At 39.8% G+C, this 144,179-nt stretch overlaps 2 protein-coding genes across 5 annotated transcripts; one reads left to right on the top strand and one right to left on the bottom strand.

The window, feature by feature from the left end:
- The first annotated feature begins 24,883 nt into the window (after window positions 1-24,883).
- HDDC2 (HD domain containing 2) lies at window positions 24,884-44,592 on the top strand. The gene is made up of 6 exons (XM_063097031.1): window positions 24,884-25,014; window positions 26,261-26,382; window positions 28,104-28,206; window positions 33,433-33,501; window positions 39,830-39,968; window positions 44,210-44,592. The coding sequence occupies exons 1-6, from the start codon at window positions 24,931-24,933 to the stop codon at window positions 44,308-44,310; spliced, it is 618 nt and encodes a 205-aa protein (XP_062953101.1). The 5' UTR covers window positions 24,884-24,930; the 3' UTR covers window positions 44,311-44,592.
- Window positions 44,593-48,582: 3,990 nt separating this feature from the next.
- TPD52L1 (TPD52 like 1) lies at window positions 48,583-142,869 on the bottom strand. 4 transcript variants are annotated; one of them, XM_063097026.1, is made up of 8 exons: window positions 142,617-142,869; window positions 80,990-81,105; window positions 73,918-74,066; window positions 62,909-63,010; window positions 59,560-59,574; window positions 57,402-57,440; window positions 54,319-54,379; window positions 48,583-49,238 (listed from the first exon to the last, which is right to left on the bottom strand). In XM_063097026.1, exons 1-8 carry the CDS (start codon window positions 142,633-142,635, stop codon window positions 49,110-49,112), a joined length of 630 nt encoding a protein of 209 aa, XP_062953096.1. In that variant the 5' UTR covers window positions 142,636-142,869; the 3' UTR covers window positions 48,583-49,109. The 4 variants fall into 4 exon arrangements, with proteins under 4 accessions (XP_062953096.1, XP_062953098.1, XP_062953099.1 ...); XM_063097028.1 differs by lacking the exon at window positions 59,560-59,574; XM_063097029.1 differs by lacking the exons at window positions 57,402-57,440; window positions 59,560-59,574.
- Between the last annotated feature and the right edge of the window lie 1,310 nt (window positions 142,870-144,179).

The raw sequence follows: 144,179 nt of genomic DNA, 5'->3' as shown, positions 1-144,179 counted from the left end.
CCAAAGATGGAACATTATAAGTATTACTAAGAATAATATTTGTAATTATTGAAATACATCAAATATATGTATACTCATGAGTATATGATATATTAAAAACACAATCATGGATAACTCTCCAAAATGCTAAGTAACTAATTCACTATTTTGAAAGCTGGTGAATAAACAGAAAGAATCAAGCATTTATCCTGTTTGCCTTGTATGATGTATTTGTCAGTGAACCAAATGATGAGGGGATATTTTTCTTTACAGAACTATTCTAGCTAAGAAATAAAAAAGAAGTGATAGAATCAGATGATCACTATGCTAACATTAATAAATTAACAGATCAAGGAAATAACCTTCAGTGACTGCTAGGCTGGATGGGGAGTGGGGTGGAGAGAGATTGAGAGAAAGTGGGTAAGAGAGAGACAGAAAACTAAACATAAGAAACACAGATGTAACTACAGAGAATATAAGGAGCATAGAAAGACGTTAAACAACATTTCATGGATGCAGGCAGCAAAATCCAGACTGTGGACACTCTATAAGACAGATGACTCAGATCTTCAATAGAAAATTGCAAGAAAAAAAAGAAAGAAATGATGGGGGAACCAAGAGGTCAAAGGAAAATTAAGAGACCTATTGAGCAATCTCTATGTATAGACTTTATTTGGATCTTGAACCAAACTGTTAAATATATATATGGCAATTTGCAAAATGTGAACACTGGGTATTTGATGATAAGAAATTACTTATTTTTAGGCATGAGAAATAATATTGTAGCTATATATTTTTTAAAGAGCCCCTATCTCTTAGAAAAACATTTAAAAATATTTATAATTTATATAATGTCTGGAATTTATTTCAAAATATTCATGGTGAGGGTGAAGAAGGTGGAGATAGATAAAACAAGATTAGCCATTTGTTGGTAATTGTTAAAGCTGCGTGACCAATACCTGCAGATTTCTTATACTATTCTTTCCACAGTTGTACATGTTTTAAATTTTGTAAAATAAAATTTTTAAAAAAGTTTTTTTTAAAGGCACTAGAAAAATAAAGAAATACATAAAATGGCAAAAAAAAAAAAGGAAGAGAAAAAACTACTTACAAGGATATTAAATGGTAAGACAGCATAATAACAGTTAGATGAATGAAGAAAAATGGAAATAAAGTTCAACCAGGAATGAAGATTAAAATGCAAATAATAAAGACCTACACAGACTACTCTGGGTCACAAATTTGCCCAAAACTTTCTAGCACTTAATGTAAAAAATGCAATCTTTGAGTTACAATGGTTTATATTGTCAATTACACAAATATCAATTGCTCGGGAGGAACCACTTACTTAGTAGTTCAACTATTTGTAACATTAAGACTCTACCAGAACTTTTCCGGAAGTTTCTGGATGAGGACACTGTGTTCATTCATTCATTCATCTGCTCATTCTTTCAGCAAGTATTTTTTGAGCACCTTTCATAGCCAGGCTCTGTGTTAGGGGTGGTAGACACAATTATGAACATAAAGACAAAAGAGGCTTCTGCTTTCATAGTGCTTATATTTCAGTGGGTGAAAAAGACAATTAGCAGGGAATAAACAAGAAGCTAAGATGGGGAGCCATCCGCAGGGATACCTCATGCAGTCTAAGGATAAAGAAGACTTACTCCCTGGAGAAAACAACAGTTTTCTTAGTTGATACCAGAATGGAGGGATGGAAATTAGACAGGAAAGGGGTGTGGGAGAGCAAGAGCTCTCAGACAGAAGGACAGAAGTAGATGAAAGCGAGTTGGTGGTAAGACTGAGGAGGGGAGCACCAGGCCTATGGCATTCACAACCAACTCCTATTTTTTTCTCAGAACTTGCTCCTCTTCCAGTCTTCTCATTTCAGTAATGACAAATGTGTCCTTTTAGTTGCTCAGTCCAAACGACTTGGGGTCATTCTGGAGCCTCTTTTGCTCACAGTCAACATGCAAACTCTCAGCAAACCCTATTTGTTTTAAAGAGAAATCCAGCCCCTTCTCATAGCCTCCATTTGCTACGGTCTTCAGCTCTCGCCTGGATTATTGTAACAGCCCTTCCCAAGTGGTGTCTCTGCTCCTACACTTAATCATCCAGCACCCCTCAACCTCAGTGGCTAGAGGGATTTGTCTTTTTAATATAAAGCAGATAAATGCATTTCTTTATTAAAACCTCTATAGCTTCCTCTCTCACTCAGAATAAAATCCAAAGTCTTTTACACTGGCCTCTAAGCCCCTACACCATGAGGCCTTCTGAATCCATTTCCTACCACTCTTCCCCAGCCTCTAATGACCACCTGCTCTTCTGCAAATGTGCCAAGCACATTGTCTAGTAGATAGAGACTATGTTCCTGCTGTTCTCTCTCATTTCCTCAGGTGTCTGCCTAAATATTACTTTGTAAATGAGGCTTTCCCTCATGTTTCCACTGTATATAAAATAGCAATGCCCTCTCCTGGCTTTTTCTATGTAGCTCTTGTAATAGTTAGAATAGGCCATTTGCTATTGCAACAACCTCAAAAGTTCAGTAGTTTAACACAACAAAAGTTTATTTCTTACTCACGCAGCAGTCCAACAGGATGTTCTTGATGGAGGCAGCATTTCTAGGTAGCTCATCTTTAAGCAGTGATTCGGGTTCCAGGCTTCATTCGTTCATGACTCCCACATCACTTTGGACCTTGGAGTCCACTGCTGTTACTTGCTGCACCTGCCATCAGACAGGCAAAGAGTAGGCAATAGAGGATAACACCGGAGTTCATTTTACAGGTCAGGCGTACGAGTGATGCCCATCTCTTCTGCCCACGTTCCACTGGCTGCGGTCACATGCTGCCCTTAACTGCAAGGGAACCTAGAAAATGTAGTCCAGCTCTGTGCCCGGGGGCAGGGTGGGGGGTGGAGAAAGACCATGTGGTGAACACTTAGCTAACATTTACTATGGTCTGCCATTTATGGATACCAAATATCTGTTTCATTCACCCTCCAATATGTAGAACACTTCACTCTCTCCCCATGAGAGGCAGTTCTAGTGCTATTCCGTTACCAACTTAAGTCCAGAACTTCTGGGTGATGTGTAATCTTCTCCACAAGGCTATGTCACCCATTGTCTAAATGACAAGTTATGTGCCCCTTCACCCAATATTCAGTAGTGGACAGGAACAGGATAATCACATAAAAACTCCTCTTTGGAAGAGGGAAAAATAGATACCTAGGAGTCACTGGTCGAAACTGTTCTTAAATCCTGCCAGGCACATTATAAAGTCTCCCTTCTCTGGGACTGAGAAGTCTTGCGCTCCTTTAGACGGATTCTGCTCTCTCTCTCAGAAGAGTTCCTCTTTCTACTGTTCGCCGTAATCCCTGGCTCCTGCCTCTGATAAGTTCTTCCTTGCCAGTATTCTCCATGGCCACATCTGAAGTTGGAGAGGATGACCTCTTTGGGGAGAGCAGGGCTTCTGCAGCCCACTTCCCATTGATACAAGTACGAGGCCCAAGGGATGTTTTAAATCACAAATAATAAATAAAAAGTTTTGGCTTTTAATCTGGGATCAAGCTTTCTTTGGTTATTTAATTTTCTCAAAAACTGTAAGTTTTTTGTAAGTTTTTGGTCCATTTGCTTCTAATTGGTTCCATGTACAAATAAATGCACTAATAGTTCTTTCTTAGGCATCGCTCTCAAGCCTGATTTATTTCCAAGCATTTTTGCCCCATGCCTCTGTCTTTCAACCTACTGGCAGCTGTCCAAGGTCATCTGAAACAATAGGTAGGAAAGCCACATCTTAACTTGATCTTTCCTCCAGGTCTAACTCATTTTGTGTAACCAAGTAATTTTACTTGGTTCTTCATCTTTCAGAACCTTTTTTGTTCCTACGTCTTACTGTTGGGTTATTTACCAACAATTGGTTTTTTTCAATGCTTCAGTGTATCAGATTTTAGGACTAATGTCTCCCCTTTCATTTCTGCTTTTGTAAACAAGTCCCTTTCTGAACTCATCTCTTAATTACAATACTTTGTCAAAGGTAGCTAATAGTGGTCAACACCCTCCAACACTGATTTCTTCCAATTACTTCCACTAGAGCTACCAGTTTAGCAGGCACAAGGATTGTCTTCCAAGTTATCACAGGCAATAGTTTTAATAAATGGTTTACTACTGGAAAACATGGGTCATCATATTTCCCACCTCCAATATCAATGTTTTCATTACCCACCATCTGACTGCTAAGACAATACCACATATTCCACGTTCTTTGTAACAGCAGCCCTGTGGTGCTAATACATATATCAGTCAGAGCAGAATAACTTCAACAGGAAAAAAAAAGAAACTCCAAAATGGAAATGGCCTAACAAAAACAAGTTTGTTTTTCATTCTTACAACAGTCCAACAGTAAGTGTTTTTGACTAGATGGCTCTCTTCAAATGGTGATATGGAGACCCAGGCTTTTCCTGTTTCATAGCTCTGCCATTGTACAGAGCCTCAGAGTCCTCTGCTAGACTCTCTACATCTATCCATCAAACTGGTAAATAGAGAGCAATGGAGGAGGCTTATACAGGAAGGTTTTATGGCCTGCCTAAAAGTTGTATATATCACTTTAGCTCACTTTCCAATGGCCTACTAAGTGATTTACTATTTAAAATTAAAATTCGCATATGGTACAATTAAAGAAATTCAATGAAGTGATAAATACAAAATTCAGAATGCAGAGTACCTATGGGATGGGGATGGAAGTGGGCAGGATTTGAAAGGAACACTCAAGGGCCTTGCTGAGTGTAGTAATATTCTGTCTCGAAATCTTGGTAATCCCCATATAGGTGTTCCTATTATGGTTCATCTTTATATCCCTCAAATATACTAGAAATATTTTATTGTGTGTTCAACCTTTACTAAAAGTTATTAAAATGACTAGCACTATAAGGCAGCATCCAATGAATATCTAGTAGAAAACATTGACAAAATGGGGATAATTATCCAGCAATGAGGGTGTGAGCTTAAGTTGAGTAGCATAGTAATATCTAATCATTGATGAGCTCTTATATAGTAGGCACTATTTAAAGTACTTTATAATCATTAATTAATTTTATCCTCAAAATAATCTTATGATGTAGTCACTATTATTTTTCCCATTTGACAGATGAGGAACCTAAGGTACAAGGTTCAGTAACTTGTCTAAGGTCACACAATGAGTTTGTGATAGAGCTGGAATTTGAATCCAGACAACCTGGCTTTAGAGTTCATGTCTTTAATTCTTAATGTTCCATTCTCTCTGGATTTGCTTAAATGGGGCAGGGGACATGCATAGGTAAAGGTGGTTGTTGTGTAAGAAAGCAGGGAGTCACACCAGGTATTCACAAGGACAGAAGGGGGAAGTTCAGAAGTCTTATAATTCTTAACCCTTACCTATCATTCTCATGGTGAGATAAGAGTAGTCGAGAAGGGCAGCTCAGAGAGGCGGAAGCAAGCAGCTGCGAGACCAAGAGAGTTCAGAGTATCTCTTGAAATGAGCTTAATGTATGTCCTCCTGCTACAATCCCATTGCTGGGGACCAGGTCATATGACTTCTAATGGACAGAGATCAGGGAGAGAAGGGCCTCCAGCTGCACCTGCAGGCAGTGAGCACTACTGCAATAGTGAAAGGATGGATTACCTAAACATCAATTAGGGTGGTGCTTGTGGGAAGAGAAGGGAAGGACTTGAGATCACAATGACTGGTTATGAGGTAAAGGAGCTAAAATCATCAAAAATGAGTTTTGAGCCAAACTAAGGAGAATAATAGTACTGAGAGGACTACAGAAACTAGAAAGAGAGGCTTGCTTTGGATAGACTGCTATTCTCCCCTCTTTTTCTGAGGCATCACAGTATAGCAGAGCTCACAAAGATTAAATGAAAATTCAAATTCTTGTTGCACTACCTTGAAGGCTTCAAACAGGTACAATGCAGCAAAGGGTAACTCTTGGCGAGAGTTATCTCTTCCTTGAAGTCTTAAATAACAAAGTATTTAGAATAGTTTAGACTTAGGGATGATGTTTCTTGAAAGCAAGCAAAGGACTTGAAACTAAAATTTTATTAAATGTTCCTGAAGCAACAGGAGACAAGTGCCTTCTCCCAGGTCACAGTACTCCCCGACAGCCTTACCACCCACCAACAGGACTTCTCAAGGGGCACCCAATGTGTTCTCAGCCATGCCTTCAGCCTTACACTGCTACTGATGTTTGCTCATGAAAGTTTGCCACTGTGATCCAGTCACTTCCACCCACTCCATGCTCTGTGATCTCAAGAAATGAAACTCACATTCCTAAATCAATTGCCAAAAAGGCACATTAATCCTAAGTGGCACTAAACTCAGAGAAAGGGAGAGGAAAATGATAGTGACTTCTTAACAGACCTCAATATTCTTCTCTCCAGCTTTATTTTCAAATCGCATCTCTGAATTATTCAGAATGGATGTAGAACACTTGGTAAGTTGTTTTGTGAATGCTCAGGACTTCTGGCATTAAAAAAGTCAAAGTGTGGAGATAAATGACTTGCTTGGGGATATGATGACTTACGGGTAAGCTCAATAACTCATATCTGCTTAATCTCAACCCAGATAATGTTCTAAAAAATTTGTCTCATACTAAGTTACTGGGAGAATGTATCTTGTGACATTGCTGCACTTAATAGGAAATATATCATTATTCAGAAGCATCACTGGACCAAACTCACATCCTGTAATAGATCCCAATGCAGCTCTCGAATTAGTCACACAGTGAAATACACTATGGACTGAAACACAACCATTTTTTGCATGTGTGGTAGAACACAGAAGCTATTTTGTTTCCTAAGTATAACATGATGGTTTTTACGGGGGAAGTGAAGAATAATTTATCCAGTGGGGGAGGAATGTAATTAGCTTGAATACAGAGTATTGGAATTTGGCCAGGACAATAGCCCAGTTATTGGGGAAAAAAACAAAAAACAAAAAACAAAAAACAAAAACAACTTCATTATGATTATATCAAGAATTAAAATTAAAATAGTGTCCCCCATGTAGAAACTTGTATTCTCACTCGTTATTTTTTTCTTTTTCTCTCAAAAAGAAGATATCCTCTAATAATACACTGAGGGAATATATCACTAATAGCATTTGCTGAGCATTCCCTGTGTGCTGGGAACCACGCTAAACGTTCTCAGTCTTCACGATACCTCTGCCAGTCTGACCAGTCAACCTCCTTCTATGTCCCTCACAAAATCCCCACTCTTTGCCACGCTCAGGACTATGAGGTCCCCCAGTGGTGCAATGCACTTTCAGAAGAACAGAGAAGGGAGGAGGCTTGAGCAGGTAAGGAATAGGCTGGGGCTGCTTGGGCAGGAAATTCCAGCGTTCCTGGTATCTGACTATGGCCTAAAAGGCAGGGTGGGTGCAGGGAGCACAAGCTCCAGGGGGCGCTTGCCTTGACCCTGTCCACTCCTTAATCTTAAGCCCAGAGGCCAGCACAGGGTTCTTTAAAATATGGAGGCTGGCTCAAGTCCCCATGTTCCTTCCCACTTCCTGCCCTACCAACCTGGGTCTAATGCCAAAGCTTATGCCCTTAACCATGAGGCTAAATAAGTTCCATAGAACACAGTAGGTCAACTGCCAGCTGAATAGTGATTGCATGAGAGACGTGGTACTTGTCTTCTTGGCGTTTAGTAGAAAAAGACTTGCATGTTATCTGTGAAGCAGAACTGTTAACAATGTGCTTAACAATTACTCTGTTAGTCTCATTTTGTTTGAGGCCTTTGTTTTGTCATGTTTGGTTTTCAGTTTAGCTTTGGGGAATAATATTGTATTTATAATAATATTATTGTATCTTATCTTGCCTTTAATATAATATTATGTATATATATAAAACATATTTATATATATAATACATATACACACAAAATGTATTTTAAGTAGGGTATGAAGTCAAAGGGGCAGACTATTATCAAGGTTCTGCTAAATTGCATTCCAAAACTATGGATATAGTTTAAACAACAATATTCTCATTCTACTTTCCCCACTGATATGAAGTACTATAATTTGTTTGAATATTTGATAGCTGATAAGTAAATATAGTATCCCATTATTGTAATTCTTACTATTAAGGAAAGCAATTTAAATAGATGCGATTATGCCACATTTCCCATTGAAGTGCATTAAAGGATCATTTTATCAGATTGTGAAAAATATTTACTGACTTTCAATCCATGGTAAGTACGTGATAAATGCCACTGAATTCACTTTGTTCTTAAACATTTTACTTATTGCTACTTTTTAAAACCAGTTGGAGATATCATTAGCTTGGTACACAGAAAGGGCAGACTTTTGGTTGCATATCCAAAATTTGAAATTGCGTTAAAATGATTCCATTTTATAGCTGAAAACTCTATTTTTTTATGCCCAAATTTAATTCCTTAACAATCACCGTGGACTTGCACTGGCTGAAATTATTGCTTCTTATCTTCAAAGCTAATCTCAATTTATCTTTTTACATTTATGGTGATTCATTTTTATTATACTTCCAGTTTTCCAAAGTATTGCATATCATTTGCTTATTTTTAAAAACTCAAACCTGATATTTTGGTAGGCTTCTTTGAGGATTATGTATTACCATTCAAGCTAATTGTACTTAAAAACAAACGAACTAAGAAAATAGGTATGAGGATTACCGGCTTGAGGAGAGACCCGCTCCCTAGAAAAGTATTCACACACCAACTGTAGCAGGATGTGGGATTTTTGCCATTGACTTTTTCCCATTCATGGTCTCACTTGTGAACAGCATAAGCGAAATGAGCTGGTTGGTGGTCTGCGCCTGTCCGGGCATTGCTGGGAAACCGTCAGGATTACAATGCTCCTTTGTGGGCTGGGTTGGCAGCAGTGCCAAGAGCTGAATGGGCCACAGAGACTGAACTAGTTGTGACGACTGCTTAATTCTTTCGAACAACCAGAAGCCCTCTCCACCCCACAGCCCGTCCAGCCTGGGATGGCAGCGTGGATGTGGACATGCTCTGATTCCCCCCACCCATAGGCTGCACCAAGTAGTCTAATGGAAAATTTTGGCTTCCTGGTGATCACTCGCGGATTCAGGAGGAGCATTACTCTCACCAGAAATGTGCCAAAGGAAGCAGATAAACAAGATAGAAAGTAAATCACGAGCAGGCTATGGTGTAATGATGTGCTTATCTAATTCATTGAAATTGAGTGGTGATTATTAGCTAAATATCTGAGAGGAGGGGTAGTAAAAGATTAAAAAATAATATCAAAATAATACAGAAAAAGAAGGTCCCCTGCAATGCTATTCGTGGGGAAAGCCGGGAGGCAGGCAGCCCAAAAGTCTGATCTGACCAGCTCCGGCCATGATTTTTTTTTTTTTTTTTTTTTGGTCATATTAAATTTCCCACAGCCCAAATTTTCAGATTTAGATGCAGCCCCTACTGACAGAGAGGAAACTGAAGATTATGAAGCAGGTAGGACAAAAAGACTACTAAAAAAAAAACAAAAAAACAAAAAAAAAAACAGTTGCTTTCCCTTCTAACAGCTTTCTGCTAACCTAGACTCCTGGTTTTATTTAAAAAGCCCACTGCCTTTGAAAACACACAGGGTCTTTTCAATAGCAAAAAATCAAATGATGTTAATCAGGCCATGGGGCCTAATCCTTTAATGCAACTGTCTCTCTGTATTATAAACATTCCAGCTCTATAAGCTGGAATGATTTTTATCTTAGCGTTTCTTCTTTCTCTGTCTCTCTCTTTAAATCTTAAGTTCTGCCAATTAGTATAGAATATGCTTTCTTCTATTTCCTTTCCAAGCCCCATCAAGGAACCATATATTGTCACTTATAATGAAGGACAAAAAGACGAGACAGTCCATCCACCTCTCTCTCCTCTTCTCCCTCTTCCTCCCACTTTTGGCTGATCATCTTCAGCCACAATTTCATGGGAAAACCACATCCACGGGGCACTGCATGTAGCTCAGCCTTCTCGCTGCTCATCCTCTCTGCTCCTACTCAGCGATCGGTTCTGCCTGATGGATTCAACTCCACCTACTGCAGAAGTAGATGCATTTACAGCTGCTATCATAGCTTTTCTTGAACCAATTTTTTCTTCAGGAATACTCGCAAAACAATCATAGTTGAATTCTGTGGTGTGTTTAGCCTGAAGAAGCAATGGATTGGGGTGGGAGAAGAGGATATATTACAATTGTCTTCAGATATCTGACCTGCAGTCCTGTTGAAATGGGATTAAATTTCCGTAGGAATATAGTCACTAACTGGAGCACTGATTCCAAAATGGGAACATAGCGGTAAGTTGAGTCACGTGGGTACTTCTTCAGGTTGCAATCCCTTTCTCTGCTGAAATCCTAATGGGTCTGCAGTGGTGCACCACTGTTATCAATGGCAACATGACCTATTTCTTAGGAGCATTAGCATGGAAAAAGTTGAGAGATCTATAGAAGTGGACTGTAAATTCCACAAGATCAGCTAAACTATACATAACTTTTTTGTCTTTTTATTCTTAAGGGCTAACAGGGCCTGGCACGTAACAGATGTCCAAAAATTCTTCTTGAAGTATTGTTTTGTTGATGAATTTAAAATAAACTTCAGGAAAACAATGTTTATTTTCATATAAGTAGAATGATCTAATAAGAAGCCCTGTCCAAAGTGGGCTGCCATGAGAGACAGCGAGCTCTCCATCTTTGGAGGAGTTCAACCGTGCACTGGAGATTCTTGTATATCAGCTGTAGAGTTGGCCAGATCTATGAGGCCAACACAGTGGCAGCCAGTTTGGCTCCAGGCCAAGAGAAAATTCCAACAGTTTCTATTTCATGACCATGAAGAGATTCATTACTTGAAGGGTATAAAAGGATGTATCCTATTATCTCATCAGTTTAAACCTGGGAAACAAATTCTTAGGCCTTGCTTTCTGAGAGTTCTGTGTTAAATGTGAACCACAGTTTATTAAATCCTAATCTTTTTTATTTATATTTATAATAATTTGGGTTTTGTTACTAAGAGTAATGCTTGTACCTTTGAAAATCTCTGAGCACATGTTCTTTTTCTCTAAAGCCCTATATGAATGCTAGCACATATTAGCACAGAACTGTGGCTTACAGATCTTGAAAGCCTAATTCCTTCTACCTACAGACACCAAAGCTCTTCACCCCACCTCTTTGTCACAGTAATTTGGAAACCAAGTTTCAAATAAGCTTAGAAGTGGCACACAAGAGAATCCCAACCTTTCTTGAAACATTGAAAGAAAGATTTCCAATCCTCCTCCTCCTTTTAAACTCTGAATGCAGTTTAACATCCAAGGGAACGTGGTACCTTGATGATCACTTTTTTGACATCCACGCACTTCAGACTCATTTATACTGCACATCTGTGACACGTTAGAAGGAAGTAATAAAGCGAGTCGCTCCAGTGCCCACCCAGTGCAAGACCATCAGCTTTGCTGTGATGATCTTTTGGTCAAGAGCGCCACCTCTCAGCAGTAAACCAAGGTGGCCTCCTGCAGGCCAGTCAGAGGCACCATCAGCCGGTGGTCAATCACCTTCACTGGTGTTTCTCTTTGCCCAGCATTTGGTTACCTTTTCTACTCACCATGGCGAGGTGCCTGAGGTTGAACACTGTGCCTGTTTTAGTGGAAGCACACAAGCGGCGGGTGACGAGGGCACTGAAAAAAGCCCTGGTTTTCCATTCCAATATTTTTTCACCATTTATGAATCCACTTTAAAAAGAGGATAATGGGAAATGCTTGACCTACTTCTCAGTCTGGACCATTATGAAAAGCTTCGGTCTCTACAAAATAAAACAAGTCTCTAAACTTTATTCAGGTTAGGAATTATTCCTTAGCATTTTAGGGATCTTAGAGGTGTTCTAAGCCCCTTCTGTTACAGCTGAGGCTTTTTGGGTGCAGACTGAAGCAATGACTTCCTGTAACTCCCCTGCTGCCTCCACACCCATCCACTGCTACCCTCGGGCCCCTTCCTTTGGGCCACTCTCTCTCTGACTCAGGTTTCCAGAATCTTACAGCTTAGAGGGTACCAGAAAATTGGGACTATATGAGAGCAAACTGTGATACCTTAGACTGTATCTGAATAGAGGTTTTCTTTTTATAACTGTTGTATTCTGCTTGTGCTACTAAAGTACCAATCTCTCTATTCACAACACACATATAAATCACAGCATCTCTGAATTTATTTATGTAAAACTTTTGAAAAACATTTTTAGATTCTTCTTTGCAGAGAGTTTTTAAGTGTTTAAAATATATACCTATATGTATTATTTGATGTTCATGTGGTTCTTCCTAAATAGCATGCTTGACTTTAAGAGAGACTTTTGATAGAATAATGTTATGTTCTGAGTGGCAGTGAAGGAAATTTTATCTCACACTGTGTTATTTACTATAAAGGGGTGTTTCTATCGCAGAAGAGAGGCAATGGGCTAAGGACGAGAACATTTAGGTTCAAGTCCAGTTGTGGGCCACTTAGTAGCTCTGTGACTTAACGCAAGTCATCTAAACTCTCCTGGTAGAGGGGTGTGGGGTGTGGGCATGGGGGTGTGTGCGGGGTGGGTGGGTTTGTGGATAAGAAAATCTAATGGGCCTTTTTCATTGGATTGTTGTTAGCATCAAATTCAGTAAAGTGCTTGAAACTTCTTCGAAATATAAATCAAATTTAAGTTAGCATTACAATGGCCAGAGTATTTGCTTGCTGCCCTGTAGCATGTCAAATGGACTGCCTTGTATCATGCCAAATGGACACGGTGTGTTTAAAGGTTAAAAGCTGGGCTCTTTGATCTGCCAATTTGGATGGACTCCCAGTGTTACCGTTTACTAGCTGTGTGACCTCTGGTGAGTTACCAAAGCTGCCTAAACTTGACATCCTGAGGGGATGTTAATACTATACGTATCTTATTGGGTTGTGTTAAGATTAAATACAGTGATGTACAAAAGGCTCCAAGTGGGAGGTCCAGCCCATACCAAATCAACATCAGTTTGTCTTCATTTTATGAGATTCCTGGCTCTTGCTTTTTATTTGGTTCGGTGGGGTAAATCATCTGGGAGAGTTGGACCTCTTAGTCCTCGAAACATTTTACCTAGGTCTCCTTCACCTATTTATAGAGCTCTAGCTCAGACATCACCTTAAAGTCTGGAGAACTAATTAATGTGTGAAACAAGATTATTTTCAGTAAGGAGTAGTGAGTTGGAGGACTAAACCCAAGAGGGTCTGCTTTTTATTCTGACCTCTTCACTCTCATCTTCAGAACTATGTCCCGTTCAGAAAAATTCTACTCTAAGTGTTGGCTTCAGGATGTCTTCTTGACTCTGTACCTAGTAAGTGTCCCCAATAATCTCAGACCCTTTATAAACTTCATGGACTTATAAATAATCATTTCTTTTTCATTTGTACTATAAGCAATTCGGTTTATTTAGTCTATGGGTATTCCCCTTTTTAAATTGTGAACTTCATGAAGGGCTAGGCTTTTTCTGCCTCTTCTCACTTTACCTAATATTCAAGTTATGTGAATGATCCGAAAATCGTTAATGCTATGACATTATATAAGCTTATATTCATGTTATATCTCTATTACTTACTTGTTGGGTATCCTTGAGAAAGTTGCTTTAATTCTCTGAACCTCAGTGTCTTTACTCACAAAATAAAGGCAACTTTGCAGAGTTCTGGTGAGTCTTGGAAAGCCCCTAACACATACTGAGCCTTCAATAAAAGGTCATTAGCCATATTCCTCTAAGTTGTCTATCATGATTTTTACCACTCTGATAGCCCTCATCTCTATGCCTACTTCTAGGTATCGGTCCAGACTCCCAAGAATGAAAGAAAAACATGGGAAAGGAGAAAGAAAAACAAAAGAGCAGAAGAGTGAGAACAGGTTTCCCCCCCCACACTGATGAAAAAGAAACTAATGAGATGGTGTCACCTAGTGGTAGTTTTCTAATACTACAGGAGGCTGCTTAGCCGTGAGGAAATAAAGTAATTTCCCACAGAGCCTGCAGTGGACTCCTTGTCTTTATTGAGCAGGTGTAAGACAGCACAATGTTTTCAAGTGCACTGCTTGTTCCGACACCTTCTCTCTCACCCATCCTGCTAGAGGACAGGGACGGCACCCACGATCTGTTCAGCAGCACTTTGGAGCTTTGCTGTTACTCAATGTTAATAGGTAGATCCTCTCTGTGCATACAAATTAGCTCATTATCAAGTAGTCAGCAGTTAACTAATATATTAATCAATCACAAAGCAACAAAGGATAATGAGATTCCTCTTGACATTTTCAAGTTAAAATGTGGCCTTGATCTTCACTCAGAATTCTCTAACCCCACCTGAAAAGAAGGAAGAAAATGCTCATTGTTAGTTATGAAAGTTTAAGGAATAATGTTTAATCTGGTAGTGCATCCTGCAGCTACTCACTGACAATTATTATTTTTTGAACTCGGGGTGTTAAGTAAGGAGCCCCAGAGTGTTCTACAGATATTACCTGATTCAGTCCTGAATCCCTGGGGTGGGGGTTGGGGTGGGGGGGCGGTGAGAAGAGGGGTATGAGGAGATTCAATTATCCTTGTATTATTCACTCACTTGTTTATAGTAGAATCTGTGAAGGGAAACTAAGTTCACCAATAGGACAAAAATCCAATAGCCCAAGTGTAGAGCTGTGTAGCCTTCAACTGTGAGGAAATCTTGTTTTAAAAGTTAGGATTTGAGAATTAAACAGCCCTTTTAAAATGAGATGGTCGAGTTCCTTCTTTTATAGGTGACAAATAGTTCTACGTTTATCTAACTCAGATTTTAGGATTTTGCATTTTAACCTTGAATGCCATGTCTGGTTTTGTTGCAGAACCCTCTGGCTCTGTTAAGGAGTCAGGTTGTAAAACACCTTCTATAATGTGTCAGTTAATGGGAGAGAGTGGGCCTGGGAGAGAATTAGAAACAGCTGAAGGCACATAGGGGCCCACCGCTGCTCCTGTTTTCAAGGCAGTTTAAAAAGCTCAAATGAAGAGAGAATGGGAAGAAACAGAAAGTTAGAACAGATGCTGCTCAGCTGTGGCTCTGGCAGCAGACGGGCTCTGGCCCTGGAGACAAGGAAGGACCATCACTGGAAGCTGGATGCGCTTCCTCCACGGTGCCCGCCACCCTGGCCTCACGTGGGCACTGGAGAAGAGAGGAATCGGGTGGCTCAATCCTGAATACCCTTGCTTTATAGGAAGGTTACGGCCCTTGGACCAAGAGCATCTATTCTTATAGAAGTTGGGAAATATCTCCCAAATAGACTGGTTTTGTTCATTTAATACCATTTCTGAGCTCCTGATTTGTGCCACTGTATAAACATCCCGATTGCTCACACCTCCTTGCTCTTGGGCAAGGTAATTCTGCCCCTGAAATGGTCTCCTCTCTGCATCCCCCCCCCCCACCACCATTTTCTTGTCTCCGTGTTTAGGAGAAGATTAGGTTCTAGGTTCTGGGGATAAAAGGTAGATCAGACACAGTATCCACTCCCAAGAATCTTTCTGTCTAGTGTCACCATCATGATAAAACTGCCTAAGAAATATTCCACAAACTCAGAAATTTGCTTCCAAAAAGTTCGAGAATTCTTTTGCAGCTTCATGGTTTGCCATACGTTTTTTTTAACTTCCAAAGTCAAATCCCACTTTGAAATGATAGGGGCAGCCATCAGAAAGGAACCTTGACCTAAATTGCCTTTTTGATTATTGTGAGCCAAAGACAGATGAAGAATCTGACGTATCCCTGAAGAAAGCTTAATATGCACTTTATATAGAATATTTCTGCTCGATATTCCTTTCCGAACTCTAAAATATGATTTATTGGCAAGACAGCCACCTTGGATTCATTCAGTATTTACATAGCAGTACCATATTCTGATATTGCCTCTCTCTGCATGAAGTGATATCCCCACACAGAAGACCCTAATGATTGCCAGGATTTTCATATTGCAATCTTCGAAAGTCCCAGGAGGCGGTGTGGGTACTGAAAAATAAATAAATCGTGGTGTTACGAAGTGAAAATCCTGACACAGCAACTTAACAGGTGCATAACCTTGAGCAAGTTCTTTAACCTCCCTGAGCCTGTTTCCTCCTCTGCAGAAAGCAGATAATGATATTCTGCAGGGTCGTGTGAACTCAAATGACATGGTAGAGCTCTGAGCAAAGTGCCTGGCACAAACTAGGTGTTCTTTAAAGAAAGATGTTATCATTGCCATCCAAATGCTCCATGTACTCACTCCCTGAAGCCCCCTTTTCCCACTCCTATAACCCCCTGCCCCTCCAAGGAGACTGCCCAGCTGTCCAGTGCCTTCAGTGAAGCCAAGCTCTGCAGTTTTAGTAGCTGTCCTTTTATCTAAGTTTTTCCTCATGTCAATGTCTGTTGCTACCACTTGCAATGCTCACCACCTGCTGTCTTTGCTGTCTGCCATTCCCTTCTCCTGTTTTCCTCATTTCCATCATACTTCCTCTACCCTTCCTGGCTTGCCTGCTGCTGTGGTTTGCCTTTTATGACTCATAAAACATTGATGTGGCTCTATTCCTTCTGGACATCAAACCAAGAGACCACTAAGTGTCAAGTGTCATCTTAGGCCAAATCCAATTAGTGTTTTGGTATGACGGCTTTGATGCTGGATGCTCTAGATTTTTTATTTTTCCTGTGAGACACGCTTTTAACTTTTCCCCCTGCTGTAGATTGGATGCCCCCCAACCTCACTGAGGCTTAATCCTCACTGTAACTGTTGAGAGTGGGAAATCCTACTATGGTAACTAAAAGGGGGGGCCTTGAAGAGGTGAATAGATTGTAGGATCATGCTGTAGTGAATGGATTAATAATGGTGGTCAGGGGTGTGGTTCTGAGGGCTTTGAAAAGGAGAGTGCATGAGATGTTAGTCTCTCTCTGCTCTGCCATTTTTCTGCCACGTGAGACCCCTGGGTCACTGTCGCCACCACCAAGACCCTCACCAGATGTGTTCCCTAGACTTTGGACTTCCCAGCCTCTGAAACTGTAAGCAATACATTTCATTTTCTTGGAAATATCCCAGTTCCAGGTATTTCTGTTATAAGCAACAGAAACACTCCCCCCTCCCCCTTTTCATCTTCTGGGTTCCATGCCATTCCAGATGCATGAGATTACTGGAATTTGGGCCTCTGGGATAACTAAGATCTTGCTGCAAGCTTTATGAACTACTCTTTAACAGTTAGAAATGCCCTGCAACAACAACAATAACAGCATTTACTATAGTTAGAAGTGAAGAAGAAATATTCTAGATGATTGGAAGCTGAATATTATCAGAAATTTTTCTTAGTTCTCTTTTAATATAATTTATTCTACATATTACTTTGCTGCCATTTTATAGGAGTAACAGTATTTCATTATTTAAAAGGAAAATGCTACTGCTGCATACATGCCATTGTTTCATTTCTTTCTCCGCGTTTGGAGGACTGTGCCACCAGGTCTAATATACCTGATGGTTCACCAGTAGCAGCTCCCAGAGGCAGGAGCAGGTATCAAGGTCCTCACCAAATTCACCTGGAATCCCTGCCCTCTTCCTTATGATGCATGCAGACGAACAGGGTCAAACTATAGCTTTGGTCACTCCAGAGGTGTAAAAGTTCGAGTGTATCCCATACAATAAAAATGGGGTGATAGGGTAGCCAAAGACTCATACAATCATGAAAATCTTTAGTCACTAAAGATGGTCAGCTGTGGAGAAGATTTGAGGGCTCATCAGAAAACTGGTGTAAGAGATTATTTACTCAGATAATTCAAAAAACAAAACAAAACAGTAATATTGTCTTTATCCAAGCAGAACCCCTCCGATCTATGACTCAGAGGTGTCCAGAGATGACTCTAACATACCTGTTCATAGTGATTGGCTTGCAGCCTGGAGGCCAAACTGTCCTTGCTCGGCTTACGGTTGACTGGAAAGAAAGCACATCTTTTCTCTGGCAGTGTCTTCACCATCACCCTCTGCCGCTGCTCATTTGAGCAGAAACCCCTCCCCTGGATCTTGAGTTAATGCTGGGTCCATGGGGAAGCGGTGGGTCCCCTCTGTCTGTCTTTGCTGCAATGCAGTCCTTCGCCACAGGCAAGAAAGTGGCAAAATAGAACAAAGCCCGATCTCTTTCCCTTGAACAAACATTCCTTTCGTAATGTTCCTTTGCTCCCAGACTTAATATCCGACATTTCTCTTCTTTGAACTGAATTGCTCTACTTTAACCTAGTTACATAAATGATCAAAGCCATCCTCTAATTCCCCTCATCTTTCCAGAGTCTCTGTCAGGGGCAAGCTGGGAGCCTTTCTGCACTAGTTGAAAAGGGAGTTACTGTGTGAAACTTGCTTGTTTACTTTATTTCTTCATTCATTTTGATATAAGCATAGCATCAATTTCTTGCTGATTATAATTCATCAACAATATGAGGAATGTAATGTTAAGTATTTTCTTTTTGAACACATAGAACACGGTAACTTAATTTCAACATCACTGATATTCTGCACCAAATATTCTTTGTTGTGGGAGGCTGTCCTGTTCCCTAAAGGAATTTTAACTGCAGCCCTGGCTTCTACCCAATATATGTGACTTCCCTTCTCTGCCCCCACTTTATGACAACCAAAGATGTCTCCAAACATTGCCAAATGTCCACTTGGGGCAAAATCGCTCCAAGTTGAGAACCACTGTTATAGAGTAAATATTAATCTCTCTATTGAGGAAGATATAGCAGGCAAAGCAACATGTATTCCTTGGATATCATAAGGAAAAAAGTCTTGGATTTTTGGGCTCTACTCTTTAATCAGTGTGTAAAGTATATTTATGAATGTTGTCTGAGAAAATTTTCTCAGATCGATCTACTGCTATGTATTCTCATGCCCAATTCCTCACATAAATAACCGTTTACAAAATCTATTTTATGCATAGAATCTCATTTAATTTCCACAACAATAAGAAATGGGTACTGATAGCCACTGGAAAGTATCAGGGTATCGTGAAAAGAAAGATTTGGAAGAAGGTTATAGCTTCAATTCTGGCAGCACTGTTCCCTGAATATGAAAACTGAGGCCAGTTCTCCAGCTTCTGTGCACCTCAGTTTCCTCATCTGAAATGTGGGATTATTAATACCTTGGAGGGATGTTGGGAGAATTAAAAGATGAGATATGTAGCAATGTATCTCACTAGCAGAAGCTCAATTTGGTATAGCTTTTATTATTATAACACAATACAAATTTATTATCCTACATTTCTGGAGGTCAGTGTAGATCTCACTTGGCTAAAATCAAGGAGTCACTAGGCTGCATTCCTTTCTGGAGGCTGTAAGGGAGAATCTAATTTTCTTGTCTTTGCCAGCTCGTACAGTCTGCCTACATTCCTTCCATCGTCAAACCCAGCAGTGGCCAGCCGAGTCTTTCCTACACTGCACCACTTTGACATTCACTCTTCTGCCTCTGTCTTCCACCTTTAAGGACCCTTGTGATTACATTTGGCTCATCTGGATAATCCAGGAAAATCTTATTTTAAATTCTGTGGATTACCAAAGTTAATTCCATCTGCTACCATTCCCCTTTGCCATGTAATGTAGCAATATTCACAATTTCTGGAAATTAGCACATGGACATCCTTGGGAGGCCACTATTCTACCTACTACAGTCACGTTCTCCTCATTGTTTTTGTTAATATGGTAGGAATACACCCTATTACAAGCCCCAATGAACATGTGCAGTTTAGAAAAGCAAGAAGTTGGTAGTATTTTGGGGGGTTTCACAATAATTATTTTTGGGTAACACTATCCCCTCAAAAAATCCATATCATCTTTAAAATGGGGCCCTTTTTAAAACTACACGTACTCAATTTGTAATTTCTTAGAAACTCAGTGTCTTGCAACTCTGGATAAGTTAGGTAACTGGAGAAATTCTTCATAGTTCATTGCACAAAGTTAAGAAAACTCCTAAGTATTTTGTAAACAAAGTTTCAAATTCAGGTAGAGACCCCATGAGGACTAAATCAAGCCTGCATGGATAAGGAAGAGCTCAAAGGAAATCAAGACACTATTGGCAAAAGAGGACAAGACTGCTCAGAAGGAAACACAAGAAGTGGCACTGCACATTCATCAGTTGGCTTGCGGTCCCATTGCTTCAGGACACCCACCTCTAGAATGTTCCTCAGCACGTCCTTCTGCAAATCAAACATCCTCATCTTCCTTATTCTCCTGGACCTTTTGTTTGTTCGCTTTAGTTTTCCTCCAGTGGACCCGACTACTTTGCCTTTGACCCCAGTATTCTGGCCTGCTCTCCTCCCAGGAGCCTGGTAAGATTGCACTCCACAGCCCCCTTTGAAGTTAGATATGCTAGTGTTACTTATTTTGCCAATGATATGTAGAAGAAAAGTCATATATCAGAAGAAAAGTCATAAACCAGGGACAGGCTTTAAGATCCAGGATTCCACTTTTCTTTTTTCCAGTCTTGGCAATAGAGAAGCACAGAGAGCTACCTAGCTACCAGGATGAGGTTAGAGCAGCATCCCCTGGCTGACCTTCAATAAATATTTAGCATGAGAGAGATAAACTTTGGATGTGTTAAACTGCTAAGATACAGGAGACAAGGAGGTTGCTTGTTACTACAACATAACTGGCCTACACTTTGCTTCCTATTTTGGTGAGAGAACAGGAGCAATCTGAGGGGAACTTCTACAACATTCCATGACCACATACACTCTGCCTTCCTGTTGTATTATGGATGAATTCTCCATATCTAAGGCCAATCTTTCATCTTGTGCACTAGACTGTGTCCTCTTTTCTTTACTTAAGGCCAACATTCAAGCATTTCTGTCCTCTGTCCCCCCTCTCCTAGATCACCTCCATCAGTAAATAAAAATACTATAATATCTCCTGTCTTTTAAAAAATCTGTCCTCCAGTTACCCCCCCAGAACCACCCCATTTTGAATGAATTGCAACACTAGCTCCCATCTCTCCAGAACCATCCTGTTAGGGTTCTACTCACCCCACTACACTGAAAACTGCTCTTGTCAAGGTCACCAGTGACATGGAATTTACTAAGTCTGGTAGTCAAATCTTAGTCATTATCTGACATATCATTGACTTGGTTGACCACATTCTTTCCTTCTTGAAATATTTTCTTCTTTTGCTTTCAGGACACAACTGTCTCTTAATTCTCTTCCTACCTCACTGGCTTGTCCTTCTTGGTCTCCCAAACTCTAAATGTTGGTGTATCATCTATACGTTCTCACCAGGTGATCTCATCCAGTTTTACAGTTTTATATACCATGGTATATGCTGATGATGCAAAATTTTTACCTTCAGATTTGACCTCTCTCCTGGCCTCCAGTTTGTATCTCTGTTAGAATCTCTAATAGGTATCTCAAACTCAACATGTCTTACACTAAACGTTTGATTTTTACACTTTCCCACAACCTATTTTTGCAGTTTTCTTCAGCTCAGTAAATAGGAATTCCATCCTTCCAGCTGGTCAGGCCAAAAATTGTGGAGTCATCCTTGACTTCTCTGTTTCTTACATACCCCATGTCCAATTTATCGCAAACCCTGTTAGTCCTGCCTTCAAATTATATCCACAATTCAACAAAATCTCGCTACCTCCACAGCTACCACCCTGGACCAAACCAAAATTATCTCTCAAAAGAATTATTTTAATAGTCTCCTAACTGCTCTCTCTACCTCCTTCCTGCCCATAGAGTCTATTCAAAAGAGAGCAACCATGGTGATGTGTTAAAAAGCAAATCAGAAGTAGGTCCTTCCTTTGCTCAAAGCCCTCCAACAGCTGCCCATTTCATTTAGTATAAAAGCTAAAGTCCTTACACTGGCCTCCAAGGTCTTCCACAAACTGGTGACCCACTTTCTTCTCACCTCATCATCTAGTACTTTCTCTGTCATTTTCTCAGCTCTGGCCACACCAGCCTCTTTGTTGTGCTGGAAATCACTATGTATACTTCTGCCTCTAGGCATTTGCATTGTGTTGTCTCTACCTAGAATTCTCAATACCTAAATTTTCTTCACCTAGAATCTGCTGCTAATCTTCTATTCCTAGATAGTCTCATGACTTACTTGTTTACTTCGAGTCTTTGTTCAAATGTCACCTAAGAGTGAGTGAGGTCTTCTCCCATTACCTTATCTAAAACTATGTCCTACATCTCCAGCCACCTTACTCTGCTTATTTTTCTCTCAAGTACATCTTACCAGATGCCCTATTGGTTTTTTGTGTCCTTATTATCTGTCTCCCCCAACTATAGTATAAGCCCCATGAGGACAGGACCTTTGTTTTATTCACTGATATATACTTAGCGCCTAGAACAATGCTTGGCATATCTCAGGGAATCAATAAAAATTTGAATGAATAAACTATATATTGCCTTGAATAGCTACTGAACTTCTAGTGTAAGTAAATCTTACATCAACTAAGTAGCAAACTCTAAGGAGTAAGTCAGAGATTGATAAAGGAAAAAACACTGAAATGTATTAGAATTGCTTGGGGTGGAGGGAGTGTTACTGCCTACATTCCTTACATACTTCCTTCTCATTCTGCTTCCTCTTATCCTGCTCCCTTACCCCCACACCCAAAGCTGAGAGACAGTATTTCTAGTGTGTGTTGGGGAAGAAAAACTGGACGCAATAGATTAGGTCTTATGATACTTAATTTTTGATACATATTCTTTGAGACTGTATTGCTATGCATTCAATGGACTTATAATACATACTTACAATACAATATAATACAAACTCATATTCTTCACTAAGGAATATGAGTTAGTCCTTGAGGATATGTCAGCATTTATTTTTAAAAAACCATTTTGTAGATATTATCCTAATTAAGTAAACTTGTTTGCATATCTCATGGTAATAGTTGTTGTTCAAATAGTAGGTGTTTCCTGTGCATGGGCCCGGATAACCTTCAAAACTGCTGCAAAGTAGCTGCTGTGCATATGAAGAAACTGAGGTTTAGGGATGAATGACCTGTCCAGGGCCACACGACAAGTAAATGTGAAGTTGGGCTGGGATCCAGGAAGAGGAGTCCAAAGCCCATGGTGCTTCACCTCCATTCTATGCTGCCTCCCTACTACAAGGTCACGCATGGTCTATACAGATGTAAACTGCCCACACTCCATCTGCACTACATTGGTTGTTTGGACAGTTGCATATTTCTGCCATCAAGTGTTGAGGCAATACCCAGTGACTGCATCAAGGGACAACACTATGTTCCTTTATGAAGCATCTCTGAGTAATGCCAGTGGTTTAAGACATCTGGTATTCATGGGATTTTCATCTTTTTTCCCCCTAAAAAGGACATTTTCAGATGAATAATCTCCTTTCAGTGCTAAATCTCAAATAAGTGATAGAAGTTATCTAAGATACTCTGCTTCCATAAAGGTGTACTTGAGAAACAGACACATTTTACTTTCTGAAGAGCCACTTAGGTATGCGTGTTGACTGTAATGATTTCCAACCCAAGCATCTTTGGAGGTCACGTGGGATTTTCCAACAATGCAATCTATAGGAAGGAAGTGTGTAAGGAATATAAATAAAAACATAAATAGAGATTGTCAACTCATTGGGAACTCAGTACTGCAAGGCAAACAGTCCAGGATGGTAATACCAGAAGCTTGTACCTATATATACTTTCATTTTGGTAGCAGAATTCCAGTGTTTAATTATTGCTTTAGAGCTGCGCTTACAATACTGGATGCTGCCAACAGATGCTGGTTGTCTTAGGGTTCCACAGTAGATACTCGGTAGTTTTTTGTACCAACACCTTCTTGCTGTGATGAATACATATAATAGTGTAGGTGAAATTTTCTAGCATGGTTCCTGCTGCAGTATTGGGGCCCTGATTAGAACAGACTGTGAAACTGTAAGCAACACAAGAAGCGAGGACCAACATTGTCTAGTTCATTACAGAATCACCAGCACTTAGGACTAAGTATATAACCAGCATTCATGCTATGAATGAAAAAATTCAAATTCTTTTTTATCCCCAATCCCTCTTCTCACTGCCCTCTCTTCTGGAGTCTCAGTCTGCTTGTCTACTAACTGCTTTTAAAACTTGATACCACTGGTTGTTGATGGAATCAAGACATGTGATTGGGACAGGCTCTGCCCTTCTTTCTGGGGTAGGGGATTCTTCAGCACTGGAGATGTTAGAAAGGCTGTGATTTCACGTAAGACTGTTTACTCCCTAGCCCACCTACGGCTACTTCCAAAGTCTCCCGGGCCACGCCTAATTAATTTTTCACCTCCAAAGTACTTTCCTCACGCCTCTGTTAGAATGCTTATAGATTTCCCTCTTTGAAGTAGAGTTCTTTATGGCTTTCTCCAATTAGACGTTGAGTTCCTAAACGGCAAGACTTTGGTGCAATGTTGCACCGCCCTCCTCCAAACGCACCCCGCCCTCCGCCCCTCCCACGGGAACTGCAATGCATTTAAAGGTTTGATGGAGTCAGTTGAGTGGAGTTAAGCAATTACTGAGCGCCTAAAATGTACCAAGGCTGTGTCCGTCGCCGATGATGCAACGCCCGAGCGTTAGCCACGACAGCCAGGAAAGTGGAAGACTAGACAGAGGGGCCTGAGAAAACCAGGGTGAGAAGGTGCAGAGGCCAGAGGGGGAGAGGAGAGGGGAGGGGGAAGGGGAAGAGAGAGGAGGGGGAGGAGAGGGGAGGAGGGGGAGGGGGAGGAGGGGGGAGGAGAGGGGAGGGGGAAGGGGAGGGGAGGGGGAGGGGCGGGGAAGGGGAGGGGCGGGGGAGGGGAGGGGAAGGGGAAGGGGAGGGGAGGGGGAAGGGGAGGGAAGGGGAGGGGAGGGGAGGGGGAGGGGAGGGGAGGGGAGGGGGAGGGGAGGGGGAGGGGAGGGGAGGGGGGAGGGGCTTCAGGCGGCGGCCACGTGGCCTGCTCGGCTTTGCGTGGATCGGCGGCCGCATGGCTTCGGCTTCCGCCGCGGCCTTCCCGGGCCGCGGGGCCGGGTCCCTGCTGCGGTTCCTGCGGCTGGTGGGGCAGCTCAAGGTGAGCCGACGCCGGGCCGGGAGGCGGCCGGGCATCCTGGACGGCAGGCGGAGGCGGCGCGGCCCGTGGCTGGGGCCGACCCGAGCCCGGGCGGAGTCTAGACCGCGGCGTGTCGTTGCGGCGCGTCGGCGCAGCGGGCGGTGCGGGAGGTGCACGGGGAGCCGCCGGCGCGGAGGGGAGTGCCGCCCGCCGCCCTGGCCCTGCCTGCACCGAGCGCACCAGGGGCCCATGACCCCGTGCCGTGTGCGTGCAGGGGGACCCTTCTGCGCAGCCAGTGAGAAGAACAGAGGCCGTTGGCCCTGCAGATTTTAAAGGCAGAGATTGAACCCAGTCTCACAGTTACTTCCAGAAATAACCAGACTCCTCTCCTACCCCCACCCCCCAGTAGAGTGTTTCACAGAGTGCACACTGGGGTTTCATCACGTGCATCCTCTCCTCTCTCCCTCCCGTTTCAGTTGTAATTTTGTAGAATTTCTGTTCAAAGCAGATTATCTGTTTCATGCCCCTATGACTACTGTTTATGAAATTATTTAGGAATAAAGTTTTCTGAGGCGGAGATGCAGTTTCACGAGATCACGTCATGATCTATTGAATAAGAGGAAGAGACGTGACTGGTGGTTAGGAATGAGCTTTCCCCTTCTGCTTCAGAATTTGGAAGTCTATCACTTGTTCAAGTTCAGAGCCTTCATCACCATGTTTTCTACTTGTGTAGGATGGGATTGTTTGAAGGCAAAAAGCCACAACTCTTGTAGTTAGGAAAAATACAGTTTTGTTCTTATGTTAAAGGACTTATAGAAGACATCAGTAACAGAGTATCTTCACTGTTGGACTTTTGTATTGTATACTTGTGAATTCCTTTTCTCTCTCCTTACCATTTTATTCTCTGAGCTCACTAGTTTATTTGATTACAGATGTCAATCATTTTGGTTAGTTTAGTAAAGGATTTTGTTTTTAACGATGATCGGTAAGGGGATCTTAACCCTTGACTTGGTGTTGTCAGCACTACACTCTCCCAAGTGAGCTAACCAGCCATCCCTATATAGGGATCCGAACCCGTGGCCTTGGTGTTATCAGCACCACACTCTCCCAAGTGAGCCACGGGCCGGCCCTAGTAAAGGATTTTTGATAGGTTCTGAAATTATGACACTGCTTTTGTGTGCTGTTCTCTGTACATCATTTGAAGAGCACAGCAGACAGTTAAAATATTTGTTTTTTTAAACTTCTTTTTCATCTCTATATTTATCAGAGAGTCCCACGGACTGGCTGGGTATACAGAAATGTGAAGAGGCCAGAGAGTGTATCAGATCACATGTATCGGATGGCAATTATGGCTATGGTGACCAAAGATGACCATCTTAACAAAGACCGGTAAGCCGAACATTGATGCTACTGAGGGTCTCTGGTCTGTGGGTGTGCACCACTTTTCATGACTATCAGATTCTTGGAGGTTAGTTTATAGGTCAAGATTATTGAGATTATTCAAGATTGTCCAAAAATTATTTGAGGCAAATCATACAGATTCAGGATGTGGAAAGGAGTACTCTGTGGTTGCCTCAGTTGTATACTGCAATCCCGGTTTGCTGTTGGCAGGTGATAGAGCCTGCCTTGGTCTCAGAGGAGACATTAGAATAATATTAGGGCCTTGAAGGTGAGTGTGTTATGTCTAAAATTTTATCATTGTGTTGGTATACTGTGTGCTTTTATTTAGCCCCTTTTATGAATAGTAGCACTCATTTGTGAGGTGACTTTTTGTAGTTAAATGTGCAAGATATAGCTGAGAAAGAAGTATCCTCTCCCCCTTCAGCCAGTCAGCAGTGTTTAAAATGCTTTTTGAGCACAGTACAAAAGTTTACTAGCAATGTAGACAGTAAATAAATCCCAAATGAATTCATTTATAGAAGCCCAAAGTGGCTTCTATAAAAAGCACAAAATAAGTTATGGTAGAAAATTAGCAAAGTATTCTAACAGTAGCAGAGATCCACTGTTCTTGGTTGATCTTAATCAAGAAGGTGGAGTTTGAGTTGAGCTCTAAAGGGTTGACATTGGTAGAGAAGTAGATGGCACAGCACTGAGAGAAAGGCCTAGAAACCAAAGCCCTGACAGTAGGAGAGTAAGGGAGTATTTTGGAAATGAGAAGTGACTCAATTTGATTGCAGCAAAGGCTACATTAGGGAATCTAAAGAGTCCTGTTACTCAGCAGATGGTGCGGAACTGGAGGAGATTTTTGGCAAATACGTCGTACAAGACGAAAGTGAAGTCAAAGAGATGAGTTTAGTTGTCTGAGATTTGAACTGGAAGAGAGAGAAACTGGAGTCAGAGAAACCTAAGAGGAGGCTATTTGGCCTTGTACTGTCTTGGTAATAGTGGAAATGTAAAGCAGACTTGTCTTTTGGGGCGTTTATCTCATTACTTGCCTTTGTTATTTTGATGATTTTCATAATCACTAATCATTAATTACTAATAATCATAACCATTTGTTGAATGATCAACATGTGCCAGGAACATAAATTATCAAATTTAATTTTCACACCAACCTTATGAAATATTATTATCCCTTTTTTACAGATAATAAGATGAAGGGTGGCAAAATTGAGCATTTAAAGAAATTAAGTAACTTAGTAAAGGTCACACAGCTAATAAATATTGGTTGCTGGACTCAAACCCAGATCTGTCCTGTTCTACCCACTACTCTATAAACAGCCTCATTTTGGCTTCTAACTAGTACATTGGGTAAAATGATTGTTTCTGAATTTTGTGTCAGTAAATAAATGCTGTAACCAGATCATCTCCTGGCTTTGTAATCTGAAGTTATCGACCTCTTAAAGTGAGACTGAGAAACCAGCCATCTAAAAACAATTTGTGCTAATGATTTCCCCTGCATTCTCATGCATTGTGTTGAGTATGAACTAGCAGTTTGATTCATAACTGTTGCAGGCTGGCAGAATATAATTACTTTAGAAAATACAGCATTAAAATGTTCTGTGAGGGTGGAGGAAAAAAATATATTATGTAACTTCAAAATAATATAGAGAAAGAACTTTTAGTGAATATAATTCTGTGTAATTATTCAACATTTCTTGCCTGGTCAGATGTGTACGCCTAGCCCTGGTTCACGATATGGCAGAATGCATCGTTGGGGACATAGCACCAGCAGATAACATCCCCAAGGAAGAAAAACATAGGCGAGAAGAGGTCAGTGTTGACTGTTGACTCTGCAAAGGACCGCCAGAAAAACCTGTTGCTCAAACAAAGTTAAGTTCATTAGACCTATTGCAGTAACGGAGAGCACCACCTTTACAATCTTCGTAGTGTCTCAGGAAGGGGAAGGGAAGGGAAGGATATTTTTAGAGTTTTAGGGCCTGGGCTGGAGAACATTAAGACAGATCTTACAGCATAGGCAAGTAACTGGGATTGCACAGAGTTTAGAACATGATAGCTTTGGATTGGTAGGAACGGTGAGAGAAGACTGTAAATCGTCTCAAAGAGTAAGCTGTTAGTGCTAACTTTTAGGTGGTTTACAGTCTCATCTTCCAGAGTGGGGATTTTCTGGAGTAAGCAGCAAATTGGTTGTTGCTTATTCTCAGCCTGGTTTAACACAAGAATAGCAGTGTATACCTGTGCCCCGCCTTGTTGAACCTAAGGACAGAAAATGATGTTGGTTTCATTTCTCATTAGAATGTGAACATAGATAGTATGCCTTTCATTAGAACAATGGAAATAGCTGGAACTTAAGTGAAACTGTGGGAACTCTCCATGCTAGTTAAGCTCTTCAGAGAAGAGTTCTATAAATAACAAGTATAATCATTATTATAATTATTATTTAGTAAATTTGAAGTTAGTCATTTAACTTAGTGGTTAAAAGTAAAGAAAAAAGTATTTGTATTGGTAAGAAAGGAATAACATCAACAAAATATTAAATCAATGTCAACTTGGGCTCTAAACCCAGAGCCCAGAGCCAAAGAAGAAGACAGAGGAAGATCCAGGAAGGCTATTTCTTAGTACTGGATGGCTAGTTCCCAATTCAAGGATTATTGTGAGTTACTTTAATTGCATGCCTGAGAAACTGGTCCTAAATTGCTGAGCAGAGGGAGTCTTTATTGAGGTGGTTTAGCAAGGCAGGTGGGTGTAAATGGCTATTCTCCAAGCTGGGGAGACTGGAGCTCAGTAGCCAATAGGATTCTTGCACCTCTGGAGGCAAGAAAAGCCACAAGGAATGACAGTCTCAATTTAGGAGTTCCAGTCCACCCAAAAATATGGGCAGAAGGGGAATAGTGTAAGGAATGTGTTTTTTTGCTGAAATACAGGTCCAGAATCCAGACTGACCACCATGACAGAATGGGAGGAAGCTAAGAAAAGCTTTCTCTATATGAATCTAGACTGCCGTTAATAAGGAATTCCTGGGTTGATTAGCAGAATTAATAACAAAAATACCCCAATTAGCTCAAGATTCTGAGTTGCAGAAAGGACTTGGCACCTGAACCAGAGGATGATGAGTAATGAAAAAAACTCCTCAATTATACAGCTCGTTTCAGGATGTGTGATAGTTTTATTCATGGTAAATCTGGACTTAGTAGAGGAGAAATGAGATACTAAAGTACCAGAGGGTCAACAAGGACTTTAAAGTGAGGAGAAGTCATGGAGAAAAAGGACACAGAAGAAAAAGAAAATTCAAACTGTCCCTCTGGAGGTGCACAGTGAATTTAAGATTTACTCCACAGAGGAGCAAGTCAGAACCTTCTGGAGAAGAACCAGAGTCAGCATGAGGGAGGAAAACCTGCTACTGTCCTGACAAGAGCTTAGTCCTAGCTCGTGACACCCTGTGGAAGGGCACAGAGGGGGCCTGAACAATCAGAGTACTGCTGTCTTCCCGGATGTTGTCTCCTGACTGTGATGAAAAACCTTTCTGGCTTCATTAGTCTCCTGGCAGCTGCCAACTCCTGCTTATTCATAGGGGAATAAATATCATAAGCAGAAGGGACCAGGGAACATCTTAAAGAACCACAAGTTCTTGGACAAGAAACCAAAGGCTTGGAGACAGCTAATATTTCATTGCCTCTTGCTGCTACTGGTCAGGATTTGGGAACAGAGAGGAAGATCTAGGAGGTGAACAATTCTTTATGCAGATGGTGTTTATGAACAAGAGTTGGATATCTGAATCATGCATTAAGTTAATTAAATGAGGGTTTCTTGGCTGGAGTGGAACTCAAATAATGAGAACCAGGAAGCATCATTTGCCCAGGGCTTTCCAAATGGATCAATAAGGCTTTAAGCTGAAGTAGAAGGGAGGAGAAATACTGCTTGAATAACCTGAAAGGCTAATTGTTTTGAAGGAAAGTAGGTATCAAGATTAAAAGTAGAATTGAGGGCATAGAAGAAAAAATTTAGGAAGGAGACCAAAAGCCATACTTGTAGGTTGGTCCCCTTTCTCTCTCTCTCTCTCTCTCTCTTTTTTTTTTTTTCTTTTCCCTGCCCTGCCCACCTGGTCCTCCCCCCCCCCCTTTTTTTTTAGCATGATAACATAACTTTATGTTATAGTGCAAATTGGTAAATGATGCCTGATAGGAATCATTGAGATCTAGTGGGATGGAACTTGAGGTTGGAATACAGCAGTATCAGGTTATGTTCCTTTGTAAAGGAAAAACCTTATTAAAACAGAAGGCAGAGTTATGGTATGTATTTATCTATGAGGGTTACAGTTGCTAAAAAACTGAGAAGTGAAAAGAAGAATGGAACTTTATCGTGGGAGTGAACATGGCAAGGTATAGACAATGAAAAATACAGCAGACATTTATAGAGTGCTGTTTATTTGCCAGTTAATAAGCACTTTATATTTTAACTACTTAATCCTCATAGTCCTCTTCAGTGGGTACCATTATTTAGCCTCATTTTATAGATGGGAAACTTGAGGGACAATGAGGTTAAGTAACTTGTTTCAGGTTTCACAGCTAGTAAATGGTGAGCTGGGCTTCAAACCCAAGCTGGATCTAGAGTCTTCAGTTGACTAATTGGTGACTTCAGACTCACCAATGTGTGAATGACAAATGATGTTTTCTGGATGCCTGTCACAAAACTGACATGAGATTTGCTGAATGCTCAGAACTTTAGGCAAATTCTTGACATATTTTGCTAATGGAGGAAGAGGCTAGGTAAGTTGTCACTCTAAATCTATTTCTGAACAAGGTGAAACTTAGCTTAGAAGTGGGAGAGTAGGGGCAGGCTCATGGTCAGGGAGGGAAAGTCTGGCATATTCAGCCATGTCCCTGGACTTTAGTGACGTTGATTTCAGAAGCTTCATGTGATAAGGTAGGCATGATTCTGTGGCATATGCTGCCAAACAAAGAATATTAACTGTCTAAGAAGTCTTGAAAATGCAGTTCTGATTGTATAATAACAACTTATGTCAATTAGCTTAGATCCAGAAAATCACTGCTCAGTTTTAGGAAGAAAGGAACAACATGTTTGTTTGCTGTCTGCTTTGTTTTTCAAAGAACAGGGTGATTTTCAACAAATAATGTCAATAATTGGATGTGACTGCCAAAAAGCCAAGTCAGACTTGGGCTGCATTTACAGGAATATAGTATCTAGCATGAGGGAGGTGACAATTCCATTCTGTTCTACCTTGGTCAGACCCTACATAAATCACAGTATTCCATGCTGGGTGCATCACTTTAAAGGGAATAAAATAGTTTCTTGTCAAAATAGAACTTGTGTGTTTGTATTCTAAAAGTTTAGATTTTGTTCTGTGTGTATACACATGTTATTCTGTTCATTCTTTTCAAACAAAAGGAATAGGCAAACTTGTGTTTCTGGAATACTGTAGAGAAAGGCAATCTATTTATACAAACATCTTTAACTTGTGAAAATACAAAGTATTTTTTAAAGTATTTTTGCTGAAATTTGGGAAAAGGAACAAGGAAGAATGCAGGTACAGATGCAATAAATTCCATGCAACTAAGGGTGGTATGATGCTACAGCTCTATTTTTGAACAAGCCATTCAGGATGGTGATGTTACTGTAAGAGCAGATTGTTGACACTGGCAACTATGATTAGCTCTGGAAGTGACTGTATTCTATAACATTTTTTTCCTCTTAGTAATACATAAACATACACACAAATACCCATTTTTCTATTGCTTTTTCTCAACTCACTATTTCATTTTATCTGAGACCTTTATGTTGCCAAAAATGGTTCTTACAAGCCTGTTTTTTTCAAGGAGCCTAACTGCTGTGGTTAGAAGAACTGAAGCAGATTAAAAGGTAGGCTGGGGGTGGTGAAGGAATTTAAAGCCATTTGAGAGTAAGTTTCCTGCAAAACATGACATTTGAGGATACCGGAGCCACTCAAATGAAGGAAGAGCAGGGGAATAAGGGTAGCTCCTTGGACCTCGGAGACCAGAAATAAGTACTGAAAACCTCCACTCTTTTATTCTCTCGTCTGCTTTTTGGATTTTGGCTCTCAAGCTTCTCCTCATGGCAGGGCATGTGGCTTCTGTCTCCCAGTCTGCTGGACAGATCATTCAGATAGCCCCTGAGAGGCCTGGATCAATCACTGTGCTCACAGAGATTCTGGCTCAGCTGGGTCACTGCCCACCTGTTTGACCTTATGTTTGTGAGTGAGAGAGGAAAGCAGGGAGATTGGGGCCTGGCATGGTGGAAGACAGAGACAATTTTCAGCTTCATGTAAGAAAGCTCTTTGTGTCAGCGCTGCCTAAAGCCCATGTGGGCAGCCTCTTGAAGTGCTAGTTTCCCTACAGCTGGACACATTTGTGGTGAGATGACCCAAGTGTTCTGTGATGCTCTTGAAGGATTTAGATGCTACATAGATGGTTTGGCTAATTGCCCTTTAATATCCCTTTTCAGCCTGTGAGTCTGTGAGCCTACAAAATTCTATTATGTAACTTCCTTTATGTTAATGACAATAATTGCCCATTTGTGTAGTACTTTAAATTTTGCAATAAAACATATTAACAGTGGAAAATGAATATAATAATGTGAAAAAAAAGTTTTTGAGCTTTATAATTCAGTGTTGCTTTCCCAATCTTCTCACTCTTTGGTTTCTTTTGAACTCTATAGTATGCTTGTGATTGAAATTTACATGTGTATGTTGTGATTCATCCACAAGATGTAAAATCCTTGAACTCACTTCTGATATTTCTATAATTGTCTCATGCCCTCCTCATTGTCCTTTTTTGTGTCTGGTGTGCTGCAAACCACAAAATAAGTGCTAAGTGAAGCCCATATGAATAAATGCTCTTACTTATTTACAACTGTCTTCCTTGCAAGCTGTAAATATCATCTAATATAGGCCAATTTATTTAGGAGTTATTTGTAAGAGTCTGAGCTTTGTAGACTAGTTGTTAACTAGTTGTTAATTTGGATAAATGTGAACATAATTAAAATAATGGTTTGATATTTCAGGAAGCTATGAAGCAGTTAACCCAGCTCCTACCAGAGGACCTCAGAAAGGAGCTCTGTGAACTTTGGGAAGTAAGTATATATGATGGGTTACTTTTTATCTATTGTAACTGAATTTATATGGCTCATGGATGTTGTAGTTGACTTACATTATCTTAACAAACTGTCTCTAACATCTTACTATCTAGTTTGTGTCTGTTTCTCACCACCCAGCTGCTGCAGAACTTTCTCAAGGCTGATAGGAATCCAAATGCCCCATTTCCTGTGCCACCACAATGCCTTGTACAGATCTTGAGTCACATCCCTGCTGCCCTGCCCACAACACCACTCCCCACCCCTCATTTCTAGACCTTGAAGAGAATGTGGACTTTGGAGTAGCTGGGGTTGAATCCCTCCCCACCACTTCCTGGTTCTGTGACCTTGGGCACAGTCCCCTTGCTGAGTCTGTTGCCCACCTCTATAACCTCGAAGGGTTGATGGGCTGAGCGAGGTCAAGGCGAAGTGCTGCTGTGATGCCTGGCACAGAACAAGGCACAACCAGTGCTCACTCCCTTCCCAGTGCTACCGACAGTGAAGAGAGGGCAGGCTGGAAGGAAAAGGCAGGGCAGCCGTTGCTCCCATTGCTTCCTTCTCCCAGTTTTCCATTCGTGTAGAGAAATCTCCCTTCCTGCCTCAGTTTCTCACTTCCATCTGGTCCACACTGACCCTGCTTGCGTGAGCCCCTAGAACCACTCTTACTCTTGGATAGACCCGCTCCCACGCTCACCTTTCACCTTTCCTTCAAAGCCCTAACTCACTCCTGTCTTAAGAGCCCGATCTTTTACCTTCTCTTTGCACATCCTTAGGCCCCCACCAGGCCTTGCCTCTTCCCGAGCCTCAAAGCTAGCAGAGTTCTCTTTCCCACTGCTCCATGTGCTGGGTCAGGTCTTTCCTTGCCTTGGGAGGGGGATGGGAAGTGCCTGGGCTTGAACCTCAAATAGATATTTCTCCTAGAAGTGCCATGCTATGCAGCATTAGATTCTGTAGTGCACTGTTATTTCTGTGGTTTGGCTTGACTGTGGTGTGAAATAGCCCCTTTAAGGCAGTGGGGTGTGGTGCAGAGACCAGGACCTTACAGCCAGAGAGATGTGGGTTTGAGTTCCAACTCCTGTCTACACACCCAGGGGTGGGTTACTCGACTCTAGGTAACCTCGGTTTCTCTAGAAAATGAGTCCTATAGGTCCACATGCCCTAACCCACAATTATGAAATTCAGAAAGCCTAGAGAATCAATTTTTAAAAAACTCGACCTGCCCTGAACTCATTTGGCAGCAAAATCTTACCTGAACTAACATGAGGGTAAGTAGTGTCCTCAGTCACCCGCCTTGTTGTGAAAATTAATATGCTTTGATGGAGAAATACTCATCTGTTTGGTAACTGAGTGCTGCCCCAGACCTCCCTAGAGATATTCCTTAGTAGACACTATATGTACCATATTGTTTTTCTAAAATAAGAAAATGCTGAAATGCTGAATTCTGAAACAATTCTGGCCCCAGGATTTAAGATGACAGATTTTGGGCCTTTAATACCCACCTTGTTGAATGATTATGAGAATTAAATCTAGCAAAGTATAGTAGTATCTAGCCAGGAGCCTGGGACAGGTGGTATCTGTTACTAGGTATGACAGAGTTTCTTTAGGAAAAAGTGTCCCTTGTCTCCAAGTATGTACTTTCTTTTCTTCTTTTAAAAATTTAATTGCATTTTATCAATATACAATGTAGTTGATTTCCCTGATCCTCCCTCCCCCCTCCTGCTCCCCCCTCCATCAACATCGTATCTGTTTGCTTGTCTTAACAAGTTCAAGTAATTATGATTGTTGTGTCTTCTTCCCCACCCCCGTTTGTGTATTTATTTATTTATTTATTTTTAGCTCCCCAAATAAGTGAGAACATGTATTTCTCTTTCTGTGCCTGACTTATTTCATTTAATATCATTTTTTCTAAGTCCATCCATGTTCCTGTGAGTGGTATTTCATTCTTTTTTATAACAGAGTAGTATTCCATTGTGTAGATATACCACAGTTTCCTTATTCACTCATCTGATGATGGACATTTGAGCTGGTTCCAACTCTTGGCTGTTGTAAAATAATGCTGCAATAAACATTAGAGTACAGGTATCCCTTTGACATGATGATTTCCATTCCTCTGGGTATATTCCCAGCAGTGGAATAGCTGGATCATATGGTAGATCTAGCTGTAATTATTTCCAAGTATGTACTTTCAAGTGAACCTTTGGAACACTCTTTATAAGTTGGTGAATAACAGAATGGAGTTAGGTTGCATCTCATACATAAAAAGAAAAAAAAAAAAAAAACCTGTCACTTGAGTTTATGAAACTAATCCCATGTGTCATCTCATAAGGATGAGACACCCTCATAATTGAAAACCTTTTACAGGAATTTTTACTCTTGTGCCCCCTAATTATTGTAAACACAGTGACAGTATCTGTTAAATTCATTTTTTAGTTAGTTATCAGCAACTGGCTAAAAATTTTAATATAAAATCCACTTGAATTAAGACAGTACCTTTCAAAGAGAACACTGCAACAGTTACTTAGAAAGGCTTTGGATTTGGATAAATATAAAACACAGAGAATTAAAACACTTGATAACTTCCAAACAGGTGATGACTGGAATTAATAAAGCTGTTTAAAGAAGATTTCTCTCTAAAACCCCTGGAGGATCCTTCCTTGCCTCTTTCTAGCTTTTGGTGGTTGCAGTCCTTCGCATTCCTTGGCTCGTAGGTGCATCACTCCGGTTCTTGTAGTCACATAGTGTTCTCCCTGTGTCAGTATCTCCAAATTTCCTTCTGTGGGGTTAGGGTCCACCCTAATGCAATAGGACCGAGTTTTAACTTGATTGCTTCTGCAGAGATTGGCTTTCCAAATAAGGCCATATTTACAGGTCCCAGGTAGACATGAGTATTTCAATACAGTATTGAACACAGTACAGGGATAATAGTTTATGTGCCTTATAATTCATGTCCAGTGTTCGTACATGGGATTAGTATCAGACTTCCAGGATTCAAATACCAGCTCCCCTGTTTAGTAGCTATGTGTTACAGTCACCTGCAGTATTCATACAGTAACATGCTGTGCAGATATTTATTTAATGTGCATTTTCAATGTATACTTTCAAATCATTTTTGATTTGAAGAAAGTTTTCTTACAGTTTTTCCTTTTGCTTTGGTTTTCTTTTGGGGGGGACTCCTCTGTATTTGTATGTTGTTTCTCCTTTGCTTATTTATCTTCAATACTTGTCATCTTCTCTCAAGTCCTTTATATCTTCATTTCTTTTTGACTTTTAATCTTAACCTCCTTTTCAAATTTCTGTTTCTCTTAAGGCATTAGTAATCATGTTTAATTACCCTTGTGTTCTTTATTGCTTAGCCTGAATTTCTAAAATGACCTCTTCTTTAATTCTTATGTTGTTCTTTTCTAGTTTTATATCATTTTCTTAGCTGTTTGTGAAGTAGTTTGTCGTAGATTTGATCTTTTTTTTTTTTTTTTCTATTTGAGTATTTCTGATGTGAATTGTCTGTGGAGATATTATTTTGCTCCTTATTCTCTTTATTTCATGGTAAGTTTGTGTGGGGTCTGAGCTCTGTGCTTTTCTGTTGCTCATTTTGATATGCAATCAATTTTCCTAAACTTTGGGAAAGAGCTTGGTTCAGACTGCTCTTTTTTTTTTAGTTTCTTAATTTTTATTTATTTGTTTTTAGTTAACAAATAAAAATTGTATATATATGAGAGTACTTTAAAAAATTCGTGGAAAGATTTGTATTGTCTTTCAATTCTATTTTTCCACAAACTTTTTGAACTACTGTTGTATTTGTAGTTTACAACATGATGTTAATTAACATATGCATTACCTCACATACTTATCATTTTCTGTGATGAGTGCAGATTGTTTTTTTTTTAACTTCACAGAGCTTCCTCTTCTATTTTTTTTTTTTGGTTGTTGTTGTTGTTGTTTTTAATGTAGTGTCAAAAAAATACAGTGGCTTGCTTTTAAAGATTTCCTGGATTTCTTCCCCTTTCCCATTTTATGTGGGTCTTGTCTATTCTTTGTCTATTCTTTATCCCACTCAATTTTGGTTCTTTTCCTATCAGTTTCTCCTCATGCAGGGCCCTGTCCTGGAAGGGAACCCACCAGGTCAGATTGGAGAATTCACGAGGGCTGGGCCATCCGTACTGTAAGCTCCTTGTGCTCATCCACTATTAAAGTGAACAAGATCCCTCCCAGTGTTGGCCACTGTTCTTAAAACTTAAGAATTCTAGGGACCTCCTATTGGCTCCTTGGAGATTCTCCTGTCTCAGGGTCTGTCAGACATCCTGCTGCTCCCAGGCAGATGCTGATCGTGCAGAGCTTGTGGCTAGTGGTGGTTTGTCCCTAATTTGTGTATATTTTGAGTCTTGTGGGATTGTCATGTTTCTCAGTTTTGTTGTAAATGTTATCTATGAGGTTTTGGTTTCGGTATTTCTTTGCTCTGTCAGTTTTTTATCTGGTTCTTCTCCTTTGTTCCCTATTTTACCATCTACCTCGTTACTCAAGCCAGAAACTAGGAAGTCATTTTCAACTTTACCTCTCATTTGCTTTCATATTTTAGTTCACTTTTTCATCCTTAACATTTCTTGACTCTTCCTATTTCTACCCATCCTCACTGCCACAATCTTAGACCAGATTCTCATAACTTCTCTGCTAGTACTACAAAATCCTGGAACCTGATTTCTTGGCTTTCAGTCTAGATAGTATCCACACTGAAGTTACAGTGATTTTTCTGAAATGCACATCTGAACATGACTCTTCCTGCTTGAAACCCAGTAATGCCCAGTAATCAGTGATGTCCAGTAGCTGCAGAATGAGCTGAGACACCTTGGTGTAATGCACAAGGCCTTTCAGGAGCTGACTCTTGCCTCTGTCTTCAGCCTCTTCTCTCTTCTTCCTCTCTGCAGAACTTGGTTCTATCATTAAGAAGTATTTGTAGTAATTTCTCCAAATGCCATGTGTCCTTCTCACCCCCAGAGCTTTGGCTGAAGTATTCTCCCTCCCCGGCCTTCTTATTAGAAAATAAATTTGGAGAATGCCTATACCATTTTATTTTTTGAGGGAAAAATCCAACAATTTATATTTCTCTAAAGAAATCTGTAAGTTCACTAGAATTTGTTATAAAATGTATTATATTTCTTAATGGTCTTGAAATCTTTTTGTCATTTTCAACCTCCCTAGACTGCTATGCTTGGAGTATCCCATTTCCTTTTGTTCAATCATGAACTTGAATTTATTAAATACAGCCATGAGTGTGAATAAATTCTTAAATAAAATGCAATTATTTTTAAGTGCCTTTGAGATAAAGCAAAATGTATTTGGTTTCCTATTGAAATGATTCCCCTGTACAATTTTCAGCTCTACCAAAGCCAAATAGCTGCCTTTTTAAGAATAAGGCATCTAATAAAAACTGAGAAATCTTTCAATGATTCATATCACGTCACCCTGCCAAGAAAGCATGACAGGTTTATTATTTGAACACATCTGGGGTGGAATTACAAACTAGAAGTTTGCAGGGAAACCAGTTGGGAACACTTTGGTCTTATTCGAAGAGTCGTTTTATATCATATTAGTTGGGACTTGTGGTTGTGTGACATATGTCATGCTCTAAGAAGCAGACCTCCTGGTGGTTCTTGTTTCAGGTCTGCATTGAGGAGGGAGGGTGGATGGGAAGAGGAAAGGTGAAAAAGGTCTCCTGTCCTACCACCTTCACCAGCCCCTACCACCAACACATGCACACACATCAATGTGTATAAAATGCACAGATACTGACTGTATCAGTAGTCATAACCCACAGGGACTTAATTAAACCTACTGTATGTGGAAGTAAGGACAGAAATTCCCAAGTAAAATAGTAACCAAAAGTAAATGGTAGAGCTAGAAATTCACTTAGAGAGGAAAAGGAGACATTAAGTGGAGAGGGAAATAAAAGTTTGAGAAGCATAAGATAAAATATAAGCTTAAAGTTAAGAAGATTTGAACTACTCGGGTGGATTAAAGAATAATATTGAAATGAAGACAGGATATTAAACAGGAAGAAAAGAGCTTGGAAGTATCTAAGATGACCAAATGAGACTTCCAAGGCATCTGGTGGAATACTTGGGATGGTGAGCTCATCCTTCTTGCCTGGAGTCCGGGTGTTGAGCTGTGAAATCACAGGTGAAGCATCTCTGAAGAGTCCGTATGCAGTGGAGAGATGTGGCCAATGCACGTTGTGTTTTGACTGTGACTCTGATTTCAGGTACCAGAATCAGAATTTTCCTGGAATGTCCTGAGGCAGCCCTAATGATGCTGCTCTAATTGTCCCCTTTCTTAGGAGTATGAGACACAGTCTACTGCAGAAGCCAGATTTGTGAAGCAGCTGGACCAGTGTGAGATGATTCTTCAGGCCTCTGAGTATGAAGACCTTGAGAACAAACCCGGGAGACTACAGGACTTCTACGATTCCACAGCAGGTGCTCAGTGCTATTTTCAGCATGAATCCGTTTTCGTTTGGCCTGCTCTTAGTACTCTTAGTGTGTTAGTGCAACCCATTGTTGGTACCTTCATGTGAGCCGTTCACGTGGAGCATCTTAAAAGAAAATGGTGTGGGGTTCCTGGTGAGAGGCAGGCCGGCTCAGGACAGCATTGCTGCCCTGGAGTCATACACCACCTCTGCCACCTACCAGCTGTGTGCCCTGGGCAGTCTCCTCACCTCTCAGCACCTGTGGCCTTATCTGAAAAATGGGGATAATAATACTCACCCAACTTAAGGAAAAGGCTGGTTTTGAGATTCACGAGAGAGAACTCGTGTGAGTGCTTTGTAACCTATAAGTACTTTACAGATGTAAGGTCATGTAAGGAGGTAGAAATAGAGATTTAAAACAGCTCAAGTCACCTTCGTCATTATAGAACTTCATAGCATAGCTCTAGAGTCAAACTGCTTGGGTTTGAATCCTGGTTCTGCCACGTATGAGCTGTGTAACCTCCAGTAAATTACTTAACCTCTCTGGGCCTTAGCTGCCTTATCTTTATAATGGAGATAATAATAGGATATACTTTATAGAGTTGTTTGAGGGTGTAATGGGTTAATTCGCAGGAACTTCTTAGAACAGTAACTGGAGATAGGTGTCAGCTCTATTTTGATAGTTTCCTGAGTGAGGAGGCTACACATTGTATTAGTTACAGCTGCTGCTGTTCTTGTTGCTCCCTGGAGCAAAACTCCTCTCTTTTCGGGCAGCTCTGCACTCAGCTCATCCTTGATCTTTCCTGAGAGTACTGCGAGGGATAGCCTTTCTCTGACCTCTTAGGACCCCCAAATGGCCTCACCAGAGGAAGGTCTCAGCTCACAGACTACTCCAGAATTTAATTTGCATTAGAATGAAATTGATTCAGTTTTCCTTCCCTTTTTTCCAGCTCCAGTTCCCCTGCTCTAGACAAGGCCCTCATTATTTCTGTATCAGACTGCTGCTGTAACCTCCTAACCTAACCTAACCTGCCCACAGGCTTGCTAGTTCATCCTGCATGTCTCAGTGTTCTCCTCCTTTGTTGATATGGGTGTCACCACATCTTCATTTGAAGAACCCCCGTGGTTTTCATTTTTCCAAAAAATGAAATCCTGACACTTTTGAGTGACCTAAGAATCCCTGCAGTCTAAGGCCACCCACCTTTCTGGTCTCCTTTCCTGATCCTCCCTATCAAAATTAAGTGTTCCCTTTTTGCTCAATCTGTGCTTGGTCTAGAGCTTGCCATAGTGCCACAGTCTGACTTGCATTCTACTTAATGATGTTCCACTCTGGTTCTCTCCCCAAAGCCCTACCTGCTTGCCCCCACCTGCTAAGCTGTTTGAGGGTCAAAGGCAACCTTGTCTAATCTGTCTTTGATATAGAAGGTACTCAAACATGTTGACTTCAGTTAAATAGAATAATGCTATAAATCAGGAAACAGCAAACCATGGCCTAAGGGCCAAATTGGCCTGCTGCCTGCTTGTGTAAATAAAGTTTTATTGAAACACAGCTACATTCATTTTTTACTTATTGTCTATACTGCGTTTGTGCTCTAACAGCAGAGCTGAGGAGTTGCAACAGAGATTATATAGCCCACAAAGCCTAAAATATTCACTGTCTGGCTCTTTACAGACAAGGTTTGCTGACCCATGTTAAAAGCAATGATTGGACTACAAGATAGCATATTTCACCAATAATGTAACTATAAGTCATTTTTTATGTGGTTCTTTGAATTTTACACACTGTTATCCTCTATTATAATATATTCACAGTGAAAAATAGAAAATGAAACATGAGAATACTAATAGAATCAAAAAATGTGTAAGCTGGAAGGGTCATCTAGTTTAAACTTCACGTTTTAACTGAGGAATAAATTTGAGTCCAGAAAGATGGTGTTGCCTGCAGCCAAGGTGAGATTAAAATTTACTACACTTTCACTCTGGTGCATTATACCTATTAAAATATTAATAAATAAAAATAATGTATTAAAATATTAATACATAAAAAACTAATAATGTTTTATTAATAAATAAAAATAATGGTTTCTTAGTAACTAGTGCTTGAAGAAACGTTTAATTAGATGTGAGGATGTATGTAGACTGCTTCTGTTATGAGGATTTTGAAGGGAACTTAAAGGCTTCAGTTTGATAACAGTTATAGTTTTATTTCTCTAACTCGCTCCACAGCTTAGTGCTGTCTTTTTGTGTTTGTGCTTTCTGAAACCTTGTGTGTTGAGGAACAGCACCAGGGCCATGGCTGGTGGGGATGGATGGAGTGAGAGTGGGAGATGAGCCCAGAGAAGCAGTTCATGGGCTGAGGCATGCAGGGCTTTGCACACCAGCGATGAGACCCTCAGAGGATGTGGAGCCCAGCAGTGCTGTGATCTGACTATGTTTTAAATATGTCACTTGGGAGCAGGGAGACCTGTTGGAGGCTATTGCACTATCCAAGTGAGAAGCAATGGTGGGTTGGACCAGGGTGATAGTGGTAGGAGAAGTAAGAAATGGCCAGCTTCTGGATTTCTTTTGAATAGAGATGACAGGATTTGCTGGGGGGATTGCCTGTGGGGTGTTTGTGAGAGAAGTCCAAGGATTTGGGCTTGAACAAGTGGAAGAATGGAGTTGCGACTAGATGGGGAAGATGGGGAAGAATAGGTTTGGAGGAAGAAAGTCAGGGCTCCCAGAAGCCAAGAGAAGAAAGTGTTTCAAGAGGGAAAGAGTAGCCACCAGGTTTAGCACCATGTAGGTAATTGGGACCCTCGATAAGAGCAGTCGTGATGGAATGGGGGTAACAGAAGCCTAATTGGAGTGGGTTGAAAGATGGGAAGAAAGAATGAGAGACAGTATTACTATCGTTTTGAGAATTTATATAAAGGGAAGTGGACAAATGGGATTTAGGCTAAAGAGACATGCATGCTCAAGTGAGGGTTGGTTTGTAAGATGAGAGATAAGAAGGGCACGTTTATGTGCTGATAGAAATAATCAAGGGGAGAAGGCGGGTCAGAATTGCTGGGATGGGGTCTACTGCACAAGTGGAGAGCTGGTCTTGGGTGCAGGGACAGTTCATCTTCGAACTCCAGGGTGTGCCTCTAGGAGGAGGTGGCTTAGGTAGGGTGCAGGAGGATTTCTATAGGAAGGTGATCATGGAACTGAGAGGCCCGAATATTGGAGGGATCATCTGTGTGAGCGTGAAATCCCCAAGAATTCTGATGGATAGTGTTAGAGAGAGTAGTAGAGAACCTGAGGCTGTAATTCTTTGCATAGAAAAGGAGCTGATTGCAAATGTGTGGCAACTGGGAGGGCAGTGAGTGGTATAGTCTGACAGTGTGACCTTTACCCAGGGGGGCTGAGTAGCAACAAGAGCAGGCGGGACAGGCCCAGGCCCTACAGTAGGAGCCATGTGAGAGAGAAAAGGGCCACTACACCAAGGGACGGCAGGGGAAGACGCCTTCTCAGGATGAGTTAAGGCAAGAAAAGGAAGGGAAGGGAACATTCAGAGAAGAGGTTGAGGATAGGGAATAAATGGAATAGAGTTTAATGCAGAATGAATAGTAAGCAGCAGAAGGCACAGGCAAGACAAGACAGTGAGGGGAGAGAGGAAGAGGGTTTAACAGTCCCCACACTAGCCACCATCGACCTAAGAGAGCTTGGTGCTTGGCTGCTGCTCATGGCAGAAATCGGGAAGGCTGAAGAGCAGGAGCCACAGCCCAGATCAGCCAGTCGAGGTGAAGAAGTATTTGCAAGAGAGATGTTTGCATTCTTGTTTACATCCTGGGATGGCCTGGACACCCTCCCATTGATCGTTCTACTTGTCACTGTGTATGTAGGTGCTCTGTCCCCCGTAACTGATGGCAGTGTGGGAGTGGGCAGATTGTTTTCAGCTCTCTGGGCTCTCACACCTGAGTTTTGCCGTAGTTCCTGGTAGAAGCATTCTACTAGCTGCCTTGTGAAATTTCCTCTAGCTCTGACTAATTGATGGTTCCTTGCCTAATTTTCATCCTTGTATTCAGTGGCACCTGGGGGGACAGAATAAATGCCAAGTGGTCCCCTTTGGCCACTTCCCAAGACCCAGAAACTTCTCTTGCTTTGGATCAAAGTACGAGTCAGACCACAGAGTAGAGCCCCTGATGAGTCCTGGGATCAAGCTGGGGAAATGGACCTATTCTCCTGGCAATATGGCAATGTCTTTTTCTCCATCTTTTTGCTTTACAGGAAAATTCAGTCACCCTGAGATAGTCCAACTTGTTTCTGAACTTGAGGCGGAAAGAAACGCTAACATACGAGCTGCGGCCGCCAGTGAGCTGCGCCCCTGAGCCGCTCTCTACATTGCTGCACTCCTGTAACAGATGCTTTACTTTTCTGTTTCATGGCGTTATGTTTTACCACTGTTGGTCTGTTAATTTCCCCAGATGTGAGTCTGTTTATTTTCAGTTGTCTGGACTTCAGCAAGAAATATGATGTAGTTTGGGCTCTAAAAGAAGTCACAGAACAGAAAATGACATGAAAATGCCATGGATGAAGACTGGAGTGGGGAGAGGAAAGCCTTTTTTTATGAACTAACTATATAAATATTAAACATCTAAAATTGTGGAATATTTATTGGAGATTTTTATTTTATTTTTTGGCAGCTGGCCAGTACAGGGATTGAACCCTGGACGTTGGTGTTACTAGCACCACGCTCTAAGTAACTGAGCTAACCAGCCAGCCCCTTAGAGATTTTAAATCATCTTATTCTGAATTAATAACCTAAATCCCTGAAGACCCGATTCATTGAATGATAGAAAATTTAATTATGGTTGTTTTTAAGGACTGATTTTTAGCTGACTTAATAAGGATCCAGAAAAGAAAATGTATTAGTACTGTAATATTTTCTGTCCCCAGATGAAATGCTGCCTTATTCAGATGATCACTCTTTAGCCAGATTTTGAATTTCTCTGCACTCTGCTTCAGGCCCTGATCATAGACTTGTAAACCTGCTAACAGGATCCACCCCTCCCCTCGATATTTTTGGTTACTTGGGGATATAAATTGGGGTATACAACTTCAAGAGCCGCTTCCTCTGTGTATTCTTCCCTGTCTGGTTTACAAAACTTGAGACCTTGATTATGAGAAAAGTTATCATCAGGTGAGAAATATATAATAGAGTATGGCTGGGGGTCACTGAGCGTTAGGTAGGGAATGCATCGATCCAGTTTCTTCCCCTCATTTCCCTTTCAAAGGACAAGTAATCCATGCCTGCTTTCCTTTAAGCGATGCACAACCACTGAATAGTGCAAAAGTCCATCCATGCAAACCTGCCCAGTATTTTGGTGTGGAACACTGATGCCTGTCCCTTTAATTCAAATGTCAGTTTCCATTTGAAGAAGGCCTTTGAGGCTGGCATGGTGAAAATTCTAGGCAGCGTTTCTTTGGAAACTCTTTGCAGTATCCATGGATACCCAATCTGCAGGAAGCAAGGTGCATGATCTCTTCAGAAGCAACCCACATTTGTACATACAGTTGCTCTGTACTGAAAAGCAGAAAGAGTACAAAATCTGATTATTGTTGGATACGGTTAGGAGGAAAACAACTCCATCTATCAGTATTGTAGGGTTTTTTTCCTCCTGGCAAGAAAACATGAAAACAAAATAACCCTAGATAAAGTTCAAGTACTTATACCCAGAAGATTTTCTGTGGCTCTGGAGTTGTATTTTGAAAGTTTTGCCTGCTGTAATTTTCATAAATATCTAACACAGTTTGCAGAGACTTTGGAAGCTTCTACTGGTCAAACTTATTCTGGTCACTTGATCCTTATCTCAGTTCATCATCTACCTACCAAATAGGGGTTCACAATTGGTCCTAAACCTTCCTTCCTGAGATAATGTTTTTTTAAAAAAAGAAAGAAAAAATGTAATCATAAATAAAATCTCATTTAATAAGAACAAAATGAAGATCAATTAAAGATAGCTATTGAATCCACCAGCAGTGTCTACAAATATTTGAGCATGGAAGATGCCCACTACTTTCCTGGATTTGGTCTTCTGAATAACGAACCCTGTAATTATCATGTACGGTAGATAATTATTTTTTGGACTAGACTCAACAAAAAAGAATTCTTTGTTACCGTTTTTCCCTTGTGGAGTGGAATTTCACCAGCTATTACATAATTCTCAATGTCCTCTATTTGAAAAATGTCAATTCCTCTCAAAGCCTTTTGGTGGTGATATATACTCTAGGGTAAATGACTGATGAAGTGCTTTGTGAAAAAAGTATTCTTTTGTACTCAGCATTTTTATTTAAGTAATTTGCTAGTCTTCATATTCAAAGGTGAAATGGGATGATTTCTATGGGAGACTTATGATTATGTTATGTTTGGTTTGACTTGATATATATACCCGCTATGGTATGAACTAAAAGTAAAGTAGAAATGTAGCATAAGGAATTTTACCATTTTTAGAGGATATCAAAAGTAACCATAGGATTTTTCCAAATAGTGTCATAGTTTGAAATTATATTTGAACGCCAGGCTTGAAGAAGTTGTTTCACATTTTATATTAAATTGCTTTCAACCTTACCACGCTTCCTTTATCACACTCTCTCCCACTCCAATTTAATACTTAGGTGAGAGGGGGGTGATGGGATTGAAGTTCAGTACTTCATGCACCATTTTATAGTGAAGTTCCAACAATTTTTAAGCTGATAGGTAATTTGGAACAATGTACAGTGGCAGAAGATTCCCAGTGTTCTGTCCATGTTGGCCACTGTCGATGACATGGCATATCAAGACATTCCCTACTAAAGCATGCAAATTGTTATATTTTCTATGGTTTGAGAGCAGATTTCTAAGAAAATGTGTAACTTAGAGTCAGATTCCTTTGCTGACATGACCTCCCAATAGTCATAATCTTTGAGATGTGAGTTGTAAGAGAAAGTTGCACCATAAATTTACGAATATTTCCCATTATAGCAACAGTATTTAAAAAAATGGTAAATGGATAACTTACAGAATGGCTTACTTTTTTAAAAAGCCAGTTTATTTTGTAATCACAATTCACATGGGAATTTTTGATGATTGGAATATATCTTTTGTTGAGGTGTTGACCTGAAATCATTTTGATTTATTAGTAAAAGATTATGTCTATTTTGTGCAAATAGTTTTTAGTACTTGTGGAACACTTTAAACTACTGCATGTGAACTGAGCCTACCTGGACATAATTGAGAAACTCAGCAGCCAGTCAAATCGGAATGAGCTTGCACATACAAAGTAAGGGAGAAATAGGCAGCTCTTGAGTGGTGAGGTAGTGAGACGAAGACTAGGCTTACTACCTAATCTAAGTAAGACTGCCCACCTGTCAACAACTGGTGGGCTGAGACTACCCACCTAGCAATCTATTTGATTATTCCAATCTGAGTGATGTGGTTTATATGCACACATCTTAATAACAAAATGAAAAAAGGCTACGCCTATGATGGCCATTATGAATATCACTCCTGGATCACAGTGAATAAAGGCTTTTAGCCTTTACATTAATAAAGGTGACTTGAGTATGGTTTTTGCCAAACTGATGAATTTAGAATTTTGATGAATGGTTTAATAAATATTTGTTTATAGTACCATAACTCTGCTTTATCTAGTATAACGCAGTGAATTGAATGCAGACAAAAAGAAGGTAGCAGTGAGTTTACAAAAGCTGACCATTTCAGACTCACTGGGCAATGGCAGACTGGGCACAGAGAGACTGAGTACCTGTGAACCAGCACAGCCTATAAAACCAGCTGGACAGTTGGCTTTTTGCCCAGCAAGGCAGGCCATGACTTCATCCAGCGGGCTGGAAGGACAAATTCGGGAGAATGCCAACACCCCATCTGGCAGGGCTTCTTTGTCTACATTTGTCCACTCTGGTCAAGTTTACAGTCCCATTCCCTCTGCCTAGATTCTAGGCCTCTGAGGTTATACGGCCCCGAACCAGCCACATTTTGATTTTCAGTTAGGTGCAAGGATTGTTGTACTCCTTTAATTTGAGTAGAATTTTTCAGGTTGGCTTTATTTCACTATGTCATATATATCTACTTCTGTTTAATAATAAATACAAATAATGAACAATTAAAATATTGATATACATATTATGTGGGCTTTTAAAATTGTGATTTTTTAGTTAGTGGGTCTACTCAGGGTGCATATCCCTGCTACCTAATAACAAATGTATGTTCCCATTTAGAAGAAGGAAAGAGAAGCATATAATGTGGAAAGTAAAAGTTACTAGAGAAATCTGAGTGAATAAATAAAAACATAATTTATTTCCATCCATGTGAACAATCTGCAAACTGAAAGGGCTTGCAGAATTCTACTTCTCCCATTTTCTAGCTATTACCTTTTCAAGTTATTCCTTACCTGAGTAACTACTACTCTATGCAGACTGGAGATAATTTTAGAATTGGAGATTATTTTAGTGTCGTAGGGTAGCTGAGGTTATAATTACTTTCATATCCTCTCTCACATTCATCAAATTAACAGATTTAAAATAACATCTGTAGAATATGAGCTACCAACTTTAAGGTTATTAATAGCCATGAAGACTTCAAGAAATTAAGAATTCAGTCATCATTAAAATCAATCATTTTAATTGCTTAAATAACCATCCATTATTGATGTAGATGAGGGAGATCACAAGTAGTTTGATGACAGTTGCAGTAAGTCATCCTATTATTGCTGGAGACAGTCATGAAGAGCTCCATCCTGTTGATCTGAATGAACTGAGGGACTCAGTCTTCAGGGACATGCACATGGTAAAGGAGGCCAAGCAAAAATCAAAGCGAATAACAGCTACATGTCTGGAAAATAGACGTTGAAATACACAGACAAGAGTTGTGACCAACTGCATACCTGCTCAAGTTGGGACATTTTAAAAGATGACAATCTATGAATATGGAAGTGTGATGGTCAACTGGTCCATCATCAACACAAATACAAATGGAAATCATTTCATTAAACTTTCTGGAGAGGCCATTTGAATAACAACGTCAAGGCCTCGGTTTTCCCAGTTGGATTTTGGTCTTCATATCTGGATATGCACGGGCGGCGATGGGCTGGGCAGTGGCCGGCTCGTGGGCGCTGCGACAGGCTGGCTGGACCTAGCACTGCAGCTCCTCCTCCTCGGCCCGCCGCGGGCCTCCCGCCGCGCTCTGGGCGCTGGCATGCGCCGTGGAGCTCAGGACCTCCTCAAAACTGCCTCCGCTGGGGTTCGTCCCGCCTACTTTCGTCTGAAATGGGCAGATATGCAAAAATGCAGTCAGGTTTATCGTCATTTTGGTAATGTATTTACAAGAATAACAAAGGCCTGATGAGATTCGAGTTCAGAAATACTGTTTTTCTTTAGAGGCGATGTAAGGATGTAGAGAAGTTAGGTCCTGAGTTCTGGGATAGGATTCCAAACTATTTTTGTTTTGTTTGCTTTGTTTCTTTTTTTGGCGACTGGTCAGTCCAGGGATCTGAACCCTTTACCTTGGTGTTAAATACACCATGCTCTAACCAACTAAGATAACCGGCCAGCTCCCAAACTTTAATTTTGTATAATTTTAGCAATACTCTATCTCTTCCACATCTAAGAGTCTAATCCCCTCAGGAGCATAATCAGATCTGTGGATTGCATCCTCTACTCACTCACCCAGAGAGCCGATTTACCAAAATGGAATTGGATTTTAGATTCATTCCCCCAATTTTACAAACACCCTTAAGTGACTTAAACATAGGTTTTTCTCTTGGGATTTAGCAGGGCAATCTGGATTCCTGACAAATGTCTCTTGAAAAGGCAGACTGCTTCAATTGAACATGGCTTCTGGTCTCCGCTTTGAGAGTTGAAGATGGATCAAGTCTTAAGCACTGTTTAAGTGTGCTTAAACAATTTCACTTCTTTCTAGGAAATAGCCTTTCTAGTAAGAATGTCCCCTAAAATGCAAAGTTATGATGCTTTCTAAGGCTCTCTTTTTGTGTTCTTGTTGACTGAGAATAGAAATATTTAAAAAACAACTTGCAATTTAAAAATATGGCTAAGTATTTTGAAAAATTCCTTATTAAAAAACCCTTCAAAAATATTTAATGGCCTAAAATGCTTAATGTGTCTTATTAATAGACACATCGACCTTCCCTTATTTATTCACAATGTGGGAAAACACTTTGAAGAAAAGGAAGATACAGAATAGATAATGTTGCTATTGCCAAACCTCACTGTCACCAAAGTGTTCACTCAGAGGCATAAGATCAACCCTGGGGGATGTGTCAGTGCCACCTGGTCTGCCCTTTTAAAAACTTAACCAAGAGTTAAAACCAGTTTAGTCATTACAAAACAAACATTTTTCTCCAGTTGTCACTAAAATCCCTCTCTGCCTCTTAAATTCAATTACTAAATTGAATTTTTCCACTTGACTTGGGGTAAGAAAACTCTCTTGTAAAGGACCAGATAGTAAATATTTTAGGCTTGGGAACTACATAGTCTCTTGTCGCAGATACTCAAATTAGCTGTTGTAGAAAACAGCCACAGACAAGGCATGAGTGAATGAGCATGTGTTTCAATAAGACTTTATGTATGGACACCAAAATGTGAATAGCATGTAATTTAATTTTCACATGTCACAAAATATTACTCTCATTTTGATTTTTTTTAACCATTCTTAGCTTAAGGATAATTCAAAAGTAGGCGACTAACTAGATTTGGCCTACAGGCCTTAGCAGGTAGATGTCTGGCACTGAGCATTGATTCCACCTCAGCTCTGTGTTATCAGCACCGGGAGAAGCAGGGGTGGGGGTGGGGGAGCTTACAACTATGTGATATTTCACCATGCTTATTTCTTTCTTGAGAGAAACAAATAAGATTAATTCAGTGTACTCTACTCTATTGATTGTTCTCGAGAATTCTCCTCTTTTTGTTTTCATTCACATTCTCTTTTGCTTCTGTTTTGCCATAGAAGTAACACACGTGTCTGTTTTGAATGAAACAGAATTAAATCAGGTGAATACCAATTACTGATGTTGTCTTCCAGGCTTCTGTTTCATTCTTCCCTCCTACTTCTTGATTTTTTCAAATCAGAATAGTAAAAAATAGAAGGAACTTCTTTGAAAGGAATCAATTTGGCAAAAAGGGAATGGAATGAGGGGCTTCTTAACCATGTCAGTATAATGACTGCAAACTGCAATAGGAAAGGACCTGCTTAAGCAAAAATGTGAACAATAAACCTCTTCTGGACCCTTCCTTCATAATGACTTTTATCCAAGAATTTGTCACTTTGTCCACAAAACTATCATTGTTCTTTGCATAAAATTTCATTTGAATTGCCAAGTTGGGCTTCCTAATCATTCATAATAAAATAGCTTGTTGAGAGGACACAAAGAAACAAAATGTACAATATATCTTGCCTTTTTAAAAAGATTTTGAATCAGACCATGTAATGATTCATCAAAAAGCAGGTGCACTAAAAATATAATCTGCTTGACATGGATACTGAATGGTTGGGAGTAGTTACTCATGATTCACTGGAGCATGGTAGAATATGTCAACTGTGGTTTCATAGGAGTAGGTTCTGTGTCTGTTTGTTTTGGATGAAATAGAAAATGTGCTCATTGTACAGGAGACATCAGCTGAAGTGTCAGCAAGTAACACATTACAAGGATGTACGCAAGACTACATTTTATATGATTATGATGAAATGGAAAGTTTTTCATGGAAAAACAAACTACAGAACTGGGTATAAAAGAACAATTGCTTTGGTTCAAATGCCACATGGTACGTGACAGATTGTGTGAAAAGGTGGCAGAGTGAGCCTCATGTCACAGCAGAACATTATTTTTCATGGAACATAAATATGATCATGATTCTGTTCCGATGATGTTTTAAAATCAAACTTAAAGCAGGATGTGAGTGGAAATATAGACCTGCAAGGAATTCCACTCATCCTTACTGATTCATGAGTCACTCCCTCAGCAGAAAACAGCATCACGCTCCATAAATGAAGAATGATGTAGAAATTTTGGAGAAGATTTAGAACACAAAAGTAGACTCTGCAGAGAATAAGCTATACTAAGAAGGGTTAAACATACCTATTATTTAGTGTAGAGAAAAAAAAGGAATGAGAAATTTGTGATATTGAGGAAGTGGGAGGTTTTACACCAAGCATGATTATCAGCTATTCCCCATTGCCTGGCTAGGCAGAAAAATAGGAATTAGGCACTGGCTTTGAGGTGGTGTGTGGGATATGTCTTGTTAAACCCATAAACAATCACACGACCATGGAATCTGCTTTCGGGAGGTCTTCTCACAGACTAGTATCTGGTGGGCTGAGTTAGTTATGTGTACATCTGAAGGAGGAGGCAGGCTCCCTACCTTCCATCCCAATGAGGTGAGTACAGTGAGAGGGTGAGTGTGATCAGTGAAATCAAATGTGAGCCGTGACCTTACCAGAGTTTCCTAAAAGCAAATGGAAATAGATTGTTCTTTTTCCTTCTTTTGCTTGTTTGTATTTCCTTCTTCTAAATAAAACCTACAAAATACAGCTTCTCCTATGTCAGCAACAAAATCTGTCCTCCTTGAGTTGTCTAAGTTTGAAAACCAAAAGCTGAGAAACTGACTCCTAGGATTTTTGAGACTTTTGTTTTGATAGCAAATATTCTAGCAAGAGAAATGTCTGCAACACTGCATGTCCCTGCCTTTAAAAAAATTTCCCTACAAATGGCCCAATTTAATGGTTTCTCCTGGTCCCTGTGCACTCAATAAGTGATGATGTTGACAAATAGAGTAATGAAACTGCACAACTAGAAACTGCTGGTGAATTTGTTAGTGAGGCATAGTACCCACTAAGTAATAATTTCATTCTTGAGCCTTAAACACCTGATCACAGGCCTAATAAAGAAGAAATAGAAGACTATGAAAAGACCCTCCCCTAAGAGAAAGACCCTCCAGGTCAAAATCAATAACAGCATCTGGGACCTCGAGTATGGAATAACTTGCAACCTCTCATATGCTAATCAGGCCACGCATGTGAGAACAGCATGTGATGGAGGATACAGAAGCAGCTGGGTAATCAGCATGTGCACACAACTGTTTTTGATGTGGTTAAAGGCCCTACATATTCTAAATTTTCCCAGAAATAGTAAAATACAGAAATGGATTGTATACAAAATAGTGATAATGATATGAAGATATAAGCCATTGTTTAGGGGGTCGTTGTTTAGTCATTATATTAGTCATTGTTTATCTTTTTAAAAATATAATCTTAGCAGTTTCAATGATTTTTCCTGTTTTAAAAGTTGGATATATTTTAAGACAAGACTGATTTTTTTTTTTTTTTTTTTTTTAAAAGATGACCGGTAAGGGGATCTTAACCCTTGACTTGGTGTTGTGAGCAGCACGCTCAGCCAGTGAGCGAACCGGCCATCCGTATATGGGATCCGAACCCGGGGCCTTGGTATTCTCAGCACCACACTCTCCCGAGTGAGCCACGGGCCGGCCCAAGACAAGACTGATTTTTATTTTTGCTCTTTTTTCCTTTATAGAGTAACGTATCTATGCTCAAACAATAAGTCCAGTGAATTTTTTAAACACCTACCCTGTAGTAGGCATATTTGCAATTTATATTCAGGGATCTAATGCATTATTATAAAATAATACATTTTGTGACTCAGCTTAATTTTCCCCCTGTGATGACCATACTGTGCAGTGCTCAGTTATGTGAACTTAGTAAACAAGTCTAGATAGCTGACAGTCAGTGGATGGAAATATCATACATGGCACCAAGTTTGTTTTTGCTGGTTCATGTCAAAACAAAGGAGCTTTGTGCGGTTATGGAATTTCCACTTACACTCTAAATGCAGAATTCATATATCCTTTACCCTATTCACAATCCTCTCTCACATATCTGCTTTGTGGGGGATAGCATTAAGAGATTGAGTGGTGAACACAAATCCCAATTCACTTTAATGAACAATTCACCCCTGAATGGTTTATATAAACAGCTCTAAGGATACAATCACACTAGTCAGTACTGGTTTTATTTATGGACTTATTATATATATATGAACTATATATATATATATATTTTTTTTTTATAGATTTATATATATATATATATATATATATAAATGTGTGTGTGTGTGTGTGTGTGTGTGTGTGTGTGCGCGCGCGCGCACGCGCGCGCCTGTGGGTGTGAAGAAAAAGGTCTGACTTTATGCAAGTCTGCCTTCTTGGCTGCACCGAATGCTGGCAGCCCTGCCTGGCCTTCGAACTAAGGGCAGCAATTACTAAGCTGTCCTGATTCAATGGACTCAATCACACAAAATGCACTTCGTCTGTACCTTAAGGCTTGTGACAGTTGTCTCAACCCTCTCCTCAAATGATTTGAAAGTAGGAGAATTCCTAAAATAACAAAAAGAGAGAGGTCAGCTCCAAAGCCCTAGCTGTCTTAGCAACCATGCTGTTTGGTTTTCTGTTATTTGTAAACATCGCCTCTGCAGCAGAGCTGGCTGTCAGTTTTCCACCTACACCAACCATGTTGCAAAATATATTTCACTTCTGCTAGGTTAGGTCCAGAAATCATAACCTGGCATGAAATTTTTCCAAGTAAAATGGTCAGATACTCAACTGCAGACTAAATAATACAGCATTTGGCAGCGATACAGCTATAGTAATTCTGTGGTACAGTGTAAATCATTTCCAATGAGTCAATGAAGTGAGTGATAGTTTAATTTTTCATTTACCAACTAATTGCTTCTATCATGACACTTCTCTTCCCAACTCAGTTTTTTGTAAGCAATGACGAATCTGTCTGAAGAAATTCATGTTGAGTTTTTCCACTTGGAATTTTAAAGTTATTTATTTCAGCAAATGTGAGACAAGACAGAAATAGATCAAGAAAAAAAAAAAAAAAGTTCGTAAGTTTTTCCTTTTCCATGCCTTAAAAAGTAATCATTTGACAACTTCCACGAAGCGGTATTTGTGAAAGTCAATTCTTTTATTATTTTAAGTTTAAATATACCCATTACCTGCCTAATACCTGATCAAAATAGTGTTATTAGCAAGTATTATTTTTCCTCCTAAGGAGAAGATAACTGTTCATTCTCTTACCAGACAACCTTCACAGCCTATGGTATTTTATTTATATGACTCATTCATTGTGTTAAATCATCTACATACCATCTTGTTGCTTTAAGCATAAGATACTTCATTTGGTGCTTTCTGGTTTCCTATATTGGATTTGGCCACAGGACTTGACAGTTTGATGACATCATCACCATGAAAAATAGCACCAAGTCCAAATAAAGAAACAGGGACTGAACTAAATGGATCTTAAATCTTGTATCCATGTCAGCTTTCAGTAGCAATGAATGCCATCGTTTTTGGGTCATATAATTCAACTAAATGTTACTATACTTGATAAGACACTTGTTATTCTCTCTTGAGTACAGAAAAGTAAATAAGAGGAATAGCATAGAGCAACTTTACAAGGGTAAATGGCAATGGGTTTCATTGTGTGGTGTGGGGTGAAGCATGGCCCTGATACTGTCAAGAGGCAACTAGCACAGAGAATATGTTTTTGAGTGAATTTGGCTTTGTAGGGTATTATCTCCTGAGTCTTTGATGCTCCACGTGGTCAGAAATGCACCTGCATTCAGGCTGTATGGATGAACAGTGGTGAGTCTAGAGGACCCAGGCAAGGCATCAATATCTCGTATGACTCAAACATGAATCAAATTCCCATGAGTAATCAACCCTCCATTATACCTCTGTTTGATGATGAAATATTTATGAAATTACCTTTGAATGACTCAAAAGTATACATTTATTCCCACTTCACTTCCTCTGCAGGCTTTATCTAGCCAACCCTGCTCACCTGACTGCCTTTCATCCATCAGTTACAGACCCACAGTGGGTAGATGGTCAAGCCTAGTGGTCCATGATAACATGTTACCTGAGTAAACTCCTTTTTTTAAAAAAAGGTTAATTTCAGGCAAGCTTATGAAGACTGCATTTGGCCCATAAGAGAATAGATGGATTCCTGGTTCACAGAGCAAAACCATGTTAATTTTTTGCAAACCTTCTTTGGACACCTAACTTACAACTTAATGAGTAAAGGAGCTCAGAGCCTCAGGCTGCATTACTCAATTTGGGTGTTCTTAAGCCATTCGAAGAGGAACTAAGCAATCTTGAGTCTGGACTCCCTATTTACCACCAAATACAGAAATCCAAATACTGTGGTCAAATTTCCAAATCAACCAATTAACCAAATAACACCAGTGTAGAAGAGACTTCATCAGACACACTAGAACAGACATCCTTCTAATTAAATCACACTAGAGTGTATGCTGGAGAACAGGGAGAAACTGTTTAATCAGATTTAATCATATCATGTACGAGTACAAACTTTCAGCACTGCAAGTGACCCTAGAAAGATCTTGACTGATGTCAAACTACTTAAAGCAACTGAATCCCCACTATAATGTACTCAAACCACAGTATAAAGCCGGTAGAAGAGGCATAGTTCTGACTGAAGTGGGAGAAGATTCTAGAGGCTTAATCTTCTCCTACTACCTACAGCAACCAAGGCAGCTCTTGGGTTCTTGGAGCACCTTGGGAAGAGCAACAAATCTGACTCTAGCCTCTTATTTTAAATATGATGAAACTGATTCCACTGAGGTGACTTTCCCAAGGCTGCAAAGTTAATGCTCAGCAGAGCTGGGCTATAACCTGCCTCTTCTGATTCCGAACCTAACATTCATTCCTGTATCTTCTATTACAATTAGTTTGATTTTAACTAATTCTGTCACTAAGCCATGCAGACTTGAAGCTGCAATGTCTTTCTTATAAGTCTTCTTCCAGCCAGTAATTTTAATGACATCTGATTGTTCAACACACATCTCCCCTTAATATCTGCTTTGAAAGTCCTAATAATATCTTTTCTAGAACTACAGCTCTTAGTCTCCTATCCTTTCATTTAAACTTTTTCCTAGGCTTGCATTTAATTCTGCCGAGATAAGAAATGTATTTCCACCTTTGCAAGTGTCCTCGGAATGTTACACAGGCCCTGTGCTAAGTGCTTTACACAGATTGCTTTGTTTACGCCTCAAAACAACCATATGAGGGAGGCCTTATTTCTTGCAATGTGCAGATAAGAGACTGGAAATGGAGATAGGTTAAGACACAGGAAAGGCTGAATTTAAACCAGTGTCTGGTCAAAAGTCCAACCTACTACACTATACTTCTACAGAATTGTCAGCCTTTTCTTCTCAAGACCATTAGAGAGCAGAATGAGTCAGGTCACAGCACCACAGCAATTTCCTTTCACAGAAAGGAGGAAAAAAACCCATAAGTAAATATCGATACAGTAGCACTTTAAACACATTCTACATTAATGTTATGTAAAATATTTTACACACATTACCTCATAGCAGGCATACTTATGGAATGGCGAATGGAGTAGCTTCAGGGCAAAAGCAGATTAAAGAAAAAAGAAGATAGTACAATATAAGTACATGAGAAACTCCCTATTCACAGTTCTAAAACAGCAATTTCAATTATCTGAAGTATTCTCTATTCACCCAACCAAGATGATATTTGTTTTCTTGGGTATAACAGGCCACAGTCAGCTTCTACAGGTATAAAGGAAGAGTAGATGGCCCATGGTTGCATATTACATGTTACTTCCTGTAGGATCCCTGTGCCAGGAAGTCTGAGGATGTCTGGTGTTCCCCTCGTCAGCCCAGAAGCCCATGGGCATCCTCTCCAGGTCCAGCCTGGGTTTCCACTCCCTTCTCCTGCTCAGGAAGACAGTAAGGAGCAGAGGGCAGTATCCAAGAAGTACAGGCAGGAAGGTAGAAGCTCATCGATTCATTGTAGAGAAACTGTCCAGAGGAATGTGCATTGCTAACATAAGACATTCAAGCAAGCACATGCCAGGCAAACATAGCTCACACAGGCCAACATGGGGCAGGGACTTCTGTATCCATCTGGTTTGCTTGTCAAGAACATCTGGTATGACTATAAACATTCCTGAGACTTTTAAGCTTTCTCATCCTATTACTCCTATATTAGCCGACCCATCTTCCCTTTGATTGATTGCCTGTTATTTTCTATTGTCTCATTCAGAAATCAGGCTGGGTGGGAGGAGGAAGCAAAATGGCACCCACTTTCCTGGGCTAGTACTTGTTCCCCCTCACACTTTCCAACACGGTCTCTGCTTTCTTCTGTCCCAAGAACCTAACCCTTCCCTGACCATATCCAGTGAGGTCCTTAGTATGGGCAGTATGTTACTAGAACACAAGAAGAAAAAAAACAAAGAAATTCAGGGGATACTTATGGTCTTACCCTGGACACTCTATTTAGAAACTGTAGAAAAAATATTTCCTCATAAATTACATTTAAAAAGCATCACTAAAAGAAATTTATTAGCATTACCAATCTGCTCATCTCTTTAAATATAGGCAGTTTTCTTGGGGAAAAAAACTAAAAAAAAAAAAAAAAGAAGGCATAATTCAGAGGCCTGGGGCTGACAATTGCAGACTTGTAGAGGATTCTTAAAGCAAATGTACTTCACAGGGCCTAATTTTCCAAAGCCTTGCAGTTTCAAATATTGACCTTGCAGAGGACTAGAAATTTTCCTCAGGCTATAAAGTCTCTGGTGTAAGATAAAGATTTCTGGCACAGCAAGGTTGCTGGCTCAAGGATAGACTAGTTACTGATTCTTATGTAAAGATACTGAGAAATTGCTGTAAGAGCACTTAATTATCTAATGGAATGTCATCTGCCTTGTTTCACTGAAAGTTACCAGCCTATATTGTTAAACTATAACCCCACCTATGTTCTCTTCCTGTAACTTCCTGGTCTGGAAAATAAATGCAGGAAGAGAACCCCAATTTGGGGTTAATTTCCCAAGGAAGGGATGCCTCTTGCTTGAGGGTTCTGGTGGGAGATTAACCACTTTGGGGTCTCTCACTGCTTAGAAGAGATGGGCTTTGAGTAATCCTTTGTGGCTCCATCACCCAGGGAAAGTGGGGTGACAAATCCATGGGGAGCAAAGCAACACAGACTTCTTAATATATGTGCTTTCCCAGTAATCTTTCTTCCCTCCAACTTCAGAAGGTACAGAAAGTTGAAGGTGAAAGACAGGCACAAGTAACAGTTATGAGAAATTCAGAGAAACACAACAATCTAGAGAAAATAATTTTCTGCTTCTCAACTTTACTTTGTAGAAGTTTTATAAAAATACACAACTCTCAATTTCCACTTTCCTTTTTGTTCTTCTTTCAATTCCATGGACCTCTGCCAATGTAGGAAGAAATGATGAAGAAAAAGAGATTCCTAAGAGATTACTCAGCAAGTAAAATTGGTATAAATGATTCAGAAATGAGGTAAATATGTATGTTATATAAATTCAAATATATTAGATGCCGTGTGATCTTTCTTCCTGGTCATGAACACACTCTGGAAAACAGAGTCTAGTTTTTTGGTTGAGGCACAGTGTGAGAGAAACAGGGAGCCCTGGGAAGCCAGGGAGCAGCCAGGGAGCTGGTAGAGCCCCCCGCAGCCAGGCCGGCGCTTACCCGATGGAGTGAGACCTGCAGCCAGCAGCATGGAGAGAAGAGCAGGAGAGAGTTAGCAGAGAGCAGGCAATGTCCTCTTTCAAGAACCCCAAAGCAAAGAGGAGGTAACTCCATCCATCACTCTTATTTTGAGTAGACTGACTTTTTTACGTCTTTCAGATTACTTTAGCAACTTGTATGTTTTGCTTCTAACTGTTATTTCCATGGATAAACAGCCATGATTGGACTGTAATAAAACTACATGCCTCCCCCAAACATTTAGTCCCTACTGGATCACAGTTAGAACAGACTCATGGAGAAGTTCCAAAAAGATGCTGGTATTATTATGAAAATGATTTCAACAGCTTGCATTTCTTCAGTTACTTTCCTAAATGTGACCTCTTTTAACTGCACGAGAAACCTTTTATTTAGTGGGTATGAACAATGTCATTTTACAGATGGAGGAAGAGACTGGGCAATTCCATGACTGGGCCAAAGTGAATCCACTTAATGGCAATCAAGGATAAAAAGAGAATCTTATATAGCTGGAGAAATACAACTTATTTTTACAAAACATATAAATTAAATCCTAACATAATGCCTTTCATTCAGTTATTAAAAGGCCCAAATTTGAGGTTTTCAAAATCTGTACGTATTAATTTGGAATTTCTTTAAAGAAAAACTGAGAGGTACTGTTTTTCTTTCAAAGCATCTGAATTTTGCTGGCAATCTTTTTCAACAAGTTCATAAATTTGTTTGCAGAATGCACAAAAAAATTTTAAAGTGTAACTAACAAAAATATAGAAGAATATGGTACTTTTAATCAAAAAGGGGCTTAAAATAAAATGTCTGTGGTAAAATTTTAACATTTCCTCATTATCATTTTATATTTGTTTATTTTTTGGTTTTTTTGGCAGCTGGCCAGTACAGGGATTGAACCGTGGAACTTGATGTTGTCAGCCCCAGGATCATTTTATAAATTGACACATTAACTTGAAGAAAAAAGCAAAACTTACTAATTTTTCTCATTTAAGAGTCTTTAATTAGTAAACTTAATCAATTTAAAAATGACTTTTATGTATAATACTTATTGTAGCATAATTTAAAACTAAAAATTCTTTGCAAAACTTACTACTTTCAAAGGGAGTTATCCTCATTTATATACTAATGTTAGACATTATAGTTTGAGAAAAATATAAAATAATACATAAAAATACAGCTCTAAATTTTTCAAACACTAAGAAATATTTCAGGACTGTATTTAAGTGTCTCGTAACACAGGCTACATTTTCCAATATTTTTAGTCACAGTTTATAATGAAAGTGTTGTGTCCTCTATATGGGAAAATAATCAATAAAAAAGGTTGGAACTCTGAGGAAATAGGTTATCCATTATGCTAAAACAAAAGCACATTGACACAGAAGGAAAGGCAGTCAACACAGCCTTGATATTATACCCAATTATATATGAACATGAATATGTTGACATATTCCTTGCACATGTGCAACACAGTCTTCATTCTTCACTACTTAGAAAAACAATGAATGGAGCCTTTATGAAATGCAGTGGGTTCCTGGTAATGGAGTCTCCCTAATTTCCATCATGTGGGGTCACCTTGTAACTGAGACAGTCACTTAGTAAAGATAAAAACTAGCATTTATGGAGTGTGTAATACATGCCGGGTTCTCTTCTACTACTTTTATAACAACCCAATGATGTTGTTAGTGTTATCCCCATTTTATAAATGAGAACACCCAGGTACAGGTGAGCTAAGTTAAATCTGTTCTCCTCATCACCTGACCACCTGAAGCCAAATCACCTAGGAGGTTGTTACAAATGCAGATTCCTTGATTCCACCCAAGACCCACTGAGGCACAATCTCTGCAAGGAGCAATCTGGGTACATATATTTTAAACAGGCTTCAGAGTGCTTGTAAGGTCCTCTAAAGATGGAGAAACACTATTCTAGTTGGCAGTATTATGCTGAGATCCCAGAGTTCAAGTAAAAGATTTCAACTAAGAAGGTAAATAATTTTATAAACATGGCAAAATATACTTTCTCAGATACAAGTAATAGAATCTTTCCTGTTTTAAAGGATTATTTAATTATTTTAGATAAATGTTTTAATGCCATTGAAATTACTGCAAATTTTATTTGTAATAAAATTTATTTATTTTATTTGTAATAAAATTAGAAGTAATTAATGATCCAGGAGATTTACCTGTTCACCACATGCTGCCTCTGAAGAATTTCAATAGCTTCTTGTTATTTCAGTATTAGTAAAAATTAAGATAAAACAATGTGCTCAGATTTATGCATATGTCCTTACTTAACTCTAGCCTCGTGAATGCCTAGTTAAGATGGTGCATGAAATATTGGGCACAATCCAGCAGTTTATGAAGCCAAAAAATAATCTAAACATGAAGATATAAATATTTGCCTCTAGGTATCAAAGTTGAAGGGTAATAAAGTAATAGTTTAAGAATCCAGTAAAATAAGTACATACAGATTTTTTTTAAAAAATTTAAAAAATTTTAAATGAATTTGATTTCTAGAGAGAAAAATAAAACTGATTTCTAAAGAAAAATCTCCCAAAGCATATTAGTCAAATTCAAAATAAACTATGATAGGTCTTTAAACAAGCATAAACTATGAGAGCCATAACTCTCTGTACGATAACTTCCCTGTACATAACATAAAAAATAAAAATGGCAAACAGTACATTTTTTTTCTGGTAACTACAGTGAAAACATTTGGCTCTCAGCTCAAAATCTACCTTGAGGTTCATCCTAGTTTTATGTAATAGCAAAATACTGAAAATAGCCAAAATGTGTATAATACTTGTTTAAATGTATTGCTACAGCTATGTATTAGGAGATAATATAGCCTTTAAAAATAAAGGTGAACTAAATATTTATTAGTATTTTCACAATATATTGCTAAAGTGAAGAAAGAAAACTACCAGGAGCATAGACCATATTGTATCTACTCAGAATAAAAGAATAAGTACGTATGTATTTAGCACTGAAAAAATATACTAGATGGATCTATACAAAAGTGTAACCTAGAATAGTTTATCAGAGCATATTTCACTGAATGCATATTTTAATTTATCATTGTAATTATGTCTAGTAAGATTCAGCATGGGCTGCATTCTTTCGAATCTCTCCTCATTACCCTATATCTTCTATTTTCACTACATCAGGTCCTAGTGGGAAGGGCATTTTTGCCCCCTAAGCTGACATTTAGGCAGAAAATGTCCCAGTATAAAACTCTGTCTTAGTCACCAATCAATATCAGCCATATAACACTGTCATCCATTAAAATAAAATAAAATAAACACTGTTCCCATGGTTCTTTCTCATAGTACCTCATGTCTCCAAACTTCTTGCTGATGGCCGTCCCCACATTGCTGAAAGCCGCAGTTGCCTTCTGCCCTGCATGACTCAGGGTTTCATGTGTTTTTTTGTACCTAGAAGTAAAACAGAATAGCAGTAAGCAACACAGTTTCTAAACCTCCCATAAAACATTCATCTTCTTTCTCTCTCCTTACTTTGAAAATGCTCTTTCTAAACAGATTTAGGAAGAAGAAGATTCACAGAAGTTAACTGTTTCCATTGATTATTTGAGGGTGATGGGATGACTTCTGTTCATCAGAGGGAAAGTCAGACTATTACATCTGAATTCGGGAAGAATATACATGTACAAATGAAGATCTGAATGTGCAGTTCTCTCATCACAAGTAATGGAACTACTCACAGAGAGTTAAAGAAATGTATCAATTCTACAAAGAGACACCTGTCTGTGAATGCTCCAGCCACCAAAGTTTACACAGAAGTTAGAAAATGTAGATTTTGAAGAGAAATCTTAAGCATTTACTGTTAGTTTGGGTAAAATTAACCAGAAAAAGGTAAAATATAACTAGCTATTTAACTTATTTTTCTAATATTTATAGCTAAGAATAATAAGGGCACATAATCTGAAAATAATATAGTGACCTTTTTTTCTAAACAGTTTTAGGAATACAGTACTGTGGTTATTTGTTATAAGCCTATGTCCTCACTAGACTGTGACTATTTGGGGGCAGGGAAGCGATTCACCTTTATGTCCGCAGTATGTGGCAGAGGGATACAGGAGAAACAATAAATACTAGATGAATGACTAGGTGACACCAAAGAGGATGCTCCTGTGACAGTGAACTGGGAGTAGTGGCAATAGGAAGAGAGAGAAGTATGGTGGATTTCATTGACAGAATGGATAGATTTGACAGGAGATTATAAGTGACAAATAAGAACGAGACAGAAAGATCGTTCTGAGGATGTGAGAATGATGAGAGGAAGGACAGTGGTGTTATCCATAGGGCTGAGAAATTTCTGAGTTAGTTAATAAAGGGGAAAACAGAAGGTCCATAACTTGAGGGAATAAAAAGAAATCAGAAAATTTTTTTGTACATATTAGAAAAAACAAACAAACAAACCCAAAACTCATAATACATATGCTGTCTTCTTCCAATTCATGCTGCTCCAGGTAAGTTCGCTCGAAGCCACCTGAAGCCTGTAACACTTGCACGTATATGGTACCTTTGAGAAGACTTTACATCAGATAAAATTAGTTGTGTGGGAATTTCCCTTATCCCTGTACCCCTTCCATCTTCCACAAGTCATCCATCCCTAAATATATTATAAGACTCTAGTGGATGCTTGAAAACAGACCCCTTGGTCTTCCCCGGGACTGAAATCACTTTATTAATAGGCATTCTATTATTCTCTTCTTGTTAACAGGGTGGAATGAGTCTATAACATAATTAGTACCATATGTTATTTACTTACACGATGCCTGTCTTTCAGGAAGTGTAAAAAACGTATAGATCTAGATTATAAGACCAAATATGCATTTACTGAAGAGACATTTCCTACCAAAATATGGAAGGACCAAGGGGAAGAAGGGTCAAAGAAGAATCTGGTGACTGGGAGGTAATTTGTGTCCTACAGGGGATTGTGGAGTAGAATGGGTAAGGAGGATTCCAGATGGCACTGGATCAGGCAACTAATGAAAAGTGAGAAGATGCAAGAAATAAACAACTTTCAGAAAGTGTGCCTATTTTTTATGAGAAGGTCCAAAAATACCGGCTTATTCAAATTACAATTTTATTTTTCATTTTACTACATGATTTTAGGTTTTAATTATGAAAAATACCCACATTTTTTGACCACATGAAGCCATGGAATTTCAGACTGGGTGACACATAAAATGTTATTATCTAACTTGTCATTGATGATGAGGCAGTTAAAATAGTACTAAATGTTAAAAACCAGAAATAAAAACAGCGATCATCATTATAAGATTTAAGGTATGGTCTTGAAATGACATGTGCTGAGAATTCTTCAGAAGAAACTTGCTTCTAAATGGGCTCCTGAAGCAGGATTCTGAACACTGAATTAACCAGGTTCAGAAATAGTCTTTAAAAGCAAGATTTAAATGTAGGTTTTGGTCTTAAAAATAAAAGGACACATTTACAGATAAATAAAAGTCTGGAATTCCTATCCCAGTTATACTTTTAGGATGCTGACAAAGTTTTCACAAAGTAGTAATTGGTCCATGAAACCAGATCTGTGGAAAGTGCATTTAAAAAATGTAATATGTATATTCTAGAAGTGAGGAGAACACAGCATTACGTGCAGATAAAACATGTTCTCGCACTATGGACTGGCATTTAGAATTAGGCACATTCTAGGACTCTTTCCACTAACATCACAATTCTGAAAAATATCAAGGAAAACTTTTTTCCTTTGCAGAAGTTTCACATGAATTTGATAAGGAAACAGAACACTCCATTAAATGCCCCAAATAGGCGACTAGCATCATCTTTGACACTTTTATTTCTTTTACCCTCCATATCCAATCCATCAGGATACCCTGTTGGTTCATTTCAGCTTTCAAAATAAATCTAGCATCTATTTTCTTACCACCTCCACTTCTCTCTACCTTAGCTCAGTCCACCATCATCACTCACCTGGGCTCTTGCAATAGCCTCCTAACTAGTCTCCCTACTTCTACTTTTATCCCCCTGTAGTCCCTTCTCAACACTGCAGCCAGAGGTATCCATCAAAACTAAAGCCAGAGCATATCACTTCTCTGCTCAAAACCCTTTGGTGGCCCATTTCACTCAGAGTAAAAAGCCAAAATCCATATGGTGGGCCGTACGATGGCCCCCACTAGCTCTCATCTCCTCTTTTTACTTGCTCATTCTGCTCCAGCCACCTTGACCTCCTTACAGTTCCTGGAACATACCAGGCCCTGTCTGACCTTAGGGCCTCTGCTCTGACTGTTCTGCTTTGTGATGACATCAAATCTAGTAAAAAAAAAAAAAAAAAAAAAATGGTTGTGTTGTATTGTAAATGTCCCACTTTGAAGAATTAAAAAGGCCTAAGCCTGTACCCTTCAGGAGACATTGGACAGAGACAGTCCTATCAGGGCCAGAGGTCCTTGAGGCCTTGGCCAAGTGGATACCAGCAGAATGGAGCTGAACTCTGGGGGGGAAGGAAGAGATGGAAGTAGAAAAGGGAATCAAGGAAAGCTGAGGGAGGAAAGTCTATCAGGCATCCACCTAGCACTGGCTCTGTACGGCCTGAAAAGTGACTCAAGGGGAACGTGAAGCAATGTTCTATAATGTCTGTGGCCTCTACATGAAGTTAGGACTGACGACTGGGGGGAAAAGGCCTTCTTGTGTTGGTCCTGCATTTCTCCAGGAATTATTTATGATTAGACCAAACATTTGATTTTCTTTAAAGCTATTCCATGTAGTTTAACTTTATGTATGTATTTTAGAATCCTTTGAAATTTGAGATGAGGTTACTTTTGAATGTCCCCATGTGTGTGTGTGACATTCTGAATTTGATGGCTTGATTTAAAGACAGCTAGCTAGAAGGAAGTACATACTGTAAGCAATAGATGTTAGCTACACTGTGTTTTAAACACACTTCTATAGCAAAATGGAGGTGGATGTATTCAGGAATCTAACTGCTTAAGTATGGTATTAGTGCAATTTATATCCCCACCACGAAAAATGCAACTTTATTTCTATGTGAAATTTCCAAGTTAAAATTCAGTCATATGGATAGTTCAGTGCAGTGTTGCTATGGGTCAAATGTGTCCCCCAAAACCTCATGTGCTGGAAACTTGATCCCCCATGTAATAGTGTTAAGAGGGTGGGAAATCTAATTATGGTATTTGAAAGGTGGAGCTTTTGAGAGGCAATTGGATTGTGAGGACTGTGTCCATATGAATGGATTAATCCATTCATGGAGTAATGTGTCGATGGTTTAATGGACTGTCATGGGCATGGACTGGTGGCTTTCTAAGGAGAGCACATGAAAGAGATCTTGCCATTCTCGCCTTGTGATACCCTGGTAGCCATGGGACTCTGCAGAGACTCCCCACCAAGAAGACCCTCCTCATATGTGCCCTTTGGACTTTGGATATCCTAGTCTCTGCAAGTGTAAGAAATAAATTTCATTTTCTTATATATTACCCAGTTTCAGGTATTCTGTTATAAGCGACAGAAAACTGACTAATACTGGTGTTAAAATGTTAAGACACCTTATTTCTGAGAATTATTTAATGTCAAATCTGAAGGGCACTAGAGCTCAGTCTCTTCAAATTACACATGGTGAAACTGAGGCACAGAAGAGTCATGTGACTCCTCAATGACTAAGGTAGGGCTAGCACCCAGTCCACTGTGCCTCCGTCAATCAGAATGTCTTGTTGCCTTGGAGATGGTAGACAATTGAAGGTGAGTTAGGTCAGCTTTCTATAGCTCCAGTGTTCATAAGAGAAATAATAATACTGTATATCAAGAATTCTAAGATGTACATTTTTTCATGTTTTTATACCTCTTCCCTAGGCCAACCCCCACATTTCTTGAAAACAATTAGTAGCCATTTACACACATTACTCAGAGAGCAGTAATTGAGAGAAAGATTTCAAGGGGGTAAGCATTATATGTGAGGAAGTAATTTCCAAGAACAAAGTAACCAGGGACCCCATGAGAGATAGGCCATTGGGCTCACAGTACTTAAAAGCTCACATCACAGTCTAAGTGAGAGTGCCTCAGGAGTTGTGTGTTGCACAGACCTTGTAACTTTATGTGGCACCCTGATTGAATTTGACCTTAAAATTGAGTAATATACATCCTTATCCAGAAGCTAGAAGCCTAAGTCTTGAGAAAAGATCCTCCTATCAGGCCACTGGTAACTCCCAGAGAAGCTGGTATATATGAGTTTTACTCCCTTTATTATGCCGTGGAATTTGGCACATAGTTTGTACTGCTGATACTTAAATTTTTTTCTACCCTATCATATAAAACTATGTTTAGTAATATTCAAATAATGAAAAACAACTTAAAATACTAATCTTGTGATTTACTTAACAATCTTGTGATTTAAATACCATTTAATACTAGCATCTCTTATTTTAAGCTACATATAGGTTACACCATTGCTGACTTACATTAATGATAAAGCAGAGGAACATCATGTTTTCCTTAGGTAAAAGCAGAAATGCTAAGATAGGCTTAGGGTGCTGTCAATTGTTCGTTAGCTGGCAGAAAAATTGGGAGAATATGCTTCCAGAAATCTGTTCTGTGCCTGTCTTCTGTGTTCCCACATCCCTTTTCGAAATGTTTTTCCACGTATTGTAATCATGGTTTTCAAACCTGTCTCCATGACCTGCCTGAACTTCCTAAGGACAGAGCCACAATCTTGTTTGCCACCACTGTATCTCCAATGAATAAACCACAGCAACATCCACATGAAAGCCAGACAATGGAAACAGAGTCCAGTTCAATTCCCAGACTTCAGCTACAGGTGCAGTCAGAAGTTTCCAGTGTGAAGTTCCTGACTCTGGAAGAAGACATGCCTTAAGATGAGTGAGAGGAAATTCGCCCCTGTGTGCTCTAAACCCATTGCAGCCAACAGACGCTCTGTATGGACCTGCACTTCCCAATAAATCTCGAATTTGGTCTAGGGCTGAACCTTTCTTTGGCAGAGGTTTAACCATGACAGCAATAGCAGCTGATGTTTATTGAGTACTTCATATGCATTAACTCATTTAAGGCTGTTTACTGGGAGAATTTTGTTTGTTTGTTTTGAGTCCAGGTAATCCTCTTATTTTTCAGTGAAAGTCAACAGGAAAATAGGCTTTACTTTTTTCAGAGATTCAGTTTGGCTGGAATGGACAGCATTTAATGTCCAGGGCAGGTTAGCTTTTCAGCCAGCACACTGAAATGGGATCTTCAGAAGTGCGGAGTAAGGGTCTCTGCAAGCCAAATAAAAAGCATTTTATTGATTATTTCATGCATAATCCTCTTGTCATATGTTACTAATTTGAAAATCAGTGTTAATATTCAAAAGGAGAAAGCATGCCATCTTCTAAACTGTTTTGACGTAAAGCATTTTTCTACACATGACAAGAAGAAAAAATAAAAAATTCAACGGCCTATTTACAAGAAGATATTTCACAGCACAAATATATTTTCTATTATGAGATTTTTAAAAAATTCCTTTAATGGTTGCATATGCAGCATTTCACTAAAGACACAAAAAAACTTTAAAGATTATTTTCTTCTAAAGTCTCCTTAAACATGTTATCAAAACATAAATTTACTACTTGAATCTAGAAAAAAAGAATCCACTTCTGCCTTGTGTAATAAGATGAAAGCCTTAAGAAGAATAAAGAACTGTGTGAGAGATTGGTATGTATGTCTTTTTAAATTAGGTCTTCAATCTTCAGTGGCACTTCCAAACGGAACAACGCTATACAACAGGCTCCCCACCAAAAAAGACGACAGTCATTCCTGATCATAATGGCCTGAAAGTCTTAGGAGCACAAAAGGAAAGAGTAAATAAGTCATCAACTAAATTTCAATTTTCAAAAACTGTGCATTTTTTAAACGCTGACTATGAGGCATTTACTCCTTTTTACATAGGATGATGTTTTAACCTTTCCAAAAATATGGGATAGTTTAAATTCCTTTTCAAAATCTTTCACCCTCTGTAGACCTACCATTTGGTCTCTGGCATAACTTAGTGGGGTTTGTCAGTGGGGGAAATTGAGAGGCTAGCAAAGCAGAACACTTATTAAATAAATGAAGTATATCGGTTTGAACAGCCCACCACAACGTGGCATGCCCTGATTAACTTCTACCTACAGAAGAGATTCAATTTCTCTACTTTCTTCGCCCCAAAGCCACTCACCTCCCCCATGCCTCCTTGAAGGCTAAAGACAACATAGAAAGGCAGGAGAAAATAAGGGAATGTGGGGTTGTGTGTTTTTAGATTCTCTCAAATCTAAGCATGTTAAAAACTATGACAAAAACAACAGCAATACCAAACCCTGGACACAGATGATCACCTGCTCCTGTGTTCCTGGAATCTTCTATAAAGAACATTTTAGTCTGCTGTGTAATTATTCCTACTCATCGGTCCTATTCCAATTTGAATCCTATTGCAGACTAAAATATGCCAAGATCTTTTATTAACATACCATAGATTTTCTTTTCATTATAAATCAAACTAAATGGGTCATGATTGCTTAATCAGTATGCACAGTATTGCCTCTGGGAATCACACACATCCTCTGACAGCCAAAATTCTTTTTACTGCCTTGAAATCTAATTCTACCCAACCTGACCTGACCACAGCTCATCATTCCCTCACATCAAATTTTTCATCATTTGAGGTATAGATCTTGTCGTGGAATGGTATCATGATCACTAACAGAGCAGGGATCTAATTAATTCAGGGGGAGAGTAGATTTTGTTTTCTCTCCCCCAGCATGTGATTAAGACCTTTCCCTTTCCCTCAGCAACCAAGAAAAAAGGGTTGGAGAAAAGACCCTCTCCAGAAACTATACGGTTGAGGGAATGATTATTCCCTATAAAGGGAAGTTCGCCTCATTTGAAAAGGTTAGTGAGTCCACAATCATCTGTATTTATTAAGTAATCTTTGAGGAAATCTCATCTAATCCTATAGCTTTCAATGACATCTATACGCAGATGACTCCCAAATGTCCACCTTTGCCTTGAACTTTTCCTCAGAGTTGCCCTCTCAGTATATAAACTTGTCTATTGGGCATTTCAGACTTCACATAGCCAAAACAGAATTCCTGAGTCTCCCCTACAGACCTGTTTTTCAATCATTCTCACAACAGAGAATAATTACTGCATGCCGACAAAGTGTCAGACACCGTCCTGCATGTGTTACAAATAATAACTCATTGAATCCTCATTGCTTATGCAGTAGGTACTAATACGTTCTCATTTCACAGACAGAGCAAGGCTCGGATTTCACCCAAAGCAATCGAGTCTGTAACCCAAGAGCTTCACCACAGTGCTGTACTCCCTTCACAGTAAACAGTACCGATACTCACCCGATAGCCCAAGTCAAAGGCCTAAAAGTCACACTCGGTCCCTCTACTTTCCTCATCGTCCACCTCCAAACCACTGGGAATTTCTGTTGGCCTATCTCCAAATTCTATCACCTCTCTGTCCGCAACTTTGTAAAATCCCCAAACTCCGTCTTTCTGACTATAAGTTCCATAACCCCAGGGAGTAAATCTGATCTATTCATTCAAAAAAAGCTTTACACCAAGTAGACCGCCTGGCTATAAAACCAGTTTGTTTTTCGAACATGGGAAAATGTAAACTACTATTCTCCCCTGTGGGAAGATGCTAGGAACCTTCCTTGAACTTGCCTGATCTAATTCCAGGTACCAGGATGAGTATGAATCTCTCCCCTCCCTTATTTCCCCTCCCACCCTGCCCCGATCAGGCACAGGGCAAACTTGACACACCCTCTGCCCAGATAGTCCCAGTTCCCTGCCCCTTCCCCTTCAGCAACAGAGTTACTAGAATTGCTTTGCCCTCCGTGTGGTTAGTTTATTCCTGCAGTGTGGCTAGGAAGGCCAAGCAGAAAGATCCTTTCTGGTTCTTACACCCCAGAGGGAAATTCAGATCAGTAGAACATGAAGCTCCCAAACCTGGATTAAATTCAGAGGTGATCCAACCCAGAGAACTGGAGATTGTTCAGCCTTACCCTGTCAGGGCCATTAACTGGTCTTGGCCACCAAAGTGAAAAGACTGAGGCCAAAACTACTGACAGATAAGCTTATAATTTAGTACCCACTATGGGTTAAATGTGTCCCCCAAAAGTTCATATATTGGAAACTTGACCTCCATTGTAACGGTGTTAAGAGAGTGGGAAATCCAATTACGGTATTTGAAAGGTGGGACCTTTAAGAGGTGATTAGATCATGAGAACTGTTCCCTTGTGAATGGACTGATGCAGTCATGGAGTAATGAGCATGGTTAGGATGGCTTTGTAGGAGAGTGAGGGAGAAGGTTAGCTCTCTTGCTTGGGCCATTCTGCAACACCCTGCATGCTGTAGAGAGTCACCTTGCCATATATGCCCCCTGGATCATGGACTTCCCAGTCTCCAAAACTGTAAGAAATAAATTTCATTTCTTTATATAGTGCCAAGTTTAAGGCATGCTGTTATAAGCAACAGAAACAGACTAATACAGTGCCTAAAATCCAACTACCCTTCTCAGGAGACTGTTCATACAGTGTTGCAATATATCTTTTACATTGTTGCACATCAATATGTGGTTTCTTATTTTCTTCCATAATTTTCAACATCTGGTTGGGGAAGGCAGGTTAGCCTCTAGAGATAAACTAATGTGCTTCCTGGCTCCATCCTGCCCTACTCTGAGCTGTGCCCTGACCCTGTCTGGATGAGTCCTTGCGGTGCACAAGCATAGAAGCCAATAGGATTGCTAGGCCATGTTATGGAGGACAGAAACATTCTCCTTCTCATGGAAACTAAGGGAGCCACTCTGGACACTTCTGGCTCCTTTTAGATGCAACTCCTCATACAAAGGGCATCTTTGCACAGGAGCAAAAGGCCTTAAACCTTAGTTCTTAGGAACTGCAGGCAAAGCTGGCTCCTGGAAAAAGAGCTGTCAATCATTGGTTCTTCTTCCTACTAACAGGTAGGAAGAAAATAAAAAAAAAAGAAATTCACACAAAAGAAGAAAAAAAAAAAAAAAAAGAAATTCAGTATCTTTACCTCCAATGGATGATAGTAGGGAAGAAAATGCATAACCCAAAGAGAGAAATATCTTGGGCTAGTCAGTTAGCTCACTTGAGAGAGAGAGAGTGATGCTGGTAACACCAAGGTTACAGGTTCGGATCCCTGTATCAGCCAGTCACCAAAAAAACAAAAACAAAAACCAAAGACAAAAATTTCTTGATGGTGGAATTTAGGGCTAAAGATAGAAAGTCTCTGTGATTTCCCCATCAGCCCCTAATCCTCAACACACAAAAAGAAGAAAAATCACATCATCTATGTGGGTACCTTCTTCCCTCTGGTAGAAGACCACCTGGCAGGCAAAATATTTTTAATCATTAGAAAAGTACCACCATAGTTAAGTATTTCATGTAATTAAAAAAGTAATCCAATAGAACCATGATTGTAGAATAATCAGAGTTATTTTGTACCTTGCCTAACACAAAGGCAAAGCCAAAATCATATCTGTTGGTATAAACCCAGTTCTAAATATTCCCTAGAATAGTGAGGATGAAAAGCATATGCCAAAAGATGAGAGGTTTTCTTTCTAAAGTCAATTGCCAACAAGTCAGTAACTATTAAAATTGCCAACTTTTTTTTTTTTTCTGACTGGTAAGGGGATTGCAACCCTCAGTTCAGTGTCATCTGCACCATGCTCAGCCAGCGAGCACACCAGCCATCCTATATAGGATCCGAACCCGCAGCGCTACCAGCGCTGCACTCTCCTGAGTGAGCCATGGGGCCAACCCCCAACCATTTTTTAAAGGCACTCAGAATACACAGTGAGTGTCAAGTATTTGTGGAAAAAAAGCACCTGCCCATTGATAATTTTTATGGTAAAGGTAAAGTAAAATATATATTTAACAAATGTTTATTTATTTTTTATTTATTCTATTTTATCAATATACAATGTAGTTGATTTTCGTGTCCTTTACTAATTCCTCCTTTTCCAATGTTTAAAACCAAATAATAGAGAAAAGCATTTAAGCTATAAAACCCCATGAAAGTAGTGTGAGTGACAATGGCTTTAGTGAATAGTTTTATTTCATAAAGCCACTTTATAAAGTCTACTTCACATACAATATATTTAATGATTATTCATATTTCTTTATTTTGCTTCTGGAGAAAATATTTTTTCCTAGCTACAAGTACCAAATCAGTCTTGTAGGAAAACAAAACAAAATAAAACAACAGAAGAGTGGCAAGACAATAGGCAAAGTAAAATTTTAAAACTTCGGTTAATATCTTACTTACGCAGTAGTAGTCTGCATGTCATGCCAGCTTTTACTGAAGTTCTGTTTTAATTCATTCATCAGGTTCATGCCAAGTTTTTGCTTGATCTCAACCAGATGCCTTTCTTTTGCTGATAAAACTTGTCGTAATGTTGTAATTTCGTCTTCTAGCTAAGGTGGGAAGAATGGTGGAGGAAAATGTCAGATCAGCTGAAAAGCATATTTCCAAAAGCTCTTGGTGCTCCAAAGCAGCCTCTTGATCCTCCTATTTATACAATCCATGCTTGGCTATGCCAAACACATCCAATACAGATGTTAGTCTGCTCCAATATCTAAAAACAGAAATCAATTCTTTAGTTTTAATGATTATAATTAGTCAACACTCCTTATAAAAAAACACAGATTGTACAGAAAAATATAAACAAGGAAAATAAAAACCTACTAGGAAATGGCCATTGCTTATTTTCTGGTTTGTAACCTTCCAATGTTTCTCTTAAGTTGCACATAGATACAACTTTTGAACAAAAATTGGTTTTATACAGTACCCCTTATTTTGTAAAACAACTTCCAGTGTCACCAGTGGGTGTTGTTTATCTTTTGCCAATCACACATAGCTGCTTTGGTGCAGGAATGGATTTGACAGACACTGTGGTTTTGCCAAGCTAGTGCCTTAAGGAAGGAAGGAACAAGAGGATGTATGTGAGGGAGTGATTTGTATTGCCTTCTCTTTTTAACAGTTTTCTTGAGTATAATGGACATTCAATAAGCTGCACACATTTAACATGTATAATTCATAAGTTTTGACATATGCATCCACCCATGAAGCCATCACACAATCAAGGCAGAGATCATACCCATTACCTTCCAGGTGCTCTTTGTAATTCCTCCCTCCCGCTTCTTTCTTCTTCCCTACCCGCCTCACCAGGCAGCCACTGACCTTTCTTTCACTAGAGTTTAGATTGCGCTTCCCTGAATGTTACATACATTGAATCATACAGTATGTACTCATTTTGGCCTGGCTTTGTTCACTCAGCATAGTTATTTGAGATTCATCCACTTTGCTGCATCATCAACAGTTCTTTCCTTTTTATTGCAGAGTAGTATACCCTTGTATAGATGTACCAGGTTTATTGTTTATTCACCTGTTGAAGGACACTTGGATTTGACTAGTGAAAATATATGGACATATTTCCTCTTTCCCGCATGCTGCAGAAAAGCAGATCTCTTCAGCATTATAAAATTGCTCTTGCAAATGTAATTTCTAACCAAGGAGTCTGTATGATACCCAGATTTTAGAGACTGTTGTGATATCCTGTGAAAACAAATTTGGACCTACACCAAGTCTTTGGTTTTAATCCGTTGTCATGCTTTATAATGTATTGCCTTGGTAATAGTGCTTAAATTTACATATTTCTTTTCTGAAAAGTATAGAGATTTGTGACTTTTCTTTGTTAAGCCAGAAAAGAATCATTAGAACTCCCTTAGTATCCCTTATGTATGGAGGTAATAAAAGTCTGCCACTTTACTAGATTTCTTATTTAAAAAAAAGAAAAGGAGCAGCTGTGTCTCATTTACATTCAAAGTGTCGCTCTACTTCTGACCATAAACTGCATCATTATCCCTTTCAGTCACCTTGCAAATTGTGTTCCTTGGGTCACCAGAGACATTGCTGCTAGAAAAGCAGTTCAAAAAAGTTGTCTGCCTTTGCAAAAACTAGTCTATTTACTTGTGCAAGGAAGATTTTTCCCCTATGTTGGACAGAACAGTGTTGTGAACCTTCATATATATAAATACTCACTTTAGCAAGGATTCAGAGTTATCAGATATTTAATGAAATCTTGATGCCAAAAAAGTGATTTTTTTGAAACACCAAAGCAACCCATTTACCAAACATCATCCTAAAGAAAGAAATATAAAGTCTCACACCTAATAATTTAAAAATACAGACACATGTTATAAGACATTTCTGTGGAAGAGACTTCTAATGATGGAGACATGAACTTGGTTACTTAGTTGGGTCTATTCTCAAGTTCTATAATAAAATTCTAACCATTTCCATAAAATATAAGACTCACACTTCTCAAAGCTTTCAGCATGTTTACCAGAGACCTAAACATAGGCCAAAAAATCTATTAAGCAAAACCTTCATTGGAAATACAATTTTAAATTATATTAACTTGCAAGATTCAAAATGGCCAACCATTTCTCTTTCTACAGAGCCAAGAATCTTGCCACAAGAAGGTCTTTAATCGCAAATACTTTAAATAAAGATGGTGAAAATCGATGCTCATTTGACTAATGAGATTTTTTGGTCTAGTTATACCAATGGTTCTCGACTTTAGCTTATGTAACAGTCACCAGACAGCATATTTAAAATGCAGATTCCCAGGTGTATGTCCCTTTTAGTATCTTAAATTTGGTGGGGCCAGACTAACTCATGTTATTTAACAAGCATCCCCAGGTATTCTGATGCAGGTAGTATAGAAACTCTATATTGTAAGTGCTTCTGTAAGCCACATCAAATTCAGAATGAGATGGAGTATATTATTAATATATTAATTAAAATATTTAATATATCTTTTCCCTTTTAATTTTAAATTTATTGTTTCTTCATTAGAAACTAATACTCTGCTTTTTTGGTTCCTTTACTCCCTAGATAATCTTCTCAAAGGGTAAATATTTATGCCCAAAAATAGATACTTAAACCTAATTATTTAAATAAGAATTAACAGGAAAATAACAAGTGTTGGCAAAGATGCAGAGGAACTGGAACATTTGTACATTGCTGGTGGGAATATGAAATGGTTCAGCCACTGTGAAAAACAGTATGGCAATTTCTCAAAAAGTTAAATATAGAATTACCTTATGGCCCAGTAATCCCACTCCTCAGATTAATAACTGAGAGCAGGTACTCAGACAAATACATGTACACACATGTTCATAGCAGCACTATTCACAATAGTCAAAAGGTGGAAACAACCCACGTGTCCATCAAGGGATGAATGGAAAAACAGATTGTAGTATATACATAAAATGGAACCTTACTCAGCCATAAAAAGGAATAAAGTGCTGATACATGCTACCACACAGATGAACCTCAAAAACATTAGGCTAAGCAAAAAAAGCCAGACACAAAAGGTCACACATTGTACGATTCCATTTATATGAAATACTCAGAATAGGTAAATCCATAGAGACAGAACACAGATTGGTGGTTGCCAGAGGCTGGGGGAGGGAGAAATGGGAAGTAAGTGATTTCCTTCCAGTGTGAGGAAAATGTTTTGAAACTAGATAGTGGTGGTTATACAACATTACAAGTGTACTAAATGCCATTGAGTTGCTCACTTTAAAATGGGTAATTTTATGTTCTATAAATTTACTCAATAAAAATGCAAAAAAAAATCTGAATTAACTAATCTTAATTAACTTCAATATGAAATTTATTATAAGATTGAAAACTTTTCTATTTTATCTGCTAGATTACATAAAATTTCTAACTGAAACCCAGAAGAAGAAATACTTTCATAAACTATGAATCATCAGTGTGATGTTTGGGAGTAACAGCATTTGGTTTCCTGCACACACTGCTTAAAGGCCTGCTCCGTCTTCTTCTGGCTACTCCTGCCTGTGGCTAAGAGTCCAGGAGAACTGAGATTAAAATGTAGATGCTATCTGGGAGGAGCTTAACAATAAGGCATTATCAGTCATGAACAGGTTAGTTGTTCACGTGCTAAGTCCAGAAAGAATGAAGGTTTTGAGGATGGAACCCAGAGAGAAAGACACAGAGCCTAAGGCATTTCCTTGCAAATCTGAGAGAGGATAGCTAGAGAGGAGCTTGAGGGCACTGTGTGTTCCTCTTGGGAAACCACACACCAAAGGAAGAGGAAAGAGCCAAAAGAGAGATGGAGAGAGCATGCAAATAGGCTTTGCTTCCTCGATAATGCAGTCTGGTATTTTTCCCACTCCTATTAATTAATGCTTATATTTCTTGAGTCATTTTATCTGGGGACATTGGCAGAATTTGATTGTTATGTAATCACAAATACACAGTGCTAATGCCAACACTTCATCCTTTTCAAAAGCCAAGACACATTATAAAATGCTAAGCACAGAATGCAGCTTAGTGAAATGAAAGTGAGAGTGGGATGATAAAAGCACAGAATTATTGAACAGATTTTTTTAAAAAGAGAGAGAGAAATAAAAACAGAATAGATGTGTAAAGGTCTGAAGATGTCAGGAGCAGCTGGTAATATCTGAAACAAAATAGTACTTCTTTATACATTGATAAAGTTTGTAAAAAAGCATATTCTATTTTTGGCATTTACAGATATCAATACTTGTTTAGCCTGTAAAGTAATTCAAGCTAATTATAAATATTAATTGCACACCTTCTATGCACAAACCACTGCACCAGATCAGAGGTGATACTGGTCTCCCATTCAGGGAACTTTCAAGAACACACATATTGTATGATCACAGTAATAAATTAAAGATCAAATTGTGATAAAGGAGACTCATCTTTGAAAATGCTGAACTCATCCAAGATGTAAGCCTTTTGGACACTATTGGCTTATTTTATGTCTCCCACCAAAAGGAGAAGTCTAGATCGCCCAAAGTCTAAGGGCACCATTGTGGGAATATTCACAACAAAGCGGTGCAGAAAGAGGGACGAGAGAGGGAAGAGAGGAGGCCTGAGGGATCCAGTGTAGACAGAAGGTGGTAGGAGGATCAGATGAAACTGGGGAGAGGAGTGAGCCAGAGGAGGTGATACCTGGCACACTCAAGACCCCGTTTCAGCAAAGCAGTCAGGGATAAGAAGTCCTAGTACACAAAGGTCATGCTCTGGATCATGGCCACAACTGAGTGCCTGACTCAAAAACAGCCATTCAATAGGCTGGCCTCTGAGGTGTCTTGGTACCTGAGTGGCTAATAGACCCAATAAGTAGGATCTTCCCCTAGACACAGAGAGGAGTTGCTTGTGACCAGGGGTCCAGGAAGAATGTCTGAGGAGAGTTGGGACAGAGGAACTGAGCTGTCTGAGGGATGTCTCAGTTCTTTGTAAGGCCCATGGTGAGAAAGATGACAGGGCTCTCTGTGTCTCCTCATTATAACAGATCCCAGTGCTGGAGGTGAAATCTGAATAGGTCTGCTGTGCCAAGACCCCACTTGGAGTGTGCGTGCGTGTGCATGCACGTACCTGTAAAAGGATAGGGAAAACAGATTTAAGAAAAGAATGAGCATAAAGCAAAGGAGGCCTGAGATGGAGGGAGAAGAAATGGAAACGTGAAGAGGAAAAATCGCAAAGATACACTTCCTTTGCTTTTCACTGGGCTTTAGGCAGACAGCTGAACCCATGTGCCTCTGGAAGTGATGATGCTACCTTTGGCAATGTGTGGCACTTCTTCATTTCTGAAGATCCCAGAAATAAAAGACAGGAAGCAGGGAGGTTGATGCATTCTGAAGATGAAAACGTGAATCCCAGAAACTTGAACACAGTAACAGAGTCTGGTGTAATTTTCACAAGTCAGGCTCAAAACGTCTTAGGAATGAAACATATTACTGGGGCCAAATGAGACAGGAATTTCTGAAAACACTTCCAGTTTTTTATATTCATGGGGCATCCATTTGAAATCAATGTTTACTTTTTTCTTGATTATAAAAGAAATACATGCTCATTGTCGAACATTTAGAAAATATAAAATGCACAAAAGCAAACATACATTGATACATGTGTGTATGTATGTATATCCCAGTAATCTCAGAACCCAGAAAAATCAAGGCATTTTATAGCAGTTGGTCTGTTACAGAGGTTGTATCTGAACTTAGACTGGGACTACCACTGTGAAGGGGTTAGGATTTAGCTTAGAGTCAGTTAGCTTACACCAGTCTGCAGAAGATAGCTTTTGGACCCTGCAGTTGACATGAATAGGTTATGAACCAGAATTTCAGGCAGAAAGAAAATGAGCTAGTCTATTTTCCATTAAGGCTGACTTTGGTCTGCGCACTCCGGTATGTGTGGCCAGTCACTGGCCACAGACAGACTCAGGTATTTGATTTAAGACACTGTGCTTACTGACATCACTTCTAGTTGTAGCAGAGGAACAAGCTGCTCTTTTATTTTAAAATGAAATTATTCTAGGGTGTGCCTTGTAAAAGCTCCTGAAAAGTTTTCAATATTATTATGAGCTCTCATAAACATGCACTAGCAGAATGTTAGAACTGGGAGAGTCCAGAGTGGACAAGCGGGGAGAGAGAGGGTAAGGGGGAGTTCAAAGCTGTATCCTCAGCCTTTAGAAAGACCAGAGCAGGGAGGCAAAGCCTTGCTTCCAGCAGGAACAGGAGCTTCCTGCCCTCTTAGCCAGGACACAGAACGGGGAGGGGATGCCGGCCTCTGCCCCTCTTGTCCTGCTGTCCCTTTCTCCAACCCTCTCCTCCTAGAAAATAAAGGCTCCTCAGCAAAGTATTTAAGGGTTAATGGGTCCTGCAAACAACATGCTGGAACAAGAAGTTGTATTCATGATGAACCTGCCTTCCTCCTCCCCTCTAGGTCCCAGTCCCCACAGCAACTACACAGATCTAATTAAGCCTCAATTAATCATAGCTTTCCTCTCCACCCACAGACCTTTATTCATCTGCAAAAGAATAGACAACTTAATAAATTCAGTTGCTTCTATGATTGACTTTTTTCATTAAAAAAATTTTTAAAATATTTGTTGAGCTAAGTTGCTGACCTAAAACAAGAACTCCTCTTAGAAAGGAGCATGCACCTGTCCCAGGGTCTTGAATGAATTCACGTTTGCAAGGGTTTTATTATTCCCAAAGGGTTCTGGTACTAAAAAGAATAAGAGGTGAATATTTAAAATTAATTATTATTGTTGCTTAAGCAGTACAACCATTCATTTTACCGCTGTAACCAACAAGTAATGGACAATTAGCATTACAAAAATACCTTGGAAAAATGGAATCATCTTGCAATGTATTCATTTATTAAGTAAAAGACAACATAATGGCAATATGGGACTTATACCAAACTGATAATAACTCTCAATATCCGGAGATAGAAATGACAAAAATAATAAGATTACTAAACATACCTGAACTAATTCTGCCTTTAACTCTTCCTTTTCCTCCTCAGAGAGCGTGCTGGAGAAGTCAGCACTGGCTACTGCATCTTCATCTCTTCCGTGCAGCGGTTCAGTCTCCAACAAACCTTTAGGCAAAATTGATAAAACATAATGCAATTTTTAAAATGAATTTAGCCAACTTCTGTTTTCATAGAGGTACACTGACTGACCCTCTCCCTGAAAAACAACTAAGAATTCCAGAAAAGAAAAAAATCTTCCTACATGTATGATGAGCTCCAAGAAAGTAAAGAATACTAAAGAAGCCAAAAAAACAAAGGGAAAACAGGAAGCCAGAAATGTAAACAAAACCACCTTTCACTGAGTTCTACCTTTGCCACACAGATGAATTCCAGCTGCCCTTCTCACTGTCTCATGCGGTGTAGGGACAGAGGACAAAGCCCAAAAAACTCAGGGAGAGGAATTGAATGCGAGATGAGACACCCGCACAGATCTGCATCCCCACTGGGCTACACTCTGGAAATTGGGTGAACTAGAGATAAATAGTGGTACCTTTGATCCCTACAGAGATCTGCAAGACAGGTGCCTGTCTTGAAATTCAGCACTGAATGGACAGATAAAAAAAATCCTCCCAAAAGAACTCATAACCCTGACCAGGACTGCATGTGAACTTGCAACTTGAACCCACACTGCTTGGGTGGTCCAAAACAACCTCGAGATCAGAATTGAACATATGAAGGCCTTTTCCCACTTTGGATGTGGTAATTCGTGGAACGTGGAGCAGCTGCAGCTGTGAGAAAACATCACGGATGAACTGATTCTGGCAGAGGAAAAGATGGGAAGCAACAGATTCACCTGGAAGAGCTCAACTTCTAACTTGTTATGTGAGGAAAACGCCTTATTATATAAAAGATAAAGATGTTCCTGGTAGGTACCTCAGCATCTGGCTGGCTCAAATACCTGTGTTCTCTGGAGGACCCAGGAAACAGGCCCACACTACATGGCAACTTCATTTATGAAAGAGCTCTGGGGAGAAGGTCTATTAACAAATTGTCCTGCAACAAATAGTTATCCATATAGAAAAAATTAAGTTGGACACCTTCACACCATTCACAGGGGCAAAACTATACACTTCTAAAACAGAAGACAGCTAGGAGTTTATATTTATGAACACCTGCATAGGAAGGAATTTCTTAAACCAGACACAAAAAGAGCAAACCATGAAAGGAAGGACGGATAAGATTAAGGATGTCTCTTCACCAAATGTACTACATGGAAAATGAAAAAAAAAAGCCACACAATTGGAAAAAGATCTTTCTCACATGTATAACTAACAAAAGATTGTTCCCCGAATATTCAGAATTCCTACAAACCAATTTTAAAAGCAGAAATGATGCAATAGAAAAATGGGCCAAAAGACTCAAAGATTCTTTATAGGGAGAAATCACCAATAGTTAATAAACCTAAGAAAACATGATCTACTTCATTTATGCTCAAGGAAATACAAATTAAATCATTTCATACTCACTGAATTAGCAAAAAGTTATAAATCTGACATTATTGAATGTTGGTGACTATCTAGAGGATAGAAGCACTCATACACTGCTGGCAATAAAAAGAATATGGAAAATAACTTAGCATTTTATATTGAAGTCGAACATTCACACACCCTGCAACCTAGCAGTTCCACATCTCTATATAAACCCGAGACACTCCTCATAAGCTCCAGACGTTATACGTGAGCATTAGATCATTCATAAAAACTTTCAGAGTAGCAACAAATTGTTAAGTCATGCAAAATCCATAAGCAGGACAATGCATAAATATACTGAGGAGCATTTGCATAATGAAAACTTGACAATAGCGAAATGAATGAACTACCGCTACACACATCGCATGGACAAAACTCAAGTTGCTAAAGAATAATAAAGTATAATTCCACTTACATGAAGTCAAAAACCATGTAAAACTAAACAAAATATTGTTTAGGAATAAAATGATAAAGAAAAGCAAGGCAATGATAAAAAAATTTAGAACCATGGTTTTCTCTGAGGAGAGAGGGTGGGGAGGGAGATGGGAAAGGAGGAGCCTAAAGGGGACGCTTATAGGGTTAATGGTAATGCTCCACCTCTGGGACACTGAATTTCTGTGCATGAGTATTTTATGCACTTTATCCTTATTTTGTAAGTTATTTTTTTTGCATATTCATTATTATTTAATAAAACAATATAAAATGGATTTTGTCTAAAGTCAGATGAGGAAAGTAAACAATTATCCTACAAAATCAGAACACTTTAGGTAAAGAGAGTAAAAATATGGTCCAAGTCTGCATTGTCCTTCTGAAGCAGGCCCACTCTTGAGTATCTTGCATTCACATCCTTTTGTCTGAATCATTGGTGTCAGTTGTGCCTGATGTCACTGCTAACACACTAACATACATTAGTACACATGGTACATTGCTGATCCCAGTTCATCAGGTCCTTGTCGCCTCTGTCTATTCCAGAGGCCAGTTTCAATGCTAGGCAATTTTCTTTTTCATAAATTAATTCCTGTTCATTATAGAAGTAGTGAAATAAAATTACCTATTATTAATTAAAAACACTACTCATCACACTAGTCAGAAACAATTATTATTTTGGTCTCTCTGGTATTTCTTGTGTGCATAGGAATAGTTTCTTGTATATATGTACTGCATTTACTCTTACAAACTTGATTTATTTATTCAAAAGGATATCATAAATATCCTTTCATGCCTAAAACCACATCTCCACACTTATATATTTTTGATGTCGGTGTAGTACTTTGTCTCATGGATGGTTGATAATTTACTCTGTTTGCTAGGAAGCTGCAGTGAACACCTCCTAGCTAAGTTATTAGGCAAAATCTTAACGATTTCCTGTACACTGGATTATTCAAAGGCCATTTTGAATAGACATTTTGAAACTTACTGCCAAATTATCCGCAGGAAAGGCTGTACCAGTTTTATGCAAACATCAGCAAGCTATGAAAATATAGACTCAGGAGAATATAGAGAATAGACTCTGGGTATGACAATGTAAGTAGGCCACTTAAAGGGGGGAAATACTGTCACTTATTTCTGCTAGTAAATATGTATGTTTCTATGTGACCAACGTATATTAAGCCAGTGTTCTAGGATAGCCATCTAAACCAGGAATCAGCAGCAATCCAAGCACAGGCACAAGAGATGGACCCAGAAGGTAGCTGCCCTGTGCACTGGGGTTAGGTGAGAGCCACGGTGGGAAGTGCACGGCACTGTGGTTTTCTCCCCAGCCGGGCCCGGCCCAGGGACTTCCGGATATTGCTCAAACTTAGAGCCCAAACTATCAGGCCTCCCTTGTCTTCACAGGGTGAGAAGACACAATCCAGGGAACAGACAATAGTTCCAATACTTAGACTTTTCAGGACATCAAACATCTTTAGTATCTTCCTATATTCTAGAAAGAAAAAAATTCAAAATCCTATATAATTGATGATATATTAGTTGGGAAGCTTCAGGTGAGTTTAGGGAAAGGCAGACACAGTATGCAGCAGGTAGCTTCTGCTTTTCATGGGGGAAGTGCATAAACTTTATAAAGTGACATATTCTGCACTGGCCTTCAGCTCTGATCTGTCACACATTCCACTCCTCAGCAACGTCGTGAATCTTTCAAACTCTTACTGCTAGAAACCAGGCACAGGCACAATTTCTTATTCAAGAAATTTGCCCAGAGACCAGGTTGCCAGTTAGTCTTGGTCTAAGTTCCCCATCTTCTTTTTCTACTTATGCATGTATTTCCCTGGTGCATCTTGTCCCAGTGGGTGTTCTCTGAGTCATATAGTGAAGCACAGGGTGCCATGTAAACACACATACACACTGAAAACAAGACCTGCTGTTTTCAGCAGAATATGTTCTGCTTACTGGGTTAAGGAGGCAGCAATCCAGTCATGAGGTCAAAGGATTTTAGAATCAAAGCGTAAGTAAAAAGAGGAGTTGGATTAAAGAAGGCGATTAACCAGTGAAACTGAGTCAGAACTAGGAGGAAAAAAAAGCAAATGGTAAAAGATATCAAGTGACAGATAATAATGTGAGAAGAGCAATAAAATAAGTATAAAATCACCTAGTTACCATGGAAGCAGATATTAGAGATTAAAACCATGTATATATTTTTTTAATAAAAGCAATTATCAGTGGACAAAACTGCTCAAATATCACAATTTTTAGCAAGTACCAGTATATTATGAACAAACTTTATGAATTTAGTTCCCTTTTCCAAATATGCAAATTATGCCCCCATCTCTGGCACAGAGGAAAGAGGACTACGATGGGAATCAGGAGAGCTGGAATTCTAGCTAAGGGTTTGCCATTAACTAGCAGAAGACATTTGACCTCCATCATCTCCTCTATAAAATGGGCACCTTAAAAGTTGTTAAGATTAAATGACATTAAGTCAGATAATACATGTAAAAATGCTATAAAATTTTTAAATTTCCATACAATCTATAGCAATATATTTGTGAAAATAAGTTTTAAAAATATTAATGTGCTACATTCTCTTTTGCCTCCCTAAGATTATAATATTTCCCTATCTGGTCTAAGTCTTGTGCTGGAGCAGAGAAGTAAAAGAAACACAAAGAAAAGGTTAATATTTAAGTTTTTGGCATTTTAACTTGGATTGGCCAGAAAGACAACAGCTTTGCAAAACGGGCAATTTTCCTGGGAGGTTATGTGCTACATATCTTTATTTCCCTCTTGCATATCAAAACTAAGCCCAGAACATCCAGCCCAAGCAGATGCCCTTAGGTATACATTGCACTAAGATTTACCAAGGATCTGTGCCTCCTGTTCTATCCCTGGAAGCCAGTGGGGAGAGCAAATAGAGAAAGAATGAGAGAGATGCCTCAAGATGTGTATGTCCAATCTTTTCCTTTGGGCTTTGGCCCAGAAAGGATGCAATATGTTAGGTTTATAAGAGGAACCTGCTGGAGATTGTCTGCCCCTCCAGACCCACTCTCTCCTGTCCTCCACCCTGCTCTGTGCCCAGGAGATGACCTAAGGGTTACATCAGTATGATTTCCTTGCCCTTCTGCTCCCTTTCTGTGTTGGCCAATAGGGAGCCCCTTCAGGATATTAGAGGGGAAAGGGAGTGGTAGGCCTAGGGGTTATACTGACTTCCTACTGCTGCTGTCCCAAGGTGCTTCAGTGCTCCCTGTTGAATACCCTTAACTCTTGCTATCTCTCTAATAGTCCATTCATTAAACTCTCCAGAATCAGGCACCTCTTTTGGGCATGCCATCAACTACTTCTTTCTTGGTTCCTGACTGGTACAGGAAGACTTCCCCAATTTGCTTTTGATCTAGAAAGAGCTCAAAACATGGTGCACAGTCACATCACTATAAACTTGGCAGGTGCAGGGTGGTTGGGTAGATCAGCCCTTGGTGTTTAGTTCCCCAACTCACTATTCTGCACTCAATTAGTCATGGATAGGATCCAAAACTTTCACAGTACTTGGCAAGGGGTTGGTTACCTCCGTAGCAGGGGCTGGAGTTACCAGCCCTGGCCAGAGATCTAGAAGGAGAGGTGGAGAGAATCTCTCAACAATGAGAGCCAAGGTAAGACTGAATCAGCTTGCAAGGGCTACTGGCCCAAACATAGCTGAGGGAGACAAGATCAGGAGTAATAGGCACAGAAAACTTAAGCATCACAGAACATCATGTTCCCAGCTGCCTGAGAGCCAGAGGAGAATAAAAGGCACTACATAGGTCCTTCCTGCTTCCATATCCCAGAAACACTAGGTACCCCCTTAGCTGGGACAAAGGAAAAAGGGAACTGAAAATGGAGATATCTGGTAGTTTTACTGAGGAATTGAGTATTATTTAAAGGAGCTTTAAAATTTATTGCATTGGAATGGACTAAGCCTAACATTTTTTTTCCACTCCCAAAGCCTAGTAGCTCATGCCCAGATCAGATATAGGTTTTAAAAGAAAAAAAATGAGCACTTGTATGTACACCAAGATAATGTGAATACATTTTGAAACTCTGCTATAGGAGTATTTTGCACTTGAAGACAGCCATTTTACATGCAATAAAATATACAGAATTGTTTTAATAGACATAACAAATAACCACAAATAGTGCAGCAATTGTGCTTCTCCATGGGCCTGGTAAGATCTCTGGAAAACAGGCAGGCCTTAAAGGACTTGTCAAATGCTACCATATGCCTGTTTTCACTATCCCTACAACTGGCCGGTGATGACTTCATTTAAGTCCCCCATGCAGAGCCAAATGACACAAGAAACTTAATCGATCCAACTGAGAAGTCACGGTGAGCTGGTCTCAGCTTTGTTGATGAGGACCTGCACTTATGGGACGGGGGCTCATTCCTGGGTTGCTGGGCTGTGACCAAGACCAGTCTGGATCCAAAGCCTGTGTCCTTCCCTGTCTTATAACCATCTGAGGAATAGTAAACAAAGTGTTGGCAAGTATGAATTGAGAGATGAGCTTTAGATTAAAGTGCTTCCTTCAGCCTTGAAATGAAATCACCCATTGATATCCTCATATTTTTAGAGCATCCTGTCAAGCATGCCTACAGATTAGGCGATGGCTTCATGGCCATGACCGAAACAGTACAGTCAGCCATGAGTTAACAGAGATTACAAACTGTGATTTGGATCAGTGACCATATCCTGCACTGTTGGCAAATACATAAAAGTTACAGAATTTCTTTTAAATAGTAAAATAATCTTGCACTATATTAGGGAATTAAATAAATCCAGCTGTGTAACCAAGCGCAGAGAGAAAAGCATATTCTTTGAGGAAGAATACAAAATTATCTCAGGACTTAATAAAAGAAGGAATGCAATAAAGTAGCTTAAATGAAAAATTTCCATGTCTTAAATAATAGATTTAAGGCTGTAATATTTATTAGTTAATTATATTTTCTTCATGATGTTTGGTAAAAATAACCTCAGGCATGCTTTTAACACAGAACTTCAAAATATCTACATTTATTCCCCAAGGGAAAAACTACTGAGCTAATCTCATCATTGTTGGATTTATGATTATCTTTAAGTACACAAAAAAACTAATACAAGTCAATTCTAGAAGGGTGGATATTAAAGATATAAAACAAGTTTACTTACTAGAATCTTACTTTCTGCACATTTACTCAATGTACTACAAAAACCTAAATATTGTTTACTTTGCACTTCCATCTTTGAACTGCTTTTCATTCATTTGCAATAACTTGTATCTCGCCTATTCTTACGTCTATAGGTACAAAGGTCTTTAAATGTGTTTTTTTTTCTGTTGCCCTGGAGTCTGGCAGAGGCTTCACATGCCAAGAACAATACAATAGGAGCATTACACCCCCACATCCTAAAGCCAAGATTTCAACCCTAATGCATGACATGCCAAGAGATTTTAAAACCGGTTCTGTCAGGCCTGGGGATCACTTACTTCTAGCATTTGAGAGTGGGGTTAGAGTGGAGCAGGGAGATGGTGGCGTTGTAGGAATTTGCATACCCAGTTAAGCAATCATAAAAAACAAATCATACTCCCACTTTCCAGAGATTACCATTATAACACCTCCGTGCCCATCCCTCCAGATCATTTCCCATGTACTGCAGCACACATATATTTTTCCCCACATTTTAACATATCTGAAATCAGGATGACTTTTACAGTCAATGGTGTCTTACAATTAACTGGCAGCATTTTTTCTTTCTTGGTGGTATATAAAATAATGGGTATTTAACATATTTTATTTATTAGGTATGTAGATATATAGATATTCATTATGTATATATATTTTTATATATCCATATATCTAAAAACGAGATCACACTGTTTTGCAACTTGATTATTTTTCAGACAACTTACTCCTCTCATCCTTTTTCATCTCATTCTGACCATATCAAGGGTTCTCAATTTTCGTCCCATAATGTATTTAGAGCTGGTTCGTCCAAACCAGCATCCAATCCACAACTGCATACTCACCTGGTTGTTAAGTGCCATAAGCCTCTCTTCTTCTAGTTGCCTAATGACTCATGGAAGAGACCTGGCTCCTCCTTGCAGAATTCATCCCAATATTTTGATTAATGATTCATTAGGTGATTACAAAACAATGTAGTGATAATGGGAAGAGTATATCTTTTGGGAACAAACCAATCTCAGGAAGAATTCCAGCTCCACCCCTTTTCAACCTTTTTATAGTTTAAACATTGGTCTTTTCATCAGCAAAAGGGATAATAATGCCTACCCACAAGGGTAGGCTGAGAGGGATTACAGTTTTTCAAAATGTCTAGCATAGTGTCTGGCATATAATAATCAGTTAGCACATGTTACCTTCCAATCTGGTCATACTTGAGTAACATTCTTCCTTGTTTAGAACTATTTATAAAATTCAAGCACTATGAGAAAAAAAAATAAAAGCTATTACTCTTGTCCTCAAGAGGCAAAAATATTTCACTGTGGAGCCACTCGCATATATACCTTAAATAACACCAGTACATAGTAGTCCTCAATTACATACAAAATCAATGCCCTAGAGAAATATAAAACCACATGCCACCCTCAGCTTATCCTTCTGACTTAATCTATCTGATCCTTAGAAAGGAGCCCTTCATCATTTTGTGTTGCCCTTTCTGGCCATTGCTTAGTGGACTTGGATGGACACCTGACCCAGGGGTAGTCTCTGGATTCCTCTCTTGGGATTTCGAACCAAGAGACACAGGACAGATAAGCGGAGTAAGGTTAAATCAGATACTGGCATAACAGTGCAGTGCAGGCCTACTCTTCCTCAGAGCTGTCTGAAGTCACTCGTTAGTTCCTTTGTTCATTCATTCATTCAACAAACATTTACTGAGAATCTATTAAGTGCTATGCAGGTCTCTGACGTCATTTGAACTCACAATTCTGTCGTCCTGTCGCCTGATTGCTTGACTTCTCCCGAATTTCCATGAGTTTTCTCTTTATCCTTTAAATAAACTTCATTTTTCCTTTGGGCTATTCTGAATGCCATTTCTTTTTTTCAAACAAAAACTCTGAGTTATAGAGACAATATGAATAATACCATAGAATTCAGATAAAAGAGAGATCATTATGAACTCTCTATTGTTTCAGCTCCATTGACTTCAATAACTTGCCATGAGCTCAAATTAAATTAATCAAAAATTCAATAATTTATTCGTTGCCCCAAACTGGCATTCTCTATACCCGTAGAAGTCACCGTCATGTACAGTCTTTAAGATCTTGTCTGATACAAATGGTCTGGGAACCTAAACCACATCTGAACAATAAATGGTAACCTCCTTCTTTGCTCTCCCTGAGCCCAGCCCCCTCTGTCTGCAGAGGCCAGGTGTGGGGCAGTAGTCACCGAGGCACACAGTCCCTCTAGCACGTAACACAGCAGCATTGTTCCAGGCATTCCAACTCTGAGACAGACAGGACTCTTGCTACCCATTGTTGCTCTGTGGTCTCTATTTGGATTCTGAAGGCAGATCTGGTTGGTCATTAATGGTTGGCCTTTCAATAGTTTATCTGGATACATCTGTACACATGCATGGTGGAAAGTCCTGATATACTGGCTAAACCAGAAGAGCTGGAAACCCTGCTGGGACAATCTATAGTAAATATCTCTGGAGAGAGCAACCAGGAATTTCCTGGAAGTGAGGGTACAGAACTGGTTTCCTGAGTAATCGGTTTTTGGGGAGATTGGCACAGACTCCATGACTGTGGGTTTGTCTTTAGGACTTTAAGAGCTGTGTTCTTCCTTACCTGCCCTGAGGCCACAGCAGAACCATGGGTCCATTTGGGTCATACAGACATAGGTGGTAGACAAGACTTCTGGGTCTCCAGGTTAATGATATGAGTCACTAGGAATTAAGCCTGAAGCCAAGGATCTAAAGCAAATTGAGCTGTTTTCCAAGAAGCTAAGTAACCTGACACAGGTGATGTCCAGTCTCAGAGTTCAACGCTGTGTCTGGGAAACACATAAAGCTGTGTCAGAGGCACAGTCACATGATGGGACAAGATTTCGAGACCCAGAAGCAAGTGCTCAGCACTGTTTGCTTCCATAGCTTGGGGCAGGCTCATTCCTCCCTTTGGATTTAAAGACTCCCTTCACTGGCATTCACACCTTCTTTAGTGAGACAGAAGAGCCTGGAGTGAGCCGAGGGAGTGGAAGCTGAAGGCTAAGAGGGCTCTGGACCAATCTTGCCCTTGGCAGTGAAATTGGCTCTGCTCGCCACCACCCTGCACCTGTAGCCTTCTCAGGCACCGCTCCTTTCTTCTTGGGTTATATCTATTTGATTAGATGTCTTACCTCTCTTTCTCAAATGTAAGCAACTAAATGACAGAAAACCATTTTAGTTCACCCCCATGTGTCCTTGCATGATGACGTAAGGGCAGGTCACAGCTAAGAGCAAATGCACTAGCTGTGCCAGGAGCCACTCATGAGAAAATGTCTCTGAAAACACTAACCCAGGATCTTAGCATGACTTGAATGTCTTCCTAAGGTGTGCAAAGGAATGGCATTAGGGGACGACAGAGCTTGAGACTGCAAGGGAAACACTCCTTCCTCCATCAGTCCCTTCTGGGAATGATCAGTCCTTCTTATAGGGACAGGTTTTTCCATCTTCTCCTTCCAATCACTGTTTTCTGAGAGAGAGCAGCTTCTCTCCTCTTCCCCAGGCCTCAACCCTTTTCCTTTCTTATAGAAGACCATCTTAGATGAACTGTGTTTACCCCTCCTTACCCTGGCTCAAGCCTAGTAAAACACATGAATTGCTATCAGGCTGCTCTTTGTTGCTGTCTGATGATACTTCTTGGCCTTGAGAGAAGTTAGTGAGGATCCCAGGCCTTCCATTGCAAGCAGGCAGCATAATAATCACTGTTCTTACACTTTTGGGGATTCCTCTCTATGAATTATGCCAAAATATACCCTGAAACCCAGACAGAGTCTGTCCTGACTGAAACCATATTGAAAAGGGTGTAATTGCTGCTGGCAGAGCAGGAACTTTCTCTCAGCAGCTGTTCAATTACTCCCTTAAGGGAAGGAGTAGAATAAATGTTTTTATTTTCACCACATGCTATGTGCCAGGTGTGTTACATATCTTACCTTGCTTCATCCTCCCCAGAAAACCATTAGGCAGGTGGCATCAAGAACTAGAAAGGGTCTGAGACTTAATCCAAGTTGCAAGCTAACAAGTTAGCCTGCCACAGCTTCATGTATGCTGGCAGAAGACCCAAGACTCCTGTATCAGACTCATGGCACAGCAAGCAGCCTGAACCTCATGTTTGGCTTGGTTCCCCTTGTCATCAAGTCCCATGAAGAGTGACAAGGAGGGGTCTAGATCTGCGAACACACTGGGTCTACATCTCAGCTGAAGAACCCTGAGCTCAGAAAATTCAAATCATTTTTAATAGGTAGTAAGCAAACCTGCCTGCCCTTTGCTCTGGAGGAAGACATTATCTTTATTATACCAGGCAGTAAGCAAAGCTGACTTCTGCTTCAGAGGAAGACACTTTCTCTGTCTTCCAAGGCTGTTCACTATAAACATCCCTGAAAAGATAGTCCAGGAGAAGGCAGTCAGTGCCTCTGCTTGCAAGACATGCAGAAACACAAGATGATTCTATGGAGAATCATCTTCCATAGAAAATGATGGTTCAGAAAATTAAATAACTTGCCAAGCTCTCATAGTTGAAGAGCGGTGTAGTTAAGATTTTAATGCAAGTATATTAGGTTACAGAGTTCAAGCTATTTTGACTTGACCACACCTCATGCACAGATTGGACAGGAACTAAAATGTCTCCCTATCTGATAGAGTTTAGATGTGTTGTCCCCCCAAAATTCATGTGCAAATCTGATCCCCAGTGTGTCAGTGTTAGGAGCTGTTTGGGTCATGGGGGTGGATCCCTCATGAATGGATTGATGCTCTTCCTGGGGGGTAGGGGTAGTGAGTGAGTTCTCACTTTATTAGTTCCCGCAAGAGCTGGTTGTTTAAAGGACCCTGGCACCTTCCCTCTCTCTCTCTTGCTTCCTCTCGCCATGTGATCTATTTGTCCCCACCCACTGCCTGCTGCTTTCCATCATGAGTAGAAGCAGCCTGAGGCCTGCGCCAGATGCACCTGTCCCAGAAACATGAGCCAAATAAGCCTCTGTTCTTTATAAATTACCCAGTCTCAGGTATTCTGTTAATAGCAACACAAGAGCAGACTAATACACTATCCCATACAAGAAGCCACCAAACCCTCTACTCCCTAGGACTGGGCTCCTGAAGGCCAAGACCTGGAGCATTAATAGCTACCGCCTCCCCATGTTGAGCACTGGGAAGAGTCCAGGGTGGCTTACATCTCCCTCATTCTCTCTTACAGGACTTGCTCAACTAATGTTTGTTGAATTAACCCTGTAAGATAAAAAATCAAACTATCAAGCCATTTTCATGATAAATGTCCTATGTGTCTATTTCTTTTAATTTTCATTGCTATGTCAGTGATTCATGCTTTTATCACTATATACTCAGACTATTGAAATCTTAGCTAAATTTCATCTCCCTGCTTGTATTCTCTTTCCCCACCACCCAATCAACACAACACTCAAATTGATATTTTGAACACATTACTTGCATCATGTCAAAACCCAGTTCAAAAAATATTCAATAGATGGATCACCACTGCTTCCAGCCTAAATTTGAAAATTCTTGTACAAACATTCAAACCTTCCACAGCTGGCTATAAGAGATGATTTCAACTTGACTGCTCTGATTTTCCAACCAAAGCCTCTAGGCCAGCTGGGCTGTCATATGCAGTGTTCCTCAGTCATGTTCTATTTAGTCCTATGTTTTTTTGTGCCAACCTGTCACTTTTGAAAGCCTCTTTCCTCTTCCTCCTCAGTTTTTCTAAGAATCTTATCCAGTTGTCAACACTAGACTAATGAGAATCATGTTGTGTGCCTTAATTTTATCTAAAATGTTGCTTTTTTCCATCTCTCTATATATTACTACCATATACTATGTATAGTATAAACTACGTTGCAAATTGCATTATAAATTCCACTAACACGTAATATTTACATATTACTAAAATTACAGTTAAACAAGTTTATGAAGAAGATATTTCAGAGACTTTCCTGTAAATGTTTATTGTTAAAATATAAAGAACACATGAGTCACCACTATTAATAGTGCAGTATTATTTTCTAAAGCTTTGGTTTCATTTAACAATGTGGCTAAAAAGAGAAATTATATCTGTAATGCTCAACCTAAGAGTACACTAATCATCTGGATAAAGAAAGATTTTATGCTTCGTACTAAGAATTTTATCTAAAGATGCTTCTAAGGTTGTAGCAGATTAAATTAAATTCTTATACTCCATCTTTTCTTTCTTTAACATTCTGCTTAGGTGACAATCCAAATAGTTAGATGCTGATTAAAACTGACTAATCTGTAAAGAAAGATTTGTGACTGGGCAAAACCAAAGATGAAAGTAACATGGTATTACAGACAGAGATCAACAAATACATGGAACTATTTCCTTTCATTTCTCACTCATCCATATATACAAGGTGACCATCTCCGGACAGCAAGAGGAAATTTACCATTGATATAAAATTCTTGGACTAACTGTGTATTGTCAAAGTCAACAAAATTCAGTGGAATAGTAAAGACAGCAGAAAGTATATGGTTCCCGATAGCTAACCAAGCACCAGGCGGTCCTGAAGTGTGGGCAACCTTCAAGGAGCTCAAACCAATTAAAGCTTTCTGGGATGCACATAAACCTAAATGATTATTTCTGTGGCCAAGATTTGACCAGGACTCTTACGAACCTCTAGGGATAACAATCTCAGAGAGGCTTAACTGGCCCCATTTACCCACGGTTTCCCTGCTCCCATGCCTAACTTATGCCTGTAGGATGCTCCTGAAGGTATTGAAAGCTGTGAGAATTTGAGGTGATGAGTAGGACCTGCTCTCTCTATGGCTACAATGATACTGCCCAGGACCATGGGAGCGGCTTGTTTCAGGGCATCATTGCCCTGGGCTAACTACAGAAAATGTCATTGTAGGGTTGGCTGGTTAGCTCAGTTGTTTAGAACATGGCTTTGTAACACCAAGGTCGAGGGTTCAGCTCCCTGTACCGGCCAGCCACCAAAAAGAAAAAAAAGAAAGAAAATGTCACTGCATTAAGAAATATTCTTATTACATTAAGAATAATTACTGTGGGAGATAAGCCGGCCTTTCAGGTTGGGATCCCTAGGTTGGCTGCATATTTGAGAGCTATCATATTCCAAGCTGTCATTTGTGAGTTTTTTAGGACCAGGAATTTTATGACACCAGTGCACACTATGGTGATCGGCCTCTTGGATGATAGTGTCTACTAACAAATCTTCTGGGAGATTGATTTGCCTAGTAGACCAAATATCTTATGGCAAGTTCTTTGTTCTTTATCTCCTCAGAACAAAATCTGCTGGAGAAATCAAATGAACAGCAAAAGATGGTTTGGTAAGCATTGTGAAGAATAAAGAGAGTTAGATGACTTCAAATACTGTAGCACTTAATATGCTGTATTTTAACTGCATGATTAATTATCCTTTTCTTCCTTTAGATTATGAGGTGCTTTATTCTCTGTATCACCATTGCCTTATTCATACTAGGTGCTCAATAAATATTTGTGGAATAATTTGATTAGCTATCATGGCCTTACATATGTACCATTCAAATACCTATAAGTTATTTCTGATATTCAGAAAGAGGGGCATCTCTCTTCCTGTAGAGTTGAAGATAAAATGACCAAGGCTTACAACCAATGCAACCGCCACTGACAAGGGTAGCAAATAACATGCGACAGAGAAGTAACAATCAGCGCACACCAGTAAATCAGCTCTACGGGTACCATCACTCCATTTTTGCTACTGCATCTTGCCCTTTCAAGGATTACATTAAGCTAGAGGGTAGCTTTCATTCTATCAATGTTTTGCTCAAGTTTATACCTTTATATTCCAAGATAAAACAAATCATAAATCCCTACTTCCTTGAAAAGACTACAAGGGCGAAAGATCAAGATGAATCAGGCTCTTCATAACATGATGATGACCCTAGAATGTTAGTTCCATTTGTTGACTGAAGACACATTCTGCGGAATCTTATTCAGCATCGTAACAAGTTGAAAACTGACATATACCTGAGACTATCTGTTGTAGAGAAGCATCTCTTCATGTCACCAGGACATAATTGTGTTGTATTTTCCAATCTCCATCTTAATTTATGTTGTTTAGAATATACCAATCAAAGAAAACTTTTCTTTGATTAGTGAATATTGCAGAAATTGTTAAAAACTGTTTTAGAAGTAGGTCAGGGGGACAAGTATAGAAGACATTAGGTTTTCTGAGATGAAAGCCAGAAATAGAGAAGCTTAAGTTCCTTACAGATAGTGCGGTAGATGTGTTCCTCCAGGGGCTGCTTCCTAACTTCGCTCCAGCAGGGCCAACTTGAATCACAACCAAAGACTGAGCCACTCAGACCTGAGCTTTTATTCCTGATGTGAGGTCACAAGAGCATGACCTCACCTGCTGTGTTGTTAGCATTTCAGGGACCATCCTCAAAACCATGGAGAAAAACACTAGGTCATTTTTCAATTTAAAGATGTAAAACATTTATCGCAAATCTGCTCAATTTCTCCAATCTCCGACATTTCAAATATAAGATTAAAGCATTTGAGATTTTTTTTCTTCTCATCTCAAACCATTATTTGCTACTATTGAAAGGCACAGTTTGACATATATAAAACAGATACCTACTGGATAAGACTACAAGTCAGATCAAAACAACCCAAAAATAAAATCGTAAAAACTCAGCAGCCACAAATTTGTGAATAATAAACTAAAAATAGTTATGGAAAAACAAAAAATAGTAAATATTCCTGATGGACTGGCTCTAGGAATCTCCTTCTCTGAACAAACTCCCACATTGTACCAGGAAAAATAAATAAAACCTATTACAGGAAAGGGTATAGACACACCCAAAACAGCGAGACCATCTCAACCTTTAAATCATCCTCTCTGCTTCCCGCCCTCATTTCACCATCATTCCCTCCACCCCCCAACACACACACGTATTCAAATTCACCTCTCAAGAAACTTGGAAAAGGAAGCCCAACCTGACAAAAGAGAAACCTCCTTAATTTTTGCTGTAAGCAAGAAGGCAGACGGTACTACCTGTACTACAAGAAAACTCCAGGGTAGTAAATTATTCTGAATTCAAACCATTAATAAAAACACTCATTTTATTGAAAAAGAAATACCTTGTCCTTTTCCTCCTTCTCACATCAAAAGTAGACTTGAGAACTGGATTTTCCATTCAAATATTTCATGACCCGAGTCGTTCTGAGATACCCAATCTACATTCGAGGGCTCTGGGACCAGTTTCTCATCTCCTCCAGCCACTGAGGGAGTGAGATGAACACAAGCTGGGCCTGCAGCCAGCTTCCCTGGACAGGTGACATTCCATCCTAGGTCATTCCCTGAATGCTCACTCATCTTCGTAAAGTCCTGGGTTATCCTTTAGGGCCAGTTCAGGAAAAATAGTAAAGACATTCCCTTGGCAATGGAAGATATCTATTACAAACATGAAGCAGGACAAAATGTAATTTTCCCCCAAGGCATATTTGAAGAAAGGGGTAGATAATAAGAAAGAACTCTTCAGACAGGCTTGAGATTTTTAAAGTTGTCTAGTCCTTGTACAACGGCAAGGCTACAGCAAGGGTTAGAGACTGATGACATCAGGCAGCCACCAATCCTTCAAGCCTAGACCCATGCCTGTTGGTACTTGGAGCCCAGAAGTCTGCTCTGAAAAGCTTTGGTCAGAGGAATAGACAGTCTTCCTTGTATGTGAAGCAAATCAGTTCAATAACATTCACATTTCTCCAGTTTCTCTTATCAAATCTTCAGCATTTCAAATAGCTGCTACTACTTGTCCAGGAGAAAATCTCTTTTTCTCTTAGAATCTGGATGGGAAAATAAATGCTAAAGGAGATGGGTATATGTGTTTCTGAATAGTGAAATGTTTAGCAAAAGTAAAATGTGCAAGAATTAGAAAAGTTTTAAGGCAAGTCACAGACAAGAAAATACAATGGACAAATGAAACATGAAAAGACACTCAGCCTCACTAGTAATAAGAAAAATGCAAATTAAAATCACAAAGATGTGACATTTTTCATCTAAGAGGTTAGCAAAAATGCAGAAGTTGGATAACAGCTCATGTTGGCAAGGTTGTAGAGCAGTGGATCCTCTAACACTCTGCTGCTTCTGCATGAGACAGCTAATTGGGAGCAGAGCCTTTGACCCTGCCATTCCACTCTTGAGAATCAATCCTACAGAGAAAAAGGAGCAAACCTAAGGAGATATGTATAAAATATTTACTGCAGCATTGTTGGCAGTGGTAGAAAACTGCAAAAATCTGAATGCCCATCAGCAGGGCAACAATTGAAACAAGTACAGTACACCCACACTGAATACTATTTTTCACTTATTACAAATAATGAGGGCTGCCTGATTAGCTGATTTGGTTAGAGTGCATTGTTATGACACCAAGGTCAAGGGTTTGGATCCCCATACCGGGCAGCTGCCAGCATAAATAAATAAATAAGTAAATAATAAAAATAATGAATTGGATCAATGGATCAACAAGTATTGACCAGGAAGAATTTTCATTGTATATCGTTAAATGCAGAGAGCAAGTTGCTGAGTCATGTTTGCACATGATCCATTTGAGGAAGGAATAAAAATATCTTTTATATGTGACCATAAATGTCCACGTGTTTGCATAAGCACTGAGAAAGGTGAAAAAGAATACACACCGAATTGTTAATGCTGGTACTGCAAAGCGTGAGAATGGATAGGGAGATTATTAACTTTGTTTTACATTCCTCTGTGTAACTTGACTGGTTACAATAAGCACATAAATTTTTTAAATTTGTATTTTAAATTAAATTTTTAATATATAGAAAATAGAAAAATAGTAGTTGCAAATTTTGTGTCAAATATATATATATAAAATGCATATATTTCCTAAGTATAGAAAACGAATATAAGGAGGAAATCCACAAAAACCTTAAAAATGAACCTTACTGAGAAGTGGATTTATGGATAATTTTTTTCATTTACTTCCAACTACTCTCCTATATTTTTCAAATTTTCTCTAATAAATATATATATATATTTTTCCTTTTTTTTAAAAAAGATGACTGGAAAGGGGATCTTAACCCTTGACTTGGTGTTGTCAGCACCACGCTCACCCAGTGAGCAAACTGGCCATCCCTATATGGGATCCGAACCCGTGGCCTTGGTGTTATCAGCACCACACTCTCCTGAGTGAGCCACAGGCCGGCCCTATAATAAACATATATTAAGAAAAAAAACATAGTTCTTTCTAGAATGGGTTCCTTGGAGCTCCTACATCATACCTATCCCACCTAATGATAAGCTGGTCTTTGATGGCTTTTCACTGGGTACAAAATAAAATACAACGGTCTTAGCAGAGCAGCAAGGCCAGGAGCCTGTCTGCAGTGGCTCCTTCCAGGCCTTCTCTAGAAGCAGCCTATTTTCCAGCCACACCAGTTCATTGTTTGGGTGCTTTCTCCTCCCATTCCTCTGCTCGTGCTACTCTTTGGCAAGTCATATCTTTTCCTACCATTCTCATGGTTTCATTTAACTTTCCTTCATCCTCAAAGCCCAGGTCAAATGATGCCTACACTGTGAACATTTTCTCTGAATTAACTGATTCCTCATGTATGTGTCTCACCCTTTACTACTGGTTCCATTCTAGCTCTTACCACATTGAATTTAGTGCTTATTAGTCCTTACCTATAAATTCTTCCAGAGTAGAGACATTGTCTTAATCAGCCTGGGTCTCCAGTACTTAACACAGCCATGGCATATAATGGATGCTAAAAAGTATTTGATGAATAAGCCAATATATAGTTGAATAAAAATGAATTATAATTTTAAATCCTATGAAATCACCTTGGATTATTTTAACTTCCAGCCAAAAATCATCAAGAAAATAGGAAAAAAAAAGGAAGGATCACTGGATCAGTAAGTTCTCCCTATGCAAGGGTGTCATGAAGCTTATAGAAAAGAAACTGTATTACAAACTGCAATTAAAAATAAAAATCAGAGGCCATTTTTTTAACCCATACTCAGTAAAGATAGATTTTTACATGTATAAGGATAGAAAGATGAGTCTTTTCGACTGTCTTAATGTTATCACCAAGGGATAATATATGTGTACAGTGTAAGTATAAACCACTAATAGTTCATTTCACTTTGCACAGGTTTGGTATCATGGGAGGCAAATGCATACTCTTCTAAATCATGAATGATGATTCTACTTCAAATGTAAAATGGGTGAAAGAACACGAACGAATAACTCTTAACATATGCAAACCAAACATTCACCTAGCCAAAGCAGATCCAGATGTTAGAACATGGCTGAAGGGACAGTGTCTTCGGAGACCAGTTGGGCAGGGACAGGGAGAATCACACAGTCTCAAAGTTCAACTTCCCAGTAAAAGTGTCCTCTGTGTCTCTCAGACAATGCTCCCGGGCCTGCAGCAATCAGAGCTCACCAGCAGTGCTAGATGCCCAAACACACACCTTTGCTTAGTCTGGAGGTAAATAACTACTGAGGAACATTTAAAAACTAGGACAAGTTAAATTATTGAGAAACTATGTATATTGTCTGTCTCTGTTTTCTGAAAACATTTCCTATAGTTTGAATGGAAATTTTTTTTTTTTTTTTTGTCGTTTTTTCGTGACCGGCACTCAGCCAGTGAGTGCACCGGTCAGTCCTATATAGGATCCGAACCCGCGGCGGGAGCGTCGCCGCACTCCCAGCGCAGCACTCTACCAAGTGCGCCACGGGCTCGGCCCTTGAATGGAAATTTTTTCAGAGTAAATATTCATTTAAATCTGTTTGTGGCTAGTGCAACTGTCATCCATTTTAAACACATTTTTAACAAATGACTGAATATTGAACTATGTTCTAAAAATAAAAGATCAAACTATCTTAAGAATTCATTAATGGAATTTATGGCATGCTCAACACAGAAGCAGGAAGAGGCCTAAATTTGCTTTCAAAATCCTTCCTAGATTGGCCAACAAAACTAAAAAATGAAAGTCTGCGAATAAGATAACTGAAAGAAAGATTTAATGATCAATGGCTTTGAAAACTCATGTTCTCTTTAAAAAGGTGCCACTTCAGAAATTTACACAGTCTAGCCACAGTTAAACACGTCAATGTCTGCAGGCTCTCCCCTGTGTCCCAGCTAACCGAACCCAGGCAGTGAGGCACAGATCCCCTCACTAAGGAGATGTCACCTAAAATAATGGAACAATGTGGTAATACAGTGAAAGTCCCACTTTAAAAAGTGTCCTATGAGGGCCAGCCCATGGCTCACTTGGGAGAGTGTGGTGCTGATAAACACCAAGGCCATGGGTTTGGATCCCTATATAGGGATGGCCGGTTAGCTCACTTGGGAGAGCGTGGTGCCGACACCACCAAGTCAAGAGTTAAGATCCCCTTACGGGTCATCTTTAAAAAAAAAAAAAAGTGCCCTATGACTACAAAGCATTTGTATGCATTGAAGTCATTTTAAAATTTCCATCAACATCTTATTTCTAATATTTTGTGATATAAAAGCTCAATTCTAGCACATTTTTTTTACCTATTTCAGGCAAGCAAAACTTAGTATCTTTGTCTTCAGAGTTTCATTTGAATTGAAATAAATCTCTCTATACACAGAATTTAACATGTTACTTTTTCTTGGTTCTACACGTCATGCAAATATTAGTAATTATTTAGTAAATCATACACATCTAGCAAAACATTTTTTAGGCTGCATTATTGGTAAAAATTAAAATCAACAAAATCTAGCCATTGATCTTCAGTCTATAGTCTAGTAAGCCAGTTGAATAGTGAGAATTTCTTATTTAAATATTAAAAAATATTTCTTATTTAAATATTTACTTTCTCTTTAGAATCAAGGAAGAGTTTTTTTTTCACCAGAATGTCTAGATTCAATAGGCTCTTTGTCTCTTTAAGCGCCAGAAGAGGTCAGTAAGTTTAGCATGTTAACATGTTTTTATCCTAAGGATGAAGGAAACTAACCTCTTCCCTTTTTGCTATGACTATTCACCTCAGGTTTCTCACCCTCGACACTACTGACATTCTGGGCCAGTGAATTCTTTGTTGTGGGGGACTGTCCTGTGCATCGTAGGATGGTTAGTAATATGTCTGGCCTCTGCCAACTAGATACCGGCAGTACTCTTCCCTCCAGTTGTTACAATCTAAAGTCTCCAGATATTTCCCATGACCCCAGTGCAGCAAAACCGAGCTCAGCTAAGAACGGTTGAGGAAGCTCTGCTTGGGCACAGAGGCAGGCTGAGTGTCCCCACATATGGCTGCAGGGAGGAAGCTGATACTTGTGTCCACAATGTATCAGGCACTGTGCCGAGGTTTTATGCACATTATTTCACATGGATAGGTATCATCATCCCTAATTTATACATGAGAACACTGATGTTCCCAGAGACAAAGTGGTAGAGCTGGGTTCCCTTGCTTTTTCTATATTCAGGTGACCAGTCACTTCTGTGTGTCCCTGACCCTCCAAGCTGGTCATGCACGCATGGTCCTGTGCTTGTAAATAGACTTCCCTTACCCTATGCATTCAAGTATGTAAGTACAGGGATAGTATTGGGTAGTATTTCCACCCAGTGAGTACAGATGGAAAATGAAGGAGGGGAACTTAGCAATTTTTCCATCTCCAATAAACAGGCTGAAAATCACTTATCAACCTGGTCATTACAGGTTCAAACACTACACAGGACGCCTATGAAGACAGTAGACGTGGAAGACTCAAATTGCCTGAAAGACGTTAAAGCTTTGTAAGAGCCTCGCAGCAGCTGGTGGCCTCTTGGGCTGCTGCTGTAACCAGCACACGCTAGAGGCTAACTGCAGAGCTCTGTCCCTGAAGGTGGACAGATCTCAGGCTTCTCTCAGAGGGCAAAGCAAAGGTCAAGATCATAGTCAGATCAGGCAGAGGGCCCAGGTCTTGGCTTCAAGCCCCAGAGTACAATCCTGGTTCCTGGTAGGGCTTTGCTGGTATTGACCTTCCCTGATCCTGGCTTCCTCTTATTTAACTGAGGATGAGAGCCAAGGGCTCATTCAGACGTTCCAGGGCTAACGGATCCCATGGCCAGCTCCAGGCTGGCCTAGAGCTATGGCTTTGCCCAGCCTCACCTGAGCAGATGCCAGCAGTGAGCTGCTGTTAACTACAGTCTGCTGTGACATTCCCTACCTCCCTCTTTCATTTCCTTTTTTCTGGAGACACTAGTGACTCTACTGTCTCATCCCAGTACCTTTTCTAGACTCTGAAAATTGGATGGTGTATCCCCTCATGTCTGAGGTTTAGTGATCTTCAAGTCCCTTTGGATTCCAATCACCACTTATCCAGTTAAGTACACTCTGCAAGCTTAGTTCCTGCCTCCCACTGATAATCTGAACCTTAGCACTACAATGTAAGCAAAAGCAACTAGCCAAGTGTTATAATCTTCTGGGGTACATCTTAGTTGAGAGTAAAAGGCACTATTGTTTCCGAAGTGTGGCTTAACCCCAGGAAAACATTAAATTATATGTTATTTTATAAACAGCAAGCTTGTACACCTGATTAGTACTTCATATTATAGTCTACCTTAGGTAGAAAACACACTTTGCTTTGCAAAAAATCCTGCCAACTGTTCTGCCTCTTAAGAGTTCTGAACTTTGCAAAAGAGTCTTTACTCTGGGGCCCAGCAGGCAGAAAGAGGGGAGTGTCTCTTCACATGGGGGCAAATAATTTCCTCAAATTCTTCCTGGTAGAAAAAGAACTCAAAATAGAAATATAAATGAATTGCAGAAAAATAAGGAAAGTTACATTTCTTGCACTTCTGAGCTTGTGAACTTGCTTCCTACCTGCTCGATATTGACCCATATCACGTGGCGAATATATGTGGTTTATGGCTATTAAATTAGAGAGTACGGAGAGAACAGACCTACCAAGATGTAAAAGTAAAATGATTCAAGGAGTGGGAAGGTCAGAGTGATAATACATGAAACAGAGATCCCTAGAGACTGTTCACAGGGGGAGGCTTGTCCAAAGGACAAGGGCGGCCAGCTCTCTTCCCACCAGGCAATAAGAAAATGGACTAAAATTTCAGCAAGCATGATTTTGGGTCTGTTTTAGGAAATATTTTCAGATTATAAATTAAATGCAGCTCTACATGGTATAGAAAAGGTTGAGAAAAGCTTATCTAGAGATCCCAGGGGGAGATTCACCACTTGATTGTTCTGACTGTTCTGAGTAGTTTTAAGGTTCTTTTCTTTTATTCCTGCCTCATGATTTAGGAATATGGCTACAACTTTGGGACTGAGGGAGATGAATTCCAATGCTTGGTCTGCAACTAACTGGCTAAGTGGTTCTGAGTGAGTCTTATTCACTCACCCCTACATGCCTTATGTGCAAAATAAGAGTGGCAGCATGTCATACTCAAAAACCTGTTTAGCCACCATGGTGATTAGCGAGGTGAGAGGCTAAGAATAGTCTGATATCAAATACAGAAATGTGAGGAATAAAGGAAAGTTTTATTTTCAAGGGAATTTATTGTATAATTTTAATGGAATCTGATAAACACCAGAGTATATATTATAAATAAAGTAAGCATCTATTTTAAGTTACTAAATGTCACGTGCTTTATATAAGCTAACAGAAAACACAATTCAATAACCATTGAAATATAGCACATTTCTTAAAATAATTTGGCGACTATTGGTCTTGCATTGAGACAGGAGCCCAGATGATAATTATTTCTATTTCCTTTATTTGTTGGGTACATACCAAAGCTTGTTGATACATTAAAACTATAATTAAGCTTTTACATTAATGAAGCAGTAATTAAAACTTTTGGAGCTGCCCCAGATATTTCTGTGGCTAACGTAAGTTTATATTTGATCTTTTTTTCCTCTGCTGTAATCACAGTATTAAGGATATGGGATAAGGATTTAAAATAAAATATAGAGTCTTAAAAACAACCACAACTTCGGAAGCTATGGAAAGCTTTTGTTGTTTTCCCGAATCTTTGATGAGTCATACATTTAAAGCCAAATTTAAGGGCATCGTTCAGGCCAACTGAATTGGAATCTTTGAGGTTAACCTTGAGTATCTGTTTTTTTAAGCCCCACAGGTGACACTGCTGGGCAGTCACTGAAAAAAACCACTGGTTTTAAATAATATAGTGTGATGTAAAGGGCACTACTGTGAGTCCAGCGCTATTCTAGGCCGTGGAGATGCAATGATTATCTAAGCAGACAGGGCTTCTGCTCTCAGGAAGTTTGAGACACATGACGAGTGATAAGCAAAAAACTGAGAGACAGCAACTGCTGATGGGGCTTCTGTCTTAACACAACACCAACAAGAGTTTGAGAAGTCAGAGAGAGCTTTTCTTAAATGGGTCAGTTGTGCTGGCCTTAAGAAGAAGTTTCCATGTAAAACTCCAAAAGACGAAAGATTTCCAAGGAGACTAACAGCAAGTCCAAATGCCCTAGGGTTAAAACCAGCCTGGTACATTAAAGGATCAGAAGATCCAAGTGTTGACTACAGCAATTCAAGAAAACACCACCATCTGTTCAGTATTATCAAGGAATTTCACACAAGTGCCTTTTCCATAGATCCAAATTTTACTTTGTTTACACCACTTAAAAATTACTCATTTTATGCAAAAGTTTTCTTTCATTGAAGGTGACACAAAAATGTACAAGATATGCTTCTTACCCTCAAAGAACTTGGGATCATCAATGCACCTAGCTAACTATAAATTGTAAAAAGAAGATATCAAATGCTCCAGTCAAGGTCTAAACCATGTGCTTTTAGCACGAATAAGGAATGTTTAGTTCCAATAGCTGATACTGAAGGTGTTCATAGAGGTCATGTTATTTCAGTTTGGTCTTACAAAAAGAGGATTTTGACAGGTAGAGATGGGGAGAAGATCTTCTTGTAGGGAAGAGCACTGGCAAAGTATCAGAACCAAGAAAGTTCAGGTGTGTTACGAGAATGAAGAGCTACTTGATAAGTTGGGGTTAGGGTTCTAGGGCAACCTAGGGGTGGTAGAAAATAAATCAAAAAGGACGTTTGGTCCAGACGATAGAGGATCTTCAGTTCCACAGTAAGGAGTCTGGAGGCAGTAGAAAAGTACAGAAGGCTTTTGAGCAGGGGAATGATAGGATAAGAGATGTGCTTAAGGAAGAAAACACTACTTTTCTGTGCTATGATGTAATTCACAGATGACCTCAGGTGCTGTTGAGTTACAAATGGCATTTCTATCCTTAAACAAAAAGCTCAGGAATGCTGAGAATGTAGAGTCTGAGCTTCTTCTGGATCTTTCCCTATTGTTAGCTTCCATTTCTAATTGATTATAAACTAGAAGTTACCAAGGGAGATGGAAAAGGTCATACTTAATATTAATCCTATAATGAAGTAAAGAAAACTTGAACTCCAAAGGTAGTCCCAGTCCATTATTAGGGACTAAAAAAAAGCATGTGGCCTGGTATTAGCTTCTCCCCCCCCTCCACTTTTTGGAGGACTTTGTTTTTCCCACACAATTTTCTGTCTCTCTGAATTATGATAACATAAGAGAAGTGATCTATATGAACTGTCAGTGTCACCCTCAAGAAAAACAAGTCTGTTGGGTTGTGAGCTCCTTGAAGGCCTTCATCCTCACCACTCTGCAAGGCACCTGGCAGGTGCTCAGTGAAAAGTTGTTACATACATAATAGCTTGCACTCCTAGTAACGCTGATGCTGGAACTGGGAGAGAAGGACATATATACCTAGAGTCATACATGTTTTTCATATATAGAAGGATACTTCAAAAAGTTTGGGGAAAAATTGAATTAAAAGATAATGCAAATCTTTCCATGAACTTTTTGAAGACCCTGTGTATTTTTCATATGAGCATATATTTTTCATGTATGTGTTTTGTATATGTATTTTCCATATATATATATATATATATATACACATACAGCTTCATATTTCTCTATACCTATGTTTAATATGTACATACAGCTGTTTTCTGTCCTTCCTCAGCACTGTGCTGCCATATAGTGCCACCTGAAGTTATGCCTTCACAGAGAGGGCTCCTCACCCAGGGACTCACAGAAAAATTGCTTGAGGATTTTTCAGCCATACTTCAGCCCACTGGGTATAAGCTATTTTTCCATTGCCATACTGCTAAGGGCCATGGCACCCCCCCATCAGGAACATGACTCAATGTGGCAGGGACCTTCAGTGGTGAGGACAGACACTACCCCTACTGCACCCTACCTTGGAAAGCGTATCATAACAAGGAGAAGGAGAGGAGGGACGATGGGAAAGGGGAATATAAACATAAGCAATTTGAAAAAAAGTCTCTAAGTCCTTCTGCTATACCCCACTGGGGGACAGGTCTTAGCTGTAACCCCAATCCCTCAAATTGAGAATCACAATATAATTTAAGAATACGGCCTTCAGAGTTAGATGGGCCTGAATCTAGTCATAGCAACACAATTATCAGCTGAACAATCCCAGCCATCTCATTTATCATATAGCTTCTCCATACTTCACTTTCCTCATCTGTAAAACAGAGAAAATAATAGTATCCATCTCAAGTAGTTGTTTGGAGGATTAAATGAGATTAAATCATGTAAACTGTTGGGTACAATGCTCAACACATAATGAATAGATGTTAGCAATGATTATTATAAACAACCTGCCAAGCAGAGCTGAACTGCACCATCATGGCCCTTATAATTAAATGTTTGCTGTGGAGGACAGGGATGCTAATAAAATCTTTCAAGAAATCATGTGGGACACTTGTGATGGATCCAGCTCTCACTGGGGTGGCCACACGTGGACCTGGCTTTATCAACAAGGCATGTGTGCAGATCAGGTGCAGCATGTGACAGAGGGGCATCCACATGAGTCAGTGTAGACTCAAGCCACCACCAACGCAGGCCCTGGCAAAGTGCTTAGCTGGCCTTTGGAACCACAGCTAACAGTCTCTTCTCCCTCTGGGGTCTCATTCTCAGAAAAGTGGGCTCAGCCCTAGCCCTTAGAAATGAAGAGGGGCAGCAGGAGGTGCTAAAGTGCTACTGCAGTAAAAACAAACTAACAAACTAAACAATAGCCTTTCTTCTTTCCCCATGAGGTGTTAGCAGATGAAGTAAGAGCTCTCTTGCAACAGTATGTCCCCTGGTGGCCAGGTGATGTCACAGTAGGAGTTCTTCCATTAAAGGAATAAAGTGAATGAGTCATATCACAGCTGCATGTACTTTTCTCCTTCCCTTAATAGCCTATGTTCTAAGTTACCAGTAAGTACATTTTGGAATCCTGCTGAGGCACCACCAGATAAGGAAAAGCAGGATTTTCTTTCATTCTCAAGATTCTGGTTGCTAAAGATTAACCTAGAAGAACTTTATGCTGCTCGGATGAGCTAGGTTCTGAAACTCTTGGCATTAAGGGTGGGTGTCAATAGCTAAGTATGGTCCTGAGTGCTAGCCAAGCTCATCAGGAAAACAAAAATTTCCACTTGGAGTCGATGCCAACCTCAACCTCTCCCACCGTTCTCATGCAGCAAAGGCCCTGAGGGAACAATGATGAGAGGACACAATTTTCTCCCCCAACAGCATGCTACAGAAGCTATCAGGAAAGCTGGTGGCGAGGCAGGGGTCCTTCATTCATAATTTTGTTCAAATCTTTTATGATTCTACTTAGATTCTGCCTTAGAATAACAAATTCCCTATGCTATTACTCCATGTGACTTCTGGATCTTTTTTTTTCTTGAGCTTATCTTGTTTTAAAAAATAGTAATAGTTCATCATGACAAAGTATGTTGGTGTCCAATGAACAGAAGGACAGGGAGAAAAAACAGAGATATCTGAAGGCCATTGAGGATGTGAGATATCCCACAGTGTTTTGTTTTGGTTTTTTTTTTTTTTCTTTTTCTTTCTTCCTTTGCTCACAGCTCTCTCTGTCCTCTGATGATAAGGAAAGAAACATACTCAGCATCTATTTGGTCTTACATTCATAATGTCTGCACCCTGTTTCTCTAGTTTAACAAACTACATTGGTCAGCCAAATGGAAAACACCGCTGTTCTTGGGCATCTTTAATGCTGCACAAGTAATATTTGATGCTGGGTAGGTTCTTCTACACTGTTAGAAGAAAGAACACTATTCACCGAATTTTAAACACATCATTATCCCTTCACCATTTCCTTTTGAAAATAAAGAAAAGAATTTAAATCCATATTTTGATGGCTCCTGGAAAAGAACATTTGACCTCTGTCTTGTTCACTTAGAGAAAGAAAAGCTGCCACCTGTGCTCATGGTAGCACATCAAGCAAGTGGACAACGGGTAAGACGCAAGTGCCAAAGGACGATTTATTCTTCTGCAAAATCATCCACTAGGAAATAAGGCTAACAATGTTATTGACAATAAAGAAATTGTAAGTGGAACAAAATAACAACAAAAAAACCCACAACAACAACAAAACAAAACCCAAGGTCAGCAAGGAATGATTTCACTTTAAGAGAAAAATGTTAACTATGGTCTGGAAGACAACTGAATTTAAAACCGTATTAAGATTCTACATAACGTCATATGATATAATTCCAATCATTGTAGTCAATATGTAAAGGGGAGACAACAGGAATGGATGGTTCCATTGTTTCCTTGGCATAGCAAAAGAGAACGAGATCTTGAGGACATCACAAAAACTCTGAAGCATGATGATGTAATATTGGTGGCTTTCGGTCTCGTCCGTTTCCCATCATGAGTTTGGTTGTGGCAGTGACTCCCACGTGACACCTACTTTAGTACTGTTTTCAGAGAGATTGACCTAGAACCGATGCAGAAAATGAAGCATCAGGGATAATAGGCAGCTTCACTTGGGGCTGGTCACAAATTTGGTGTCTTATATTTTGACAGTCCTACAAACTAAGAAAGGCATATTAATTCCCGCCATTCACAAAGTTACACTGGTAGAAATAATTCACATTATGACCAATATAGTTAATAAACTATTTTCAGTATGGCATTTTGCGATACTTTGAGGTTAATTGCTTTCAGCTACAGATGCAAGTGGCAAATGTCTTAGGAGCAGAAGGCTCCATCTATGTACTTCCTTTCTATTCTACCCCCCATACTTCAATGTTGGTAGAAAATTCTAGTAAAGAAAGGAAAGTGGAGGGGTGAATTTTAGGAGTACCTGTAACTTGATTATGTCTCAGTTTACCCTTTTTGCTATGTGCTTTGTCAACTGTAAGTTATTGTTGCTATTTCTTTTACTCTACCTTCTTCTCTGTGTGGTGCATTGTAAATAAACCTGAAAACAAAAATGGCTCAGTTTGCTTCCACTTCTCATGGGGTCAGGAAATAAAATCAAGGTCCCACAATATCAGATTTGGAACTACTTCACAGTGAAAAGGAAATAACAATGAGTTTGGTGAAAAGAGGCTCGTGAAAAAGTACCAGGCAAAGAGAGGTTGCCAACCCCCCTCTCTGCTCTTTCCTCAAGTGACGAACTATCTTTTGACAACACCTACAAAATCAAAGGCATCAGTGTTAATCATTGGGAAAAACAAGTTAGATTAAAAAATAAAGTTAATGGCAGGATCTAACAGCCTTTCTTTCCTGGAGCATATCTAAAAACGTTTCCTATACACATTGCAATTTAGTTATACGCCATATGCAGAGTCTATTTCCCACCTTCTTTTTGAAATTCTTTGCTCCCAAGTCCAGTTAGGTATAACAAACATCATTTTCCTTTATGGTCAAAGTATGAGTCACGTTTTCAAACACTTCCACTTTAAAAGCCTGCATGTAAGTCATCTCTGTACTTATGACCCACACAAACCCTGGATTTGGAATGGAGTGTACAACTGATCTCTACTGGCCCAAAGAAGAATTAATTTAGCAGTTTGCCCAACTGGGGTAATTATAAATATATACAGGGCTGGTTGGTTAGCTTGCTTGGTAGAGCGTGGTGCTGATAAACACCAAGGTCAAGGGTTCAGATCTCTCCTTTACCAGCTAGCTACCTAAAAAAAAAAAAAAAAAAAAAGAATATATTTAACTGTTGCTTCAGTTTGGTATGAAAATTCTTCTTTTTCCAACTTGAGCATATTATTTTAAAGTCTAGGTGGGAACAGTAATCCAAGAAAGCTCAGGGCAGAAGTGAAATCAACTGATATGCCTTCTATTTATACCAAGATGACCAGTCTTCTCATGACAGGTTCAACTATTTGAGAAAAATTCTTACCTAAGGCATCTACCCAAGCAGCAAAAAATTACTTGCCTCCAATTTAAGCTGATTCTTAAAAAGTATTGCAATGCTTTTGCCTAAGGTAGACTTAAAACTCCCTTTAAGAACCTGCTATCAGAGTGTCTTCCACATAAGTTGGCCTTATTGGCGCATATGAAGCGAAGCAAAACATGCCTGGGTCTGTATTTCACCTCACTGAGCAGCTGCTTCACCAGCCCAATGGAAATCTTCTGACCATGGGATGCTGTGTGCTGTGGATTGATTGAATTGTGTCCCCCAGAGTCCATAACTTGGAAACTTAATTCCCACTGTAACTGTTGAGGGTGGGAAATCCTATTATGATAATTGAAAGGTGGGGCCTTGAAAGAGGTGACTAGGTTGTAGACCATGCCAATGGATTAATAATGGTGGTCAGGGGTGTGGTTCTGAGGGCTTTAAAAGGATAGCGTGTGAGAGGTGAATCTCTGTTTCTTCTACCATTTTCTACCATGTGATATCCCTGCATTGCTGTAAAGCCACCACCAAAGAAGACCCTCACTGTAAGTGTTCCCTGAACAGTGGACTTCTCAACCTCCGAAACTATAAACAGTAAATTTCATTTTCTTACAAATTACCCAGTTCCAGCTATTTTGTTATAAGCAATAGAAACGACTAATACATCATGCATGCAGTTTTGATAGGAGTCCTTTGAGGCAGTATTTTTTCAAACTTCAAATCACTACCCCATGTACTGGGTCACTAAGTCAACTCAGTGGGCCGTGACCCATATTTCTTTAAAGAAATAAAATAAAATAGAGTAGAATAGAGTAGAAATTATTAGGTAATGCAAGTAATGTTTCATGAAATTTTGTTTTAGTTATCGTCATTTTATATATATATACACACACATATACATACATATGCCTACACACACCGACACAACACAATGTGATATAAACTGTACCTGCTATTCTGTATCAAGGTTTGAAAAGTTTGAAAACACTTCTAAGAAGGACATTTAATTTTACTATTTAATATAATATTTAAATGTTCACACACTACCAATGTAATTCCTTCTTTCCAACAAAGTAAGGGTGGGAGTAAAGCGGATGAGTGAGGCCACTGTTAGCTGCCCTCTGAACACAGCCGTGGGAAGAGAGATCCACTGAAGGACAAAAACGTGCCTCTCCATTTGGATAACAAGTTGATGACGCGGATACCTTAACAGAGGGGGGAAGCGCTGTAAAGCTTCCATTTGAGTCACTGGTTTTTCAGATACTGTAAGCTGTTCTGAAACCTAACAAACTGTGAGGGCTTGGGCAGATTGTGCAATGTGCTTGGATAGCTATGGGATACTCTTATCTAATAGGTGATGCCATGAAACCAGGACATCTCAACAGAAACTTCCAAAACAAAACCCCTATTAATTAATCTTAAATGTAAGTGGTCCCCCTACTTCTCCTTCTATTTCCCCCAGCTAAAACCCTTTGTTCCTCAACCCGGTACAAAAAATCTTGGTTTAATTTCTAGTGTTTGAGAGGGTCGTTCAATGCATTATCTTCTCTCTGAGGAGGTATCAAAATGATACCTGACAGTTTCTGGATTTAAGATAACACAAGATTTCATTTATTCTCTGTCAATGTGTGTGTGTGTGTACATATACATATACATATGCACACACATGCAGATTTTTCTGCCACTGTTTGACAAAAATGGCATCGTATTCTATATACTCCTCTCCGTCTTGCTGTCCTTGCTTAACAGTTCATACTGAATATATGTGCCAAATGTTGCAGTTATAACTCATTCTTTTAAATGACTGCTGAATATTTCATGGTAAGCAAATGCTGCATGTTTCAAACATTGCCCTTTTGATGGATATTTATGTTATCTCACTTTTTTTCTGGGGAGGGGTGCCTACTATGATCAGTGCTGCGATGAATAATCTTTGTGCACATATCATTATATAAGGTAATTTTAGTTCCAGAAAATTCCCAGAGAAGAATTTAATTTTAATAGATGCTGCCTGATTATTTTCCAAAAAGACTCTAGTAATACACTCTTCTACCAGCAACACACAAAAATGCTCTCTTTCTCCATCTTTGTCAGCAATCGGAGTTATCATACTTTTAATTTTTTGTCTTTCCAAGGTATATAACACAGTACCATAATGTTCCTTAAATATGCATTTCTCTAACATAGTTAATTTAAGAATCTTTTCATATGCTGGTGGACAATTGGATTTGCTCTTCTGTAAATTGTAAATTTGCCTATTTTTCTACTGGCATATCAAATTATTAGAGTATTTCATATTGTGTTGATATTAATTCATTAACTGCTATATGTGTTAAAATTCTTTCTCCCATCTATTGTTTGTCTCTTGAATTTGATGATATATTTTGACATGCAAATATTTAAAATTTTTTTATAGGATAAAAATGCCCATTTTTTTCTTTTGTACTTTTTTTGTATTTACCCCTTTGGTTGAAGCAATCTCCCCAATTACTACATTGTACATGGTCATCTCATTTTTCTTTTAATATTTATATTATTTTGTAGTTAAGATTTTAAACCATATAAAGTAGTTGTATTTTTTATAGTGAAGATTTTATCTATATAAGATTAATTTTGTAAGGCATACAAGAAAAGTCAAACTTTACTTTTCTCAGATGGACAATCAATTATAATTAAATAAAGCCTATTTCCCACTGAATTGCAAATATTAAATTCCAGAAAATTCTAAGACCCATTCTGAACTCTTTATTCTGTGGTACCTATCTACGGTGTCAACACCATGCTGTTTTAGGGAAAGTGAGTTTATGGTATATGTTAATAGCCCATGAGTCAATCTCCCCCAAATGTAGTTATCAGAATGCCTTGACTAGTCTCACAATTTATTCTTCTGTAGACACTCTAAGAGCATTTGATCCAATTCCAAAATACATTTGTTGGGACTTAAAGTGAAAGGACACTAAATATATTATTAATTCATCTACTCAAATTTTAAGTTCTCCCTGGATCAATTTTGGTAGTTTACATTTTGCTACACTTCCTCTGGTTCAGAGGCCAAATCCGGCCTGCTGTCTATTTTTGTAAATAAAGTTTTGTTGGATCACAGCCATGCCCATTTGTCTTTATAATGTCTATGGCTGCTTGTGTGCTACAATGACAGGGTAAAGTAGTTGTGACCCTAAAATTTCTTCTGTATTTTAGTTATGTTTCTTTTTTCATTTCTCACTTTACTCTCTTTTTTTTCTGGGAACAGGTTCACGAGGGGTTTGTATCTTTCCAAAAATGAACTTTTGAATTTATTTATCCTTTCTACTATTTTTGTTGTTGCTATTTTCTATTTCATTAATCTCTGCTTCCATCCTTTTAAATTCTCTCTTCTTTTAGTGTATTTTTTTTTTCTATTGGTTAGGTATTAACGTTTATTATTAGCAGTTTCTCTGTCTCATAGACTTTAAAGTTTTTCCTTTTCATTGTTTCCTAGATAGTTCAGAATTTCATTTTGATTTTATCTTTAGCCCAAGTGTTTTTCTCAATATCCAAATTATTAAAAATTTTTGGTTATATTTTAATATTTATTTCTAGTTTTGTTGGACAATAATTTTAAAATGTAGCCTGCTCTTTTGAATTTTTTCAGCTATTCTTTGGGCCAAGCACTTGACTAATTTTTCTAAATGTTTCATGGCACTAAAGGAGCTAGAGAAAGAACATGAAATTCTATATATAAAGTTCTATACTATTAAGTCAGTTTGATAATTGGATCATTAAGGCCCCTCTGTCATTAACTGTTATCTACTATACTCATTAAAATACACCACTATAAAACTGAATTATTAACCAATTCTCCCTGCAATTGTGATAGCTTTTGATTATGTATTTATAGTTGCTATGCTATTTGCATATACAAGTTTATGATTTCACCAATTGTGCCTCTTTTTTTTTTCTATTTTTCTTTCCAATAAAAATATTTCTTCTTCTTTTTTGTTTGCTCTTTGTCTCGTATATTTTTGCCTATCCCTTTTCTCCTCCAACCTTTAAAAAATATTTCTTAAGGTATATTTCTTTTTCTTTTTTTTTTTTTGTCGTTTTTTTGTGACCGGCACTCAGCCAGTGAGTGCACCGGTCATTCCCATATAGGATCCGAACCCGCGGCTGCTGCGCTCCCAGCGCAGCACTCTACCGAGTGCGCCACGGGCTCGGCCCAAGGTATATTTCTTTCTTTCTTTCTTTTTTTTAAAGATATCCAGTAGGGGGATCTCAACCCTTGACTTGGTGTTGTCAGCACCACGCTCTCTGAAGTGAGCTAACCAGCCATCCCTATATGGGGATCCGAACCCATGGCCTTGGTGTTATCAGCACCACTCTCTCCCAAGTGAGCCTCGGGCCGGCCCTAAAGTATATATCTTATAAGCAACCCTTATCCATGTTTTTATTTTTATTCCAACAGTCTTTCTCTTTACGTAGGGTTATTTAGACCTTTTAAATTTTAATGTAACAGTGGTATACTTGATTTTTTCCTTTTTCTTCCTGTTTTATATTTACAATTTAGTTTATTTTGATGTTTTCTCCTTTTCCTTATTCACATTTTTGCTGGCTCAGTCGAGTTGCAGTTCATTCGCTTTTTTCCTCTCATTAATTTGAAAGTTTGACTACTTCTTTTCAATTCTATAAGTTGTTGCCTTCCCTTCAGAAATAATTGTTTAAGGGCTGGCCCGTGGCTCACTCAGGAGAATGTGGTGCTCGTGGAGCCAAGGCCGTGGGTTCAGATCCTATACAGGGATGGCCAGTGCGCTCACTGGCTGAGCCTGGTGCAGACCACACCCGTGCCGAGAGTTGCGATCCCCTTATCGGTCAAAACAAACAAACAAAAAATTGTTTAAAATCTTCTGAAAACAAAATGCCTAATGCTAGTAATCAAACCAAATCAAATGTTTGTCATCCTAGACAAACACAATACTATTTCTTCCTTCCAGACATGTTATTCCTACGTTGCTTCCCCCTGTGCCTGCAAGAGGAGAGCTTGGATCCTCCCTCTCTGTGTAGACACGACTGACTTCACTGCGAAGTCCTGGAAGCTGGCCTCCTTGGAACCAGGGAGCCAAATGTGACTTAGGTTTGGTCAGTTAGATGCCTTCCCAAGAGATTTGTGAGAGACTGGCCACTTTTGCTGTTCCTGTAGCCAAGCACAGTCTTGGAAGCATCAGTTTTCTGTGGCTGAGCTCCTAGTCCCTAAATTCAGTATCAAAAAACAAGGCATGACACATCCATTTTGCTAGTGCAGACAGGAGAAGGTATAGCACAGTACTGGAGCCAAAGGTGGGAGCTGCAGCTTGGTGACAAGGCAAGTCCTGATAGCAGTGGCTTCCTGATTCTAACAGATTCTTAATAAGCAGACAGGGCAGCGGCAATGTGGGACCCCAGTTGTTCCGAGTAGCTTTGAGGTTTGTTCATGAAAGCTTAGTCTAGAGTCTACTACTTCTCCCATATAATGATTCTGAGGCTATTTAACATGGCTCTGTAACAAATTCCTTCATGTTTAAAATAGATGCGTGGATTCTATCCCCTGCAACCAGACCCTAAATGATAGACACTCCTCCTTTCTCCCCACAGAACTCCCAGTTTTTACTGACATAATAATTTACTAATTTTAGTATTAGGCTTAGTTTTCCTTTCAATATATCCCTTCTACATCAAGAATACTTATTTAGCTCTTATATTACACATTGCCAGTCACTATCAGTATCCACTTACATTTAACCAGCATTTGAGTGTCAATCAAGTTGCCAGGAACTGAGCTTTGCAGAAAAAAAGGCTGCTAAAACTTGATCTCTATCTGTCACTTTTACAGATTTTATAAATGTTTTCCAATTTTATTCTCATACAATCCAGTGATGCTTTGTTTATTGTTTTTATTAAAAAATACTTCCCTTAAGATTTTCCAGTGCAGCCATACAGAGAAATATCAACTATATCATCACGTGCTTCTATTCACAACCTTTACTAGGCACTCGTGCCTATGCTTCTTTCAGATATTTATATCCTATCATTTCTAACTATAAAATCTGTCTCAAAGCTCACCCCTCCAAGAAATTCTCCTGTAGAGCCTTGTCCCAGGCTGGTCACCCTGCAGTCTTCTGGATGTTTCAGTATTCTTCATGTACCTTCAATGTTGCTTTTCAAATATTTTTTTCATGACTAGTTTTCATTCCTATTTTCTTTCCATCCCTATTTACTATATAAGAACTGGTTATATTGCAAATTCCTCAGAGAAGGGGAATTTGTCTTTTTGGCTGTCCTCATAGTTTATAACACTGATTGGCATGAAGTACTCAAAAAATAACATTCCTTGCATTCTTAATTCCCACCATATGTGTGTGTGAATTTATATGTGGTATGTAAACACACACACACACACAGTAATTTTTGAGTAGTTGGTGCACAAGTTACTTAAATTCTCTAGGCCTCTGTTCACTCATCGGTGAGCACAGCTGCATTGTGGAGAAGATAAAATGGAATCCTGCATGGCAATGTTTACTTAGCAGTTGTCCAGGGTCCTGAGGCCAGGAAGTTATGGGGATAATGGCATCTGACAGCCAAGCGAGTGCTCCAAACATCCTCACTCCCTCAGCTTTTCTCAGGCAAGTTAACTTAATGTCCCCTTCTTTCAGATTATCCCAAAAGCAAAGGCTACTTTAAGAAACTGTACCCAGTGGTTGGAATATCATCACACATCCAGATGGCAGGCCCCCTCCCTTTCTACCTTCAACCAACTCTCAAAAACCACCCCCTCAACAATCCTCTCCTGACAATTTGAGAGGGAACCACTCATCTCCACCTCACTCTCCCTAAAAATGCAACTCCTACAACACTTTGCTCACGACTTCAGCTCACGACTCCCCAAAAAGGCAGCTGTGCTCCCCCACCACGAAAAGTGACACAGAACTGTGTGTCTGTTCAATGTCTGCTTGCTTCCCCTGGGCCTCCGTGTGCTTCTGATGTTTGCACATCTGCCTTAGAGAAGGCACAGAATCTGTTTAAATAGGTCTCTATAATGCCCAGCCATGTAACCCATATTTACAAGTACTGACTTAATAAAGGCCCCTGGAAGTCACTCACCATCTATGCCGGCCTGACTTCCTAGTGACTCTTGGTCATTATGCTTAACTGGTTTTTAGAAAGTACAGTTGCAAAGAAGCACATTAGCATCTCCCTAAAGCCAGAGGTGGTCCAGGGGCAGCCTTGCCCATAAGAACTGACCAGAAAGCATGATCTAGACAGGAGCTGCCTGGAGAGGGGCAGCCCAAGGCCAACTTTCCGAATCAAGCCCAACTGCCCCAGAATCATCTTAATGTCCCAGAGACTCTTAGTCCCTGGAATCAGTGCAGTATCCAATATTGACTTGCACACAGTTCTCCTGGAAAATCCTGGACTTTGACAACCGTGGAGAAGAAAGAAATTGTCCAAAGATCTATGGCTCACACAATGCCAAGGTAACCTGATGAAGCCTAGATGTTCATAATATCTATGCTGACACATTTTAGCTTCTGTTCTAGTTCATCATTGTATCCACAGACCCTATACACTGCCTGGTACACAGGAGATGTTCACCAAATATTTGTGACTAAATACATATTATCTTAATGTAGCCTATGTCTCTACTTCGGTCTGTCTCTCTTTTTCTGTTCATAGTTTTGTATTTAAATCCCATGATGCTGGTTAAGTCTTGGTTTGGTTTCCTCTCTCTCTATTTTCTCTAGAAAATAGACAGCATGTACATAATATGATAAAATGGCTAGTTTGCCTCTTGAAATCATCGCTGAACTCCCCATCTGCTTTAGTTCTTTGTTGTATCCTGACCCAAATGTTTCTTGGTTCTCTTAGATCTACTATTCAGTTCTCTTGGTTATTCCTACGTGCTCCTAAAAAGGCATTTCATATTCTGACCTCTTAGTCTTCCTAAATTTTAGCATTGGCATAGTTCCTTATGCCAATCATTTAGATCACTTACTATCAGGTTTACTACTTAATTACTAAAATTAATTAACTCCACTGTATAAATAAATTAATTATGATATCATATTCATCACTGGGTTCACTGCCATCATATTTTTCACCTTTACTTTTTCTTAGTAAAAAAAACAAACTGTAGGCCCACCCAACTTCTAAGATTACTTTAAGCCATTATTTTTTCCCCTCCTCTGCTTCTAGCTTTGTAATCCGCACAAGAGCAACACCAGGCTCTTTCATGCCACCAGAAAGGACTATGAATACTCACAATTAGACGTACTGGAAAGCATTCAGCAAACATAAAGGGCTGTGGTAATAGCAAGTCATTTGGCTGCAACTCTGTAAGCCCCCAGAGCAGGAAGCCGGTGTGTGATTCTGTTCCTTTATTTAAATGTATTCTGAGCAAGTAAATAGAAAATATTCTTGATATCTGCATGTTTCATTAGAAGGACAAGGAAACAAGTGTTCTATACAGATGTTAAACAGTCCCACTTCATGTTCTCAATTGTAAGTTGAATTCTCCAGAATGGGGTAATTAACACTCTCCTTTATGTTCTCTGATCAAGAAACAGCTGAATAGTTACATATGTATAAATAAATAAATAAATATAAATAAATATATATATATATTTTTTAAATTATGCACCAGAATTTAATTTGTAAATTCTCACGTGTCAGTAATTTTAGCACCTTCAAAGTTAAAGTAAAATTTTGCTCAATTAAAAAAAAAATTATACACCATGCTTGGCACTTGCTGTGTCCAATTAACCATAGCAGGTGGTAGGTAATTCTGGGAAAAGACTCACTTTCAAATAAATTTGTCTTTGAAAATGTGATAGTACAGACCTGCCATTCTTTTCCTTCCTTCCCTCCCTTTCACCTTCTGTTCATAAAAGAGATGAACTAGCTTACAACATCATACGTGATGAAGTAATAATTACATAGAAATAAACTAGGGCTTGTTCAGTAGTTACTTAAAAGACAAAGGGAAACAGACATTTGATGATTCCCCAGGATTCTTGACTACAACAGTGTACATGATAGAGCGAGAACTGATGAACAGCAATAACCAGAGCTAGGGGTGAAAGGTGATGAAGGGCATCCTCAGAACAGTATCAGAGTTCCGTGCAATGGCAGGTTTAGATGTGCGCAGACTCTAGGCTGAAAGTGACTTTTCCCATTGAACCATAGGATGCTGCTCTGCAGAGGAGACCTCTTAAAAACCATTTCTAAATTCTTCTTAGAATGCTCAAACAATGGTATAGTGCATGAGAGCAGAAAAGACTCACTTTAAATAAGAGCTCCCTTCTCAGTATTTCTATCCATAGAAAGATCACTAATATTTAGAGTGGGGAAATTGAATGAATAGAAAAAAAGAAGCAAGCTAGTTCTATAGAGCGAAACAGAAGAAATTAAAGTTCATTCTGCTATACTGACACTATCCTGTGAGAAAGAACCTATGCCTTAAATATATACCAGACATAGCAAAATTATCAGCATTGTAAAAATGAAACTGTGGTACAACTCACATTATCCTAAAGCCTAAAAGGAAAGAGAAAGGACTATCTGCTTGTGAAGTGCTTTGAGGGATTATTAAAATAAACCTTCAACCATTAATAGTAATGAAAACTAGCGTTCATATGGTGGTTCTTAGTTTACATAGTGCTTTGAGGCACATGGGGATTCTTACATTTCCTGTTCACACTTGAGGAAATCCAGTTTGAGCAGTTGCCTGCAACCAGGAGGCTGAGTAGCACCTGACTCTGTCTTTGAGCTGCACTATACAAGCCTACAACAACACGTACTGAGGGTCTACTTGGGTAACTCGCTTTGTTCTACAGGACACAGTAGTGAGAAACAAAACAGAGCTAAGGCACAGTGTTTGTCCCCTTCAATTTCACTGTCCTCCTGGAGAGCTAAAATTGATCAGGAAAGTGACCAGGAAGTTGGGTCCACATTGCAGGCCAAAACCATGAGGGATGCCAGGATTCATCAGATGTGTCTGTTAAGACTGAGTGGTCTGAAGAAAATGAAGGAATTCAGGATTACGCCACACCTCTTTCCAGCTGGGTGGAAGGTATGTTTACATATTTTAAGAGCCAAAGAAATACAAATCTAATCAAGTGATAGGGGGGCTGCAGGTTTCCTTTTAAAAGCCATGAAGTTGTGGACATAACAATTGTTAAGTTCAGAGTATTCACCAGGGTCACCAGTGGCAATCCAGTCAACATTCCAAACCAAATCTCTGGTCTTTGTATAATCTAAAGTGTATTCAGAACGTAACCATTCTCTGTTGGAAAGTAACCTCAATTAGCTGATAAGGTCTCTGTGCAGAGTGTTAATCCCAGAAAGAGGCAGAATCATCTACAACCACCTTTCCATCCACCCCCACGTTTTCATACCCCACTTCATCAATTTAATTTTTCCTTGGCATTTATTAACATGTAGATCACCACATGTTTTACTAATTTATGTAGTTTACTACTTGCCTCTTCCCCAGAAAGTTAGCTTCATAAGGGCAGACATTTTTATTTTGTTTGCTAGTGTTTTTCTAGTGCCTAGAGCATTGCCTAGTACATAGATATTTTAGATATTTATGAAATGAAGAATCAAATAAATCAAAACCATAGAACCAGTGTTCTCATGAGAAGTCATCTGATACTTGGCATTTTACATTATGTTTGAGAGAATTTGGTCTATTGATGGACTATAAGGCTTATAATTACAATTTTAAATGTTTAATTGGGTAATTAATTTAAACCTGTGATTTTTAAGTGGAAATCTTACTGTACTTTTAAGTAATATTGGAACAGCTAAGAGAATTTTAGATTCACTATGCTTATACATTTACTTTTTAGATTTATAAGATTTAGGTACTTAGGAAGGCTAGCCACTTAGAAAACTGAAGTAGTTAAAAATGAAATTGAATATATTAACTGAATTATTATGTCAGTTAATATCATACTATTTGAATATCAAACTATTCAAAGTTGCTTTAGAAGCAATTATTAACATTTGCTAATTTTATAAATAGAATAAGATTTGCAAGCTGGACTTAAAAGTGTTAAGTTTTCTGAATCGGAAACTCTAATTAATAAAATGTTAACTTTTAAATGAAAAATAGTCTGTTCAACAAGACATACGGATGAATAACTGTAATGTGCCATTGAAGGTGAAGGGCTGTGTAATGCAGAGAAAGGGTCACAGGGCTGTGGGTTCCTGTTCCAGAGCTCCCATTCGTAAGACACCAGCCCAAGTCAATCTCCTAATCTCTCAAGTGCCATCATTTACAAAATGGGGAGATTGAATTAGAACATTTATTAAATCCTTTCCAACTGTAAATTATGTTGCTGTTTCTTAAGGACATAAAACAGATTCAAAATGTGAGAGTTGAGAAAGAGGATTTTCCAGTGGGAAAATCAAGAGTTCATAGGCAGCAGTATGGGTGGGATCTGACAAGTCGAAATAAAGGGGAATTGGCATTCCAGGAGGACAAAACCACCTAAGTGCATGCTCTAACATGGGAAAGCAGAAAGTGGGTTTGGAAAATGTGGAGTTAGAGAAAATGTCCAATGGAGAGCTAGCCATCCAGTCTGGTCAAGAATGGACTTCAAATCAGGGTATGCTAATTACTCTGATTTGATCATCACATATCGTTCACATGTACTGAAATATAGAACTCTGTACCGCATAAATATGTATAATCAATACACAATGATTAAAAAATAAACTAATTTTTAAAAAAAAGAGTGGAAGACTTCACCAATGTGTTGATGAATATATCTCACAGCTCAAAAAGTTAAGGTTATCGGTAACAGCCTTTACCATATCCACTAGGACACCAGATACAGTTTAATAGCGCAATGATGACATTTACACAGGACCTAAACAAACAATTGGTTATGAGAATTATTATATCTATTTGTATTAAGATTAGATTTTTGAAACAAGGATATGCTTTTAAATTACATAGTCTTTCTTGGTAACTTATTTAAGAATGATTTTATACTACTGTATTAGTATAGGGTTAGTGGTGATTTAAATGTTCATTTTACATGATCCATCTTGAGTTCTATAGTATATGTGCTGCCGAAGCGAGCACCCATCTTGAGTTCTATAAAAGAATACCCACATAATCTGATATTTCTGAAGGTGATTTCCTCTGCCTGAAATTCTCAACAAGGCTAAAAATACTCTCCATTGAAAGGTCAGTGAAATTTGGAGATGAATAGATTCATACTCATCAATATTTCAAACTCTAGCAGGCTATCAGTGAGGACTTGGTGGGGGGGGTGGCACAGTCAGGGAAGAAAATCAGGGTTTTGTCGGGCCTTAAAAACTAATGCCACTTTAAGCGACATTATAAGCAGTGCCATTATGGGCCCACAAGGGCGTATTAACGTGGCAGCCTAAGATGGCACCGGGAGGAAGTAGGGTGGGAGTGTCTGCGGGAACTTTGTCTTAGCCCTTATTGGCCAAATACGCGCTTCCACGCTCGTGAACACTGCGTGGTTGCAATAACTAGGCATTGAGACAGGATGCATGCTCTCCTAACGTTTAGGCTGATTGGAGGATGTAAAAACCTCCCTTCCCTATTTGCCTTTAAAAGCAAGTGCTTGTGTGATAATAAGTGGAACTGCTCGATAGAACCCCCACCGCGTCTGAGTGTTCTTTAATGGGCTGGTTGGGGCCAGCGGCTGTGCTCACCTCTCTTCAGGGCTCTCTTCCTCCATCTCCTCTCAACAGGGACTGGGGAAAGAGGAATCTGGGCAATCCGCCCACCCACCAGAAGGGAAACCAAGGGAGAGACTGATAGCAAGGCAAGGGCTGTTCAGGTCAGCCGGTGGTGGACCCGACAGAGTGGTGCCCCGTGTGAGGTGTTTTTTAAAACTCACGAGTAAAAGGCGAGCGAGTGAGGCCCCTGGCTGCTTGGTCCTGAAAGAAGGTTGATGAAGGGTGACCAACCAACGGAGTGGCCCCCGCAACTGCAGTAGTTGCCGTGAAGCAATCCACCTGCATGTCAGGGTGAGTACCATAACAGGGGGAAGTCCCTGCACTTTTCTGCCCTGTTGCTTCCCTTTGTCCCTTCCTCGCAGGGCAACATGGGAGGCGTGTGTGGAAAGAGTGATGAGACAGCCTGGAAGGCTCTAAACTACATGTTAAAAAGCAGAGGCCTAGAAATATCTGACTCCACGGCCACCAATGCCTGGCATCATGTGGTGCAGGTGGCCCCTTGGGCACCTTCGTCCAACTTGTTCTCATATGAGACTTGGGACTGGGTTCAGACCCTGGCCAGAAAGAACGAGATTAGTCATGGGCTAGTCCCCCCCCCCTTTAGGGTTCTACCCAACCATCTCTGCCCTAAAGCTTTGCTTCCATCCCGAGCATCAGGAAGGGGCAGAAAGGGATTGGGTGCAGTTCGATGAGGAGAGAAAAAAGGAAACAAAGCTGCCAATGCAAGGCCCTGAGCCATTGAGTGATACCTATGCCCCTACCCTGTACCCTCCTCTCCCGGCATACTCATCCCGCCAGAGCCTAGCCGAAGAAGAGAAGGGGGCACCTGAAGAAGTGGAGGAGGCTAGCCCCCCTTTAAAAAAACACCCCCAGCAGAGCCGCAGGCTTTTCCTGTTATGGCTCGCAGGGAACCCCCAGCCGTCCGCAGCCCATGGGGGGAAATGGCCCCTCAGGCCTATCTGGTCAACGTTGCTCCCGGTAGAAATAGGCCGGCCACTTGGTATCCTTGGGAAGCTCATAACCTTAAAGAGCTGAAAAAGGCTGTTGCAGAGAGGATGGGCCTAATTCCCCATGGGCAGAAACCATCTTCCAGGGCTTAGCGCACCAACCTTGCACAACCCAAGATTGGAAAATGCTCTGTAAGGCTGTCCTCCCCCCAAACTTGTTTATCAAGTTCTGCACCTTCTTTAAAGAAGAGTGCCATGTGCACGCAGAGATAAATCAAGCAGTAGCGTTGCCCAATGCCACTCTGCTAGGTGTAAATGCTAGCCAATGTGTACGTAAGCACAATAAAACCAACCCTGGACTCACCTTCCTGCGGGTCCTTGGCAAAGGTTCCTGCGTGGGTGCCAACAAACCCTTTTGCAGCACTGTGGCAAATCTCACCGCCCCCTGGACCCAAGTGGTTAATGGATCTTGGTTATGCAACAAGGCGGGGCTCACCCAGTGTATTTACAATGCCTCCCTGGCAGAAGACACTCACATAGCTGTGTCTGTTGTACCCACAGTACACTGGTATCCCAGGGAAAGTTTATTCCAAACTTGGAGCGCCCCCAAAACCCGAAATAAGTGGACCCGAAACAAGCAGGCCGCAGGGGAGGCTGTGTTGGCCATCAGCTCCCTCTTGGAAGTTATTGGAGCAGGTACTGGGACCGCCGGAATAGCCTTGGCATATCAACAGGTAGCTTCCCGCAGGGAGGCAGTGGACATAGATCTTGGCCGCTTGGAGGTGTCTGTATCACATTTAAAAAAATCGCTAACATCACTTTCTTAAGTTGTTTTACAGAATCAATGTGGACTAGACCTGTTGTTCTTACAGCAAGGAGGATTATGTGCTGCCCTCAAAGAAGAGCGCTGCTTCTATGCCGACCACTCTGGAGTGGTCAAAGATTCCCTAGCTAAGCTTAGAGAAGGATTAGAAAAGCGAAAAAAAGAACACAAAGCGAATAGTAATTGGTTCCAAAGCTGTTTTTCAAGTTCCCCATGGCTCACCACCCTGCTGTCCTCCCTGGCAGGCCCCCTAACCATTTTCCTTGCTCTTATCATCCTGGGGCCCTATGCCATCCGCCAGATTGTGGCCCTTCAAAAAATCAACACCAAGTTATAAGGCTCCGCCCTGCCCCCGCTTGGCTGGATAGTCAATGACGGGTAAGATTTCTAGAGGGAAACAACCTAAGACAGGCACAGCCACCAGAGGGAATGGAGGCGAGGCTGGGAAGGTTAGCTGCCTCCAGCTGCCTTATTAAAACAAAAAGGGGGAGATGTCAGGCCTTAAAAACTAATGCCACCTTAAGTGACATTACAAGCGGCGCCATTATGGGCCCACAAGGGCGTATTAATGTGGCAGCCTAAGACGGCGCCGGGAGGAAGTAGGGTGGGAGTGTCTGCGGGAACTTTGCTTTAGCCCTTATTGGCCAAATACGCGCTTCTGCACTCGTGAACACTGCCTGATTGCAATAGCTAGGCATTGAGACAGGATGCATGCTCTCGTAACCTTTAAGCTGAATGGAGGATGTAAAAACCTCCCTTCCCTATTTGCCTTTAAAAGCAAGTGCTTGTGTGATAATAAACGGAACTGCTCGACAGAACCCCCGCCTGTGTCTGAGTGTTCTTTAACGGGCTGGTTGGGGCCGGCAGCTGTGCTCACCTCTCTTCAGGGCTCTCTTCCTCTGTCTCCTCTCAATGCAGACTGGGGAAAGAGGAATCTGGGCAATCCGCCCACCCACCATAAGGGACACCAAGGGAGAGACTGATAGCAAGGCAAGGGCTTTTCGAGTCAGCTGGTGGTGGACCCGACAGGGTTTTACAAGTTTAGTTCAATAACTACTCATGGCACACAGAATAGTTTTTAAGCATTACAAGAATATGGGCATATTTTCTCATAAATTGCTATAAACTGGCTAAGCAGAACAGGTCACACATGCAGTATAAAAGAAAACGCCACCAAATTATTGTAGCTTTTGTTTCCATAAATGAGACTTTGATTTGTCTAATTAAAATAATTTGAACAGGTGTTGCCAATCCAAGGTTTTCACTGCAGTGAAAATCAGCTGCCCAGACAAACCTTCCCCCATGGCAGTCAGCTGCGTTCTCCTTCCGTTCCTCTTCTGCCATGTTAGACCATCCACACCAGGACAGCCAGAAACACATGGACACCCAAAACACACCGTTCACTTGCATATCTCACACTGATAGTCTGTAGGAATTTGCTCAATATTTGTTCAATGGAGACGGAGAGAAATAGAATACCCGTTTCTTTGTAAAATATACAACAGCTGTCCCGAGACCTCTTTTCTTTTGAGCTCTCACACAACAAAACCAACTCCACAAAAGGCTGAATAAGCAATGCAGAATTTACTAAAGACATCATAGGGGAAGCTAGGAGTTGGATTATAGCATTTCCTGGAAAGCTCAATCAGAAGCATCTCTTGTGTTTTCCATCCTCAGCCTCCAGGCATCTTGTCCTCTCTCCCTCTGTATTTCTTTTTCTCCCTCCAGGGCTCACTCTTGGGTGATCCTTTCCTTCCCACTTACCATATTTCCCCCTTACCCTCTTCACACCCTCTCACTCTCCCTTTCTTTAGAAGAGAATCTTAGTTCTACCCCAGTTTCTATCTTTATGTTGACACACCCTGACTCCTAAGCTTTATATTGTCTTCAGGATTTCAATGTTGGGAACAACATTTAATGACAATGGTAGAGTAATGAAAATTCTTACTATCACTCTAGTACTTCACTAGTTTTAGGAGCTTTTATAAGAAGTTATAATAAAATTTTTAAAAAACTCTTCATTTCTCGTAAAATTTGAAATGCCCATCCCCCACTTCTTCCCTGCCAGGATTATATATGATGCTAAATCCACTAACTACTATTCATTCATTTATTAATTAATTCATTGATTTCTCCACAAGTATTTATGAAGTGCTTTCCATGAACCAGTCATTATTCTAGACATTGGGGAAATAGCAAAAAAGAAAACAGTCAAATTTCCTGCCCACAAGGAACTTAAAAGCTAGTGGGGAGAAAAAGAAAACAAGTAATTATGCATAATATAAAATGCTATAGTTCTATGAAGAAAAATAAGGCAAAATAAATGTGATAGATAGTAAAGGGGATATATACAAGGATACTTCATAAAGTTCATGGCAAAATAGAATTGAAGGATAATACAAATCTTTTCATGAACTTTTCGAAGTACCCTAGTACATGTACATATGTACATATACACATACATAATAAAAGTTTTCATTTGTGCTTTATTTATTTTTTGAAACATCTGAAATTATAACAGCTGAAATCTCCATTTGTCATTAGGAGCATTTCAGAATACTCAGATATTTCAAGCATGCTGCTAAGCAATAGACACCAGGATTTCCAAAGTCCTGCCATCTAGACCATGCACCTTTCTCCGTGGGCTTTGCCCTCCTTCAGCAAGCCTGTACTGTGATCATCAACAGCCCAGCCAAAAGAGACCAGAAATAAGATCTGCCGAATGAAAAGATAAGCCCTGCCGGCATCTCCTCTGATGCTTTATTAAATTGTTATGAAAGAGGCAATGGAAATATAAGCAAAACATTTAACATCTTCTTCCTCAAAATGTGTCCAAACAATGAACATTGCATTGTATGCCTTCTATACATATCTTTAAGCTTTCATCTTAGTAAACAAAGAAGGCCTGAAAGCACAACTATTTAAAATACTTATAGTTATGTTAGCAAAATTTCAGTGTGTTTCAGTAGGTGAAAATTCATGTAGGCCAGATAACCAAATTCCATCAAGTTACAAGGTTTCTGCAAAAAGTTCACGGAAAGATTTGTATTCTCTTTTAACTTTATTTTTCCATGAATTTTTCGAAGTACGCTCATGTATGTTTATTTCTATCTTCAACCTACTTATCTTTCCTTAGCTCCCGAAAGCTATTTTTAACTTTGTGGTAGGTAGTGTACAAAAATCCAAAGAATATTCTGGCAAAGGAAAGAATTAAAAATAAAAGCTTGACAACCCTAACTGCTACAACAAAAATAGGGTGGTAAGCTCACAAAGGGGGTACTTTGGTTCATTCACGCCTGTTTCCCTAACACCTAATCCAGAGCCTGGCACAAGGAATGCTCAACACATATTTCATGAGAAATTAATAAATGAATCTCACCTTTGTTTTTCACTGCCATAATAGTACCCAAGCACTGTCATAAGCACTTTACATACGTCATCTACTCAATCATCACAAAACCCACTGGGTGGCTGCCATTTTCGCCATTTTGTAGATGAGCAAACTGAGACTTGTGTAAGATAAAGGTCACACAGCTAAGAAGTGACTGAACTGGGAAATGAATCCAAATCTTTGTGACAACATTAATGCTCTTCACCACAGACAAAGGGTTCCTTTATATGACAGAAATCTTATTTGTCTTTCCTCTGTTTTCTGCCTCCTGACCTCCTCCCATGTGACCACAATCATCTCAGACTAGAGAAGCAGCTTACCTGGGCATGTAGTCAATCTTTAAATGAGAAGTATCAGATCCGGAATAAAATTTTAGGAAGTGCGTTAGAATATGAAAATACTTAAGCTGGCTGCAAACTTTCCACATAGGAAACAGAAGCTAACATAGTTTAAGGAACAGCTTCTTACCTATGCACATTTAAATGTATACATATATTTAGTAACACCTGTTAAAGGAATTCAAATGGGCCTCTTAAGAATGAGCTAAGCAGGACTTTGAAAGGCATCTGATCCAACCCCTCAGGTGGGAGGTGAGCAAACAAAGGACCTCAGAGAGAGTGACAGTCGTGGCAAAGCCAAGACCAGAACCCAGACCTCCTGGCTGCTCCAGCCCAGTGCATTCTCTGCCTTGGGCTGCCTCCCAAAAGAGTCTGATCATGACATGGATAACAGAGAACACGGATAACAGAGAACAAGATTTTAGATTGATGTTGGCAAGGACAACCAAAGCCCTCTACAGACCACTCCTTGGACCATGTGCCTGACTCAAAGTGGAAAGTCCTTTGGCTCAAATGATTGAGCCAGGAAGGAAAAAGAGATTAAAAACTGGGGCACAGATTAACAGGGAAGCTGGACTCTTTCTTCCCCTTGGATTCCTATACATAAATACATATCAGCTCGGCTGCAGTAGAGTAAGAAGAAACTTGCTGATAGAAAGTAGGGGTTACATTCAATGGTAATATTGGTAGATGAACTCTGGTCTAAGAACAGCACACTCAGGTCAATTTATTCTTTACTATGGGAGAAATCTAGGGAATGGAATCAGTTTTTTCATTTACTTAACTACTTTGCTTAAGCTATTTCCTTCACATTTGTTCAACATTCATGCAATTATATGATACTGACTGAAGACAATAGAAAGATCCTGTTGGTTTCAGTGGAGCATTTACCAGGAACCAGTAGACTTTCAAAAAGATTGCAGCTCATTTCATTTTTCAAAAAATTCTGATGGAGCCCTGCTATGTGTCAAGTTCTGTTCTGGGTGCTGGAGATTAAGCGGTGACCAACACAGTAAAATATCAGGGTGCAATTTTATATACAAGAGGCCCAGATCTGACCATCACCAACATTTGCAGAACCCAAGACATGAGCACAAAGGAAGGCATACAGCCTGTTCTCTCTTCTGCAATTGTTACCCACTGCTATATAACAACTAACCACAAAAGAAGCTGCTTAAAATAGCACACATGTATTATCTCAGAGTTTCTGTGGATCAGAAATCCAGGCACAGATTAGCTGGCTCCTCTGCTCAGGGTCTCACAAGGCTGCAATCAAAGTGTCAGCTGGGCTGCATTCTCATCTAGCAGCTTGACTGGGGGAGAATTGCTTCGAGGCTCATGCGGATTGGTGGCAGAATTCATTTCCTGGCAGCAACAGAAGAACCCAGGTTTTTGCTGCTTTCCTTAGGTACTAGAAAACACCCACAGTTTCTAGAAGCGGCCCAAATTTCCTACCATGTGGGTTTCTCCAACACAGCTGCTTACTACTTCAACCCACAAAGGGGGGGGGGTCTCAACTCCAGTCTGCTAATGAGTATTAACAACATGATGTAATCATGGGAGCTACATCCCATCATGTTTGTCCTATTGTACTGGTTGGAAGCAAGTCACAGGTCTTGACCACATTCTAGAGGAGGGGATCATAACAGACATCAGAAATCACTGGGGTCACCTTAAGGTCTGCCTGCCCCATGCACCTGCAGGAATCTAATGCACATGTACGTGGACAACTAGTCCAGTGAGGTTACATCATAATCTTCAAACATAAGTGTGCATCATAAGCACCTGGAGGGCATGTTAAGACACAAATGGCCCAGCCCAGAAGTTTCTGATTTGGTAGGCCTAGGGTGGAGCCTAAGAATTTGCATTTCTAACAAGTTCCCAGGTGAAGCTGATGATGCTGGTCAAGGAATCACACTTTGAGAACTAGTTTCCTCGCCTGTATGTGCAAGCTGTATGTTCTCACTGCCACCCCAAAAACCAGCCAGCTCTTGGTCATCTCTCAGGATTAGGAATGTACATTCTGGCAGCATGGTCTGCCATGGAAGGCTCATGTAAGCCTGATAACACACTGAGGACTGTTTGGGCAGAGAATTCTGAAGTCTCAGGTTCCCAGAACATGGTCCAGAAGAGAAGGCACTGGCTCCAGGTGGGCTTGTAAACTACTCATTCTGAACAAAGGCTCAGCCAGAAGAAGACTAACATGTGGCCCTCTAAAGCCAAAAGCTTAAGAAAGATGTCAAGAATTGTGAAGGGTCAGCTGTTACCCTACCCGCAAGCCAACAAATTAGCCTGCCAGTTTCATGTATGCTGGCAGAAGACATAAGACTCCTGGGTCACAGACAAAAGGCAATTTTTTTACTCACACCAATGGCAGTAGCCAGAGAAACATCATTGTGCCACCCCATGAGCCCTAATTCCAAAAGGGTGATGTGATGAGTGCCAGGTGTTGCCTGTTTAGACTGTGGCATGTGTTACAGGAGAGTAACACTGAGATTTGGAAACCTCAATTTATACAGGGGCTGCTAGCAAACCTACCCAACATCTGGCCCAGGATATATTTATTATCCTGCACAGCACATAAATCTGCCCCTAAGAGAAACAGTGTCTGTCTTCCAAGACTGCCTTCTATGCAAACATCCTTAAAAAGACTGTCCAGGGACAATCCACTGTTGATACCTTTGCTCAGAAGGCCAGTCAGTGCAGAAACTCGAGCGACCCAGGGAGAACTGTCTCCCAAGAGCCGGGGTCCAACTGCCAGATCTAAGGGTAATACTGTCCAGCAACATTTGGGTAAAGAACCAAAGAGGGTGAGGAAACAAGCCCAAAAGATATCTGAGGAAGAGTATTTGAGGCAGAGGGATTAATAAATTCAAAGGCTCTGAAAGGAAGCAGAGGGAATTAAGGAGGAGAGCATTAGGAGATAAGGTCAGAGAAATAATGGGAGAAGAACAGATCCCATAGTGCCCTAGTAGGCCACAGTAAGGACTTTCCCCTTTCTTCTAAGTGAACTGAGGAGTTCATGGAGAATTTCCAAGGGAGGCGTGGCAGGATATGCCGTGACTGAGAGGATTGCTCTGGTTACCACGCAGAGGACGGACTGAAGAAAGCTGAGGCCAAAGCAGGGAGACTGGCTAGGAAACTCCCACAGTAACCCAGGAGAGATGTCGGACCAAGAGTATCAGCAGAGGTGGTGGGAAATTGTTCCACTCTAGATGTGTTCTGAAAGCAGAGTTGGTATGACAGACTGGAAATGTAGTATGATTCAGGGGAAAAAAATCCTCAGGGGATAAGCTTCAGGCTTCTGCATTTGAAATAAATGAAGTTGCCATGAACTGAAATGGGGATGACTTTGGGAGCACCAGGGATATTCTGTAGGAGAGAAATCAGGAGATCAATGTTAGACATATTAAGTTCATAATGCTTGTTAGACACTCAGGCAGACACATCACATGGGCAGCCTGAAGTAGAGGGGCGAGGTCCAGGCTGGAAAAATAAATTTTGGAGCTGTTAGCATATGGATCGAATTCAATACCATGAGTCACAGGAGACCACCAAGAGAGTCAGTGTAGATAGAAAAGAAAAGCAGGCCATGGACTGATCCCAGGGGCATGCCGGCAGTCAGCAAAGGAGACTGAGAAGGCTTGGGAAGAAGGAGGAAAGTAAAGGAAATTCAGTGTCCAGGAAGCCAAGTGAACAAAGAGCTACAATGAGAAGATGCTGGGCCACTGTGCCAAGTGGTGCTGACAGGTCAACTAAGATGAGGACTGAGACCTGACCACTGGGTTTGGCATGTTTAGAGACAGAGACAGAGAGCTAATCTTTCTCCAAATCAAATGGAACCCAAATTTAAACCAATTATATAGGGCCATTATGTCTCCAGCACATATAACAGGTCCTATCACACTAAACCAAAACATTTATTTTCCCTCAGCCTGGGGGAAGGGATAAAAAGAATAGACAAAAGTCTGAGAACAGAGGCCAGTACTGCAGAGGCAGGTCCAGGGCACCATCTGAGATGGGAGTATACTCCTTGTGGTGGGTCTTAGGGGAGAGGTCAAGAGTCAAGTGGAACACTGGTGCCAAGTTCTTTCAGTTCCAGAGGTCAGATCTCCACAATGCTGTAGTTGTACTTTCATATGTTGTGAATTCCCGCATCATTACAAACAAGTATATTTAATGGAAACTACCCAAAATGTGGGATCGAGCTAGATATATACAGTTTTTCACTGTTGCCCTCCATTAGCAAAGGTCATAAAAAGTTATATCTGTAGCTAATTGTAAGATTTGGGATAGTAAGATATGAAATTGTAGTGCTTGATATCAATGATCTATTATTTGCCCAGATATCTTAATAATGAAAGAAGTCGGCAACTCCATAATCAAATGAATTTAAGTCAATGTGGAAAAAATATTGTGACTCCAGTTCTTTTCAAATGTATGTCTAAATCTCTTTTCAGATGTATGTTTTACCTTCGTTTACTGTTATTCAATCCACACCATTTTGTTTTGTTTTTTTTCAGTATAAGATTTGCTTTCAAATGTGTAAGATTGCTTATTTGTGAGTACAGGACTATCCTTCCCTGTGAATGCCAAAACAATTTCTGGAAAGGAGGGACCAGGGTCTTAGGGTCTTTTTTGATATGCAAGAGAATCTGTAAAGTGCATGAGTTAAGCACTACCTGATGTAATCACCTGCGCTTTGGGTGGTGGATAGCCCCCTAACATCTTCTGCATGCAGATTTTTCTGAAAAGAACAAAATCTTATTTCAAAAAATTACTGAATGTGTTCTTATTTTTACACATGCTCCAAATTGTCACAGTGAAAGACTGCAAGTCCTAATCCTCAGAATATGCCTCCTTCTTTGAGGGACAGGGTTGTTAATAACAGGCTGAGAACCTGATGGAGCATATTATCAATGACTGGAACCATGCCAGATGCACAGTAGGCCAACAATAAATAGATATTTTCTTTGCCAGTAATGCCCTTCATGTACTGGGTATGAGCAAGTGATGAGTGTAGAAATATGTCATCTTGCCAAAAGAATTATTTTGAGCTGAAAACATTTGAGTTCCTGAAATCCCTTATCTGCCTGAAAGCAGAGCCTCCCAAAAAGAACTCAACTATGATAAATTCCCTCCCCAGGAGAAACTCTTTCTTTTCTTCTAGACATTGCAACAAACTATCATATCTCCCACATATTCTTCCAAAGGCCCATTTACCTTAAAAAAATCATTTGCAAGTAAAATGTACAAATATAGAAATTTATATGCCTTTTCTCCTATTAATCTGTCTATTATTGGTTTAATTCACGGGCCCTAGGAAGAAACTTAAGAAAGTAGAGAAAATTTTTTTCTCTCCTACAATGTTTATGAGAGACTTCCAATCATTTAAAATAAGCTTTGCAGGTAGCATGGATATCTTAGAATTTCCTGTTGGAGCCCTGGGATATCTACAAAGGAATAAGGACTATCAAAGGCCAAGGCCTATACTTTCTTCCTGCCCTGTAAGGGAAACCATCTTTCCATGATGTCTTTATGTAGAAATGAATCCATTCTGGAAGAAAACGTTGGGAAACATTTATAGACGTGTTTTTAGCTCTCATTATTGCTCTTCTCAGTTCATTCATATGTAAGGGGGGAAATCAGTGGAAAACCACAAATATCCAACAGACACTAAAACTGAGAGGTCTGAAAAGATCCCCTCCCACTACCCCCATCCCAAATTGTCTTTTCCTTTTTAATGAATCAGTTCTGCCTCCATGAATACGCTTGGGAGATGGCTCAATGAATAAAACATATTCATATCAACAAGTAATTATATTACTCATGAGACAATAAAAACCTTTCTTTTTTCAGGAACTCATTAAAATTAGTCCTTTCAGCCAGAATCTGAAGAATACAGGACCCTTCTTTCTGGAAACAAACACACAGATCTTATGATTTATTTATTTTAAAGTCCTAAGATTATTGGATACGAATGAATACCAAGTGGAATAACATATTTGAACCATTCCATATTTGAACTGGCTTTTCCTTGAGTTGGTGATAAAATTCTATACTGATTCTAAGAATCACATGTTGTGTGACTTTTATAAAATTCTTCATCTTGAATCATTCTGTACCCATGATCTTGACAAGGTGTTCATAATATTGAATGAAGAAAACATTTCTAATTATAAGAAAAATGCATTTTGCAATTTTCAAGGGGCTAAAGAGGATTCTATATTTTAGACACAGTCAGGGAAAATGTAATTTGTTTAATATACAAACAACCACAGGTAAATTTGAAGAGGAGGTGTAACATATATAGGTATTTTCCATGTATGGTATATGATCTGGCTACAGTAAAGATTTTTGCCTTTTGAGAAAGAAGCAACATGTTGGTGACTAAGGGTATTCTTGGAGAATTATGATTTTATTCTGGGAATTTCACTTCCTCTTCATCAAAATGCAACATCTATAAACGATTTACACTGTGAGACACGATTTAAAATTCGTCTTTCCTTGAGGACCCAAAGCTTCCTTTGAGTCAATTCAAATTCATTAAAATGTTCTGCTGCCTTCCCTGGCGCATTAACAATGATTCTTAATTTAATGCATGTAGTTTGAATACATTACCCTTTATTTCTTAAATATTCAATGAAAAGTAGAAGAACAGACTTGAAAATTCACATGTTGAGGTCATCTTTTATGAGTTCTTAACTGCATAGTGACTCAGTAAATCTAAGTGGTGTTGTTCGGGGCATTCTAGAACAGCGGCAGCAGTGAGCATGTGTGGAGAGCAAGCCAGCTGATGACTGAGGCACTGCCATCTTTTCTTCACTTGCCACTTTAGACCATGAAAATTTAACAGCGAGATTGCTAAAACAGTTAAAAACAAATCCTCTCACTGTTCATTTTTTTTCAACAATTTTATTAGGTATTTTCTTAAAGTAGGTATTGTGCTAATTTGCTTTGGAGATGGTTAAATGAATAAAACATATTGACGTAAAGAAGTAATTACAATACTCATGAGGGAATAAAGATCTTTCCTTTTTGGGGTACTCATTGAAATCAGTCCTTGCAGCCAGCATCTGAAGAATACATACCCTGCTTTCTGGAAACAAGCACACAGATCTTACGACTTATTTATTTTCAAGTCCTAAGATTATCGGATATGGATGAAAATCAAGTGGAATAACATATTTAAACGATTCCATATTTGAACTGGCTTTTCCTTGAGCTAGTGATAAAGTTCTATACTGTTTCTAAGAATCATATATTGTGTGACTTTTATAGAATGCTTCACCTTGAAAACAGAACTAAAACAGCAAGCTGTAGATAAATGAGCACCCTGCCCCCAACTTGCCATATCATAAGGCTTATTCCTGAAGACCTCAGGTAAACCAAGTCAAATTCATATTCCCAAACCTAGAACCTGCCACATATGGAATAAACAATGCAATTAAATTCTGCCCTTTTAAAATCCCTTTGACCATATAGATTATAAAGTAAAATCATTATTTGCAATTTTGCACACTGCTTATGCACACCAACTTAAAGAGAGGGTATAGAATAATAATTAAAATCTGAAAGTATGAAGTCAAACTCTCTGATTCCAAATCCTGGTTCCAACACTTCCAAGCTGTACGAATTGGAGAAAATTGTTAAACTACTGTCATTGAGTGTCCTCATCTGTAAAATGAAAATAACATTACCTTCCTTGTGAATTTGTTGTATTTTTCAATAACATGACGTTTTTAAAAAAGTGCATACTATGCTATCTGGCATTAAAAAAACACTAAAATACTATCACCCTCAATGTGAGTTAGTTCTAACTAGCACTCTGGCACTCTAAAAATCCCATCGGGATGGAAATACATCATCTCATCAGTTCTTCCTGCTATTACCTGTAGGGAAGACTCTCATCTCTTCTTTGCTACCCTCCCTGAAACATGATCCACGTCAAGTTTATCTTTGCTTCCCCTTTGGCACATGCTGCTCAGTACACACTGAGGGACAGTGCGTGTAGTGTTTTAGCTCATGCTCTGGACTCACGTGGGCCAGAAGATGAATCCTGTCTCCTTCACTTAATTTTTTCTTAGTTTCCATGTTTATAAAATGTGTTAAAGGTAAAGGTATTAAACATACCCTATTGGCCAGCCACCAAAACAAAACAAAACATAAAAGTAACAACAACAAAAAAAGTAAAGGTATCTACCTTACGATGTTATTATAGGTTTCAATCAGATAAAGCATATAAAGTTTTTGGCATATGCTGATAAAAACAACAGCAAACATTTATATACTACTTACCACATGCCAGGTATTGTTTAAGCACTTTCCATGTATTAACTTGGCTAAATTCTCCTTACAATCCTATCATATTGGAGCTATTATTATTTTCACTTTCTATATGAAGTGAGCCCAGAGAGATCAATAACTTGTTTACTGTCATATTAATGGTAAATAACAATGGCAGGATTAATAACCAGGCAGTTTGCCTTGATTCCGGGGTCTTCAGCTCTATATCCTACTGTCTCCCAATAGTACATGCTTGTCAAATATTTGCTATTACAATAGTAATCAATAAATATTTGTTGAAATATTTATCTAGCAAATCAATATGTGCTGAAGCTCTTATTATTTACTATATCTTGCTAAATAGAAAATCTTACCATAGCCCACAAAAAAAACTCTTTTGCCTAGAAGTTTTTTGAAACTTTGCAGCTTCTGCTGACCCAGAGTATTAAGAAAACAAAGTGTATATAGGAAAGGCAATTCAAAGTAGGTTTTAATATACTACAATATCTATCCTTTGTATGATTAGATTTTATGAGAATTTTAATTGCAACAATAGTCTATGATCTGCTGCAAATGACTGACTTCATCTAATGTACACATCATTACCTACTTTAAAACTTTTACTTAAAGGGGGAACAAAACTATAGGAGGTAGCTTTGAAGTCAGTATCAATAGTCTTAATAATACTCTTAAAAATCATTAACCAAAATGTATAACAGCCAGCTTTCATAGTTTAGGTTTATGATTATATTTCCTGCAATGTAATATAAAGTGTAAAATATAAAGTATAAAATGCAAACTAAATTTTTTTCTTGGGTAATCTGGTCCCTATAAAAGAGTGAACGTGTTGCTATTTGGAAGTGGGAGGAGGGGTTATTCTATCGTTTTGTAACAGAATACCATACTTCATTTACAAAGCAAGAATTTGTTTTCCATGCAGTATCAGTAAAAAGGATATAATTGTATGCATTTTTCAGGAACTTCATCCTTAATTTCATCCTTATTTTTTTTCTTTCATCTATTTCTAATTTACACTATCTTGTTGTGTTTTCTATATCCATATAAACTACCCTACGTCCTTCCTGGAACAAGATAAGAGTAAATAAATGTCCTATAAACAAAGTATAATATAAGGTATACATGACATTTTCACTGAATGGAATTTGCAAACAAGAAGGGTCAATCTGATATGTATTATTTTTTGTCATTCATAGACTTCAAAGAATCCTCCTGAGTTGAACATCTGAATTTAAAAACTAGTTATGTAGTAGGCTGACTAATGACCCCCAAAGATATCAGGTCCTTCTTCCTGGAACCTGTAAATGTTACATTATATGGGAAAAGGGTCTTTGCAGGTGTGATTAAGTTAATTTTTTTGCGATAGGGAGATTATCCTGGAATATCCAGGTGGGCCCTAAACGAAATCATAGTGTCCTTATAAGAGAGAGGCAGAGGGAAACTTGACACAGACAGAAAAGAAGAAAGCAATGTAACCACGGAGGCAGAGATTAGAGCCATGTGGCAAAAAAATGTGGGAAGCCACCAGAAACTCGGAAGAGGCAAGGAACAGATTCTTAGAGCCTCCAGAGGGAGTGCAGCCCTGCTGACACCTTGATTTCAACCCAGTGATCCTGATTTTGGACTTCCAACCTCCAAACTACGGGAGAGTAAATTTCCATTGTTTTAAGCCAACAAGTTTGTGGTATTATTAATTTGAATATACACAATTGTTAAATGGAGAAAATGTTTTCCTTTTAACATTAAAGACATTGGGAAGGGTAAAAACAATAATGTAATTGCCATTTAGAATAATGAAATATTGAAAGGTAGTTTAAAAGGATCAGGAAGATTTTACTTGAAAGGACTGCCACGTTTCAGGGAAATGCTACAATCCTAACCAACTTCCCTCTCTTATACACATTAAAGCAAAACCCTCCAGTACCAGTGGAAAGCCCGTGGGAATGCTGCCTGCTGTGGACTTTTTATTCCACACTGTTCTCCAGCCCCTCCTCATCCAATGGCTTCATGCAAATCCCACTTCATGTTTTCCATCCTACCAACTCCCCAGAAAGTCTTATTTTGCTGTAAATTATCTATTCTTTCACAAATATAAAGAACATATTTTCAGAATTTGCAGAATTTCACTGATAGGAAAGTTTCCAGCATTTACTGAGCTATGTGTAAATAATGTCCAAAGCATCTGGACGACCCCTTGGACAGTACAAGGGGAATCTCTTTAGCAGCTGCCTTCTTAACCTCATTTATTTTTGCTGGTCTCTAGATTAAGAGGAAAAAAGATAAGCCATCCCCACTCTAGATAACTCTAAAATACAATAACTGTGCTGAACATAGAAGGATACCCTTTGGAAATCAAGGACTATCTTAGAATCTATGAGGCAAATATTCATTTTAGCCAGAAAAATGTGCCAAGTGGAAAAAAGATTTCCCTTTAATATAAACTCTGAACAGTTTGTGAAAAGTTCTATTCTTAAAGAACTTAATATGTTTGTTGATTAAATGACGGAAAAGAAATTGGAGTCATCCTGGATACTGCCTCCTTCATATCCAATCCAAATTATCTTGATTATTCTTCCTAAGTGTTTCTTAAGTCTGTTCACTCTTCTCATATTCATTTGCCTTTTTACTAGTCCTCCCCACCTACAAAGGTTCCATCCAGTCATGAGGGAAGGGGAAAGTGCCAAAGGGCAGCTGGAGAGGTAGGTAGGGACTTACGTTTTATATTTCCCCTAGAAGTCCTAGGCTTTGAGTGGGAATGAGGCCTCACAGCATCAACTTGCTGCTCATTACCTATTTGGTTGTAAACAAGAAATTTACCTCCTGTGTGTATTTCCTCTCTGTAGAATGGGAATGAGAACATTACCTACCTCATGCTACTTCTGTGCAGATGAAATGAGTCAATACATGCAAAGCACAAAAAACAGAGACAGGGATACAGTATACAATTCATCCGAGCTATTTTGATTATCGGCTACTAGGCCTAAAGTTTTTCTGGCTCACACTGAACTATGTGGCCATCTGTCCTAGCATTAACACGGTGGCAATTTTAAATTTATCAGATAGCTATCAAATTAATATCTGTCTCTTCCTCCACTGTAAATTTCATGAAGCAGAAATCAAGTCTGTTTTTGCTCTTCCTAGCACAGAGCTTGGCAAAGGAAAGCACTGGAATATTTTTTAGGTAATTCTCTGAGGTAAAGCAAGCCGGTAAAGCAAACTAATGACACTAGGGGTTCCCAGTACTGGCTGCAGATGTCTTCAGAATTTGGATGAACTTTTCTTATGGTGCCTATAGTTCTTCTCCAACCTCAATGAACAACAGAATCAGCCGGGAAACTTTCAGATATCCCTATGCCCAGGCCCCAGGGATTCCAATTTGATTGGTATGGGGTCAGCCAGGGCCAGTATTTGACTCTCCAAAGAATTCTAATCTTCAAGTCAGGTTGAAACTCTCCAGTAGTGATCCCACCCGCTTCAGTTCAAGTGTGAAGGACTCCAACTCCACCTTCACTTTTTAATTTGACCAGGTGCCCCCACCCTTGGTGAATTTTCTTTTCTATTTAGATAGTGGGAGAAACCATTGGAAGTGGCAGCTTTCTGGGCGGGATCTTGGCTGATGGAAAGAACAAGTATGGTTCGCACTGTTCAGATAATTGGTTAATCCTGGCAGCAAACCTTCTGGGTGACCCCAGGCCCACCCACTCGCCAAACCTCTCTCGTTCGGGACGCTTCTGCCCCTAGAGGGCAAGTGCATAGGGTCATGAATCTCTTTTTATTTTTTTATTTTTTATTTTTTAATGGGCTGTTATTTATATTAAAAGCCATCACAGAATTTGTAGAAGAAAGGTGACAATGACTGTTTTAAAGGTTGAACTCCGCAACCCATCCCTTCTGGGCGATGCTCCCAAGGTTGATTCCTTCCCTTGCTCCACGTCAGCCCCGTTTCCACGCTCCGTTTACTCCCATCCTCGAACGATTCCACCGCAGTTCCCCAGCCCTGGTCTAAGTGTGACTCCGAGATACGAGGCCGCCCTACGTGTAGCTGCCGCGGGCTCCTCCAGCGGGTGGCCCCGGGAGCCGGGGACAGGGAGCGGGGCTGCCAGACCGCGGCCGGGGTACCCGCGCGCCTGGGGAGCAGAGGTCGCACCCGGATCGTGGGAAGCCCGGACACACGTGTGATCTGCCGGAGGTTAGGGGGCTGGTAACGCTCGCTTCGCCTCGCAAGGCAAGAAGCCCCTGGTGTGGCCGGTGACTCGGGTCGTCTCTGCGGCGCCACCATCTCCGCGCGCGCTCCGCTTACCCCCCAACTTGGGAGCCGCAGGGAGCGAGTCCACGGCCCCGGGCGAGAGGAGTCGGCTCCCTGCCCCACTCCCCAAGGAAAAGGGAACGAAACGCGGATTCAGGACCCTGCACAACAGGTCCTCGGGGGGGGAGGTCGGGGGCGACTGGCTGCGGAAAGGGGTAGAACATTCCATGGGCGCATTTCCTGCGGAGGAGCCTCTCCACTAACTGATCCCCAGCCTCTTCACCGTTCCCCAGCCCCACGGGAAATCCTGAGTTGGGGAGCGGGCATTAGCCCGAAGGCGGCGGGGGTAGCAGCGGGCTTCCGGACATGTAAGATGGCACCAGTCGGTTCCGTCCGAGAGCAAAGTTAGGTGATGCAAGAAAAAAGCCTTTCTGCACGCTCCAGGATTTGACCCTCGGGGCGATCGGCGACACTCACCTTGTGCCTGCGCCTCCATGGTGACCGACTTCGAACCGAGCGCGACGGGGACTCCTATGCGTTTCGCAGAGCAGATGGCAACAGTGCCCGAGCTCAGAATGCAGCTGGACCCGCCGCTCGCGCCCTCTCCCGGCACGCGTGTCGCGAGCGCTGCGTGGAGGGGGTGGGGGACCGCGGGCCACCACCACTGGCCGCTTCTGGTTACCTCCGCCCCTTCCAGTCCACCTGGCACCACGCTGGAAAGAGCGCCCCGCTGGGCGCCACCTGCCGGCCACTCTGCACAGCAGGCTGAAGGCGACCACCGCCGGCACCCAAAATGCCTGACCCCACTGAAGTTGGCCCTGAGCATTGACGTACAGGAGCAAACGCCCTGGGACAGGGGGAGTGAGCTGAGTTTACAGTACTCGGCCATTGCTCCTAGTGGAGATACAGTCGGGTTCTTGCAAGCCTTGGTCCCAACGTTTCTGTCAATACATAACCTTGTTTTATGGATGTTTTTGTTTAAAGACACCTTTCTTGATGCATATTGTTGATTTATTAACTTTGAGCTCACGGCCAACAGCAGTATGATTCGTACCAGAACGAAGTTTATTAAGCTTATTGGACGTATCTTTTCTCTCTAAGGCACATCACAGCCTTCTTGCATCTAGGAACTCTAGACAGCACTTCAGCGCTATGCTTGGGGGCCATTTTAAACAGCAAAATCACCCGCCAAAAAAGCAGCAAAAATGGCCTATTTATAAGACAGGAGAAGGGCGCTTGTTTATGTTATAAGAACTGAAACAAGAAAGCAGAGCCCCCTGTTTGGCCTCAGCTGGGAAACAGTTTTGGGGGCTCTATGGTCTCCAAAATACAGGGCAAGTGCTGGGAGTAATGATTTTGGTGTTACAGGTAAATTTTAGTGAGAAGGTGAACTGACAAATATGGAATCTGTGAATAATAAGCATTGACTGTACACGTATACTTTCTAATCCCAAATCTGCGGGCTGTACTTGTAGGTTGATGAGGCAGTCATGTTTTCCGAGAAGACGAGAAACCCCTTCCCTGTCTGAGGCTTGCCAGGCAATGTGATTAGAAAGAAAGTAAGCACTACTAGCTGGCCTCTCACCTCCATGGTCTTCAGTCTTTAAGCTGTTCCTTGTCTCCGCTTTTTCTCAACATCTACACAGTCTTCATCTGTAAAATACAATGTAGTATTTATTTACATTTGGTCTTGAGAAGTTTGCCATTTTTGTGGTTTTCTCTCCCTTTCTTTCTTGAAATAGATGTTAAAGTCTGTCAGGTTGAGGGTGGGTATTGTAGAGGTGGGAAGGTATTTTCCCTTTCCTCCCCCATCCTTGGGGTCATGGTCGACACTCCTATAACAAAAGGCAGGTTAACAAGAGAAAAGCATAACAGATTTATTTAATCAAAGTTGGGAAAATAGAATAATTTAATCAGGCTCCCCTTGCCTCAGGGCCAGTTGGCAGAGGTTCAGTAAACATTGTGCGCGCGCGCGCGTGTGTGTGTGTGTGTGTGTGTGTGTGTGTGTGTGTGTGTGTGTGTGTGTGTGTGTGTGTGTGT

This window comes from Cynocephalus volans, chromosome 5 (genome assembly GCF_027409185.1).
Source record: "Cynocephalus volans isolate mCynVol1 chromosome 5, mCynVol1.pri, whole genome shotgun sequence".
Lineage (NCBI taxonomy): Eukaryota > Metazoa > Chordata > Mammalia > Dermoptera > Cynocephalidae > Cynocephalus > Cynocephalus volans.
This window is presented reverse-complemented; position numbering and strand designations above follow the sequence as displayed.

Excerpts from the sequence above, each read along its gene's own strand:
- HDDC2 (XM_063097031.1), top strand. The coding sequence starts at position 24,931 with ATGGCTTCGGCTTCCGCCGCGGCCTTCCCGGGCCGCGGGGCCGGGTCC. Across the intron at positions 28,207-33,432 it reads AAAAACATAGGCGAGAAGAG|GAAGCTATGAAGCAGTTAAC; the intron begins GTCAGTGTTGAC and ends TTGATATTTCAG. Across the intron at positions 33,502-39,829 it reads AGCTCTGTGAACTTTGGGAA|GAGTATGAGACACAGTCTAC; the intron begins GTAAGTATATAT and ends CCCCTTTCTTAG.
- TPD52L1 (XM_063097026.1), bottom strand. Across the intron at positions 74,067-80,989 it reads TAAAGGCAGAATTAGTTCAG|CTAGAAGACGAAATTACAAC; the intron begins GTATGTTTAGTA and ends TTCCCACCTTAG. Across the intron at positions 54,380-57,401 it reads ATAAGTATGCCTGCTATGAG|GAATTCTCCTACTTTCAAAT; the intron begins GTAATGTGTGTA and ends TTGTTATTTTAG.